Source organism: Haematobia irritans, chromosome 3 (assembly GCF_050003625.1).
Source record: "Haematobia irritans isolate KBUSLIRL chromosome 3, ASM5000362v1, whole genome shotgun sequence".
Taxonomy (NCBI): domain Eukaryota; kingdom Metazoa; phylum Arthropoda; class Insecta; order Diptera; family Muscidae; genus Haematobia; species Haematobia irritans.
Window position 1 is genome coordinate 222,910,900 of NC_134399.1, and position 118,233 is coordinate 223,029,132.

Genomic DNA, 118,233 nt, shown 5'->3' on the forward strand with positions numbered 1-118,233 from the left:
AAGTCTATAGAAAATTTTGTCCAAATTTTAATTCTATAGAAAATTTTTTTCAACATTTTATTTTTGTAGAAAATTTTGCAACATTTTATTTCTATAGAAAATTTTGTCAAGATTTTATTTCTATAGAAAATTTTGTCAAGATTTTATTTCTATAGAAAATGTTGTCAAAATTTTATTTCTATTGAAAATATTGTCAAAATTTATTTCTGTAGAAAATTTTTTCACAATATTATTTCTATAGAAAATCTTGTAAAAGTTTTATTTCTATAGAAAATTTTGTCCAAAATATTATTTCCATAGACAATTTTGTCGCAATTTCAATTGCATATAAAATTTTGTCACAATTTTAATTCTATAGAAAATTTTGTCAAAATTTTTTTTTCTAGCGAAAATTTCGACAAAATTTTATTTCTAAAGAAAATTTTGTCAAAATTTTATTTATATAGAAAATTTTGTCAAAATTTTATTTATATAGAAAATTTTGACGCAATATTTTTTCTATAGAAAAATTTGTCAAAATTTTATTTCTATAGAAAATGTTGTAAAAATTTTAATTCTATAGAAAATTTTGTCAAAAGTTTAATTCCATAGAAAATTTTGTCATTTTTTTTATAGAAAATTTTGCAACGTTTTATTTCTATAGATAATTTTGTCAACATTTTATTTCTATAGAAAATTTTGTCAAGATTTTATTTCTATAGAAAATTTTGTCAAAATTTTATTTCTATTGAAAATATTGTCAAAATTTATTTCTGTAGAAAATTTTTTCGCAATATTATTTCTATGGAAAATTGTCAAAATTGTATTTATATAGAAAATTTGTCGTAATATTATTTCTATAGAAAAATTTGTCAAAATTTTATTTCTATAAAAAGTTTTGTTAAAATTTTATTTCTATTGAAAATATCGTCAAAATGTTAATTCTATAAAAAAATTTTGTCAGAATTTTAATTCTATAGAAAATTTTGTCAAAATTTTAGTTCTATGAAAATTTTGTCAAAATTTTAATTCTGTAGTAAATTTTTTCAAAATCTTAATTCTATAGAAAATTTTGTAAAAAATTTATTTCTATAGAAAATTTTGTCAACATTTTATTTCTATAGAAAATTTTGTCAAAAAAATTTTTTTTTTTTTTAAAATATTGGCCAAAATTTATTTCTATAGAAAATTTTGTCAAAATTTTAATTCTATGAAAATTTTGTCAAAATTTTAATTCTGTAGTAAATTTTGTCAAAATTTTAATTCTATAGAAAATTTTGTCAAAATTTTATTTCTATAGAAAATGTTGTCAACATTTTATTTCTATAGAAAATTTTGTCAAAATTTTTTTTATAGAAAATTTTGTCAAAATTTTATTTTTATAGAAAATGTTGGTCAAAATTTTATTTTTATAAAAAATGTTGGTCAAATTTTATTTCTATAGAACATTTTGTCAAAATTTTATTTCTATAGAAAATTTTGTCGCAAATTTATTTCTATGGAAAATTTTATTTCTATAGAAAATTTTGTCAAAATTTTATTTCTATACATATCGGCTTATAACGATTTGTCAAGTATTGCTTTTTTGGCCCTTTCAAAAAAAAAGTCATTCATTCGCAATAGAAAGAAGAAGCAACGCAGAAAAATTCCAAGCATTGAAAACATTTTTGGAATTCATTTGCAATATTATTTTTAGATTTAATTTCCAAACTTAATCAACAAAAATAGAAAACGAATTTTTCGAGGTCATCATAGATTTTTTTGTGTGTTTGAAATCAAGCAGCCAATGCACGGCAAATTGAATATTGAGCAGCAATGAATGTGAGTGTAGGTGTATGGAAGCCAGGCAGGATGTCGCCGTGTGAATTGATTTAGAAATGCCTACTTACCTATGCACACTGGAATTGGCGCACTTCCGCCATGGCCTTAAACATACCAAATTGGAATTGGAACAAATATTGCCAAAAACGTATGGAACGTATGTCGAGAACGCCATAGAAATTCCAAATAGAAAAACAAAACACAAGCAATTCTGCACTTTGCACACGTCATTATAGCCAATGGCAATTGGCTAATAGCTTTGAGAGCAACAACCAAACGTCGCTTGTCGTATTTCTAAATATAAACGACAATTATGGCCACTTTTTGGAGGAATGTGGTCTCTTGACGTCAAATAATTTTCACCTAGAGAATTTCGAAATTTTTTTTTCAAAAATGAATTGATCTAAGAATTGCGATTGATCTTCGAACGGATCTGATAAACGAAAAGATTTATGACCACATTAGAAAAATGATATTGCATTACATGAGCATTATTTGGCCATTTGCATTACCTTCGTAATCCACCTGCTAAACCCTGAGCCATTCACACTCATACTTATCATGCAAAGAGGGTCATCACGTATCATGGAATTGAATGCTTTCATGTGCCTAATTAAATGTCGTTAATGCTTTGTTAAATAGATAAACAAATATCTAATTTCTTTATTATAGGGCTCGAAATTCGATATCGATTTTTGTTTTGTCATTTTGCCGATCAGTTTTAACCCCTTCGCTCATTGATTTCCTTGGATTGGATTTCTTTGCTTAGCTTTGACCAAAATGTTAGCCGCTGTATGTTAAAAGAAAACTCATCGCTCATTTCTAGAAATCCACAAACCTATGAACATTTGGTCATTGCGACATTCAGGTGCCTTGGTTGCCAAGCGGCCCCTTCTTTAATGCGCAAGCGCGTATCACGTTCCACCATCATCATTCGCTTAAATACATTATATTGGCCATAATATTTGTTTTATAGCTCTAATGCCATGGTATTGGTGAATCGATGAATGAATTACGAGTATTAGCATTTATTTTTGGTTTGCTGGAATATCCATCTCCTCAATTCATTCATACTATGTTTCTATGCTCGAACAGTTTCGTCCAAAATTTACTACAAACTATCGAATATGAGTATATTTAAATTTATTGACGATTGAGCTATACACTAAGAGAAAATAACTGGTGGTTAAAATTACGAACACCAATTTTCGTGAAAAGTGGCGCAAAAGGTGTCATTTGCTACAAGAATAACCGAAGTTACATATACGAGTATACAATAAAATATTCGCATACTTTCAGGCGGTACATGAATCAGCTTCAATGTTACCGTGGCACAGAAAGTGTCATTTTAACAGTTCATGAGAGAAATCGGTTTATCTACTACAGACTACAGTGGGTAACGGATATAAGAAAGCCAGAAAAACCCGCAATTGTTTTCTTGTTTTCAATTGTTTCGTTTCCTTATATACAATTATTGTTGATTTTTATACCCTGCTCCACACTGTGGAACAGGGTATTATAAGTTAGTGCATATGTTTGCAACACCCAGAAGGAGACGAGATAGACACATGGTGTCTTTGGCAAAAATGCTCAGGGTGGGCTCTTGAGTCGATATAGCGATGTCCGTCTGTCCGTGAACACATTTTTGTAATCAAAGTCTAGGTCGCAGTTTTAGTCCAATCGACTTCAAATGGTTGAAATTTTGCACTAGGAGTACAATTAGTAGTATAGTCATGTGTGCCAAATTTGATTGAAATCGGTTCAGATTTAGATATAGCTCCCATATATATCTTTCCCCTGATATGGACTATTATGGTCCTAGAAGCCAGAGTTTTGGTTCATTTTGGTTGAAATTTTGCACTGGGAGTACAATTAGTAGTATAGTCATGTGTGCCAAATTTTATTGAAATCGGTTCAGATTTAGATATAGCTTCCATATATATATTTCGCCCGATATGCACTTATATGGACCCAGAAACCAGAGTTTTACCCGATTAACTTGAAATTTTGCACAAGGAGTACAATTAGTAGTATAGTCATGTGTGCCAAATTTGATTAAAATCGGTTCAGATTTAGATTTAGCTTCCAAATATATCTTTCGTCCGATATGGACTTATATGGCCCCAGAAGCCAGAGTTTTGGCCCAATATGGTTGAAATTTTGCACTAGGAGTACAATTAGTAGTATAGTTATGTGTGCCAAATTTGATTGAAATCGGTTCAGATTTAGATATAGCTCCCATATATATCTTTCCCCTGATATGGACTATTATGGTCCTAGAAGCCAGAGTTTTGGTTCAATTTGGTTCAAATTTTGCACACGAAGTACAATTCGTAGTATAGTCATGTGTGCCAAACTTGAAATCGGTTCAGATTTAGATATTGCTCCCATACATATCTTTCGCCCGATATGGACTAATATGATCCTAGAAGCCAGAGTTTTGGCCCAATTTGGTTGAAATTTTGCACTAGGAGCACAATTAAAAGTGTAGTTAATTGTACTCAATTTGGTTGAAATCGGTTCAGATTTAGATATAGCTCCCATATATATCATTCGTCCGATATGGACTAATATGGTCCTAGAAACCAGAGTTTTGGCCCAATTTGGTTGAAATTTTGCATTAGGAGTACAATTAGCAGTATAGTCAAGTATGCCAAATTTTATTGAAATCGGTTCAGATTTAGATATAGGTCCAATATATAGCTTTCGCCCGATTTACACTCATATGACCACAGAGGCCAATTTTTTACTCCGATTTAGTTGAAATTTTGCACAGGGAGTATAATTAGCATTGTAGCTGTGCGTGCCAAATTTGGTTGGAATCGGTTCAGATTTAGATATAGCTCCCATATATATGTTTTTCTGATTTCGACAAAAATGGTCAAAATACCAACATTTTCCTTGTAAAATCGCCTCTGCTTAGTCGAAAAGTTGTAAAAGTGACTGTAATTTTCCTTAACTTCAAATACATATATATATGTTAGGTTAGGTGGCAGCCCGAAGTATCTGGCTCACTTAGACTATTCAGTCCATTGTGATACCACATTGGTGAACTTCTCTCTTATCACTGAGTGCTGCCCGATTCGATGTTAAGCTCAATGAAATATCGAACGATAAATCATAAATAAACTTTTGTGAAGTTTCCTTAAAATTGCTTCAGATATAAATCTTTCCCATATTTTTATACCCTCCACCATAGGATGGGGGGTATATTAACTTTATCATTCCGTTTGTAACACATCGAAATATTGCTCTAAGACCCCATAAAGTATAAATATTCTGGGTCGTGGTGAAATTCTGAGCAGAGAATGAAGCCGCCGAGTCGCGCCGCCGATTTTAGCCGTCGCCGACCCGTTTTTAGCAGTCGACGCCGCCGCCGAATATGTCGACTCATCTCGACTCAAATTTAGCCGCCAATTAATCTAAAATATTGATTTATATCAGAAAAATTTAATAATATTTGTTATAGTTTTTGCCAAAATTTTGAACTTTCCACTTTCAATCAATTAGTATCAAGTTGCTATAATAGTTTTACAAAAATTTAGCTCAAAAAATTTGAATGAAATGTAACTTTGATTGTAAGATTGGTTGTACAACTAATCTAATTACAATTCGGAAAACTTCAAATTGATTTTATAATAGATAATTTTGTGCCGCCGAACAGACAATTTTTTATCGGCTTAGCCGTCAATCCGCCGCCGCCGAAGGCAAAAATTTAGTGTTAGCCGTCGCCGACAAAAATGGGTCGGCTTCATTCTCTGATTCTGAGTCGATCACGCTAACTTCCGAACGAAACACGCTAACTTCCGAACGAAACAAGCTATCGACTTGAAACTTGGCACAAGTAGTTGTTATTGATGTAGGTCAGATGGTATTGCAAATGGGCCATATCGGTCTACTTTTACGTATAGCCCCCATATAAACGGACCCCCAAATTTGGCTTGCGAGGCCTCTAAGAGAAGCAAATTTCATCCGATCCGGCTGAAATTTGGTACATGGTGTTAGTATATGGTATCTAACAACCATGCAAAAATTGGTTCACATCGGTCCATAATTATATATAGCCCCCATATAAACCGATCCCCCGATTTGGCTTGCGGAGCCTCTAAGAGAAGCATGGTGTTAGTATATAGTCGCTACCAACCATGCAAAAATTGGTCCACATCGGTCCATAATTATATATAGCCCCCATATAAACCGATCCCCCGATTTGGCTTGCAGAGCCTCTAAAAGAAACAATTTTCATCAGATCCGGCAAAAATTGGTCGATATCGGTCCATAATTATATATAGGTCCCATATAAACCGATCCCCAGATTTGACCTCCGGAGCACCTTGGAAGAGGAAAATTCTTCCCATTCGGTTGAAATTTGGTACATGGTGTTAGTATAGGGTATCCAACAACCATGCAGGAATTGGTTCATATCAGCCCATAATAATATATAGCTCCCATATACACCGATCCCCAGATTTGACCTCCGGTGCCTTTTGGAGATTTGGTGGTAGTATATGATATTTAACAACCATGTGAGCTGAAATTTGTTGATGACAGTCTTTCGTAGAAGTTTCTACGCAATCCATGGTGGAGGGTACATAAGATTCGGCCTGGCCGAACTTACGGCCGTATATACTTGTTTTTACTAACATTGCGTTTTACCCTAGTGCATTAGCCGACTTTATTTTTGAGTCTATAGAATTTGTATCAAATCTGTCCAGATCGAGAGATATTAAAATGTATGTATTTGGGACAAACCTCTTATATATATGTAGCACCCAACACAATTGACGGATGTGGTATGGTATCGAAAATTTAGATCTACAAAGTGGTGCAGGGTATACTATAGTCGCCCCGCCCGACCTTAGACTTTCCTTACTTGTTATTTACTAACATAATCGCAGTGTAGTTACAATATTAGGGCATTAGCCGACTTAAATTTTAAGTCTATAGATTATAAATTGTGTTCAGATGGAGTCAGGTTTAAATGTATGTATTTGGGACAAAAACCTTTATATATAGCACCCAACACTTTTGACGGATTTGATATAGTATCGAAAATGTGGATTTGCAAAGTGGTGCAGGGTATAATATAGTCGGTCCCGCCCGACTTTAGACTTTCCTTACTTGTTTTCTCTTCGTCGTCGTGATTTTTTGTCTTAACTTTACATATTAATGGAACGTCGTTCGGACTCGGCTATAAAAAGGAGGTCCCTTGTCATTGAGCTTAACATGGAATCGGGCAGCACTCAATGATAAGAGAGAAGTTCACCAATGTGGTATCACAATGGACTGAATAGTCTAAGTGAGCCTGATACATCGGGCTGCCACCTAACCTAACATATCATACGACGGATGCCCACCATTTCACCATTTAAGAAAATGTTATGATATGATGACAAAAAAATAGTTTTAAAAATTTTTTTATGAGTTTTAATGCATTCTAAGGCTATGGTCACACTAGGCAAATATTTGACTAAAATGAGTGTCAAACATTTTTCCACAATCATTTTCCAAATATCTGGATACGGTTTTTGGAAAATATTCCTACAATGATGTTAGATATCCAATATGAGCTACAAATGTCTCTTGGTTTGGCTGTGGCGACGGATTCTTTTTTGATTTCTGTCAAATATTTGCCCAGTGTGACCATAGCATAACACTTGTCTGGAACGTTTGATATTAAATATTTTCAAAAATTTGCAATTTTTCCAGAATGGATTTAGGAATTTTTTCGGCAATATGAAAATAATTTGTATAATTTTATTAATTCTTAATATGATTTTAACCTTTTTAAAACAAACAAACTTAAAAATCTCCCATTAAAAAAGAGCACTCGAATGAACTTCCTGTGCAGTTAATTTTTGGAAGTGCATTTAAAATTGTGCCGTAAAATTGTGTGTAAATATCAGTATTTTATATAGAATTGTGAAATATATATTTTTTATACCCTGCTCCACACTGTGGAACAGGGTATTATAAGTTAGTGCATATGTTTGCAACACCCAGAAGGAGACGAGATAGACACATGGTGTCTTTGGCAAAAATGCTCAGGGTGGGCTCCTGAGTCGATATAGCCATGTCCGTCTGTCCGTGAACACATTTTTGTAATCAAAGTCTAGGTCGCAGTTTTAATCCAATCGACTTCAAATTTGGCACAAGTATGTGTTTTGGCTCAGAATAGATCCCTATTGATTTTGGAAGAAATCGGTTCAGATTTAGATATAGCTCCCATATATATATATTTCGCCCGATATGGACTTATATGGCCCCAGAAGCCAGAGTTTTACCCTAATTTGCTTAAAATTTTGCACAAGAAGAACAATTAGTACTATAGTCAAGTGTGCCAAGTTTTATTGAAATCGGTTCAGATTTAGATATAGCTCCCATATATATCTTTCGCCCGATATGGACTAATACTGTCCCAGAAGCCAGAGTTTTACCCCAATTTGGTTGAAATTTTGCACAGGGAGTAGAATTAACCTTGTAGCTATGCGTGCCAAATTTGGTTGAAATCGGTTCAGATTTAGATATAGCTCCCATATATAGCTTTCGCCCGATTTACACTCATATGACTACAGAGGCCAATTTTTAACTCCGATTTAGATGAAATTTTGCACAGGGAGTAGAATTAGCATTATAGCTATGCGTGCCAAATTTAGTTGAAATCGGTTCAGATTTAGATATAGCTCCCATATATATGTTTTTCTGATTTCGACAAAAATGGTCAAAATACCAACATTTTCCTTGTAAAATCGCCACTGCTTAGTCGAAAAGTTGTAAAAATAACTCTAATTTTCCTAAACTTCTAATACATATATATCGAGCGATAAATCATAAATAAACTTTTTCGAAGTTTCTTTAAAATTGCTTCAGATTTAAACGTGTCCCAAATTTTTTTACTAACATTGTGTTCCACCCTAGTGCATTAGCCGACTTAAATTTTGAGTCTACAGATTTTGTAGAAGTCTATCAAATTCTGTCCAGATCGAGTGATATTTAAATGTATGTATTTAACGGATGTGATATGGTATCGAAAATTTAGATGTACAAAGTGGTGCAGGGTATAATATAGTCGGCCCCGCCCGACTTTAGACTTTCCTTACTTGTTTGTCACCAACCTAACAATCATTTTATCTTCATTTCATTTTTATTGAAATTTAATAATAACCCGGTTTACGTTATACTGGTATGAAGTGAGCGTCAAGATATAAATGTCTCGATAGAGAACATTTGTTTTGAACGAGCCCTTATTTTTTATTTGTTTGCTATGACATCTGTGAAAAAATTTAGTATACATGAAGTCAACGAACAGACAACATTATATTTTTTGATTGTATTAAAAATGTCGAATTTTGTACCAGAAAATGATGGTTTGCAGAAAGCATTAATTGTTCCAATTAAAAAAATTAATTGATTCTATTAATTTTTGTTTCAATAAAAAAAAATGTCGTACTAATTAAATTTTAAATTGAATATGTTTAAAAATGCAATTAAAATTTTATTTGGAAAAATGCACAATATGAAGTGCCTTTCGATATACAAAGGTTGTCTTCTATATTTCGGGATTAGAGAACAAAATCCAGTATATACAACCTTACGTTCGGCCGAGCCAAACCTTAAATACCCACCACCATAAATCAAATAAAATAATGTCCTTTCAAAACTTTTCGTCGTAGCGGGTTACTTGAAAATACATATATGTATGGAGTTTCAAGGAGATGTGGTGAGAGGTACCGTCCCAAGCAGATGGGTTCCAGTAGTACGCTTCCCCAACTTTAATTTAAAGTTTCTACATATGGAAACTACATCTGATTTGTGATTTATAAGAGCCATTTTTGTTTTATCTCTGATCAAGAATAGTACAGTTTAAAAATTCGTTAGCTACAAACGGAGCTTCATGAAAATTGAGGTGATTTGTAAACTTTTTAATTAAAATAAATTTAACTTAATTTTCTCAATCAGGTCACAAACTTGTGTTGTTAAATCTAAAAGATCAATTACATGTTTGCTGCCATTATTAAATACACTGAACTCTGGTCGCTTATTATAAATTATCAAATTAGCAACTTCGATAATATGCTCATTGAATATAAACTGTTTGACGACTTTATTTCTCTCCACGTGTCAATTTTATATCTCGTCATTTACATGACACATGGCGTTATAATCACAAAAACAAGTTTTCCATAGATTCAGCAAATGGGCCGAACAATATGACATTTGGTAATAGGAAATTTTTGTAATTCATAGTTATCCAAATTGGGCAAAACTACTTCCTTTGTAATATTACATAGGTTCCAAATCAATTATTACCATAAGGAGGGGACAACTCATACAAAATAATATTCATGTATGTGTCACTAATATATGAGTATTTGAATATATCAGTTAAAAAAAAAAAAAACAAAAGGAACTTTTACCGAAATTACATAAGTAGTTATTAACAGGTTGGCTGATAAGTCCCCGGTCTGACACATAGATGGCGTCGCTAGTATTAACCCTTTCACTACTGATGTCCACTTAGAAGGACATTCGAAAAAGACACCAAATTCTATTTTCCCACTTAGTTTCGATATATTTCTCGATGTTATTTTAAAGTAGAGGCTTTCATCTAAATAAGCTATATATATTGTCCATATTGGTAAGGTCTAAAACACATTTTTATAAACTTCTTTAACAATAAACGAAAAATACGAAAATTTGAAACAATTTTTGTACTGTATGTTTCTAGTAAATGGACATTTATACAAAAACTATAGCTGATATTTTTACGGGTTCTTTTTTGTATTTTTTCTCATACTTTTAAAGATATTATAGACCGAATAGCGCTTATTTTTGTAAGGTCATTTGGTCACAATTCAAGAATCAAGTTTTCAGAACAAGCTCATATAGCTCTTGAAGTAATTGAGGTAGGTTTTCAAAATGACAATTTTTGTTGTACATGCTGTTAGTACAAGTAAAAAAAGAAGAAAAATAAAAGTTTTTATCATTAGGTTTATTTCGGTAGTGAAAGGGTTAAATATGTTTAGATAGTACCAACCTTCAAATGATTCGTGTCAAAATTTGACGTCTGTAAGTCAATTAGTTTGTGAGATAGAGCGTCTTTTGTGAAGCAACTTTTGTTATTGTGAAAAAATGGAAAAAAGGAATTTCGTGTTTTGATAAAATACTGTTTTCTGAAGGGGAAAAATACGGTAGAAGCAAAAACTTGGCTTGATAATGAGTTTCCGGACTCTGCCCCAGGGAAATCAACAATAATTGATTGGTATGCAAAATGCAAGCGTGGTGAAATGAGCACGGAGGACGGTGAACGCAGTGGACGCCCGAAAGAGGTGGTTACCAACGAAAACATCAAAAAATCCACAAAATGATTTTGAATGACCGTAAAATGAAGTTGATCGAGATAACAGAGGCCTTAAAGATATCAAAGGAACGTGTTGGTCATATCATTCATCAATATTTGGATATGCGGAAGCTCTGTGCAAAATGGGTGCCGCGCGAGCTCACATTTGACCAAAAACAGCAACGTGTTGATGATTCTGAGCTGCGTTTGCAGCTGTTAACTCGTAATACACCCGAGTTTTTCCGTCGATATGTGACAATGGATGAAACATGGCTCCATCACTACACTCCTGAATCCAATCGACAGTCGGCTGAGTGGACAGCGACCGGTGAACCGTCTCCGAAGCTTGGAAAGACTCAAAAGTCCGCTGGCAAAGTAATGGCCTTTGTTTTTTGAGATGCGCATGGAATAATTTTTATCGATTATCTTGAGAAGGGAAAAACCATCAACAGAGACTATTATATGGCGTTATGGGAGCGTTTGAAGGTCGAAATCGGGGCAAAACGGCCCCATATGAAGAAGAAAAAAGTGTTGTTCCACCAAGACAACGCATTGTGCCACAAGTCATTGAGAACGCAAAAATTCATGAATTGGGCTTCGAATTGCTTCCCCACCCACCGTATTCTCCAGATCTGGCCCCCAGCGACTTTTTCTTGTTCTCAGACCTCAAAAGGATGCTCGCTGGGAAAAAATTAGGCTGCAATGAAGAGGTGATCGCCGAAACTGAGGCCTATTTTGAGGCAAAACCGAAGGAGTACTACCAAAATGGTATCAAAAAATTGGAAGGTCGTTATAATCGTTGTATCGCTCTTGAAGGGAACTATGTTGAATAAAAAAAAAAACGAATTTTGACAAAAAAATGTGTTTTTCTTTGTTAGACCGGGAACTTATCTGCCAACCTGTTACAATTATGAACTTGATATGGACCAATTTTTGTGTGATTGGGGATAGATTTATCTGAGGGCTATATATATAGACCGATATAGACCTAGTTAGGCAAGGTTGTTAATGGCCACATACTAGCACAATGTACCAAATTTCAACTGACTCGGATGAAATTTGCTCCTCCAAGAGGCTCCAAAACCAAATCTCGGGATCGGTTTATATGGGCTCTATATGATTATGGACTGATATGGACCACTTTTGGCATGGCTGTTATATATCATATACTACCATCACGTACCAAATTTCAACCAGATCGGATGAATTTTGCTTCTCCAAAAGGCACCGGAGGACAAATCTAGTGATCGGTTTATATGGGGGCTATATATAATTATGGACTGTTAGGAACCAATTCCTGCATGGTTGTTGGATACCATATACTAACATCACGTACCAAATTTCAACCGAATCGGATGAATTTTGCTCTACCAAGGCGCTCCGGAGGTCAAATCTGGGGATCGGTTTATATGGGGGCTATATATAATTATGTACCGATTACGACCAATTTTTGCATGGGTGTTTGAGACCATATATTAACATCACGTACCAAATTTCCACTGAATCAGATGAATTTTGCTCTACCAAGAGGCTCAGGAAGTCAAATCTGGTGATCAGTTTATATGGGGGCTATATATAATTATGGACCGATGTGGACCATTTTTTTGCGTGGTCATTAAAGACCATATACTAACGCCATGTACTAAATTTCAGCCGGATTGGATGAAATTTGCTTCTCTTAGAGGCTCCGCAAGCCAAATCGGGGGATCGGTTTATATGGGGGCTATATATAATTATTAACCGATGTGGACCAATTTTTGCATAGTTGTTAGAGATCATATGCTGACTCCATGTACCAAATTTCAGTTGGATCGCATGCTTCTCTTAGAGGCCCCGCAAACCAAATTTTGGGGTCCGTTTATTTGGGGGCTATACGCAAAAGTGGACCGTTATGGCCCATTTGTAATAGAGCAATATTTCACAGAAAAAAAATTCACGAAAATTTTTCCAATTAAAATCTTAATTGAGTTTTAAAAAATATTCAATTAAAAATTTAATTGATTCAACAAATTTTTTAATTGAAATAAAAATCAAGCACACAAATTAATAGTATCAATTAAATATTTAATTGGATCAATTAATTTTTTAATTGACTGTCAATTAATTTTTTAATTGATACTATCATTTCTGTGATTGAAGGCATTTCAATTAAAAAATTAATTGGATCAATTAATTTCGTGATTGAATCAGAAAAATTTTTTTTGTGTGTTCGATGTTTTACAAACGGAATGACAAAGTTAATATATCCGCAGAAACCGCAGTTTTTATTCAATTTGCCTGAAATTAGAAATCTAGAGGTACTGTAGGACCACAAATACGTGTGCCAAAAATTGTGAGTATCGGTCTATATTTTGGTATAGCCCCCATATAGACCGATCTCCCGATTTTACTTCTTGGGCTTATAGAAACCGCAGTTTTTATCCAATTTACCTGAAATTGGAAATCGAGAGGTACTTTAGAACCGTAAAGAGGTGTGCCAAAAATGGTGAGCATCGGTCCATGTTTTGGTATGGTCCCCATATAAACCGACCTCCCGATTTGGGGTATTGGACTTATAGAAACCGTAGATTTTATCCAATTTGCTGAAATTGGAAATCTTGAGGTATTTTAGGACCATAAAGAGATTTGCCACAAATGGTGAGTATCGGTCCATATTTTGGTATAGCCCCCATATAGACCGATTTCCCGATTTTACTTCTTGGGCTTCTAGAATCCGAAGTTTTTATCCAATTTGTCTGAAATTGGAAATCTAGAGGTATTTTCGGGTCATAAAGAGGTGTGCCGAAAATGGTGAGTATCGGTCCATATTTTGGTATAGCCCCCATATAGACCGATTTCCCGATTTAACTCCTTGGGTTTCTAGAAACCGTAGTTTTTATCTGATTTGCCTGAAATTGGAAATCTAGAGGTATTTTCGGTCATAAAGAGGTGTGCCGAAAACGGTGAGTATCGGTCCATATTTTAGTATAGCCCCCATAAGAACGATCTCCCGATTTAACTCCTTGGGTCTCTAGAAACCGTAGTTTTTATCTAATTTGCCTGAAATTGCAAATATTCTGGTATTTTAGGCTCACAAAAACGTGTATCGGATTAAGTTTTTATCGGTCCTTTTGATAATGCCTCCATATAGACCGACTTCACTTATTGAGGGTACAGAAGACGCACTGATCATGAAAATTGCTTGAAACTCAATGTAAAATTTCCAGACTTTACTTCCCGGGTGAAAATCTACAGACTTAAGATTTCAAATCAAGACGTTATTTTATAATTTTCTTGCACACTTACAAGAGATGTAAATAATTCTCTAAAACTCAAATAAAAATGGTTCTTATAAATTCAGAATCTGATATAGTCCTGATAGGTGAAATCTTTTAATTTATCTTCGGGAAGTGTCCTCAAGTCCTCAAGCGCTCCTGAAATTTCAAAGGAAACCCTAATATTTGGTTCATGGTGGTGGGTATTTAAGATTCGGCCCGGCCGAACTTACTGCTGTATATACTTGTTTTTCATTTTATTCGACCTGTATTTAGACTTTTCCAATTAATAATGAAATTTGGTACATGGTTTTGGTATTTGGTCTCTAATAACCATGCAAAAAGTGGTCCACATCGGTTCATAATTATATATAGCCCCCATATAAACCGATCGCCAGATTTGGCTTGCGGAGCTCAAAGAGAAGCAAATTTCATCCGATCCGGTTGAAATTTGGAACATGGTGTTAGTATATGGTTTCTAACAACCGTGCGAGAATTGGTCCATATCAGTCCATAACTATATATAGCCCACATATAAACCGTTCTCCAGATTTGATCTCCGGAGCCTCTTGGAGGAGCAAAATTCATCCGATCCGGTTGAAATTTGGAACGTGGTGTTAGTATATGGCCGCTAATAACCATACCAAAGTTGGTCTATATCGGTCTATAGTTATATAGCCGATCCTCAATCACACAAAAATTGGTCCATATCGGTTCATAATCATGGTTGCCACTCGAGCTAAAAATAATCTACCAAAATTTTATTTTGGTAGATTATATTTAATTTTATATTTAATTTTGTCAACATTTTATTTCTATAGAAAATTTTTTTAACATTTCATTTCTATAGAACATTTTGTTAAAATTTTATTTCAACTTTTTTTTTATTTGCCACTCGAGCCAAAAATAATCTACCAAAATTTTATTTTGGTAGATTATATTTAATTTTATATTTAATTTTGTCAACATTTTAATTCTATAGAAAATGTTGTTAACATTTCATTTCTATAGAAAATTTTGTCAAAATTTTATTTCAATAGAAAATTTTGTCAAAATTTTATTTCTACAAAAAATTTTGTTAAAATTGTATTTCTATAGAAAATTAGTCAAAATTTTATTTCTATAGAAAATTTTGTCAAACTGAATTATATACGTATTTAATCGTTTTTTTTTTTTTTATGTAATATATACCACGTATGGACTTACTTACAATTTAGAAGACGATGTTAGAAGGTTTTAAGATACCTTGCCATCGGCAAGCGTTACCGCAACTCAAGTAATTCGATTGTGGATGGCAGTGTTTAGAAGAAGTTTCTACGCAATCCATGGTGGAGGGTACATAAGCTGCGGTCTGGCCGAACTTACGGCCGTATATACTTGTTTTTTTTTTTTTTTTGTATAATCTAAAGATCCAAAATTTTAGTTTGTTTAAAAAAAAAAGATATTCGTCAATTACTGAAAACTTATGTGGACTTATGTTGTTTTGTCAAAAATGTCATAGAAATATTTCGAATTTATTTCAGAAAATAACATATGATATGTTTCCACTGCGGTGCAATGGTTAGCATGCCCGCCTTGCATACACAAGGTCGTGGGTTCGATTCCTACTTCGAACACTTCAGCGGTGGATTATCGCACCTCAGTAATGCTGGTGACATTTCTGAGGGTTTCAAAGCTTCTCTAAGTGGTTTCACTGCAATGTGGAACGCCGTTCGGACTCGGCTATAAAAAGGAGGTCCCTTGTCATTGAGCTTAACATGGAATCGGGCAGCACTCAGTGATAAGAGAGAAGTTCACCAATGTGGTACCACAATGAACTGAATAGTCTATGTGAGCCTGATACATCGGGCTGCCACCTAACCTAAACCTAACTTTTGTCAAAATTAAACTTAAAAATGCTATATCTCCCAATCTAGGGCAGATATCAAAAATCTGTAAAAACAGAAAGATGCGCCTTCAAAAACGATACACAATATAAAATTTTTAGAAATTGTCCTATCTCGGCTTATGGGATTTTGTCATAATTCCACAGATATTATTTCTTTAAGCTTGAAATATTTTTCTTTAAGGAAAAATTCTCTTACTTCAAAAACATACAAATTTAAACCTTTGCTTACTCTCACATAAAGAATTAAATTTATTTTACCACACAATAATAATTTCATTTTAAATAAAATTTGGAAATTTATGAACTTCATTTTGGGCATTAAAGAAAGTGTGATAAGCCAACTTAATCCATAAAATCCTCTACATAGGATTTGTATCTCTACGAGAATATCATCCCAATATCTTAGTCACTACACCGGAAATGAAATCTAGCACCTAATCCTTCTAATGATAGATCCCTAATGGGGAAAACGATTTGATCATTCAACGGTTACAGTAAATTTCCATTTTGGGATGCAATATAATTCCCAAAGCCAATGACACGTACCAAAAAATTATTACACCACTATCGACGATAGACAAACTCATAGATTTTCCGAATATAATTTTAGATTTCCTCAAACAAATAAATCGAACGACCGACCTATAGCTAATGAATGAATTTAAGGTAAATTGAAGTACACGTCGCACCCCTTTCTTAAGTGTATACATGGCTTACTTAGCATGCGCACTCCATGTTGCACGCTACTAATGAATATGGGATGATTGAATGATGGAAATCCCTAATGTTTAGAACACTTGCCACTTTCCCACTTAATGGGATTCAGGGAGTTAGATACTCATCTTAATTACAATGCGAGTACTTTGTTCTATGGATTTGGTTTGTGTAGCTCTGTCGATTCTCATAAATCCACTTAAACAAGCGTGACTGATTAAATTTTCAAATGTTGGCTTGATCTTCAATGTTTTGGGGGGTTGGTTTTATGACTCCCGCTTGTGAGTGCAGTGGTTTGTGTGATTCAAGATCATTTCTGGTTTTATCCATCTCATTGAAGTTACATCGTGGTGGAGAGGGGAAACACTTATTGGGCACTTCCTTCCGGTTTGCGCTTAGCTTTCATTTAGACGAGTATGTGTGATATCCATCAATAAAATCAATTTTAGTTGAGAAAACAAAATGATGAAGTTTGTGATCTACATACGAATTGGTATAGAATAAAATGACCATTTAGACAGAAGTGCACAATGGGTTGAACATTTTATGTAAATCATACAACCAATTCCAGAGTGAAAACTAATGATGATTGCGTTCATGAATACTATATATGAAAAGATTTCCCAAAGCATTAATAAACAAAGGATTTTATGTGCCTTTGAATATTTTATGTTTTTGAATAAAATTTAGCGAAAAGTACATGTTTTCGCATAAATGTTTTTTTTTTTTCAAAATCGGATTTTCCATCACTGGTAAACAAGGATATGTCCTATGGGGAAAGTACTCCTCTGCAGCATTATAATACATTATAATAACTAAGTCCATCCACTATACCTAGAAAAATCTGGGTAAGTAGTTGAGGTGAAAAACTGATTACCAAGAGTATTTCCATCATACCGCCAGCAATACCGCATGCTTGAGAATAATGACTTACTATCACCGGATAGTTTTAATAGGAATACAATTTTGACAAAATTTAGAAATAAAATAATGGCAAAATTTTCTATAGAAATAAAATTTTGGCAAAATTTCCAATAGAAATAAAATTTTAAAAAATCCTAAGAAATAAAATTTTTACAACATTTTCTAAAGAAATACAATTATCACAACATTTTCGTAGAAATAAAATTTTAACAAAATTTTCTTTAGAAATAAATTTTGACAAAATTTCCTATCAAAAAAAAAAAAAACAAGTAAGGGAAGTCTAAAGTCGGGCGGGGCCGACTATATTATACCCTGCACCACTTTGTACACGCTCACAAAAAATCGCTTCTGTAACATATACTCCCAAACATATTTTGCTTCAAGCATATACATTTTTGGCTATTGCCCAAACATTTATATGTTTGATCTCTTCCAATATATAATATGTTTGAAAGCATATTGGTCTAAACAATATATGTTTGGGTAGTCAATTTCCAAACATTTTGTATTTTTGCATCCAAATTCAATAATGTTGTCTTCCAAAAAACAATATGTTATTATGTGAACATATAATATGTTTGGAAGCATTTTGCACCCAAAAATATTATATGCTTAAAAAAATTCTCCCAAACAATATTGTGCTCAAAATTTTATTTACTTATTTATATATTTACAATCATAATGAATTATGAAAATAAACAGGTAATATAGGTGCTAACAACATAGGTTTTCGACCTGACTGCTCAAAATTTTGTTTCTGCCCAATTTATATTCCCCCACATCTTTCTCACTTCCACGAGATTTTTTAGTTCTTAGCACCTTTTTCTGTAATACAAACATTGTAGAAGAAATTATTCAATTGTATGATTTTTTTATTTATTTTAATTTTACCTTTTGCCGGACGGGGATTCGAACAGCGGACCACACAGTTTGTAAGGATCAAAGAAGTAGCTGATCAATTGCCCAAGGAAAAATAAAATGTTAATTTTGTAATAACAAGCAACAACCACCAACTTAATTCAATATCGCTCCCTGTTAAATAGCGCTCCAAGCTACTAAACACATATATGTTTATAGGCTATTTCTAAATAAATATATGTTTGCATCCAAGCATATTATATTTAAAAACATTTTATGTCCCAAACATAATATGTTCTAACATATTAACATATATGTCCGAAACATGTTATACTAGTTTATGAACATTATATGCTTGCACTCAAAAATATTGTGTTTAAAAATTTGTGTTCCAAACATATAATGTTTATAGCCAAACATATGAAAAACAGTCTTTTTCATCCGTGTAGATCTAAATTTTCGATACCATATCACATCCGTCAAATGGGTTGGGTGCTACATATAAAGGTTTGTCCCAAATACATACATTTAAATATCGCTCGATTTGGACAGAATTTGATAGACTTTTACAAAATATATAGACTCAAAATTTAAGTTGGCTAATGCACTAGGGTGGAACACAATTATAGTAAAAATATATGGGAAACATTTAAATCTGAAGCAATTTTAAGTAACCTTCGCAAAAATTTATTTATGATTTATCGCTCGATATATATGTATTAGAAGTTTAGGAAAATTAGAGTCATTTTTACAACTTTTCGATTGAGCAGTGGCGTTTTAACAAGGAAAATGTTGGTATTTTGACAATTTTTGTCGAAATCAGAAAAACATATATATGGGAGCTATATCTAAATCTGAACCGATTTCAATCAAACTTGGCACACATGACTATACTACTAATTGTATTCCTTGCGCAAAATTTCAAGCTAATCGGAATAAAACTCTGGCTTCTGGGTCCATATAAGTGCATATCGGGCGAAAGATATATATGGGAGCTATATCTAAATCTGAATCGATTTCAACCAAATTTGACACGCATAGCTACAATGCTAATTCTACTCCCTATGCACAATTTCAACCAAATTGGGCCAAAACTCTGGCTTTTAGAACCATATTAGTCCATATCGGGCGAAAGATATAAAGATATAAGGTTCTATTCTGACCCAAATTAGGAACATGTGCATTTGAAGGCGATTGGACTTAAATTGCGACCTAGACTTGATCACAAAAATGTGTTCACAGACAGACGGACGGACAGACGGATATGGTTATGTCGACTCAGGGACCCACCCTGAGCATTATTGCCAAAGACACCATGTGTCTATCTCGTCTCCTTCTGGGTGTTACAAACAAATGCACTAACTTATAATACCCTGTTCCACAGTGTGTCGCAGGGTATAAAAATTTTGAAAAAAAAATTTCTATAGAAAATACAATTTTGAAAAAAAATTTCTGTACAAAATAATTATGACAAAATTTTCTATATAAATAAAATTTTGACAAAATTTTCTATAAAACTAAAATTTTGACAAAATTTTCTATAGAAATAAAATTTTGACAAAATTTTCTATAGAAATAAAATTTTGATAAAATTTTCTATAGGAATACAATTTTGACAAAACTTTCTATCGAAATAAAATTTAAAAAAAATTGCTAAGAAATAAAATTTTTACAAAATTTTCTATAAAAATAAAATTTTAACAAAATTTTCTATAGAAATGAAATTTTAACAAAATGGTCAATAGAAATAAAATTTTAACAATATTTTATATAGAAAATAAAATTTGGAAAAAAATTTCTATAGAAAAAAATTGTGACAAAATTTTCAATAGAAATAAAATTTTAACAAAATTTTCACAAAATTTTCTATGGAAATAAAATGTAAAAACAAATTGCTAAGAAATAAAATTTTTACAAAATTTTCTATAGAAATAAAATTTTAACAAAATTTTCTATAGAAATGAAATTTTAACAAAATTTTCACAAATTTTTCTATGGAAATAAAATTTAACAAGTATATACAGCACTAAGTTCGGCCGGGCCGACTCTTAAATGTGGTGGGTATTTAAGATGAACCAAATATTAGGGTTTCCTTTGAAATTTCAGGAGGGCTTGGGGACTTGAGGACACTTCCCGAAGATAAATTTAAAGATTCCACCAAAAAATTTGAAAAAAAAAAAATTCTGTAGAAAATAAAATTTTGAAAAAAAATTTCTGTACAAAATAATTGTGTAAATCGGGCTTTTAAGGTCTCTAAATATGCAAATAAAAAGACTTTACTTCATATTTTTATCCGACGTTTCGTTGGTAATTTCCAACTTCTTCTGGGATGAATTTTATTGAAATTTGGCAACGATAGAAATAACAAAAAGGGGGACAAATTACATCTATGTGGAGTACCATAAGTCAATCTCTAAACTTATATTTAGTCTTTTTTCATATTTTCGATATCATTGTTAAAAGGTAAAAAGTGACGGCACATGAACACCATAACATTAAACACAAATTTAAAATAATTTCAAAAATAAATAAATAAAAACTAAATTAAAATATCACAGAGCTTTTTCCTTATGGCTACGATCACAGATGATTGAACTTAAACTAAATGATTGCTAATGTATTGAACTAATGTAAAATTTTGACAAAAATTTTCCATAGAAGAAAATTGTGACCAAATTTTTTATAGACATAAAATTTTGACAAAATTTTCTATAAAAATAAAATTTTGACAAAATTTTCTACAGGAATACAATTTTGACAAAATTTTCTATAGGAATACAATTTTGACAAAATTTTCCACAGGAATACAATTTTGACAAAACTTTCTATCGAAATTTAAAAAAAACAATGGCTAAGAAATAAAATTTTGACAAAATTTTCTATGGAAATAAAATTAAAAAAAAATTGCTAAGAAATAAAATGTTTACAAAATTTTCTATAGAAATAAAATATTAACAAAATTTTCTATAGAAATGAAATTTTAACAAAATTGTCAATAGAAATAAAATTTTAACAATATTTTATATAGAAAATAAAATTTTGAAAAAAATTACTATAGAAAAAAATTGTGACAAAATTTTCTATAGAAATCAAATTTTGACAAAATTTTCTACATAAATAACATTTTAACAAAATTTTCAATAGAAATAAAATTTTGACCAAATTTTCACAAAATAAAATAAAATTTTGACCAAATTTTCACAAAATTTTCTATTGAAATAAAATTTAAAAACAATTGCTAAAAAATAAAATTTTTACAAAATTTTCTATAGAAATAAAATGTTAACAAAATCTTCAAAAGAAATAAAATGTTAACAAAATCTTCAATAGAAATAAAATTTTAACAGGATTTTATATAGAAAATAAAATTAAAAAAAAAAAATTTCTATAGAAAAAAATTGTGATAAAATTTTCTATAGAATAACATTTTGACAAAAATTTCTACAGAAGAAAATTGTGACAAAATTTCCTTTAGAAATACAATTTTGACAAAGTTTTCTATATAAATAAAATTTTGACAAAATTTTTTTTAGGAATACAATTATGACCAAATTTTCTATGAAAATAAAATTTAAAAAAATTGCTAAAAAATAAAATTTTTACAAAATTTTCTATAGAAATAAATTTTTAACAAAATTTTATATAAAAATTAAATTTTAACAAAATGTTCAATAGAAATAAGATTTTAGCAAAATTTTCAATAGAAATAAAATTTTAACAAAAGCTTCTATAGACAATAAAATTTTGAAATAAAAAAACTTTTATAGAAATAAACTTTTTACAAAAATTTCTACGGAAGAAAATTGTGACAAAATTTTATTACTATCGAAAATTTTGTCACAAAAAAAAATTTTGACAAAATTTTCTATAGGAATACAATTTTGACAAAACTGTCTATAGAAATAAAGTTTTGACAAAATTAAAAAAAAAAATCCCAAGAAATAAATTTTTAACAAAATTGTCTATATAAATAAAATTTTGACAATATTTTCATAGAAATAAAGTTTTAATTTTCCAAATACAAAATATAACGTGGTTTTCAGGATTATGTTCAAGAGGCCCATAACCTTAAAAATAAAACACATGATTTATGCCTTATTAAGCCGAACAGTGCAGGTTTTATTGACGCCTGTTTCTATTGTATATGCGTACAATGATAATATTTAATAGCAGCTTTGCAAATCAGACTCATTTGGGATTCTGGATCTTTTATTGATACGACGTCGGCGACAGTTGGGTTTTGATGATTTGAGAATGCCGTTTACAATTCCTGGCATTATATCTGGACGAATGTTTGAAAGTGTGCGAAAAAATACAGGGATGTGGAAGCAATCAAAATGCCGAAGCTACTATTGCGGAAACAAGCGAGTTGTCGAAGCAATTCGTACGTAAGCAACCTATTTAAAAGACGGAGCAAATAGTGCGGAAGTAAGCTAAATGGCGAATCAAATGAATGCGTATGGGTAGTGCGGAGCGAATTCGTATGGGGATTGAACTCATTGAGCCGTCAAATAAATCAGTGCGGAACAAAGCTAAATACCAAGACACTTAGTACGGAAGCAAGCGAATGCTATTGGGGATTGAACTCATTGAGCCGTCGAAGCAATTAGTGCGAAAGCAATCTGAATGCAGAGACACTTAGTATGGGGATTGAACTTCTTGAGCCGTCAAAGAAATCAGTGCGGAAGCAAGCTACTCCGATTGCGGATTGAACTCCTTGAGCCGTATGTTATCAATTTTCCCCTGAGTGTATGTTCATAATTAAATTTAAAAATTGTCCAAACTATCTAACCCATTGTGATTCGTTGAGTTACACACGTGTGTGCGTATGGATAGGGCATGTTGCATGTTCGAATGTTGCAGGCTTCCCCATACGGGTTGATGTATAGACACCATCACCATTTTCCATCGACTCCTCTCGAAAGTGTTAAAAATAACTTTTTAATACTTTTTCCACATTTGTCCGCTTGTCTGCCATCCCACTACATCACCTCACTCCTCTTGCCCAAAAAAAGAGCGATCAATGTTTGTTGGCATGTTGCCTTCAGAAGATTACATGTGTTTGCCTTCCTAGGCTTTTCGTCTTTTTGCAGTGCGACAGAAATTTGAATTCCAGCATCTGTCAAGATTTAGTTGTAAGGCAGCCAGCCAGCTGCAACCTCCCTACTAAAGAAACTAGAGAATTTGAAACATTTTATGACAAAAATGGAGCTCTCCGTTTTTTGTTTTTGTGCAAATGCATAAAATGTCCCGAACCATTTCTGTTAGCCTAGAATAATGAAGTAAATTTGCGTGAAGCAAATTAAAATTGAAAAGGATTCGTTGCCATTTACATCATAATAACCTGGTCTATATTTAGGTTCTTCAATTAGGATCCTTTTGTGTTCTGGGCATAGAGAAAAAATGGGGAATATGGATGAGGGACCATATGTTTTGTGATTGGTTTGTTCTTCAAGTACACACCAACGGTCTGAAATATTTTTTTGTTTCGTTTTTCAGTTTCCCCATAGTAACATCTTCCATACTTGAATGCGTAAAATTGTGAATGTTTGTTGCCTCGTTTGCATTTCAAATTGGTTTTGGCCCCGTACACAATGGATTTTCGACTGCGTAAAATGGCAAGAGCGTTGGACATCTAACCCAGCATAGAGTCACTTCACACCGTCCTAGCATGAAAAGTTCTGGAAGAAATGAGAGCAAGTAATGGTCACATTTACACTGGTCAACGTATACGATAATGCGGACGTTGGATGGGGGAACTGGAACTGAGAAAATTCAAGTGCCACTGTTGTGCAATGGTTAACATGGTTACGCATGCCTTGCATAAAAAGAGTCATGAGTTCAATCGGGCAGCACTCAGTGATAAGAGAGTTCACCTTTGAGGTATCACACTGGACTGAATAGTTTAAGTGATCCTGAACTATATGGTTGCCACCATAGCAAACCTAACCTAAGGGTCAAGTGACTTTTAAATTTCATAGTCTAAAAATTTGTATCTAATCCAGAACCAGAGGTTAAAATTTTGAGGTTGCGAACATTTCTATCGAAAATTTTGTCAAAATGTTATTTTTATAGTTTTTTTTTTATTTTATTATTATTTGTTATAATATTTCCCAAAAATTTATTCTTATGGAACATTTTGTTAAAATTTTATTTCTATAAAAAATTTTGTCAAATATTATTTCTATAAAAAATTTTGTCAAAATTTTATTTCTATAGAAAATTTTGTCAAAATTTTATTTCTATAGAAAATTTTGTCAAAATTTTATTTCTATAGAAAATTTGCCAAAATTTTATTCCTATAGAAAATTTTGTCAAAATTTTATTCCTATAGAAAATTTTGTCAAAATTTTATTCCCATAGAAAATTTGATCATATTTATTTCTATAGAAAATTTTGTTAAAATTTTATTTCTATTGACAATTTTGCTAAAATTGTATTTCTTTAGAACATTTTGCCAATTTTTTATTTTTTTTTTTTAATTTTGCCCAAAAAATTTCTTTAAAAATTTTGCCAAAATTTTATTTCTATGGAAAATTTTGTCAAAATTTTTTTTCTTAAAAATTTTTGTCAAAATTTTTATTTTTATAGAAAATTTGCCAAAATTTTATTCCTATAGAAAATTTTGTCAAAATTTCATTTTTATAAAAAAATTTGGTCAAAATTTATTTTTATAGAAAATTTTGGTCAACATTTTATTCCTAAAGAAAATTTTGAAACATTTTATTGCTATAAAAAAGCTGTTATAATTTTCTTTCTATAGAAAATGTTGTCAAAATTTTATTTGTGTAGAACATTTTGTCAAAGTTTTATTTCTATAGAAAATTTTGATAAAATCTATTCTCTATAGAAAAATTTGTTAAAATTTTATTTCTATCGAAAAATTTGTCAACATTCTATTTCTAAAAAATGTATGTCAAATTTTTATTTCTATAGAAAATTTTGTCAAATTTTTATTCCCATAGAAATGTTTGTCATATTTATTTCTATAAAAAATGTTGTCAAAATTTTATTTCTATAGAAAATTTGCCAACATTTTATTCCTATAGAAAATTTTGTCAAAATTGTATTCCCATAGAAAATTTTGTCATATTTATTTCTATAGAAAATTTGCCAAAATTTTATTCCTGTAGAATATTTTGTCAAAATTTTATTTCTTAAACATTTTTGTCACAATTTTATTTCTACAGAAATTTTTGTCAAAATTTTATTTCTATAGAAAAATTTGTCAAAATTTTATTTCTATAGAAAATTTTTTCAAAATTGTATTTCTATAGAAAATTTTGTCAAAATATTTTTCTATAGAAAATATAAGAAATTTCGTCAACACAAATTTGGCCAAAAATTTTATTTCTATAGAAAATTTTGCCAAATTTAATTTTATAGAAAATTTTGTCAAAATTTTATTTCTATAGAAAATTTTGCCAAATTTAATTTCTATAGAAAATATTGTCAAAATTTTATTTCTAAAGAAAAATTTGTCAAAATTTTATTACTATAGAAAATGTTGTAACATGTTATTACTATAAAAAATTTTGTTATAATTTTCTTTCTATAGAAAATCTTGTCAAATTTTGATAAAATCTATTCTCTATAGAAAAATTTGTTAAAATTTTATTTCTATTGAAAATTATGTCAACATTCTATTTTTAAAAAATGTGCGTCAAAATTTTATTTCTATAGAAAATTTGCCAAAATTTTATCCCTATAGAAAATTTTGTCAAAATTTTATTTCTTAGAAATTTTTGTCAAAATTTTATTTCTATAGAAAATTTTCCAACATTTTATTGCTATAGAAAATATTGTCGACATTTTATGTCTATAGAAAATATTGTCAAAAATTTATTTCTATAGACAATTTTGTCAAAATTTTATTTCATTGTTGTTTTTTTGATTTCAGCTTAAAACCATACATTGACTAAACTACAAGTGTAGCTTAACCAACAGAGGAAAAGAAAGTTTGTCAAATTTATTTGGGCAAAGCCCTATAGACTGCAAGATGGTTGGATGGACGCACGTTTCGCAATTACCACATTCCTCATCAGCATCATCTACTTGCGGCAAAACTAGCAACCAATTACCAGAATAAATTCAGGCAGTTCATTAAACCCAACAATAAACCGCACTTGAACCTTCCGAAAAAAGGCTTTACATTGATAGCCGGCTTATGCCGAAATTTTATTTTTTTAGAACATTTTGCCAAAATTATTTTTCTTTAAAAAATTTTGCCAAAATTTTATTTCTATAGAAAATTTTGTCAAAATGTTGTTTTTTACAAATTTTTGTCAAAATTTTTATTTCTATAGAAAATTTTACAAAATTTTATTTTTAGAGAAAATTTGCCAAAATTGTATTCCTATAGAAAATTTTGTCAAAATTTCATTTTTATAAAAAATTTTGGTCAAAATTTATTTCTATAGAAAATTTTGGTCAACATTTTATTCCTAAAGAAAACTATAGAAAATTTTGTCAAAATATTTTTTCTTTAGAACATTTTGCCAAAATTGTATTTCTTTAAAAAATGTTGCCAAAATTTTATTTCTATAGAATATTTGGCCAAAATTGTATTTCTATAGAAAATGTTGCCAAATTTTTTTCTATAGAAAATTTTGTCAAAATGTTATTTCTACAGAAAATTTTGACAAAATTTTATTTCTACAGAAAATTTTGACAAAATTTTATTTCTACAGAAAATTTTGTCAACATTTTGTTTCTATAGAAAATTTGGCAAAATTTTATTTCTATAGAAAATTTGCCAAAATTTTATTTCTACAGTAAATGTTCCAAACTTGTATTCCTATAGAAAATTTTGTCAAAATTTTATTTTTATTGAAAATTTTCAAAATTTATTTCTATAGAAAATTTTGGTCAAAATTTTATTTCTAAAGAAAATTTTGTCAAAATGTTATTGCTATAGAAAATTTTGAAAAATGTTATTACTATAAAAAATGTTGTTATAATATTCTTTCTATACAAAATTTTGTCAAAATTTTATTTGTATAGAAAATTTTGATAAAATCTATTCTCTATAGAAAAATTTGTTAAAATTTTATTTCTATCGAAAATTTTGTCAACATTATATTTCTAAAAAATTTCAGATTTATGTCAAAATTTTATTTCTATAGAAAATTTGCCAAAATTATTATCCCTATAGAAAATTTTGTCAAACCCTTATTCCTATAGAAAATGTTGTCAAAATTTTATTCCCATAGAAATTTTTGACATAATTTTATTTCTATAGAAAATTTTGTTAAAATTTTAATCCTATAGAAAATTTTGTTATAATTTTCTTTCTATAGAAGATTTTGATAAAATTTATTCTCTATAGAAAAATTTGTTAACATTTTATTTCTATCGAAAACTTTGTCAACATTCTATTTCTAAAAAAGTTTTGTCAAAATTTTATTTCTATAGAAAATTTTGTATAAATTGTTATATAAATTTCATTTTATAAAAATTTAATTTTAGCACAATGGAATAAATAGTCTGAGCGAGCCTGAATCGACTCGGGCTACCATTTTAACCTAACCTGAATTTCATTTCTATAACTTTTTTTTCTAAATTTAATTTCTACAGAAAATTTTGAAAAATTTTATTTCTATAGAAAATTTGTCATATTTTTATTTCTATAAAAAAGTTTGTCAAAATTTTATTTCTATTGATATAAAACTTAGCATCAACCATTGTTACATAGATTTTTCGCTCGATCAATGTTCAGTTCATATGCAAATAGAATGGTGGGTGTTAAGGATCTAAGCAACATTAACAACACTGGCAAATAGAAGCAAATTTAGCAATAACAACAACAACAGTACATTAGCAACAAAAAATAGTCTTCATGCAAATAGCATAGCACGTGCCCGGAATATCAACAAAACGAAAACATCACGCCATCAAATTCTAGCGCTAGACAATTGGCCAAGGAAACAAACAATCAACCATCGAAGGGGCTATCGAAGACGATGGTACTTTCGACAGTCCCACCAGCACCATCAACACCAGCAAAAAATGAAGACCAATAAAATTTGCTAAAATCGATTTGTTAGCTTACTGCCGGACTGGCTGCCTGGTATTCTTAATGTGATCGTATCGACCGCCTGTCTCTGCAGAATGTTGAGGAAGCACATTCTAGTGCGTTATACAGGGTGTTCCAATCGAGAAATAACTAATTAGGAGTTGGGAAAAACCCCCAATGAACTGTATTCGTTGGTCGTTTAAGGCGACAACAATGTTATTCCTTATAGGGCTTCAATGACCCTTGATGGGGTGGGGGGTGTCAATGTGTAATGCATCGACGTTCCCACATCAAAATGCATGGATGGTGGTAGTGTTAGTGTGACATTTGTCGTCAGTTCCGCCAAGAGTTGTGCAAAATTTCAACTGTCATAAAAATATGACGAAATATCCGTTTTCCATTATAATTCAAATGGGTAGCTCATTTCACTGTTGGATGGGTGGGTTTTGGCGTTGGAACTGTTGATAATAGAGGAACGTTCTTAGCTTTCCTAGTGCATTTCCCTACGTGCATTTCCCTACGTTCACTTAAACGTATATAGTTTAGAAACGCGAGCAGCTGCACTTGTACGAGATTACTCGGAAGTTAACTTCTACAAGAGAAGATGTCTATCTATGAGAGAGAGATCGCTGTAAAAAGAAATTGGTGTATTGGGATCACGGTTTCCTGAGTTGATAGAATCTGCCATAGAAATAAAATTTTGACAAAATAAAATTTTAACAACATTTTCTATGGAAATAAAATTTTGACAAAATTTTTCTATAGAAAGAAAATTTTCTATAGAAAATATATTTTGACAAAATTTTCTTTAGAAATAAAATGTTGACAAAATTTTTCTATTGAAATAAAATGTTGACAACATTTTCTACAGAAATAAATTTTTGGGCAAATTTTCTATAGAAATAAAATTTTGACAATATTTTCTATAGAAATAAAATTTTGATAAAATTTTGACAAAATTTTCTATAGAAATAAAATTTTGTTGTTGTTTTTTATTGCAGCTTAAAACCATACATTGACTAAACTACAAGTGTAGCTTAACCAACAGAGGAAAATAATGTTTGTCAAATTTATTTGGGCCGGCTATCAATGTAAAACCTTTTTTCGGAGGGTTCAAGTGTGGTTTTTGTTGGGTTTAATAAACTGCCTGAATTTATTCTGATAATTGGTTGATAGTTTTGCTGCAAGTAGAGGATGCTGATGAGGAATGTGGCAATTCCGAAACGTGCGTCCATCCAACCATCTTGCAGTCTATAGGGCTTTGCCCAAATAAATTTGACAAACATTCTTTTCCTCTGTTGGTTAAGCTACACTTGTAGTTTAGTCAATGTATGGTTTTAAGCTGCAATAAAAAACAACAACAATGCTTAAAGAACAAAACCAACAATAACAAAACAAAACAAATGGAAAAATAAAATTTTGATAAAATTTTCTATGGAAATAGAATGTTGACAAAATTTTCTATAGAAATAAAATTTTGACAAAATTTTGTATAGGAATACAATTTAAACAAAATTTTCTTAAAAAAAAAAATTTGACAATATTTTCTATAGAAATAAAATTTTGACAAAGTTTTCTATAGAAATAAAATTTTAGAAAAATGTTGCTATAAAAATAAAATTTTGGCAAAATTTTGCTATAAAAATAAAATTTTGACAAAATTTTCTATAAAATAAAATTTTGACAAAATTTTCTATAGAAATAAAATTTTTGGCAAAATTTGTGTTGACGAAGTTTCCTATAGAAATGGTAAATTTTCTATAGATATAAAATTTTGACAAAATTTTCTATAGAAACATATTTTAAAAAAATTTTCTATAGAAATAAAATTTTGACAAATTTTTCTATAGAAATAAAATTTCTGTAGAAATAAAATTGTGACAAAGTTTTCAATAGAAATAAAATTTTTAAAAAATTTTCTATAAAAATAAAATTTTGACAGAATTTTCTATAGAAATAAAATTTTTACAAAATTTTCTATAGAAATAAACATTCTGACAAAATTTTCTATTGAAATAAAATGTTGACAAAATTTTCTATATAAATAGCATTTAGACAAAATGTTCTATGTTATAGACATACAATTTTCACAAAATTTTCTATAGAAATAAAATTTTGACAATATTTTCTATAGAAATAAATTTTTAAAATATGAGTTTTTTATATGGTATACTTTTGGTAAAATTTTCTTAAATTTTTGGTAGATTCTTTTTGACACGAGTGACAACTATGCGGATCCTCTTAAAGAAGTACATTTCATCCGATCCAATTGTTGTGGCAAAAATAATTTTATATATCCCCCATATAAACCGATCCCCAGATTTGACTTCTGGAGCCTTATGGAGGACAAATTTCATCCATAATACTTCGTTTTGGAAACCCCTTTAAAATTTTCGAATTAGGTCGCTGGACGGCACCCTATATTATGAGATTATTTAGTATTAAATTCGTGTACTATTTTCAACTGAAATGTCTATGAGAAAATTTCACTTCTATGAATATGCCAATAAAATGCCAAAAGCCATTTATAATAAATTTTACCACATAGTCTACAAACTACCACGACTAGTGGCGAGGCCAATTCCAATGTAAATAAATTATTGAAAATAATAAAACCTGCCGCCAATAGTAATGACAAGGCTATTAATCTATATGAGCAACGCAGGTAAACAATTAATAAAACAATATGAATGACTTTTATGTTTATTCTTCGTTTTTATTATTATTATTATTATTTTTATTTTAATTTATTATAAAGTTTTCATTAGTTTTTCTTTAATGATGTTGTTTAATTCTAACGCCCACTTCAAATGTATAACATTTCAAATGCAATTACCGTTCAGTACCATCGGTATGTTGATTGGTGATGGGGTTGGTGGTGATGAAACTGGGAAGTATTGATTAATAGAGAGCTTCCCAGATAGACCATATGGCGGAAAATTATAAAGAATTAAAATGTGACTATATATGGTTATGGTTACCTTTGGCGGCATATTTGAATACGTGTGAGTGTTTGCTGGGTTATTTATAGTTTATTGAGAATATTTTATTTACGTTTTTTTTTATTTTAGCAGCTCAGACGTCTATGGATATTCCACAAATCAAATATATTGATACCTCTCAGAAGTGGACACCGACGGTCTACTAAATTTTGTCATCATTTGAGAGGTGTTCAGTTTACTTTTAGTGTCCAAATTTGAGAGGTTTCACTGTAGTTACTTTTAATTTTGATTCTACGTCTTATCTTCTACGTCTTATAAATATTTGCAATATTAAAATTTTATGATTATTGTCTATTCTGTTTTTATAACATCAATATTATTGAGATAAATATTTACATTAATATTTGCATGTGCATTTTTAATTCTGTAAATTTTGTTTATTTAAATATTAACTTGGTTTTGCTACACTTCATACTCGATATTATTTGTTGTTCTTAATTTTTCATAATAATTTATGAAAGATTTATTGATCAAAATTTTCGTAGAGAAAATTCCTCATAAAGCTTTTAAAATTTTATCAGGATGTTTACTTAAATAGCTGACGTTTGTTTTGGTTTATTAGGGCCATGTGTGCGAGTAATAGATAAATTAAATATTTAACTTACATATATATGATCTCCAATTAAAATGAGAATAGGAAGAAATTATAAACATTTTTATATCAATTAATGATTAGTATGAGAATCGAAAAGACGACTTTTGAATTCTTAAAAGGACTTTTGGTATTTGTCAAAATCGACTAATCAAATTTTCATAGTACACTAAAATTGACTAATCGGCTTTTAGCAAGAACTAGAAAAGTCGATTTTATATTAATCACGCAGTAGTTAATTTTTACTATTTTTAGAGAAGTGTAGGAAAAGTTTCTTCACAGAACGAAAAAATAATTTTATTTGAGACGAAAATTGCTCCTCGCCTTATATCGGGGCTATATATAATTGTGGACCGATATAAATTTTTGCATGATTGTTAGTGGCCATATACACACAAAAAATTGTTTCTCTGATTCAATCACCAAATTAATTGATACAATTAATTTTTTAATTGAAATGTCTTCCATCACGAAAATGATAGTATCAATCACAGTTTTAATTGGGCATAGAAAAAATTCATGATTAAAAAATTAATTGATTTTTTCAGCAAAATTCAATTAATTTTTTAATTGATTCAATTAAAAATTTAATTGATGTTGATTGCAAAACGCAATTAATTTATTAATTAAAAAGGGTAACTATTTTGAAATACATTTTTAATTAAAAAAGTAAAAAAAAATCAGCACTTTTTTTAAGTTAATTGTATCAATTATTTTTTTAATTAAACATTTTAAAAATTTCAATCATTGACTTAATTAACTTAATGTTTCTATCATGATTAAAAAGTTAATTGTATCAATTAATTTATTAATTGAAAAAATTTTCAACTTCAATTAACTTTTTAATTGGAAATATTTTGGTGATATTTTTTTTCTGTGTACTTACATAAAATAGAATAAAGGGTGATACGGTCAACATTTTGTCAATATAAACTTGACGTATTTCTTTCAATTTTGCATTTAAAAAACCTGAACACCCCTCATTTTGAAGGTGTGTGTGTGTGGAGCAACATCCTATTTTGATATTGGAATTCACTCTTCAGTTGTCAAAATGCCGTCCAAGCCAAAGACAATAAACTTGAGGAAGATAGGAAATTGGCTTGCGTCATACCAAATGTTGCATTTACCATGTTAGTTCCATACATGTTTGTAATTTTTTATTTTTTTTTTCGTTTTTATTTTTTAAATGAAAAACTTAATTTTCTTAATGAAACAATGTTAACCCATTAACGCCCAAGCGAATTTATTTTTCGATTTTTTTCACCAAATTTCGTATACTAGGGTAATTTGTTCCAAAAACTTCAAATCTGGCATCAGATTTTTTCTTAGAATTTTAGTTTTTGAGATATAGGGTGTTCGAATAATCGAACACTGGGCAGTATTTAGCATTTTTACAAAGTATGTAATAAAAACATTATTATGATTTTTTATCAGAATTTTATTATAGTTTAACTCAATTATTTTTAGAGTTTGTAAGGCTTGATGTCATGTTGTAATAAAACAAAATAAAATCTTAGTTTTTTTATAGTGTTTTATTTTTATTTTCTTTCCAATATTAAAAATGTAAAAAATTTAAAAAAGATAATGTAAAATAAGCTAATTATTTATCTTACTATTTGTGATATATTTCAAAACAATTTATATGAAGTGGAATATTACATCGCTTACATAAAAAAGAAACTGGTTTATGGCAGTGCTTGCATCGACGTTTTTATTTTCTGCGATTTTCGCAATGAGATGTTTCCTTTTTATTAGGGGAAGATTTTCCGGCTGTCCGCTAACAGAATCATCCAGGTTGTATTGAAATTCAGATTGTTCTTGTACTTCACCCGTCATCAATAGGGCGTACGCAATATCTACTCTAACATCCTTTTGTGGTGTAATTGGTTTGTTTTCATACCGGTTTATAAAACATGCAAGTTTCCAAGTATGTTATTGACTCAAGCTGAATTTAGCATCCAAATCCATAATGGCCAATACCATTTTTTGTGCATAATGGAAACGCTGTAGTTTTGAACTACGTTGTCGTGAATGTCAACTGCGCTCATTCCACAATTATATTCTTTTAATAGGTGGGGTGGATTGTAGTTCACAAATCGACCTGGCTCTATAGTCGCCTCATTTTTTCGAATGTTTGTTTCTTCCACCTTTTTACTGATGTCGTTGGAACTACTTGATCAAAATTATTCGCAATGGTTACTTCCTTATTGTCTTGCCAGCGACAAAGTAAAATTTTATTTGTAGTATCAAATCACAATAGAAACCAAAACACTTGTTCACTTTCTTCTTTTTCTATAATACCGTTACGAATTTCAGCTCTTTCTGTCATAAACGTTTATATTTGACATTTGACATTCTTAACATAGAAGAATAACAGAACAAACTGATTAATATAATCTAGAAGCAACCGCCAAAAAAGAAAAAAGCTAACGAAAATCATAAACAAAACTTAGAACGCAAAATGCTAAATAGTGCCCAGTGTTCGATTAATCGAACACTCGCATACATCAATAGATTGTTCGTAGATATCAAACATTTTTCACAGCTTAACGATTATTACAAATAATTTAAACAATTTTAAAGAAAACTGCATCATTAATTTTTGAAATTTTGTGGATTTTGGTAGAATTAACCGCCGAGCAATATTATAACAAAAAATAAGATTTTTAAAACGGTGCCAAAAGAGTTAAAATATCCAACTGGACTTGAAAAAAAAATTGAATCGTATAGATGAGGTATCAAAATTTAATCTACAGTGAATTAATGTTTGTTATATTATCAAAAACATTACGAAAAAAATCGAGGAAAAGGTATTAAAATAGTGTTCGAAAAATCGAACGTTGGGTCAATATGGGTTAAATTTTAGGCAACAACAAAAAAATTACATTTTCCCCTCTATTGAAATTTATTTCGTGCACTTAGTTTCTTTTTATTTGCATTTTAATGCTATGTCACTACTTGTCGTATACGCGTTTGGTTCGAGTATGAAACTAACACGGTAAATGGTTTGAGCTCCTCAGTAGCCAATTTCCCATCTTCCTCAAGTTTATTGTCTTTGGTCCAAGCAAGAAGAGCAGCGTATCAAAATTTTGCTCGCGCATAGCGAAAATCCGAGCTACTCGCACGCAAAGCTGGCAAAATCGCTAAAAGTTGCCAAATCAACCGTTACAAATGTAATTAAAGTGTTTGGGGAACGTTTGTCGACAGCCAGGAAGTCTGGATCGGGGGAAAATCGAAAACCGGAAGCCGCTGAGACGACAAAGAGAGTTGCCGGTAGTTTCAAGCGAAACCCTTACCTCTCTCTCCGAGATGCCGCAAATAAGCTGGGTGTATCCTCTACAACCGTGCATCGAGCCAAAAAACGAGCCGGTCTATCGACTTACAAGAAGGTAGTGACACCAAATCGCGATGATAAACAAAATACGACGGCCAAAGCGCGATCCCGGAGGCTGTACACGACGATGCTGACGAAGTTTGACTGCGTGGTAATGGACGACGAAACCTACGTCAAAGCCGACTACAAGCAGCTTCCGGGACAGGAGTTTTATACGGCAAAAGGAAGGGGAAATATCTGAAGGTAGCAGATATTTTCAAGCACATAAAACTGTCAAAGTTCGCAAAGAAATATCTGGTTTTGCAAGTCATCTGTACCTGTGGCTTGAAAAGCAGCATTTTCATAGCTTCCGGGACTGTCAACCAAGAAATTTACGTGAAAGAGTGTTTGAATAAACGTCTGCTGCCTTTCCTGAAGAGACACGGTTGTTCCGTACTGTTTTGGCCGGATTTGGCATCTTACCATTACGGTAAAAAGGCCATGGAGTGGTACGCCGCCAACAACGTGCAGGTGGTTCCCAAGGACAAGAACCCTCCCAACACGCCAGAGCTCCGCCCAATTGAGAAATACTGGGCTATTGTCAAGCGGAACCTAAAGAAGACCGAAAAAACTGCTAAAGACAAGCAGCAGTTCATGGCAAACTGGCTTTCTGCGGCGAAGAAGGTGGACAAGGTGGCTGTACAAAATCTGATGGCAGGTGTCAAGCGTGAGGTCCGGCAATTCGGATTTGGAAAAGCGAAGCCTAACTGAATATTTTTCCTGAATTTTATACTAATTGAACTTGAAAAAGAAATTTAACTTGATTTTTTATATAAACGATTTCACCGATTTACACGCGTTTTCCCTTGACCAAATTTTGACCGTATCACCCTTTAATGCTCAGGGAGGGCTCCTGCCCGTCCATCTGCCTGTAAACATATTTGTTTAATCCAGGTCTCAGTTTTAGTCCAATCGACTTCAAATTTGGAACAAGTTTCTGTCAGAAAAGAACCCAAGAAATCGATTCAGATTTAAGTATAGCTCTCATATATAACTTTTGCCCGATATGTACTTACAGAGTTTTATCCTGATTTTGCTTGAAATTTTCCACAACAAGTACAATTTGTAGTATAGTCAAGTGTGCTAAATTTGATTGAAATCGGTTCAGATATGCATATTGCTCCCAAAAACTGGTCTCTGTGGTCATATGAGTGTAACTCGGGCAAACGATATATATGGGAGCTATATCTAAATCTGAACCGATTTCAATAAAATTTGGCACACTTGACTACACTACTAATTGTACTCCTAGTGCAAAATGTCAACCAAATTGGGGTAAAACTCTGGCTTCTGGGACCGTATTAGTCCATATCGGGCGAAATATATATATGAGAGTATAAAAATATCAGCCAGATCGGTTCAGATTTAGATATAGCTCCCATATATCTTTCGTCAGATTTAGACTCATATGGTAACAGAAGCCAGAATTTTGCCCTGACTTACTCAAATTTCAAGAGGTACGTTTAATGATACTGTTATGTGTGCCAAATTTGGTTAAAACCGTTTCAGATTTGCATATAGCTCCCATATATATATCTTTCGTCCGATTTGAACTTAGTGAGTGACAATTTTCTTTTTCCGGAAGTGGTGCAAAATTGGCGTAGAAGCAATGAATTTAACATGGTCTGATCATAGAAGGGATGTTCACCATTTCAACAGCCGTTGAACTGTATTTGCATCATTTATTTAGGTGTGATCCGAATGCAGGTTTTGGATGCGAATTAATCAAATCATGTAACATTTTACCAAATAAATATTTTTATACCCTTCACCACTACTGTGGTACAGGGTATAATAAATTTGTGCATTTGTATGTAACGCCGAGAAATAATTGTCATAGACCCATCTTTTAGTAAACCGATCGGCTTAGAATTAAATTCTGAGTGTCTGTCTGTCCGTCTGTCTGTATATGTAATTTTGTGCACAAAGTACAGGTCGCAGTTTAAGTCAGATCGTCCTCAAATTTGACATAACGTCTTTCTTCGGGTAGAAGACAATCGCTATTGATTTTGGAAAAAATCGGTTCAGATTTAGATATAGCTGCCATATATAGTTATCACCGATTTGATCATAATTCACGTATTTATGAACCGACGTTCTTCAAATTTTGTACATCTGAATGTTTTGTCAGTCCCGTAAAAACTGCCAAATATCAGCTAAATCGGTTCACATTTATATATAGCTCCCATATATATCTTTCGTCCGATTTGGACTTATATGGCCCCAAAAGCGAGAGTTTTGCCCTGATTTGCTTCAAATTTTGCACAACGAGTACGTTTAATGGTATCGTTAATTGTGCCAAATTTAGTTGAAATCGGTTCAGATTTAGATATAGCTCCCCTATATATCTTTCGTCCGATTTTGACTTATATGGCTTCAAAAGCCAGAGTTTTGCCCTGATTCGATTTAAATTTTGTACAAGGAGTATGTTTAATAGTATCGTTAATTGTGCCAAATTTAGTTGAAATCGGTCCAGATTTAGATATAGCTCCCATATATATCTTTCGACCGATTTGGACTTATATGGCCCCAAAAGCCAGAGTTTTGCCCTGATTTGCTTCAAATTTTGCACAACAAGTACGTTTAATAGTATCGTTAAGTGTGCTTTATTTGGTTAAAATCGGTTCCGATTTAGATATAGCTCCCATATATATCTTTCGTCCGATTTGGATTTATACGGCCTCAAAAGCCAGAGTTTTGCCCTGAGTTGCTTGACATTTTGCACAAGGAGTACGTTTTATAGTATCGTTAATTGTGCAAAATTTAGTTGAAGTCGGTTCAGATTTAGATATAGCTCCCATATATATCATTCGCCCGATTTGGTCTAATATGCCCACAGAGGCAAAAGTGCTACTCTGATTTACGTGAAATTTTGAAGAGGGAGTAGAATTGAACTTGAAACTTTGCACAGGCAGTAGAATTAAGTTCCGGATATGCGTGTTTGTTTTGGTTGAAATCAGTTCAGATTTTGATATAGCTCCCATATATATCTTTCGCCCGTTTTTCCGTCATATGACCACAGAGGTTGCCTCAAATTTGGTTCATATTTAAATGTTTCCCCTATTTTTTACTAACATTGTATTCCACCTCAGCGCATTAACCGACTTAAATGTAAAATGTATAAGTATTGCAGAACTCTGTACAGATCTGCTCAGATATACAGAATATATGTGTATGGATTCATATACCATCCAACACATTGGACGGATTTGATATGGTATCTAAAACGTGGACTCACAAAGTGGTGAAGGGTATAAAATAGTCGTCCCCGCCCGACTTTAGACTTTCCTTACTTGTTTTTTAATATTTTTTATTATTTCTAATACAATGCAATACTGGAACGATTGACCTCAAATACTTTCAATAATTCGCAATTTTTGTAGAAGGGATTTATAATTTTCGTCAACAAAATTTTAATTTAAAGCTTTTGAAGCAAAGAAAATAAAGTATGAAAAAAGCGAGTTATTCAAAATTGAATAAAAAGAACCTCTTGGGTAGTTAAAATAAGTTAAATTTTCTTGCTAAGAACCTAAAATCTATACATACACACATACACATGAGAAAGAATGTAAAGTAAAAGAGGACAGACGAAACTCATAGCTAAGACAAGTATTTGAAAAAAATTTAATAATAGTTTTAATTTTTTAAATAAAAAAATAAATCAATAAATAATTAAAGAACCTTTTAAGACAATTTTATATACATTTAATCTTCAAATGTGAACATGTGTAATTTAAAGATGATTACCCAACTGTTTGTTTGTTGAAAGCATTAAAAGAAATACAATTTTTTTTGTTTGTTTCTTAATCGATTTTCTGTTTTTATTTTTCATTATTAATAATTTGATTTTAAGTATGTTCCAGTTTCTTAGAGTGTTTTTTTTTTTGTTTTTATTCTTTCTTATTGAACTTTTCCATTTTCAGCACATTTCACTGTTGGTCTAAGATGATTGATTTATTAGCTCTTTTCATAAGAATTTTCAATTCCATTGAATGATAGCTGCCGATTGGTTGATATCTAGACTGGATGTTGATAGTAGGGGGGGAGTGTTTCTCGATGACTGATTTCCTTTTTTTGGGAGGCGATTAACTGGGAGACTGATAATTGTGGGGGGTGGTGGGTAAGCAGGCACATACACACTTCATTGCCGGCCCGCTTAACATTTTGAACCTGTTCCATTGCCATCTTCTATATAGACATTGCCCGATTTCATCGTTGTTGTATTGAATATACGATGATCGTTCGGATGTAAAAGATGTTGTTGTTGCTGTTGCTGGTGATGATGGTGGGGATGATGTAGGTGGTTGACTTGGAGGTGGTTATGATGTTTATCCGATTTTTCTGTGAAATTGAAAGAAAAAGAACAAAAAAAAACGGAAAATATAATCAATCAATAAATAAATAAATACTTTATTTGTAGAACACGTCTTCTCAATGAAATTCAGAAATTTAATTTTATGCTCATTGCTGTTTCGAAATAAACAACAAATAAATTGGGGAGAATGAGCGGAAAAAAAGGGGGGAAAACAATCAAAATTTATAATAGACAATGAGTGTGATGATCGTGTTGGGGACGTAAACCATAAATCGCACCTTAATACAAACGCATACAATTTTTAGTCTCAAAAAAAAAAAAACACAAAAAACGTCCACCCATCAGTCATACATTCGTCCGTCCATACGTACGCTGGTTGTCTCCAAATGTGATATAAAGCACATTTTTTTTTTTGAAAATTTCATTGACTGATTTTTATAGCTCTATGGATCAAGTTTGCATGCCTTTATTCTGTCATTGGTCATTCATTCAGATACCCCAACCATGTACCAATCACATAATTTTGTATATATCCTTAAGTTTGTTTTTCTCTCATTTTTTTTAACCATTTATTTTGTTATTGAAATAAAAATTGAAAACTTTGTAGCTTAATCGTCTGTTTTTCTTTTGTTTTCTTTTGTATATGTCCTCTTAAAATTCATAAAATGTTTTTTTATGTTGTTTTCTTTTGTTTTAGTTTGTGGTTTATTGACAATTGATATGCGACGTGTGGCCATAACAATCGCCTATAAAAAGATTAAACATCAGCCAAAATAACACGAATCATTTCATTTCGATCATAAATGAAGGAATGGATTTAAAACAAAAAATGTTCGTTTTTGCTTTAAGAATTTATGGTTATTTTTGTTTTTTATATTATACACACACAAAAATAATTCTTTTCAGCGAAACAAAATTTTAGACCACGAAACTTTTCTTTTTTTAAGTAGATTTGTCTCTATAATAGCAAATAAGTCTTTGTTTACTGCAGCCGTTGCCACGAAAAGAAAAAAAATTTATAACTAAAAAAATCTTTCTTGGTCTAAAATTTAGTTTCACACAAAAGAAATTATTTTGTTGCGTGCATTGCTCTCATTAGCTTGGCAGCTTATTTAATAGGCAAATCAGTGATGCCAATTTGCTGCTTTTAGCACCAAATTTAGTGCTTTTTGATTTCCAATAAGCACCAAGTTGACTTTTTAGTGTCTTTTCAGGAAAAAAAGCAACAACTTGGTGCTTTAATGCTTCTGGTGTTTTTTTTTTTTTCAATTAACGACATCTTTTCATACAAAAATTCTATCATAAGCTTAAGAAACTGAACTATGAAGGTTATGAAAGTGGTACTGATCCTTTTTTAGGGTATTCTTTTGAAAAGTCTAGCGACGAGTGCATTAAAAATTATAAACCTCTAGACTTGGATAGAGGTTCATATTTTCATAAAATTAAAAGTGCTACAAATCAAATCAACACCCAAAAGTTCTATAATACCTAGTTTAATATTTTTTTTTTAATACACCTGAGTTTTTCCGTCGATATGTGACAATGGATGAAACATGGCTCCATCACTACACTCCTGAGTCCAATCGACAGTCGTCTGAGTGGACAGCGACCGGTGAACCGTCTCCGAAGCGTGGAAAGACTCAAAAGTCCGCTGGCAAAGTAATGGCCTCTGTTTTTTTTTTTTTTTTGGATGCGCATGGTATAATTTTTATCGATTATCTTGAGAAGCGACTATTATATGGCATTATTGGAGCGTTTGAAGGATCGCGGCAAAACGGCCCCATATGAAGAAGAAACAAGTATATACGGCCGTAAGTTCGGCCAGGCCGATGCTTATGTACCCTCCACCATGGATTGCGTAGAAACTTCTTCTAAACGTACCAAGAGGCTTCAAAACCAAATCTCGGGATCGGTTTATATGGGGGCTATATATGATTATGCACTGATATGGACCACTTTTGGCATGGTGGTTAAATATCATATACTACCACCACGTACCAAATTTCAACCAATCGGATGAATTTTGCTCTTCCAAGAGGCTCCGGAGGTCAAATCTGGGGATCGATTTATATGGGGGCTATATATAATTGTGGACCGATTTCGACCAATTTTTGCATGGTTATTAGAGACCATATACTAACACCATGTATCAAATGTCAGCCGGATCGGATGACATTTGCTTCTCTTAGAGGCTCCGCAAGCCAAATCGGGGGATCGGTTTATAGAGGGGCTATATATAATTATTGACCGATGTGGACCAATTTTTGCATGGTTGTTGGAGACCATATACTAACACCGTGTACCAAATTTCAGCCGGATCGGATGAAATTTTCTTCTCTTAGAGGCTCCGCAAGCCAAATCTGGAATCGGTTTATATGGGGGCTATATATAATTATGGACCGATATGGACCAATTTTCGCATGGATGTTAAATACCATATACTAACACCACGTACCAAATTTCAGCCTGATCGGATTAAATTTGCTTCTCTTAGAGGCTCCGCAAACCAAATCGGGGGATCGGTTTATAGGGGGGCTATATATAATTATTGACCGATGTGGACCAATTTTTGCATCGTCGTTAGAGACCATATACTAACACCATGTACCAAATTTCAGCCGGATCGGATGAAAATTGCTTCTCTTAGAGGGTCTGAAAGCCAAATTTGGGGGTCCGTTTATATGGGGGCTATACGTAAAAGTGGACCGATATGGCCCATTTGCAATACCATCCCACCTACATCAATAGCAACTACTTGTGCCAAATTTCAAGTCGATAGCTTGTTTCGTTCGGAAGTTAGCGTGATTTCAACAGACGGACGGACGGACGGACATGCTCAGATCGACTCAGAATTTCACCACGACCCAGAATATATATACTTTATGGGGTCTTAGAGCAATATTTCGATGTGTTACAAACGGAATGACAAAGTTAATATACCCCCATCCTATGGTGGAGGGTATAAAAAGTGTTGTTCCACCAAGACAACGCACCGTGCCACAAGTCATTGATAACGATGGCAAAAATTCATGAATTGGGCTTCGAATTGCTTCCCCACCCACCGTATTCTCCAGATCTGGCCCCCAGCGTTTTTTTCTTGTTCTCAGACCTCAAAAGGATGTTCGCAGGGAAAAAATTTGGCTGCAATGAAGAGGTGATCGCCGAAACTGAGGCCTATTTTGAGGCAAAACCGAAGGAGTACTACCAAAATGGTATCAAAAAATTGGAAGGTCGTTATAATCGTTGTATCGCTCTTGAAGGGAACTATGTTGAATAATAAAAGCGAATTTTGACAAAAAAATGTGTTTTTCTTTGTTAGACCGGGGACTCGTCAGCCAACCTGTTAATACTCGTACATTGAATTTTAGCTGGCTTTTTTATGGTGGCAACTGGTATGTTCGAATCTATAATATATTTTTGTGCTTTTTGCCCTTCGTGAGTTGGCATCACTTAGGCAAAGGTACTAACTCTCAACAAGTATAAGGATTCCAGCGAGCGAGTAATGCAATTAGAAAGATAACCTCAACTGGATCTCATTTTATAGGGTATTTTGAAATTGACAATCTTATTACATATGGGATTATTATTACAATAAACATTGTACATTGTAGTAACAACTAAAAAATAAACAAAAATCTCCATATAAGAAGATTGATGAGAAAACAAGTACTAGAATTAATAGTCAACATTAAATCTCTTCTAATACACATTAACACTTCAAAGACTCTTCTCTTTGGGTTATGCATTTCAATTGAACAAAAACAACAACAACTACTACTACAAAAAATGCATATTCAAAACAATCCAATGCCATATGCTGAGAATATTCACGTATGCACCCACATCTACAAGCACCTATATTCTTATTATTGCATTTCATCCATCTCTTTCTCTCTCTCTCGTAGTGACTCTTTTTTTTTTGCTATGGGACATCATGCTGTGTAAAGTACTCGAGAGACCCTTGAAGTATTGCACACACACTGCGTTTTGGTGACACATTTACAATTACCACAAACAACAATCGATTGATTTGACATTGTCAAATGTTGTTAACATTGACATTGGCTACAACAACAGGAATTGTAAAAGAGATTTAAATGATCCTCCATACCATTTGTACTCACACACATTGTGTAGGCGAGGGGGAGGATTAAATACCTCTGGGATATGGAAAATGTCCCGCAAGGCGCGTGTTACCAGGCAATAGCCCTTGAATAGGAAAATAAGCAATAAGAAACACTTGAGATGAGAGTTATATGGGCATAAATTTTAGAAATTTAAAATTTACGACCCACAGCGGTAACAAATAAACACAGTGAGCATTATAGTCTATCACACTCGGTCTCTCTCCCTCTTTAATAAGACAGAACCAATTGGAAAATTAATGAGGCAAAAAGTTTTCTTCCTGGTAATGGAAAATCATTATTTGCTATAAATTAACTCAAAATATTAAATGAAAAACTATTAATGCATAAAAGCCTGTTTAATAAAATTCCAAATAGCGATTTGTGAAATGTGCGTTTTATTTTTCATTTACATGGCAATAACACATAAAAAAAATTTACTCTATACACAACCTCTACGACACCTCTTACTGTATACTTGTAACATATGTTTCAAGTGCTTATTCCTCTTAAGTGTTAAAAAAATTAATTTAAAAACATACAATTTATCATGGACATGGTTAAGTTCTAGGTGTGTATAGAAATTTTATTATAAAAAAATCTTATGAAAAAAATGAAGTCACCACTTCAAAGAAGCTGATCAAATATCACTTCTAGATGCTTATGGGTGAACTATGAAAATATTTAAAATATATTTTTGCCTAGTTTTTTACTCACCTGGTAACATGACATGTTGTGGTTGATGGAATCCTGTACCCGCTGTTGTCTGCGTTGTGGCAGATGATGGTATTCTTAGGGCATCTGCATTGCCTATAAAAAATGTGCCTCCCTCCAAACTTTGTACCTCAGCCAATTTGGCCATGAGTTTTGTTGAAAGTTCTTCGACATCTAAAAATAGAAGAAACAAAATAAAATTAAAAATAAAAAAGTAAACACAAAAAGATCTAAAAAAATATGTTTTTGTTTTACACAACAGAAAAAAAGATGGAAAGAAATGCGATTCGTTGAAAATACTTTGCCCAGCACTTGTTGCCTATTGGCCATAAAATACGTTCATTGTTTTGTCCGCTTTTTATTGTTCTAATTTTTTATTTTCAAATTTAATGTGAATATCCATCATAAAGTCCATTAAAATGTGTATTTATACACATATAAATTTTATTTTATACAAAAACGAAATAAATGATTTTTGAGTATCGTTGTATATAATGATGCTTAGGTTAGATTGAGCTTTCTAAAATCTAACATGTGCTTCGCTATTTTCATTCCATCCAATTCCCCTCCATTAAAATCACTACCGATGCGCCTCTGACAATGATTGTTCTTTAAACAAGGGAAGAAAAATATTTTAAGTATATTTGGATATATTTTTCAAAATTTAAATTGACAGAAAACTGAATATTGCTAATGGACACACTGAACTTTTCCCAATGGTTTTAGAGGAGTATAAGAGGAAATAGTAAAAATCCATTTTTCAAATAAATGACCCTAAAAGGCCGAATAATCCCAATATTCGATAACTCTTGATAATCCCAAATTTGACTCAAATCATATTTTCATGTTACCCTAAATCGACTGGTTGGCAAAATATTCGATAGTGGTGTTGGCCAAAACAGAACAAAAAAAATTGGGTATATTTGCTAGGTACATAAAAGTCGTAAATCGAACTTTTGAATTAAAAATTAAAAAGCTGCTGATTACACTCCGTAGGTTACATGACACATTGATAGTAACAAGTCCATTGTGATTACAGCCATTAAATCCCAAATTTGTGCAACTTCATTTATTGGATATGTATATCGAAACCCATCCCCCACTTTTACCCCTTTTCAAATCTCTTCGTTACGCCACTGATTATTTGTTTTTTTTTTCTAAAAAGAAAAAAAGGCACACTGAAATCATTGGTGCAACTTTTGTTTATTGGCTGTGTCTATTCACCTTCCCATATTCCTCCCTCTAAAAAAATCCCTCTCAATTTTCATTCCATTTGACGCAATTCCTGCAGTTCATTTTATTTTTTTTTTTGTTTTTGCTCATCTCTAGGGGATTCTGAAAAAAAAACACTCTTACCATTCGCACTTCATGAATGCGATTATTTGTGAGGTGCTATCAGTGATGATCAACAGAAATCGCGTTGCGATTGCTTTCTGTTTATTTTATAAACAGAAAAAATTAATTCAGGGAAAATGGAAAAATATAAAAAAAAAACATTTGAATAACATTTTCACTTTCATTACGAAAAGTCATGAGATCATAATGCAACTGGAATCATGTCGATCGGCTCCAAAAGAGGAAAATATCTAATAATTTTGAGAGGAAATTTTCTATAGAAATAAAATTTTGACAATATTTTCTATAGATATAAAATTTGGACAAAATTTTCTATAGAAATAAAATTTGAAAAATTTTCTATAGAAATGGAATTTAGATAAAATTTTCTATAAAAATGGAATTTAGCAAAATTTTCTACAGAAACTGATTTAGACAAAATTTTCCATAGAAATAAAATTTTTACAAAATTTTCTGTATAAATAAAATTTTTTATAAAATTTTCTGTAGAATTAAAAGTTTAACAAAATATTCTATAGAAATAAAATCTTTAGCACATTACCTATAGAAAATAAATTTTGACAAATTTTACTATAGAAATATAATTTTGACAAAATTTTCTAAAGAAATGAAATGTTGACAAAATTTTCTATAGAAATAAAATTTTGACAAACTTTTCTATAAAAATAAATAATTTTTGCAACATTTTTTATAGAAAGAAAATTTTGTCAAAATTTTCTATAGAAATAAAATTTTAACAAAATTAATTATCGGATTAAAATTTTGACAAAACTTTCTATAGAAATAAAATTTTGACAAAGTTTTCTATAGAAATAAAATTTTGAGAAAATTTTCTATATAAATAAAATTTCAACAAAATTATTTATCGGATTAAAATTTTGACAAAGTTTTCTATAGAAATAAAATTTTGACAAAGTTTTCTAGAGAAATAAAATTTTAGCAAAATTTTCTATAGAAAGCAAATTTTGACAAAATTTCTATATAAAATAAATTTTGACCAAATTTTCTATAAAAATAAAATTTTGACAAAATTATCTCTAGAAATAAAATTTGACAAAATTTTTTATAGAAATAAAATTTTGACAAAATTTTTTATAGAAATAAAAATTTCACAAAATGTTCAATAGAAATCAAATTTTGACAAAATTTTCTATAGAAATAAAATTTTGACAAAATTTGATTCCTATAGAAAATTTTCTATAGAAATAAAATTTTGACAAAATTTTCTATAGAAATAAAATTTTTAAAAAATTTTCTATAGAAATAAAATTTTTACAAAATTTTCTATAGAAATAAAATTTTGACCAAATTTTCTATAGAAATAAAATTTTGACCAAATTTTCTATAGAAATAAAATTTTGACAAAATTTCTATAGAAAATAAATTTTGACCAAATTTTCTATAAAAATAAAATTTTGACAAAATTATCTATAGAAATAAATTTTGATAAAATTTTCTATAGAAATAAAATTTTGGCAAAATTTTCAATAGAAATCAAATTTTGACAAAATTTTCTATAGAAATAAACTTTTGACAAATTTTTCTATAGAAATAAAATTTTGAAAAAATTTTCTATAGAAATAAAATTTTGACAAAATTTTCTATAGAAATAAAATTTTGAAAAAATTTTCTATTAACAAAATTTTTATAGAAATAAAATTTTTATAAAATTTTCTATAGAAATAAAATTTTGACAAAATTTTCTATAGAAATAAAATTGTGGAAACATTTTTTATAGAAAGAAAATTTTGATAAAATTTTCTATAGAAAATAAAATTTTGACACAATTTTTCTATAGAAATAAAATTTTGACAAATTTTTCTATAGAAATAAAATTTTGACAAAATTTTCTATAGAAATAAAATTTTGACAAAATTTTCTATAGAAATAAAATTTTGACAAAATGTTCTATAGAAATAAAATTTTGACAAAATTTTCTATAGAAATAAAATTTTGACAAAATTTCTATTGACAAAATTTTCTATAGAAATAAAATTTTGACAAAATTTTCTATAAAAATAAAATTTTGGCAACATTTTTTGACAAAAATTTTCTATAGAAAATAAAATTTTGACACAATTTTTCTATAGAAATAAAATTTTGACAAATTTTTCTATAGAAATAAAATTTTGACAAAATTTTCTATAGAAATAAAATTTTGACAAAATTTTATATAGAAATAAAATTTTGACAAAAATTTAAGTAGAAATCAAGTTTTGACAAAATTTTCTATAGAAATAAAATTTTGACAAAATTTTCTATAGAAATAAAATTTTGACAAAATTTTCTATAGAAATAAAATTTTGACAAAATTTTCATAGAAATAAAATTTTGACAAAATTTTCATAGAAATAAAATTTTGGCAACATCTTTTATAGAAATAAAATTTTGACAAAATTTTCTATAGAAATAAAATTTTGACAAAATTTTCTACAGAAATAAAATGTTTACAAAATTATTTATCGGATTAAAATTTTGACAAAACTTTCTATAGAAATAAAATTTTGACAAAGTTTTCTATAGAAATAAAATTTTAGCAAAATTTTTTATAAAAGAAAATGTTGCCAATATTTTCTATTAACAAAATTTTCTATAGAAATAAAATTGTGGCAACATTTTTTATAGAAAGAAAATTTTGACAAAATTTTCTATAGAAAATAAAATTTTGACAAAATTTTCTGTAGAAAGTAAAATTTTGACAAAATTTTCTATAGAAATAAAATTTTGACAAAATTTTCTATTAACAAAATTTTCTATGGAAATAAAATTTTGACAAAATTTTCTATAGAAATAAAATTTTGACTAAATTTTTCATTGACAAAATTTTCTATAGAAATAAAATTTTGACAACATTTCCTATAAAAATAAAATTTTGGCAACATTTTTTGACAAAAATTTTCTATAGAAAATAAAATATTGACACAATTTTCTATAGAAATAAAATTTTGAAAAAATTTTCTATAGAAATAAAATTTTGACAAAAATAATTTATGGGATTAAAATGTTGACAAAACTTTCTATAGAAATAACAAAGATTTCTATAGAAATAAAATTTTAGCAAAATTTTTTTGTAGAAAGAAATATTTGACAAAATTTCTATAGAAAATAAATTTTGAACAAATTTTCTATAAAAATAAAATTTTGACAAAATTAACTATAGAAATAAATTTTGATAAAATTTTCTATAGAAATAAAATTTTGACAAAATTTTCAATAGAAATCAAATTTTAACAAAATTTTCTATAAAATAAAATTTTGGCAAATTTTTTTTATAGAAATAAAATTTTTACATAATTTTCCATAGAAATAAAATTTTGACAAAATTTTCTATAAAAATAAAAATTTTCTTGAGAAAATTTGGCAAAATAAGTTTTGTTTTTGCAAAATTTCAGAATTAAATGCTGGAGGTTTTCCAGCCAAATATAAAGCAATCACACTTTAATTCCATTACGAACAGCAGTTTTCTGAATGCAATAGATCGAACTGATGAACTTTAACGGTAATAAATCAGTCAACTGCCAGACGAGCAGTTTTGGAATAATAGAATTGCAATACATATCAGCCCCACTGTAATTTTCATTTAGGATCAAGCATGAATGTCCACGAATTTGATAAAATTCACATCCCCTCTTATGGATACCTTATCCAGATACACTGATGAGCAAAATCAAACAGGACTCATGAGTGTTACTCTAAAAGCATGAGATGATTCGTGAGCATAAGTGGTTTCGTGAGTATGAGCGAACGGATTTTCTATGCCTCTTTCTTTCTCGCTCTCTCAATTGTAACCAAAAAAAAACTAAATTCGGCCACGACAATCCCTTTTCCAATCTACTGTGCAACTCAATGGCGAATACCACAAAAACTGATCTGCCAAACATCAGCCATGTCCATAAACAAAATAATTTTTAATGTACTACCCGGTCTTTTTTACGCAGTTCATCTACATTCTCCTCACCCAACCACTATTCGCCAAAAAAGATGGGCATAGCCTTCAAACTGTCGAATAATTCAATGAAACTTTGTTTAGTTCATTCATTTCAAATCGAATGGAACTCGCTAGAGTTCACATCAATCCTAGGAAATTGGCAACAATTTCCAGTAAACCAAATGGCAAAAAAACTTAGAAATTCTGTTCTATTTCATTTAACACCAAATGCAGCAGAAAAAAATCATACAAACAATTTTGCACTGTAAGAAAAAAGGAAACATTATTTATAAAAAAAAATGGAAAGTATCACCAACCATCTTAAAAGTATGAATGGGTATCTTAGTTTATTATTTTAGCAAAAAAAAAGAAAAGTAAATCAAATGTAATATTCCAAAAAAACAAAGACGAAGGAAGTATATGATATATTTCAAGTCACGGAAGCAAAAATGAATGTTTATATGACCAACCAACAAAAGGAGAGGTGGTACTAGCGCAAAAATGTTTACACAATTAAATTGAAATTATAAGAAATTGCCAATAAGACGTACAACATTAACATCAAGGCAAAACCATGGAGAACATCCAAAAATATCGCCATTTAACGATGTGCCGACGAATTATCTTAAAGGTGAGCAAGTGCATAACATAAGGCCTTTGTTTTTGAAACAATAAGGCCTGATACTGAGTTGCAATAATTTTTTTATGTACTACAAATTATTACAATATTTTTATTCGATCTTATTGGGCAATAAGATTAAGGGAATTGATACTATCAAGTTACTGAAAAGAAAATGCGAAATGCTACGACCGAAAAGTTTCTCTGCCCTAGGAGGTGATGATATTCCTTCTTTGGGTGTAGGTTAGGTTAGATATAGTGGCAGCCCCATATTTCAGGCTCACTTAGACAATTCAGTCCATTGTGATATCATAGAGGTGAATTTGTCTCTTATCAATGACAAGGATCGTCTTTTTATAGCCGGGTCCGAACGGCGTTCCTGATAGCGCTCCACTTAGAGAAGCTTTGAAACATTCAGAAATATCACCAGCATTGAGCGGAGAGGAGATAATCCCCCGCTGAAAACCTTTTTCGTATTTAGTCGAAACTGCGATTGAACCCATGCAAGGCGGGTATGCTAACACGGTTGCCACTCGTGCCAAAAATAATCTACCAAAAAGTTAGAGAAAATTTTACCAAAATCTACCAAGTATAAAAAATCTTCTTTTGAAGTTTTGGATTAATTTTTTCTCAAAATTTTATTTCTATAGAAAATTCTGAGATATTTTTTGTCAAATTTTTATTTCTATAAAAAAATTTGTCAAAATAAGATATTTTATGCCAAATTTTATTTGTCAAAATTTTATTTCTATATAAAATTTAGTCAACATTTTATTTCTATAGAAAATTTTATAAAAATTTTATTTCTATAGAAAAATTTGTCAAAATTTTATTTCTATAGAAAATTTTGTCAAAATTTTATTTCTATAGAAAATTTTGTCAAAATTTTATTTCTATAGAAAATTTTGTCAAAAACTTATTTCTATTTTTTTCAAAATTTTATTCCCATAGAAAATTTTGCTACAATTTTATTTCTATAGAAAATTTTATCAATATTTTATTTCTATAGAAAATTTTGTCAACATTTTATATCTATATAAATTTTTGTCAAAATTTTATTTCTATAGAAAATTTTGTCAACATTTTATTTCTATTGAAAATTTTGTCAATTTTTTTTATAGAAAATTTTGTCAAAATTTTATTTCTATAGAAAATTTTGTCAAAATTTTATTTATACAGAAAATTTTTTTTCAAAATATTCCCATAGAAAATTTTGCTACAATTTTATTTCTATTGAAAATTTTGTCAAAAATTGATTTCTATATAAAAATTTTGTCAATATTTTATTTCTATAGAAAATTTTGTCAACATTTTATTTCTATATAAATTTTTGTAAAAATTTTATTTTTATATAAACTTTTGTCAAAATTCTATTTCTATAGAAAATTTTGTCAAAATTTTATTTCTATAAAAAATTTTGTCAAAATTTTATTTCTATTGAAAATTTTGTCAATTTTTTTATAGAAAATTTTGTCAAAATTTTATTTCTATAGAAAATTTTTTCAAAATTTTATATATACAGAAAATGTTGTCAAAATTTTATTTATACAGAAAACTTAAGTTCCTCTTAGTTCTACTAATCTACCAAACAGAATTCTACCAACTGTAGCAACCGTATGCTAACCGTTGCACCACGGTGACTTCCTCATGGCATCACGTATGTGTAATGTTTTTTTTTTTCTCTAGAAATTTTATTTCTCTAGAAAATTTTGTTCGATTTTTTTCTATTGAAAATTTTATCAAAATTTTATTTCTATTGGAAATTTTGTCAAAAATAGAAAAGTTTGCTAAAATTTTATTTCTATAGAAAATTTTGTCAAAATTTTATTTCTATAGCAAATTTTGTCAAAATTTTATTTCTATAGAAAATTATTTTCAAAATTTTATTTCTATTGAAAATTATTTTCAAAATTTTATTTCTATAGAAAATATTTTCAAAATTTTATTTCTATAGAAAAATTTATCTACATTTTGTTTATTATATTTCATGTTAGCCTGATACCGAAACAGGCAATTGACGTCCAGATGCATTATATCTAATTATACAATTATTTTTTTATTATACAATTTTATTGTTTCTATAAAAAATTTTGTCAAAATTTTATTTCTATAGAAAATTTTCTCAAAATTTCAAAATGTTGTCAAAATTTTATGTCTACATACAATTTTGTCAGAAATGTATTGTACATCAAATGCTTGTCTAAATCAGATACATAATTTCCCAAAAAGAACATGATTGCGATAAAAATGTTCCCCATTATTTTGTTCCCTTTTACTCTCACCTTCGGTATATATAGCCTCCATATGGAGTAAATGTCTCCAAATAAGGAAGCCCCTAAAACTACAAGCCTTTCCAAGTATCGCCCATTCGCCCGTGGTTTTTTGGCTATATAAAATATGACTTGGTTCGTTTGGTTGTTTGTTCTAATGTCAGAATCGATAGCATTTACTCCATTCACATCATAGGAAAAAACAGGCAGCAACATCTGAATAAAATTTTTCTTCCATATGTCAGAATAGAGAAGAAAACCATGTCAGGCCATACGATTCCATTCGATTCCATTATGATTTGTTTACAACCCATTTCCGAAAATAGTTGTGGTCTGGTGTGTTGTACTACTGATGTGGTTTTAGTTCGTTTGTGGTTTGGTGTTGTAAGAAAACTATATTTGTCAGCGTAATTAAAAAAACAACAACAACAAACCTCCAATAACCCATTAAGGTGTGTTGAACGACAACTTAAGATTCAAATCCTCCCTCGACAAAAAAATTAAAAACTAAAAATTGACAATATTTCATCCATCATCATCCATGATTATGTTTGGATGTCATCATTACATAGCCTAGGTTGTAATTCCATTTTCCCCTAGCTAGGCACCCCTTCTCCTTAACACTTACAAATGGGATCTTGGGGAATGTTTATATGTTTGCCATGTGACAAATGTTATGGGCCCTCAAATTTTTTTGTTCACTTGTTTGGAATATCTTTGAATTTCTAAACTCCACTAAAAATTCCTTTTTGAGAGTTTTTTTTCTAAATTCCAAACACCTACGAAGAAGGCCTATGACAAAAACAAATAACTCAGACAACTAAGGAGAATTGTTTTATTTGTGAATAACCGGAAGTTATTGTGCGTGTTGGGAGATTATTTTTTAAGGGCAGGGGATTTGTTGTTGATTTTGTTGGATATTTTAAATTTCTTGGTCGATTTTCGGTTTCATCAATATTGAAATTTTTGAAATATTTGAAATTATCACAGTTCTTCTTCTTCCGAGCTCTCTTCCTTCCCTACAAACAGAGCGTTTTTTGTTTGTTTTTTAGTGCTTGGTTGAACGTGACATTGTCTTCTTCTACCTGCCATTAATTATCTATGTGGGAATATTTGTCGATATTTTCGTCTCGCCTAGTTGCCTCCTTTTATTGCCACTTCCTTTCGGTTAACACCAAATGCTACCGTTGATCTATTCAAAAAGAGTCTACTTCCGGGATTATTGATATTTCCTTTTTTTTGTCCATCAATTGTGAGTTGAGGTGCCGTACAAATGTTGCTGTCTATACGCTTGTCAAGGAACCCGGATGGATGATTATAAATTGTTTTCTCCTTTTGGTGAGGATCGTTTTTAAGTGGCAAGTAATTTAGTAGAAAAACCTCCGCTGGCCCATAAATTATGATCGAAATATTGTAAGAGAAGATTTTATTAGAACCATTTCGTATGAACTTCGATTTTGGCATTATCGCCATTACACTGTGGTTGAGTTTTTTTTTTAAGAAAATATTTTTTGATGCTTAGTTGGGTAGATTTTTTAACGTTAATTCAAAATCTCTGATAACTTAAAATTTAATTTAAATTAAATATGTTTTGTGGATTACAAATGCGTTTATAAGATAATTTTAATCAGTTATTTAGAATAATAATATTTTACGAATTTTTCTATATAAAGATAGGGGCTATCAATGTATCGTTCGTAAAACCGAGCTTCCATTGTATACATAATAGGCTACATTTTTTTTGAGTACATATTGTGGGCGTATGAGACCGTTTTGCGGGGTAAATTTTGTATCAAACGGGAGTTAATTTTCTATAGATATGGCGAATTGCCTTAACTTTTCGAATTGTTTATCTTAAAGTGGAGAAAATTGCATTTTTCTTGAGAGTTGCTGTTGTTTGGTTTGTTGTGGCATATGTGTGTGTGTAGTTTGTTTGGCTTTTCTTATGCTGGCATGGGAGAGTAAGTTTGAGAGTGGTAAGGAGAGCATTGATAGAGAGTGAGCTAAAGTGGTGAGAGTAAGTGGGCGTTGTGGGTGATTATATGGTTCACATACTAAAACGATCAGTAGTAACTTTGTAGATTATTATAATATTGTAGATTATTTTAATATTATGTTTGTTGCGGGAATCTGGCCAAGTAGTCTCACCTGAATAGGTGGCAACTTAAACATTAAAAAAAATATTATGTTTATTTCGTTTAAGAAAGTCTAGTTTAATTACACAGTTTCCCCTCTCGGTAATAATGGTGAATGTCACCCGAGTGTTTTAAAGCTTCTCCAAGTGTTTTCACCGCAATGTGAAACACCGTTCGAATTCGGCAATAAAAAGGAGGTGCTTATCATTGAGCTAAATGTGGAATCACAATTGTATAAGTGAGCCTGAAATTATGGGCTTCCACTATACCTAACCTAACCTAACTTAGGGGGTTTTCAACACGTGGCTGAGCATTATCATGCTGCAAATCCAAATACTGCCTTTGCAAATATTGTGGCCGCAATGCCCGTCTAAAATACATCAATTGAGTTCGACATAAAGCTCCTGTGATCGTTCAGCTCATAGTACATCACACCCAGTTGGACTCACCAAATACACAGCATAAGCTTATTTCCATGGCTATGCCGGTTTGTCGTCGATATTGAGGCATTGCCGGGTAAACATCACGGTTGCCACAGTTGCTGGAATTCTACAAATAATGATAGATTTTTTTACTGTTTGGTAGATTTTTCCAAATATTCCTCTCCAACTAAAATTTGGACAAAATTTTCTATAGAATTAAAACTTGGACAAAATTTTCTATAGAAATAAAATTTTGAGAAAATTTTCTATAGAAATAAAGTTTTGACAAAATTTTCTATAGACATAAATGATTGAGAACATTTTCTATAGAAATAAAATTTTGACAAAATTTTCTATTCTAGAAATAAAACTTGGACAAAATTTTCTATAGAATTAAAACTTGGACAAAATTTTCTATAGAAATAAAATTTTGAAAAAAATTTTCTATAGAAATAAAGTTTTGACAAAATTTTCTATAGACATAAATTATTGAGAAAATTTTCTATGGAAATAAAATTTTTCTATTATAGAAATAAAATTTGGACACAATTTTCTATAGAAAAATATTTTCACAAAATGTTCTATAGACTTAAAATTTGGACACAACTTTCTATAGAAATAAAATTTTGAGAAAATTTTCTGTAGAAATAAAATTTTGAGAAATTTTTCTATAAAAGTAAAATTTTGGTAAAATTTTCTATAAAATTAAAATTTTGAGAAAATTTTCTATAGAAATAAGATTTTGACAAAATGTTCTAATGAAATAAAATTTGGACAATATTTTCTATAGAAATAAAATTTTGAGAACATTTTCTATAGAAATAAATTTTGACAATATTTTCTATACAAATAAGTTATTGAAATACAATTTTGAGAAAATTTTCTATAGAATTAAAACTTGGACAAATTTTTCTATAGAAATAAAATTTTGACAAAATTTTCTGTAGACTTAAAATTTGGACACCATTTTCTACTGAAATAAAATTTTCTATAGACATAAATTATTGAGAAAATTTTCCATAGAAATAAAATTTTGACAAAATTTTCTATTATAGAAATAAAATTTGGACAAAATTTTCTATAGAAATAAAATTTTGAGAAAATTTTCTATAGAATTAAAATTTGGACACAATTTTCTATAGAAATAAAATTTTCACAAAATTTTCTATAGACTTAAAATTTGGACACAACTTTCTATAGAAATACAATTTTGACAATATTTTCTATTATAGAAATAAAATTTGGACAACATTTTCTATAGAATTAAAACTTGGACAAAATTTTCTATAGACATATATTATTGAGAAAATTTTCTATAGAAATACAATTTTGACAAAATTTTCTATTATAGAGATATAATTTGGACAAAATTTTCTATAGAATTAAAACTTGGACAACATTTTCTATAGAAATAAAATTTTGACAAAATTTTCTATAGAATTAAAACTTGGACAAAATTTTCTATAGAAATAAAATTTTGACAAAATTTTCTATAGAATTAAAATTTGGACACAATTTTCTATAGAAATAAAATTTTCACAAAATTTTCTATAGACTTAAAATTTGGACACAACTTTCTATAGAAATAAAATTTTTAGAAAATTTTCTATAGAAAAAAAATTTGAAAAAATTTTCTATAGAAATAAAATATTTACAAAATTTTCTATAGAATTAAAATTTGGTCACAATTTTCTATAGAAATAAAATTTTCACAAAATTTTCTATAGACTTAAAATTTGGACACAACTTTCTATAGAAATAAAATTTTGGTTAAATTTTCTATAAAAATAAAATTTTGAGAAAATTTTCTATAGAAATAAGATTATGACAAAATTTTCTATAGAAATAAAATTTTGGGAAAATTTTCTATAGAAATAAAATTTTGAGAACATTTTCTATAAAAATAAAATTTTGACAATATTTTCTGTAGAAATAAGTTATTGAAATACAATTTTGACAAAATTTTCTATAGACTTAAAATTTTGAGAAAATTTTCTATAGAAATACAATTTTGACAAAATTTTGGTAAAATTTTTTATAGAAATAAGATTTTGACAAAATTTCTATAGAAATTAAATTTTTTTTCTATAGAAATAAAATTTTGGGAACATTTTCTATAGATATAAAATTTTGCAAAAATTTTGTATAGAAATAAAATTTGTACAACATTTTCTATAGAAATAAATTTTTGAGAAAATTTTCTATAGAAATTAATTTTCAACAAAATTGTCTATAGAAATAAAATTTTGAGAACATTTTCTATAGAAATTAAATTTTGCAAAAATTTTCTTTAGAAATAAAATTTTGAGAAAACTTTATATAGAAAAAAATTTTTGAGAAAATTTTCTATAGAAATTAAATTTCGACAAAATTTTCGATAGAAATTAAATTTTGACAAAATTTTCTATTGCAAAAAAATTTTGAGAAATTTTTCTATAGAAATAAAATTTTGGTAAAATTTTTTATAGAAATAAAATTTTGAGAAAATTTTCTATAGAAATAAAATTTGGACAATATTTTCTATAGAAATAAATTGTTGGTAAAATTTTCTATAGAAATGAAATTTTGATAAAAACTTTCTATAGAAATAAGTTATTGCAATACAATTCTGACAAAATTTTCTATTAAACTTGGACAAAATTTTCTATAGAAATAAAATTTTGACAAAATTTTCTATGGACTTAAAATTTGGACACAATTTTCTACAGAAATAAAATTTTGAGAAAATTTTCTATAGAAATACAATTTTGACAAAATTTTCTATAAAAATAAAATTTTGGTAAAATTTTTTATAGAAATAAAATTTTAACAAAATTTTCTATAGAAATACAATTTTGGTGTAAATTTTCTATAGAAATAAAATTTTGAGAAAATTTTCTATAGAAATAAAATTTTGCAAAAATTTTGTATAGAAATAAAATTTTGCAAAAATTTTGTATAGAAACAAAATTTGTACAACATTTGCTATAGAAATAAATTCTTGAGAAAATTTTCTATAGAAATTAATTTTCAACAAAATTTTCAATGGAAATAAATTTTTGAGAACATTTTCTATAGAAATTAAATTTTGCAAAAATTTTCTTTAGAAATAAAATTTTGAGAAAACTTTCTATAGAAATAAATTTTTGAGAAAATTTTCTATAGAAACTAAATTTCGACAAAATTTTCTATAGAAATAAAATTTTGAGAAGTTTTTCTATAGAAATAAAATTTTTAAAAAAATTTTCTATATAAATAAAATTTTTTTGTTTGTTAGTTTTTTGGTAAAAATATCTCCAAATTGTGTTAGATTATTTTTTGGCTCGAACGGCAGCCGTGGTAACCATGCCAGGAAAAGAAGTGAATCCACCAAGGTTAGGTTAGGTTAGGTGGCAGCCCGATGTATCAGGCTCACTTGTGATACCACATTGGTGAACTTCTCTCTTATCACTGAGTGCTGCCCGATTCCATGTTAAGCTCAATGACAAGGGACCTCCTTTTTATAGCCGAGTGCAGTGAAACCACTTAGAGAACTTTTGAAACCCTCAGAAATGTCACCAGCATTACTGAGGTGGGATAATCCACCGCTGAAAAACTTTTTGGTGTTCGGTCGAAGCAGGAACCGAACCCACGACCTTGTGTATGCAAGGCGGGCATGCTAACCATTGCTCCACGGTGAATCTACCAAGAAGCAAAACTTTCATCTTTCTGTACACTTCAATCCACTGTCTCTTAAAGAATCTCCACCAAAGATTATCGTTGTTAGGTTGTGGGCGTCTATGGATGGGCTGCATGATGAAGGCAATTTGCGTTCATGTTGCTTGTTAAGCAGCATGCTTTTTACTCTCGATGATTGCCCTCATTTGACAACATCTCAACAGCTCAACAGCCATAGATCGATTCATGGTTCCAGAGCATAAAATTTAGATCGTGTTTTTTTTTTTTGATTCTCTTTTGCCATAGAATCACAGATCACACAAAATTTAGCTGATGTTTGCTGAGATGTCAGATTCGATATTTTTATGGCCAACAACAAACCACGCCGGGAGGAAATGAAGCAAACAACAACTGCATAAACTTGAAAACATAGAGGAAGACAGAAAACCAAATCATCTAAGTAGCATATAGGGTCGTTCCATCATTCTGGTGATGTTGTCGGTTTATATATTCGCCAAATTTATGACAGACAACCCCAAAGGCGACAATCGAATGAAGGGATGGATGATAGTATTGGGAGAGCCGATAGGCTAATATAGGAATGAATGGACATAGGGCAACATGTGTTTTGCTTGTCATCTGTCTTTTCCTGTTCGTGTTTTCCTTAATCCACCTCCGTATATTAGGTGTGCGTGAACCAATTTTTCATCTTTGGATGAACTGGATTTGGACAATTTGAATTTTTGGTATTATTTTAATGATTGATGAGGTCTCTTGCATTGTCTTACTTTACTAGCTCTTTCGATAATTAATGGAAATGTTTTGTTAAATATATCACCGTTTGGTGTCATTTGTGTAAGGAGTTTTTTTTTTCTTTTCACATTTCCCTTATGCTCCAAATCTGTCACATTTGAGACCTATGTCCGCTTTTGTTAGAAGATTTCCGCTTGTGCCCTTATCCAACAATAAAAAATGCCCCTGAGTTTTCATTTTCATTAAACTGAAGGGGGTTTATCTTTTCGTAATATGTGAACTAATGATGATGCCTGAATAAATATTGTCGAGGATTTTTTTTTTTTTTTTGAAAAATCTTGTCTCTGACATTTCGGCAAAATATAATGAATCTCTATGCAGATTGACCCTAACAGCATTAAATATCCAAATAGTATTAGAAAATATGTCAAATTAGATTTTCTATAACATTTTCAAATCGCTACCTTTGATGTGGCACATTCCATTTGCTTGAAAATGTATCTTTATTACATCCCTATGATCTCTAACGAATGATATATGTATTAGGAAATATTTCGTTGTATTTAAACTTGTGCTATTTTATTTTTTTTTTTATTTTTAAGAAATAATATTGGGTAGTAGGAATCGTAATTAGAATCAAAATTTCGACCTTTTCAAAATTTGGAAAACAATTGATATTTTTCGACTTTTCCAGATAAAAAACGACGTTTTGAAACTAAAAAAACAAAAAAGAGTTTCGACTTTTTCAAATTAAACAAGTAAGGAAAGTCTAAAGTTGGGCGGGGCCGACTATATTATACCCTGCACCACTTAGTAGATCTAAATTTTCGATACCATATCACATTCGTCAAACGTGTTGGGGTCTATATATAAATGTTTGTCCCAAATACATACATTTAAATATCACTCGATCTGGACAGAATTTGATAGACTTCTACAAAATCTATAGACTCAAAATTTACGTCGGCTAATGCACTAGGGTGGAACACAATGTTAGCAAAAAAATATGGGAAACATTTAAATCTGAAGCAATTTTAAGGAAACTTCGCAAAAGTTTATTTATGATTTATCGCTCGATATATATGTATTAGAAGTTTAGGAAAATTAGAGTCATTTTTACAACTTTTCGACTAAGAAGTGGCGATTTTACAAGGAAAATGTTGGTATTTTGACAATTTTTGTCCAAATCAGAAAAACATATATATGGGAGCTATATCTAAATCTGAACCGATGTCAACCAAATTTGGCACGCATAGCTACAATGCTAATTCTACTCCCTGTGCAAAATTTCAACTAAATCGGATTTAAAAATTGGCTTCTGTGGTCATATGAGTGTAAATCGGGCGAAAGCTATATATGGGAGATATATCCAAATCTGAACCGATTTAAACCAGATTTGGCACGCATAGTTACAATGCTAATTATACTCCCTATGCAAAAATTCAACTAAATCGGAGCAAAAAATTGGCCTCTGTGGGCAAATGAGTCTAAATCGAACGAAAGCTATATATGGGAGCTATATCTAAATCTGAACCGATTTCAACCAAATTTGGCACACATAGCTACAATGCTAATTCTACTCCCTGTGCAAAATTTCAACTAAATCGGAGCAAAAAATTGGCCTCTGTGGGCAAAAGAGTGTAAATCGGGCGAAAACTATATATGGGAGCTATATATAAATCTGAACCGATTTGGCTGATATTTTGCAAGTTTTTCGAGACTCATAAAATATTCGGATGTACGGAATTTGAGGAAGATCGGTTGATATACACGCCAATTATGACCAGATCGGTGAAAAATATATATGGCAGCTATATCTAAATCTGAACCAAAATCAATAGGGATCGTCTTTGAGCCGAAACAGGACCCTATACCAAATTTTAGGACAATCGGACTAAAACTGTGAGCTGTACTTTGCACACAAAAATACACCAACAGACGGACAGACAGACAGACAGACGGACATCGCTAAATCGACTCAGAATTTAATTCTAAGACGATCGGTATACTAAACAATTGGTCTCAGACTTTTCCTTCTTGGCGTTACATACAAATGCACAAACTTATTATACCCTGTACCACAGTAGTGGTGAAGGGTATAAAAACGAATTTGTGAAATACATATGTATGTAAAAAAATTGACTTTTCAACTTTTTAAAATTTTGAAAAAGTCTGTTGTCGGTTTTTAGGGCTATTGAAAAGTCCCCTTCAAAGTTATTCGTGATGGAATTCAAAAGTGATAATGTAATTTCTTAATATTTGGCTGAAAATCACAACCGGCTATAGTAAGGCTCTCCAGCATTTCAATATGAATAAATCTTTTGTTCCTGGCAGTGTTAAATCACGTCCAAAAAATCGACGAAAATAACGTTAACAACACCAGAAATGATCCGAAAAGTGAATACCAGATTTGATCGAAATTCACGCCGCAGTGATAAAAAAAGTTGTTCTTGATCTGAACTTATCGGAGCTTGGATTAAAGGCATTGAAGTTCCAAAAAGTACAAAAGCTCACAGACGCGCAAAAAAATGGTAGACTTGAAAGAGCCAATGAGACGCCACTAGCAATATTTCAGACTCACCTATGATGTTTTCTTTTCTGAAAAAAGTGTTTTGTCTTCATTTTGTCTGTACAAAGTGCGCATTTTTAAAATGCGGGCAGAAAAGAATTCAGAGGAGAAACAGGGCAATCGCAGCACTCTCGTTTGTCGGTAGTACTGAAAATGCCCGTCTCTATGCATGGCATAGAGACAAATTGACATTTTTTTTTAGAAAAGAACCTAAAAAGTAAATTTTCCTGGCAAAATGCAAAAAAAGTGCGAATTTTTTACAAGAAAAGAAAACACCATTAGACTATTCAGTCCATTGTGATACCACTCTCTTATCCCTGAGTGCTGCCCTATTCATGTTTAGCTCAATGGCAAGATACCTTCTTTGTTGTATAAACGAGTCCGAAGGGCATTCCACATAGCGGTGGAACCAATTAGAGAAGCTTTGAAATACTCAGAAATGTCATCAGCGTTACTGCGAAGGGATAATCCACGTTGGTGTTTGGTCGAAACTACACAGAAAAAAAATTCACGAAAATTTTTCCAATTAAAATTTTAATTGAGTTTTAAAAAATATTCAATTAAAAATTTAATTGATTCAACAAATTTTTTAATTGAAACGAAAATCAATCACAAAAATTAATAGTATCAATTAATTTTTTAATTGGATCAATTAATTTTTTAATTGGCCTTCAATTAATTTTTTAATTGATAGTATCATTTCTGTGATTGAAGACATTTCAATTAAAAAATTAATTGGATCAATTAATTTCGTGATTGAACCAGAAATTTTTTTTTTGTGTGTATGAACCCTGTGTATACAAGACGGACATGCTAACAATTGCACCACGGTGGCTCCGCATCAGCCAATGAGTTACTTCGCTTGCACGAAATTGACCAGTGACCTAATTGGAGTTTCTCCTCACACCGAAAAAAAGTGAACTGTTTTATAGGAAGAATGAACTACCTCGCACGAAAATTGAACTAAATTTTACTCCACATTTTGAAATTTCCACAAAGCGTTGTTAAAACCAGGAAATTTTAATGCCCTGTTGTACTTTTTAACTGCAATTCACGAAATTACATCATCTCATAGAAGAAAAAATCAACTAAAAGTAAAGAAGAAAATCATTGGCGCTAAATCATGGCCATTTTAACCATACGGTAGTTCATTCTTACTATTTTTGGGAATCGTACGAAAATCTTCTTTTGCTTTAGTTCATATTGAACTTATGTGTACGGTCATTGAATATTATACTCACGTTTAGTTCATAAAATTTTTGAGACATACTTAAAAAAAAGTAAGATTTCATTAAGCTGTGGAAAATTTCGATAAAACTAATAAAATTTAACTACAAGCAAATAAATTTTCTCCAATAGATATAAGTTAAATTTAGCGTTAGTTTAACTACGGAAATTTTTTTCTGTGCAGAGTAGCTATTCAAAAATGAACAGTTTATGAACAAACAAAACCAAAGAAGTCAGCTGAAAATGTACACATTCAATTACACAGAAAAAAGTTCACGAAAATTTTTCCAATTAAAAGCTTAATTGAGTTTTAAAAAATATTCAATTAAAAATTTAATTGATTCAACAAATTGAAACAGAAATCAATCACACAAATTAATAGTATCAAATAATTTTTTAATTGGCTGTTAATTAATTTTCTAATTGATACTATCATTTCTGTGATTGAAGACATTTCAATTAACGAGAACTCACGACAACTCAACTCCCGCTACCCGTTCATATTTCGGCCTTAGAGATTAGCCCAAAAACGTGGTTCCTCTCTTCATTTCAATCGCACGCTGATATGGTGAATACATTCACCTCTTATAGCAAATGGTATTGAAAATGTTGTTTGAAATATTTGGCATTTACGGTACTATGGCATGATCAAAAAACAATTAAAAAGTAGTTTTATTTGTTAAAAAAATCAGTACATCAAACTGGCAATTTTTATTTGTTAAAAAAAATCAGTAAATCATACTAGCATTTTTTCTCACGATAGTAAGCTGATTGATATCTCACCATAGTAACAAGTTTCGAACTTGCTCTCAATATCACAAAAACCCCTAACCATTTCTGTCATAAGACGATACTCACTCTGTTGAATAAGCTGTTGTATAGAGTGGTGACTTTGTTGCTGTTGTTTATCAAACCTTTTTCTTTTTGAATGAGATCAAGAAAACGAGTTGGAGAAGCATAGCTGGAGACAAGTTACGTTTTCTCCAAACTATACTCTTCTAAAAGCTCTCATTTACACAGAGATGCTGCTAAGAGGCTATTCTCAGTAGAAGTGGTTTTTACTGGCGTTATATCGTTATTACTTCCATGTAGTGAGATGTACCACACAGTTCTAAAAAAGAGATCATTTTGCGACAGTTTCGTTGCCTGTTTATGGGGCTTTGATTACTGAGTATGCGTAGATTGTTGCTGTTGTTGTTTTAGTTTGGTTTCATTATTTGAAATATATTTAAAATTAGTCTGGAATATAGTAAAACCTAGTTTTTGTGAGACCGGCTCAAAACACGTCAACTTTTTGCTTCATAAAAACTTAATACATCAACAATAGACAGCAACTGCTGTTTCTTCTTTCTGTTTCTGTGTGAATAGATAGTGTGTGCTTTTCTTGTAATTTTATTTCATTTAGAAAATAATCGTAAACAATATTTAATGCCTATTGCTTTTTTATGCTCTAAGTATGTATGGGGTGGCGGCTTAAACGATTGCCTGGATGGTTGGCTGGCTCCATCCATGCCTTTCAATACGGACTACACTATGGCAACAATCTTTCATCAATGCCTCATTAGTAGTCTTAATCACAAACACAACATTTTTGCAGAAAACCACGATTTGAATCTTAAGATTAGGCTGATGATGATGATGGGCTTCGAGGCCAAACCGAAGTAAACAAGAAAGCCATACAAACAGAATCATTTGTTTAACATATGTCCGTCTGTCCGTTCTTCCTTTCCATCCTCTCAACAAACATAGAAATCTTGATCAGTATTCCTTGGCAAAAGCCTAAAGCCATGAATATTTTGCATTTCCAAGGACAGACTGATTAGAAAAGATACATATTTATGTCTTTCTGTCTGTCTGTCTGTAGAGAAAACACTGCAATATGTTAGATGTCCAAACAGTAGCTAAAACTTTTCATTGATTTATTCCATAGCCCATAAAGATTATGTTTGCTTGTAGCCCTAAACTGCAGGGAGATATGCCATTAAAATTCCAAAATAAAGAAATAATCATGAATTTTTAAAATTATAATGAAACCGTTTTTGTTTTTATGGCCATACATAAATTTAAGAACCATTCGTATTCGTTTCTCATATGAACCATGAATGCATTATTGCGCATGCGTAACATAAGGGCGCACACAAATCGAGATATAGTTTCCAAGTTTACTTTAAAGAATCTATCCATTGGACTGCGTCTTAATCGATATCAAAAATCATCAATAGTCGATTTGATAATTTTTAATATCGATTAAGATACTTTTTATTTTGACCATATTTCGACTAATCAGGCAGATGAACAAAATCGGCTTTCAAAGATGGCCGCATTTAAAGAAAAATGTCATTAATACAATGACATTTTCATTAATGTTATGAATTTCAGACGTAATAACTTCTAACGAACTTTTTCATTGCTTTAAAGAAATCTTTACTTTACGACTGCTAAATTTTTGTTTCTATTTTAGTGAAATTTTTCTCCATTGGATTTTTTCTGTCCGAGATGCCCGACCGGCATACAAGGGTCTTGGATTCAATCCCATATTCGACCAAACACCAAAAAGTTTTTCAGCACTGAATTATTCTAGTGATGGGCATTGTAGTTCAATGAAATGATCGCTCACTTCAGCTCTTTTCCGGTCAGTGAACTAGTTCGGTCAGTTAGTTCACTAGTTCATTGTCGGCCAGTGAAGGGTTCATTTCCAGTTATTTTCTGGTTAAATTCAAATTCATAATAAATTACAAGTATATTGCGTTGTTTTATTCATCCCACAAAAATAAATACTAAAATAATCCCGAATAATTTATGTGCAACAAAAAGCGATATGAATTTAAGGACTGAAAACCATGGCAATGCCAAGGAAAGAAAAATAACTGAGCGAACAAACTACTTAGCTAGCTGAACTGACATGGTGAACTAGTTCAGTCCGTTTATTTCAGTGATCCGTTCACTTGAACTAGTTCGTTCGGGAACTACCCAACTCTAAATTATTCCCTCTCAGTCCGCCTATTGACATTTTTGAGTGTTTCAAAGCTTCCTTAAGTGGTGTCACCGTAATGTGCAACGTCGTTCGGACGTGGCTATAAAAAGAAGGTCCCTTGTCATTGAGGTAAACATAGAATAGGGCAGAACTCATTGATTAGAGAGAAGACACGATCATATTTGAGAGTTGAAATTTTAGGTACACAGGGTAGCTAATATGTATTGCAACCAACTTCAGATTGCTATCAATTACAAAAAAAAACGCTCGTCTGACCGTTGACTTTATTGCCAATGACAGTGGATTTTATTACTTACTAACTTTGAAAAAAAAAAAACATGTTGATCTACTGCATGCAGAAATAAAGTCATTCGTGATGGATTCAAGCGTGACTGCTTTATTTTCAGCTGGAAATAATCCGAAAAGTGAAGGCCAGACTTGATCGAAATCCACGCCACAGTGTTGGAAACGTTGCTCAAGAAGTGCAAGAGCTCTCCGATTCAATAAAAAAGTTAAAGTGGAAAGAGCAAAGGAATTGCTTTGAAAGTGGCCAATTACCAAATTTGGTTTTGTCCTATCAGAAGCCATTACATATTGAGCAGTTTGCAAACAAACAAATTGACCGCAGATCATCGTAAAATTTACACCTTCGATTGGCCACCAGAACTCAAGCGCCGCCAATGGTGATGGTGTGGGACGACGTAACGGTCATTCGCTGGTCGTATTCATCGACTCTGGGGTCAAAATAAATGACCAGTATTATCGGGAAAATGTCATATAAGCAATACTGCAGTTCTGAGCAGACAAACATTTTGGTCGCAAATCATGGACATTCCAACAGAGCAAGCATGTTGAGTGCAATGGTGCTCATTGCACTCAACACGCTTCAACCAAGAATGGCTTAAAAAATTGGCACAATGGCCGTAAAAATCTTCGGATCACAATTCGATGGACTTTTGCACCTAGAGCATTTTGGAGAGTAACGTTGGTACTATAAAATACCGAAGTTTCGATCATATCAAGATGACACTTCACCGGGAATGGGTCAAAATACGGCAGAGCCACTTTTGTGCTGCTTGCAATGCACTGAAAAAATATTATCCTAAGCACAAATATTTAATGTCCTCTAAATACGAATGTCATTTCTGAGTCGCATAGGAGACGCATTAAAAGTGAAAATGTGTCGTTACACAGAAAGAAAAAATCACCAAAATTTTTGCAATTAATACTTGAATAGAATTTTAAAAAATAAATTTATTAAAAATTTAATTGACTCAACAAATTTTTAATTGAAATAAAAATCAATCAAAAAAATTATTTGTATCAATTAATTTTTTAATTGGAACAATTAATTTTTTTAATTGACTTTGGTGATTAATACGATAATTTCTATGACCGTATTAAAAATTAATTGTATCAAAAATTAATGGATCAATTTCAATTAAAAATTAATTGGATCAATTAATTTCGAAATTGAAGACAAAAATATTTTTTTTGTGTGTAGTGTAATTCTTCGCTTCTTTGGTTCGGAATCAATAACAAAATAATATAAGTAAAGACAAAAGTCTTTAGAACTAAGTAGGCTTTCGTATTCAGTGTGACTCTGTCGGCCATTTAAATGTCAAAACTCGTGTCAAATACTAAAATTTAATGATTACATATCGGCCACCCTGTACAAAATATGATCAAAACCCGTTTTTTTTTATATCCTAAACCACATGGTGGTCAGGGTATAATAAGTTTGATCTGTCAAAAAATGTGCCTACCACAAATATTGATTTTAGACCCCAAAAAATATATACCGATCGACTCAGAATCACCTCCTGAGTCGATCTAGCGCTTGGTGTCCATCCGTCCGTCTGTCCATGTATTTGTTGTTCACAAGATTCCGGTCGCAATTATTAACCGATTTTGATGAAATTTGGTACAGGCAGTTTTTTTGGCCACAATGACGAACGCTATTGAATGTGGAAGAGATCGGATCAAATTTAGATATAGCTCCCATATATATGTATCGCCCGATTTCGGCAAATGGGGTTACGTTGAGCTTTTTTACAAACGGATCGTCAAATTTGGCAAAAAATAATCTTTTTCATCGCCCTTCAAATCTGCAATATTTCATCCAAATCGGTTCAGATTTAGCTATAGCTCGGTTCAGATTTAGCTATAGCTCCCATATATATGTACCGCCCGATTTTTTAAATTTGGATCAAAAAAACCCTTATTTATCAACCGATAGTACTCAAAGTTGGCCAAATGTAATCTTCTGTAGTACTTACTGTATGCGCAAAATTTCATCGAAATCGGTTCAGATTTAGCTGTAGCTCCCATATATATGTACCGCCCGATTTTTCTAAATTTGGCCATAAAACCCTTATTTATCAACCGATCTTACTCAAAGTTGGCTAAATTTAATGTTCTATAGCACTAACTATATGTGCAAAAAATCACCGAAATCGGTTCAGATTTAGCTATAGCTTCCATATATATGTACCGCCCGATTTTTCTGAATTTGGCTATAAAACCCTTATTTGTCAATCGATAGTACTCAAAGTTGGCCAAATGTAATCTTCTATAGCACTAACTATATGTGCAAAAAAAAATCATCGAAATCGGTTCAGATTTAGCTATAGCTTCCATATATATGTACCGCCCGATTTTTCTAAATTTGGCTATAAAACCCTTTTTTATCAACCGATAGTACTCAAATTGGCCAAATGTAATCTTCTATAGCACTTATTGTATGTGCAAAATTTCATCGAAATCGGTTCAGATTCAGATATAGCTCCCATATATATGTATAGCCCAATTTTCCCAAATTTGGCCATAAAACCATTATTTATCAACCGATCTTACTCAAAGTTGGCTAAATGTAATCTTCTATAGCACTAACAATATGTGCAAAAAATCATCGAAATCAGTTCAGATTTAGATATAGCTCCCATATATATGTATAGCCAGATTTTCCCAAATTTGCCCATATAACCCTTATTTATTAGCCGATCTTACTCAAAGTTGGCTAAATCCAGTCATCTATAGCACTAACTATATGTGCAAAATTTCATCGAAATCGGTTCAGATGTAGATATAGCTCCCATATATGTATCACCCGATTTTGAAAAATTCGCCCTTATAAACTTATGTTTGACCATAGAGGCATCATTTTTTAACTGATATTACTCAAATTTTGCACAAGGTAACCTTTTGTAGTATTAATCAAACCCGCAAAATATTATACAAATTGGTTCAGATTTAGATATAGCTTCCATATATATGCATCGCTCGATTGTCCCAAATTTGGCCATAATACTCTTATTTATTAACCAATGTTACTCAAATTTCAAATTTTGATGTACTAGCCGATCGTATTTATACGTACTTGTAGCTCTTATATAAGAAAATTGCTCGATTTTTACAGATTCGGATTTATTACCCACACTAATTGATCGATTTTCTCTTGTTTTTAATAATGGGCTCAATATTAGGGGCATTCTAACTCCGTAGGTGCTAGAAGTTGGGGAAATTCCCTATATGTAGGGGTTTTCTAATATTTAGCGTCTTGTAGGGACGTAGGACCACAATGTAGGGACATTTTCACTCAACACAATTTGTAATACTTTTTACATTTTGGTGGCTCTAGAGGAGGAAATTAGAAGCCGACAAGGCTTTTTTTTCAAAATATTATTTCTATAAAAAATTTTCTCAAAATTTTATTTCTATGGAATTTTTTTCCAAAATTTTATTTTTATAGAAAAATTTCTCAAAAAAAAATGTTTATAGAAACTTTTTCCAAAAATACTATTTTTAGTAGAATTCTACCAACTGTGGCAACCTTGGTGGTAATACAAATTTATTTTCTAGGTTATATACGTTGCATTTTCATGTTTTGAGATAATAAAGTACTTAGCCATCTGTATCATAGTGTAGACTGTAGGCAACATACCGTTCGAATGCCTTAAAATTAATAGAAATAACTGCTTTAGCTCAATCACGCACTGTATCCCGTGGTTTACATAATGAGCTAATAAACTTGTAAAAATAGAACAATTAGGTGGCACTACTTGCTGGAAATTGACATTTCTTTATTGACTATTGGTATTTACGAAAAAGTGCTGGTTTGCTGTGACTTCAAAAAATAATAAAAAAAAATATTGTGCTTGTTTCTCTTCAAATAATAAAAAATTATAAATGAAAATAAAAAATGCGTGTATTTTATTTTTTTGTTATCATCTCCAATACAAAATATCATACAAAACGGAGTTCATGAGTGATAGAGGGTTAGAACCATTTTTGTTTTGTAAAATTTCTTTAAATTTAATGGAAATTTGGTAGGGAAAATTGTTTGAGAATATATGGGAAAATAGGGAATTTTTTTTGTCCTTGTAGGGTAAACCGAACATTTTCCCTGGGAACACTGACTATGAGCTATAGTCAGATTAAGACAAAGCACTCATAAACATGTATCCCTTAACTTTCTTAAATATGCAACTGCGGTTTATCTCCCAGACCCATATCAATGTTACCTCACAAATGCTTATGATTACTAATTCAGTAAGGATGGTTTAGGGTATGATATAGTCGGCCCCGCCCGACTTTCTACTTTACTTACTTGTTTTTTTTTTTAATTAGGGTGTTCTTGGTGCATAAGGAGCAAAACCGGAGGACGGGGCTTTTTGGCAAAAAAATAACCGGCATAACCAGTTCAACCGGTTTTTATAAAAATATGTAATAAGTAAATCGATTTTTTATCACAAAAAAATCATAGAAAAAATAATTCGATAATTAATTTTTTAAGATCGATTTTAAGATAATTTCCAAAATTTTGGCATTAAATTGGCAATTTTACATTGAAAATAAATAAAACAAACGAGATCCGGTTATTGTGATATTTGATACACCGATTCTAACGGTCCACCGAAAATGGAATTTTCATTAAAACCGACAATCGATGTAAGAAGATAAACCGGTCCACCGGTTTTGATCCCTCTAGTTAATGTCGAAGATAATCCAAAGTAAACAATTTTCGACACTATATAAACCGTTCGACTAGAGCGATGTTCCCTTTAGAGGATTTTTGATCCCACATTCAATAGGTTCCTTAGCGGACAACTAAATGCAGTGCCATAAATATGCTTCATAAATACCCCAAGTTTACTATGCGATTAGTCCGTCCTATCACACGTCTAAAAAAATATTTCTAAATTCTAAGAACCAAATCAACTGAAAATACATGTCACAGTAGAGGGACAAACAAATGATTATCAAACAGTAGCTTAACATTTTATTGGGTTATCCAGCACCCCATAAAGATTATTATTCCAAAGTAACAGAATTGATTTCATGCAGACATACATAAAATATATTCAAAATTCCATAAACCCAAAAATGGTCACGTAGATGTAAGGGATCACTGATAATTTCTTCTTTTATGTGTCTTTAAAAAATCGTAATTTTTGAACATATTTCGTGTTCACTTGGCCCATAAAGAAATTATTACGCATGCGTAACATAATCTTAGCAAGAGCACCCAATAGTTGTAAGAATTTTATATAAAGAAATTCCATGAGTATCGCGGAGACAGACAATGCCGAAATCAAGACCAAAACCATGTACGTGTTGCCCAACATTTCAGAGAATTATGCCGCCGCCGCCACCGCTGTCATTTGCTAATGTGGCGAATCACTGGGTCTTTGCTTTAGTCCACTTCAATTGTCTTCAGGTTGACAATGAACAAACCCAATAACATCAATGAATTGGGAACATGGAATGGAATATCAAAAAAAATTGAATTCTTTAATGATTGATGGCACTTGCCATTTACGGTTTTGAAAATGGTTTTCTTTTCGATCTGGTGGCTTTGATTCGATTCAATTCTCTCTCATATATGTCTTTGACTTCTAAGCAAGCACCAAGAATTTCTTTACAAGAGTAGAGGCATTGGTTATGCTTGGAATGTCAAGTGATATGGCTTTTATAAAAAAAATCGAAACGTGATCTTCGTCTCCTTTTGGTTTTTATTATGGCTGAAAGGATCCCTATCTACCAATGGTATTGGAGGCTATGGTCAAATGACCTATGTTGATAAAAAGAAACGTGCATTCTCCTTATGCCCATGGAATACACAATTAGAGATTTCATAACAACTCCGCTACTGGGATAAGATATCATTCCTTTTGTTCCAATTGAATACCTCTACAATATTGGTTTTCCAGCACCAGCAAGAACTTACCTTGATCTAATCTACGTTCCATGCGTCTCCATTGTCGCATATGATGAACAAGAATACAGGCGGCCACTATGAAAAATAGCAGACAAGCCAATACGGCCAAGAATAAGGCGGCCGTTTGCCAATCCAATGGATCGTTCTCATCCTGTAACTGCTGCAATTGTTCTGCAGTGAGTTGATGGTGGTCTAATCCGTAATCCGAACCATCAAACTTTCGTCTCTGTGGATGGAAAGAAAACAAAAAAATGTGAGTTTATAAAAAAAACGATTATCAATAAAGGTGGCCAAAAACTAAGATTAAAACCGGTTTTTAATGGATAATTAACCGACGCCGAAAGGCAAACTCGGCTTAGTCCCCGTAGCCGATCAAGGTGGCCGAAAATAGAGAGATCTTGGGTAGAGTGTTTTTAATAGATAATTAACCGGATCCGAAAAGACAAGCCGCCAAAAACAAACTTGGGTAGAGTGATAAAAAAACCGGTTTTATAATCGATAATTGCCCGGCGCCGAAAAGATTAACTTGTCAGCATACCTGATGAAGAGTAAAAACAGAGAGATCTTGGGGAGAATGATCAAAAACCGGGTTTTAATGGATAATTAACCGGTTCCGAAGGGAGCCACCGTGGTGCAATGGTTAGCATGCCCGCCTTGCATACACAAGGTCGTGGGTTCGATTCCTGCTCCGACCGAACACCAAAAAGTTTTTCAGCGGTGCATTATCTTACCTCAGTAATGCTGGTGACATTTCTGAGGGTTTCAAAGCTTCTCTATGTGGTTTCACTGCAATGTGGAACGCCGTTCGGACTCGGCTGTAAAAGGGAGGTCCCTTGTCATTGAGCTTAACATGGAATCGGGCAGCACTCAATGATAAGAGAGAAGTTCGCCAATGTGGTATCACAATGGACTGAATAGTCTAAGTGAGCCTAATACATCGGGCTGCCACCTAACCTAACCTAACCTAACCGGTTCGGAAAGGACACCGTCTCAACCGTTAAGGCGGTTTTATAATCGATAATTGACCGGCGCGGAAAAGATAAACTTGTATCAGCTCAGCCGTCAAGCCGGCATACCCGATGAAGGCGGCAAAAAAAGAGAGATCTTGGGGAAAATGACAAAAACCGGGGTTTTAATGGATAATTAACCGGTTCCGAAAAATCAAACTTGTATCGCATCAGCCGTCAAGCTACCGTAGCCGGTTCAAAAATTAAGTATCATAGGTCGCCAGAAAAAAGGATCGTTCTCATTCTCAGACCCGGATTAGTTTCCAAAACCGGTTTTCTGAGACAAATAATCGACATGACCTGTTTAACCAGCTTCCATAAATTCTAAGTAAATTTCGTGAATGGGACTAAACAAAAATGGGTCATGTCTGAAGTTTATGTGAATGTGCGTGAGTAAAAATTTGTACTCAGAGTAGTTTCCAAAACCGATTTTTTGAAACAATTAATCGGCATTAACGGTTCAACTGTGTTCCAGAAATTCAAACTGAATTTCCTAAATGAGACAAAACAAAAATGTGTGTCCAGTGTGCGTGAATTAAAACCATTTTTTCTTAGATCATTGTAAGTATTTGTTTCTAAATCACGCTTACGACAAAATTCTCGTTTCCAATAAAATTTACGTTCACGACTAAATTCACGTTGGCGATAAAATTCAGAGTAAAATCCTATGCACACGTAAAAACTCACACTCACGAACCATATTCACGATTTTAATCACTCCAATAGAGTCCATTGTTTGTTGGTACTACCAATGGTTTATTCTCTGACCCGAACTAGTTTCCAAAACCGGTGTTTTTAAATTAAAGAACCGGGTTTGAGAATTTCAAACTAAATTTCGTGAATGGGACTGAACAAAAATGTGTCATGCGTGAATGAAAATTATTTTCTTTTTGTGTTCGAGAATGTGTGCGATTAAATATTTTCGCTATAAACTTCACATTAAAAATAGACACACGAAAACATTTTCACTCACGAACAAATTCACGCTCACCGATTTCATTTATGTTTACGAATGAATCATCGTCAAGGTTTCAAATGCTCTAAAGATTTGGTGTGACTCACCAATGGTTTATTCTCTGATCCGGTCTAGTTTCTAAACCCGGTTTTTAAAATAAATAACCGTCATAACCGGTTCAACCGGATTTGGGAATTTCAAACTACATATCGTGAATGTTCCTGAATGAGACCGAACAAAAATGTGTCGTACGAGAGCGTGAATTAAAATCGATTTTTGTGTTCGTGAATGTGCGGCCTAGTTTCCAAAGCTGGGTTTAAAATAAATAACCGGCATGACCGGTTCAACTGGATTCCGGAATTTCAAACTAAATTTCGTGAATGTTCCTGAATGAGACCGAACAGAAATGTGTCGTACGTGAACGTGAATTAAAAACGATTTTTGTGTTCGTGACTACTTTCCATACCCGGTTCTTAAAATAAATAACCGGCATGATTCAACTGAATCCGGAATTTCAAACTATATTTCGTGAATGTTCTTGAATGAGACCGACTGAATGTGCGTAATTATTTTTTTTTTCAAAATCACGCTCACGATAAAGCGGGTTTGACGGCATACACTTGACATTAAATTGACGATTTTACATTGGAATCACAAAAACCGAATCTTGGTCTTGCACAAAACAATTCTACAGATCCACCGTAAAAGAGATCTCTTCATCTCTCTTATCTTGGGCCACTTTACCCAGTATTTAAAAAATATTTTTTTTTTTGCTTACCTCCTTCCAATTGGGCTCCGTTTTCGACAGAACCACCCAATCGATTTTCAAATCATATATCGAACCACAAACCGTGTCACGATGCATTTGACACGGTCTCAGCGGTATCATATCACCTTGGCACACAGTGCAAGGAATGCATTTATCCTTGTAGGGATCCCACCAGCTTTGTGGATCACACAAAGAAGCCGAACATAAGGAACATGTCGTTGATAACAAGAGAAAGGTAACGCAGGCCGCTGTTGATGGCTTCAATTGAGACCACCATGATGACCAACATCTCCTCGTTGGGTCCATAGACTTTGTTGACTTCGTTGTCATCTGGGTGTGATTATATGTAGATAAAAGCTCACTGTCACCATCATCTTCATCATCGGGATAATTCTTACAACTAGACTTTTTTGGGTATTCTGTTGTATGACTATCGACACCGTCTCTACTTCTCGCTCGACTTCCACTAAATGTGGAATTAGGATGTGTCGTTAGTATTGTTGTTGTTGTATTTGCAATAGATCGACTACTAACTCTATTTGATGATGTGTGATTAAGGTTAGGGTGGTGGTGCTGGTGATGTTGGGTAGGAGATAGAAGCGCCTCTGATATTTTAGGAGGTTTTAGTGAATGCGCGGGTATGTTTAGGTTCATCGTGGTTTATGGTTGGTGGTGATGGTTTTAGATATCGTTGTTAAGGTTCGTTTCGGCATTAACTGAAAATGTAAAAAATAAAGACAATTAATTCATAGGTTTGCTATAAAAATACACTGAAAAAATATGTTGTTATTAACAACAATTAGAGCGAAGGTATATACATATAATATGACATCCCTACGGGCAATGGAACAACCACAGGACCGGTACAGGATTAGTCCCTGGTGTGTATGGACACAGTTCTGGTCAAAATGTATGGAATTGACCGGTCACTTTAATATGGGTTTGTCATTGACAGGGTAAATTAACACAAAGGACATGCCCTGGGACAATTTAGCAGGAACACTCCATAGGCAGGTCCTCAGGACCCACACTCGGAAAAACTCTTAGAAAACTGTTTCAGTTTGGGCATCCGAATCGCATTCCAACATTTGAAATATGTCGAACAATAGGTTATTCTGATAATTTTGTTTCACCAAATGTGTAGATCCAAAAAGATTTTAATATCAAGCGAGTACGGAATTCAATAAATTACGACTTGCAACTAACTGAAGCACCGGTACCAGTTCTGTGATGGGTCGGGCAGTGGCAATTTGAACCAATTTCCCGAAGGGATATAGTCGTTTTTAAAACAAACTTTTTAGATTTATATTTACACTGAAAAAAATCTAGAAAATTGGGAAAAGAGCAATAACGTTTCGTGGATCGATTATTGTGTACGGAATGTTAATCTCGTAGCGAAATCAAAGAAATTTTCAATTTTCTGTGCATAGATTTTTCTCCTTCGATGTTTACACTGAAAAAATATTGTTCTAAGTCCAAATATTTATTATCTTTAAAATTAAAATGTAATTTTTGTGTAGCACATTTATCTCTCCTTGGTCGTATCCACCCAGTGCACTCTACGAGGCTTTGTCTTCCAGTCTCAAAATTCCACATACCACATACTTGCACCCACACAGATAATTAAGAACCGATCTTTTGGTTCCTGACTGTAGGAACGCGTTTTCGACAATCTGTCATGGGTGACCATATTGAATGACTTCTAGCGCCACGAGGACAGTCCTATGACTCGGCTTGCCTTGAGTTCTTTATTTATGGATGCTGTAATGTCTTGCAAAGCTGCCTTTGTGCTATGTTCTTTACCGAATCCATGTTGATATTTGGCAGCCGGAAAGTTCTCTACAAGGCTACTGGCGAGAGAAGAGAAATCAATCTGTACGATTCACCCTTGCTCAGTAGTGGGATCACACTACCCATTTTCCAGACATCGGGTATAATGGCAAGGACAAATTGAAAAGTTTGGTTAAGTACTTAACTCTCAGTATTCTCAGATGCTTCAACATTAGCATAGAAATTCCGAGAGCCCACTACTTTGGTTTTGCTCTTTTGATGGCATTGGTAATTTCGACTGGGGTAAATTGTGGTGGGTCGTTGGTTCGGAGACCACTAATGGCAACGAATGGTTCTCCTTTTCGCTCTATTACTCTCGGCATGCTGAATAAACAGTCCGTTAAAACACGTCAAGCATCTCTTAAGATCAATCACCGTCCGTTTCCACAGATGACTGAGATCCCATCATCCCTTGTAGAGGGGTTCGAGAGGACTCTTACTGTTAACCTGTGCCAGTGCCTTGGTTACAGTTCTTCTAGCCATGTGTTCCGCTTGTACTCATCGACTATCTTACTAATCTCTAAATGCAGGCCCAATTCTACGACCAGCCGAGTTAGGACGACGATGCTCATTTTAGAGTCCCGCTTCTTCTGCTGGGAAGTTGGGTCTCATCTGGACAATTCTACCAGAATGTATGAGGCGAGGGGCAGATGCGTTAATGATGTAATGGAACTCCCTCTGGGCAAAATTAAAATGGGATGGGAACATGAAGAGCTTCATATTTTGAACTCTCGCCCTCATTCTTGTGTCCTTTCGGTCCTCTTTATTGTCTTCACTAATACACACAGAAGATCAAGGTCAGCTCAGGATAAGTATGGTGTCGGCCTCTTATTATAGTCTCATTTGGAATATTGTTATAAGATGGTTGGTGATTTTTTTCTCTTATCAAAGAGTCCTGCCCGATTCTATGTTTACCTTAAAGGTAATGGAGACGGAGGTCATCCATATTGAGCCTAATCTGACCTAGCCATCCGTAATCTTACACTTTCGGAACTTTATTTACGAATACGACTTAATACCAAAATTCTTTCTTCATTTTTCAGTTTGCGTAAAAAGTTAATTGATAGAAACATTCCCACAATGCTGGTATGCCCTATCAATTTATCTACCATAGGTTTTATGGGAATGTTAATTTAAATTGCAACTGCATCTTGTGGTTAGAATTACTGTGCGTTCCACATGTAACCACACGAAAACACTTGTGCATCTACCGCCATGCAAATGAATTAACGCACTTCTCACAAGTACCCATTTGCCTTGGGTGTATGTGAATTCCAAGTCCAAGTCTAAGTTGCAATGTGTCGACATTCACCCATATTTGAATGGCCCAACTGTAAATTTATGTGGATTTTATGTAAAATACCATCAGGCACCACCAGCATTTTTCAAAAGCCGAAAACGGCATGCATTAAATTAACGGACTAGGAGTTCTTATTTAGTTTTCCCATATTTTCTACTTTTCCCAAGTACTTACATTTCCACTAATCGTGGACTCTGGGTAATGTGGCAGGTTTTGTTTCAATTGAATTTCATGGAAAGGCACTGTAATAGAGGTTTCTTGGGCGAGCACTGTGTAACTTCTATTTGCAAATTTTCCAGAGAACTGCATGTGAGATTATCTAATAATTTCAGGGGGCAGGGGTGTGACAAAACTAAATTATTTTTATTGGATAATTGTAGATGAGACATTTTGCTATTTACACAAGCCTCTGAGTCACCCTGTATACTATGGACTAAAGAAATGATGGACAATGATGTCATTTGTCCCTCTTATGAAGGGAATCTGACCGATCCATTTAAGCCATGCTGTCAATCACTAAGTAAATATCACTGTCAATGGCAGTTTGACTCCTGATACGATATATCAAATGCAGGTGTGGATTTTGCCATTAAAATTATATTTATGAAATGTTTAAGAGATTCGAGCGATTGCAAGATATATTGTACAATTAATCGTATAACCCTATTTGTGGTAATCCCTATATACTCAAAAGAGTACGAAGTCTGCGATTGGTCTCTTAGACTTTTTCCGCCTCTGACTATTTTTGGCCAGTTAGGTTAAGTTAGGTGGCAGCCCGATGTATCGGCTCACTTAGACTATTCAGTCCATTGTGATACCACATTGGTGAACTTCTCTCTTATCACTGAGTTTTTCCATGTTAACCTCAATGACAAGGGACCTCTTTTTTATAGCCGAGTCCGAACGGCGTTCTACATTGCAGTGAAACCACTTAGAGAAGCTTTGAAACTCTCAGAAAAGTCACCAGCATTACTGAGGTTGGATAATCCACCGCTGAAAAACTTTTCGGTGTTTGGTCGAAGCAGGAACCGAACCCACGACCTTGTGTATGCAAGGCGGGCATGCTAACCATTGCACCACGGTGGCTCCCGTTTGGGCAGCTGATGCAGATTGGTTGTACAATTAATCTATTAACGGTTGACATACCTTTAATTTGAGTTTTCAATAGATACTTGACAGCAAATTTGTATCGCCGAAGGGAGCCAAAATTGAGTCTTAGCCGTCGCACTCCAAAATGGTTCGGCCTCATTCTCTGATACTCAATCGTATTACGACTTAAATGCTAATCGGAGGTTGCCGTACGACCGTATCACTCGTCATACAATCTCTCCGTAGTGCTTGTCAAACTTCCGCCGTAAAAATGTGGCAACGTGAACAACCAACTACTTAATTTGACACATAATTATTTGAACCTCTACATTTATTAGCTCAATTACATGAAATATTTCGAATGACTTAAGATAACACGAAATTTAATCTCAAATGTTTTATCTATGCCGCCACAACAAAATCTGACGACATTGTACGTACCTTCTCAGCTTTCGCCAACCCAAAAGCAAGTCACAATAAAATGACATAAGCTAAAATGAAATAGGAAAGCCGAATTTCAAAATATACCCTAATAAATGTCGGATGTTAGATATCCAAAAAAATCGATGTTATTACTTCCTGGCTGTCGTAAACACACCTTTAAAAACCCCTAAGACCCCAAGTATTTACACGTAAAATACTTCATGTAATTTCACATTTTAATTACACACAAATGGACAGCGTACATACATTGTCCCTCTGATATGTCTCAATTGGATATCGGAAAGAATTAAAAGCATAACAGCCAACAACAATCTACTGCTATTGAAACTGCTAAAGAAAGAGACAGAAATATGGACAATGTATGATCGATTCACTATCATCATACGAGTTATGAGCGTATATCGTCTGCATTAAAGTACACCTATACAATGACAAAACTTACGCAAATATTACTAAAAGACTAAATTAGGGAACAACCATAGTGATGATATTATGAAACAAAACGCAATAACAACAAATACAAGAGACAAGAAAACAACAGGAAGGAATATTTAATTAAAATCAACGACCATATATGACACCAATATCAACATACAACTACGGTATGTTTGCAATGCAATGTGTAGAACATAACTAACTAAAGAGATGTACATCTCTATATTACTATTCAAAAAGAGCAATAATGGAGCGAGAGAGAGAGAGTAAAAATGTTATTATAGTGAGTATCACACCATTAGGTGAATTACCTTTACCCCCACCACTGTTATTGTAATGTAGCAATAATAGCATTTAATTGCAGACCTATGTATTATATTTACATAGTGTTTTGCATAGAATTGATGTTAGTAATATCAAAAGATGTTACACAAAATGCTTACAGAGAAGGCGGGCCACGAACGAGAGAGTATATTTGTTATTATAGTGAGTATAACACTATTAGATGAATCACCTGTGCCCCCAACTACTGTTATTGTAATGTAGCAATAATTGAAGAAAGAAGATCATGAGATATTTCCAATTCATTTGTATTATAATTACAGGGTGTTTTGCATAAAATTGACAAAAAAAAAACATAAATAAGATCCAATATTGTTGACATTCAATGCAGTTACATATATAAAAAGAAATTATACAAAAATATTAGTCAAAGAGCAAAACGCTTACGGAGGCAGGTCACACAGAGCACTAATGTTATTGTAACGTGGTAATAACAGTATTAATGTTATACACGATGTTATCACGAATTCAACTGACCTATGCAATATAAGTGTAACAGTGTAAACTTCACAAGGTCGCTTAAAATCATCGCTAAATTTGGAAATTCTAAACATTAACGATATCTTAGCCTTAAATAAACTTGGAAAAATTATTCAAAATATTGAAGTCTTCATTAATTCATTGTTTTTTGAAACTTGATATTAAAGCTGAAAGCATTAGCAGACGTTTTTCAAGAGTTTATTTATAAAGACACTTTTCACAACAAACATAGAAACAGAATTCCAAACTATGCTAAAGACGACTGTGAATCGTCAGAAAACCAAGAAAAAATGCGACTTATTCCTTAATACCAAGTACACAAAATTGGATACATAACATAAATAAAACAAGTACGGAAAGTCTAAAGTCGGGCGGGGCCGCTATATTATACCCTGCACCACTTTGTAGATATGAATTTTCGATACTATATCACATCCGTGTTGGGGGCTATATAAAGGTTTGTCCCAAATACATACATTTAAATATCACTCGATCTCGACAGAATTTGATAGACTTCTACAAAATCTATAGACTCAAAATTTAAGTCGGCTAATGCACTAGGGTGGAACAAAATGTGAGTAAAAAAATATGGGAAACATTTAAATCTGAAGCAATTTATGGCTCGATATATATATGTATTAGAAGTTTAGGAAAATTAGAGTCATTTTTAAAACTTTTCGACTAAGCAGTGGCGAATTTACAAGGAAAATTTTGGTATTTTGACCATTTTTGTCGAAATAAGAAAACATATGTATGGGGCTATATCTAAATCTGAACCGATTTCAACCAAATTTGGCACGCATAGCTACAATGCTAATTCTACTCCTTGTGCAAAATTTCAACTAAATCGGAGCAAAAAATTGGCCTCTGTGGTCATATGAGTGTAAATCGGGCGAAAGCTTTATATGGGAGATATATCCAAATCTGAACCGATTTCAACCAAATTGGGCACGCATAGCTACAATACTAATTCTACTCCCTGTGCAAAATTTCAACTAAATCGGAGTTAAAAATTGGCCTCTGTGGTCATATGAGTGTAAATCGGGCGAAAGCTATATCTAAATCTGAACCGATTTCAACCAAATTTGGCTCGCATAGCTACAATGCTAATTCTACTCCCTGTGCAAAATATCAATTAAATCGCAGTAAAAGATTGGCCACTGTGGTCATGTGAGTGTAAATCGGGCGAACGATATATATGGGAGCTATATCTAAATCTGGATCTAAATCTGGACTACTAATTGTACTCCTAGTGCAAAATTTCAACCTAATTGGGGTAAAACTCTGGCTTCTGGGACCGAATAAGTCCATATCGGGCGAAAGTTATATATGGGAGCTATATCTAAATCTGAACCGATTTCAATAAAATTTGGCACACTTGACTATAGTACTAATTGTTCTTCTTGTGCAAAATTTTAAGCAAATTAGGGTAAAACTCTGGCTTCTGGGACCGTATTAGTCCATATCGGGCGAAAGTTATATATGGGAGCTATATCTAAATCTGAACCGATTTCTTCTAAAATCAATACGGTTCTATTCTGAGCCAAAACACATACTTGTGCCAAATTTGAAATCAAATGGACTAAAACTGCGACCTAGACTTTGGTTACAAAAATGTGTTCACGGACAGACAGACATCGCTATATCGACTCAGGAGCCCACCCTGAGCATTTTTGCCAAAGACACCATGTGTCTATCTCGTCTCCTTCTGGGTGTTGGGAACATATGCACTAACTTATAATACCCTGTTCCACAGTGTGGCGCAGGGTATAAAAATTATAAATAAGTTCCGATTTATCTGTGTGGGCCCAATTTGGTTCATATTGGTTTATTTTGATATTACTCAGCTTGAGCGAACTCAGGTTTGAACGAACCGAAATTTGATTTTGTTTTCGACCAAAGAAATTTTTCATTATAAGAGTTCAATGTTAAGTTCTTTTAACGATATTTGGTTTTCATTGTTTTTACGAATTGTTTTGGCGAGGTTGAAAAGAGGATTCTGGTTGTCCTTTTTCATGTCGGCTGACACACACCTAATACAGTATTCGGCCTGTTGCGTGCTCTAACATCGTCTTTTCATCGTACCCTTCTTTTATTCCAGGAACTCTGTGTCTCTAATGAAATCCCTATTTTGTTTCCAGTTAGTGTCTCCAAGCTTGGTCAGGTCCCGAGTCACTTCTCTACCTAAATGGTTTAATCGTTGCCTAGTAAAGGCAGGGCAGTGACAAAGGTAGTATCTGTAACGAATATCCTAATATGAGACCAGTCCGCGTTTTGCTGCTCTTATTCGTCACAGATGTGCTGTCCATTTTAGGGGTCAGGTTGTTATTCACACCTTTTCTTGACTGCGTCATTCCATTGTTGGGGTCCACATCCGTTGCATTGTTCCACATCGCTTTATGTAGTCAACTTAGATCTTTGCAGCATCGGCCATTACACTCACCGTTCGCAAAGTTTCGTGTTTCCGTCCATTCTCCCAACATCTCAACCTCATCGCTGCCATAGCAGTTTCGCTTTTTAATAGCTTTCGTACTTGTAAGGACATGCAATTTTTGGTTTACAACAATATTCGTTGAAGTGTACACAATTTTGTGATAAGAAGTGATAAGGCCAAGAATAAATTGAACTTCTTACAATCAAAGTACAGTTCGCCTCTATGGCCCGAGAAATCTTGAGCAACTTCATTTGTGATGAAAAGAACAACCCGCATAGAATTTGGTAACAGAAGCTCCTACATAAAATCTTCTAAATCGTGAAAAAATACACATTTGGCAGTTTTCTCTGGGACAAAGGAATCAACTTTCAAAACCAGGAAAAAATATAAATCTTTAAAAAAAATAAATGAAAAGAAAAAGTTGCCAGAACAAAAGTCGAAACAACACCCATTAGGCGGCTTTGCACAACTATTAAAGTGTGCCTATGATGACAACATAAATTCAAAGATTATTTTGTAGTTATATACATATGTATGTGTATATGTATGTGTGTGTATCTATGCATGTATTTAAGTCATTATGATCATAATTGCAAAAGTTTATTGAACTGTATTTCTCATTCGGTAATTTACGGTTTGTTTTCTCTATTCTGTCATAGACAAAGTGAATTGCGGGTTTTATGGCCTACAGTTCATTTGACTTCTGACTTTGGAAGAAGGGTTTTTTGTTTCCTTTGCCTTCTCTCTCAATCATCCATCACATTTTATGCAAGCAAGCTTGGCTACCCGATAATGACGCCTGATCGCTCATTTGATCGAACAATCATTCATAATTTAGTGCATGCGTAAATGAATGAAGCATTGCTTACACTGTGTACTGTTTGTAATGGTGTTGCCATATTTCCAGTACAAGTATGCTTTTGTAAATCCAATAAAGTTGGATTTTACTGATTTTAGTAAATTCAAAACTTAACAGAATTAATGCTCATAAGACGATGTGAAATCGATTAAAAAACATTAACTAATTTCAATTTAATTTAAAAGTTATTTTGATAGCAATTTATGCAATATATTTAGACTACTTAATAAAGAAACTTTTACTAGAATTTAAACATAACAGCGACCAAAGTATAATTGACCAAATTTTATGTTTCGAATACATAATAATAAAATAGGGTATTTCAAAAACATTTTATTTTTATTTAAAATTAAAAAGAAAATCCCTTATTATTTTTAAAAAAAAGTTTTAGTTTCATTTGGAAAGTAACATTTCTTAAATCCAAGTGCAAAGTTCTTAAATTTGAAATATTAATTGTTAAATATATAATAACAAAATATTTTATTTCACAAAAAAATGTTTATTTAAAGTAAACAAAAATATTTTCCTTCTTTATTTTTGTTAAAAAGTTTTAGTTTATAATTGAAAGTAGCATCTCTTAAATTCAAGTGTAAAAATTCTTAAATTTTAAATATTAATTGTTGATAAAGTTGTTTTTTTTTATGAAACACATCCTACCCGAATTTGATGTAAACAGAATTCCTTGAATTAAAAATAAAATATGGCAACTCTGCAATATTTTTTTTGCTTATGCTGTGTCGGGTTTTAAAAGTTTCAGTTGATTTTACTACACTCTTCCTAATGATGATTTTTTTTCCTTCATTCAAGCAATTAGCAATGCAAACATAACCCTCTCCACACTTGTCTTCGTTTTTTTTCCATCAATCGATCGATGTTCGATGATCACCAGTTGAAAGGAACAACAAAAACAAAATCCATACGTATTCTCTGGTCTCCCCACACCACAAGTCAAGTGTACCAGCAACTTATATACGCACTTACATACATGCGTACATAAATTTATAAATGTATGTATATGTGATTGCTGCTGTATGTTGGTTTTCGCGGTTCTTCACGGAGGCTCATAATTAATTCCAATCGGAAATAGTTTTTAATGGCGGATTTACATTACACATACGCACACACGCACTAGCCCCAATCACATGTGTATGCAAAGACCGCGTTTCACACAAAACACAAAAAGAGTACCTTTCCAATGACAGTTATTACAAACCGACTCACATTCATACACGCTCATACGAATACATATGCTAACGATTATACCGGCTGTAGCTCTATACGTTAATGTTCATTTATATTTCCATCCATCTATCTATTTATGCGTATTTACATAAATTCAAATTACGACGAAAACATGTCCGTCGTAACTAAACTACCGACAATCCATGAACCAACCTAAAACAACAACACTATTGTTAATGTCCGGTTAGACAAAAAAAAAATAACAACAACAACACCATAGCAAGTGTGTTGTTCAGTGATGAATTCTAAAAGGCTTCGAGTTGAATCAAAATACACGCACACACACACACTCTCTCATGTTAAACCTATGATTACAGGGAGTTTGTGAGATCATTGATCTCTGCTACTCTCTGGCTCTTCTCTAAGGTAAAGGTCAATCTCTAACAAATCCCCATCTCATTTCGCATTCATACAATTGTGATTTATGACCTTTACAGAAGATTTAGTTAGGGAGATTTATAGTGGAATGCATTACGCCACATAGTCAGTGCCGTCACCCCTTTTTACGTTTTTTTCTTTTTAAATTCTTGAAACGGAAGCATCTTTGAATAATTTCAATAATTTGTATGAAAGACAGCGTTTGTCCATGTTCATTCATAGGCTATGTGCCATATGGGCCTCTTTTCGAGATTCGAGTAGTTTTTTGTTGGTTTTGTTGTCTAGAGATTTCAATGTCAATACTTTTCCATAATCGAAATGAATAAAGTGCATTTAATTGAATGCTCCTTATAAGAAAGAAAGTGCACTGTTTGTAGGCAAAGAAACAATTATGGCAAGAATTTTTCTTTAGCTTCCTCCAGATTTAAGAATCTCATTGTTATTGTTTTGTTTTTCAAAATAATTTTCCTCGTTTACGAGTAAACCTGCATTGTAAGAAATGCGCACACATCCATGTCATATGTATCCCTCCCTCCACTTTTGCATCGGCCCACATGTCTCGCTATCTTTCTCCCAGATTATCTTACTCTTTCTCTCACTGTGAGTGATGCATGTATTTCATTGCATTTAATGTGTTGCTTCAGTTTTTTTATGGCATTTTTCGGGGACGTCAGACAGATGTTTTTCATTTCAACTTTGTTGTACTAAGCACCGAGTCGAGTATTGACAAATTCTCAGTCTGTGCTCCCCCAAAAAAAACCATGCCATCTCTACATGAGTTGGGATACAGAGAGAGAGAGGGAATAAGAGACAGTACGCATTTTGCAGAATTATGTTATATAGCTGCCGCTTTATTTTTAATTTGGCAGTGACAGCAATTGAAATCTCTCGGTGTTTGCATTTTACATACATTTTGCTAATTGAATGGGCAAAAAAACGAAACCACGGCAATATTAGGATAGTTAATATGTGTATTGGGGTGGTTATCGAGAGATTATGTGGTTTATGAAGTAAGGGGCTTTATTGTCAATGGTGCTCCATTTCAAAATTCAATTTCATTAGGCAATATTACCATAGATAAGGTTTACGAAGTCTCACAATTTTTAATTGTCAAGAACTGGTAGAACATTTCAACTTTTCTGAAGAAATTTCTTACACATAAATTCCTTATTCATAAGATCGCAAAACAAGGATTGAAGAAAAGTTTGCGTTTTGCATGACTTATTTGGAGACAGTTGCCTTTTTTATGTTTTATAAAAGATGTTTGTCATCACTGTTCTCTATAGGCCCGTTGTATTTGTATTCTATCTGGAACATATCACATATCAAAATATCAATACAAATAGGGTAGGTATTAGCAGATGTGATTTTAATAAAGTAACGTTTCCGCTATTCGTGATAGTTCTTCACTGTCATTAATCCCCAATAAACCCAAGGGCGAGAGAGAATTTTTGCATTATCATTTGAAAAACATTTGAAAACGTGTTGATTATAAGCATTTTTCCAGTGCCTTTGTTTATTGTTTTTTTTTTTTTTGTTAAAATGAAATTATAATTTTGCAAACTTTAGTAAATACTTGCTTTAGCAAATGCGAGTAATTAGCCTTAAAACAAAAAACTTCAAAATTTACGAATTTACTTTTTTATAGCGTAAAACTTTCCATTTTTTCTACAATTTTATCATTCATTTTATCAATCACCATAACATCAAATGTGTATTAATTTTTTTCCAATTGAATGTCAAACTAAGCGTTTAGTTAGCTTTCTATGGCCAATTACAATGTCACATTTCAATTTAAACAATCAATTAGACAAATTGATTAGTATTATTTTTTTTTATTGATTATTAGGACACACATACAATCCCTCATCCGACGCAAAGCTAAATTGCAAATATGCCCACGTATAAATGTTTGATGTCAACAGAATTTCGAAATGTCAGTTACCCTAAATAGTAATCACGATTTGAAGCTTTCCATGGACATCACTAGCCCGGCACTTTTGCCAACAAAGTAATATCACCACATATATTGAATTAATTATAATGTACGATGAATATATATTTTTCAAAATGAATATAATTTTTTCCACACAAAAAAAAATAAATATCTTTAACATGTTATCATGACATGGCAATCAATGCAAAACAAAAATGTAAAAAAAAAAATTGATGTTTAAATCGAAATTTTAAAGCGTGTTATTGAGCCCACCCATAAATTCCTCTGTGATATTCCTCCATATGAGATGAATTTTAAATAGCCGCGTGTTCTGTGTCCGCAACCTCGTAAATCAAAAATGGCAAAAGATAACAACTCTTGAGCTCTTTAATTTACTACTTGGCATTTTGAAAACTCCATGGGAGTTAAAGGGGAAATTTTTAAAACTACATTCGGAGTTTACCAAAAAGATTGTTCAAGAATTGATTTCAGCCAATGAAAGCAAAAAGTCGTATTTTAGGTTTGTTTTCTTTTAGTACTGGATACCCATACCGTGACGAACTAAACGAAAATAGAGTACTAGCTTATCAAGGGCATGTCCTATAATGTACAACACTGGCATTAGCTGTTTAAAAACAATCACAGAAAGAGATCAAGTGAAATATTACATTACAATGTGTGAAGTGTTCAAATAGTTATAAATATTTACTGCTGTGGTTATTTTTGGCACTTCACCACTTCTAATTTCTTTCAATTGCTATTGTGAACCGAGGAAGCGTCTGAAGCAATCTGGCAACACCGTCGCGATTTGCTGCTGATGGAGAGAACACCAAACATGATTGCCACAGTTGGTCGAATTCCAACAAAAATGGTATATTTTTTTGCTGTTTGGTGGATTGGTAGAAACCATCTGAGAGGTACTTCATAAATTTTCTATAGAAATAAAATTTTGACAAGATTTTTCTACAGATATAAAATTTTGACAAAATTTTCTATAGAGATAAAATTTTGACAAAATTTTCTATAGAGATAAAACTTTGACAAAATTTTCTATAGAAATAAAATTTTCATAAAATTTTCTATAGAGAAAAAATTTTGACAAAATTTTCTCTAGAGATAACATTTTGACAAAATTTTTCTACAGAAATAAAATTTTTCACAAAATTTTCTATAGAGATAAAATTTTGACAAAATTTTCTATAGAGATAAAATTTTGACAAAATTTTCTATAGAGATAAAATTTTGACAAAATTTTCCATAGAGATAAAATTTTCATAAAATTTTCTATAGAGAAAAAATTTTGACAAAATTTTCTCTAGAGATAACATTTTGACAAAATTTTTCTACAGAAATAAAATTTTTCACAAAATTTTCTATAGAGATAAAATTATGACAAAATTTTCTATAGAGATAAAATTTTGACAAAATTTTCTATAGAGATAAAATTTTGACAAAATTTTCTGTAGAGATAAAATTTTGACGAAATTTTCTATAGGGAAAAAATTTTGACAAAATTTTCTATAGAGATAACATTTTGACAAAATTTTTCTACAGAAATTAAATTTTGACTAAATTTTCTATAGAGATAAAATTTTGACAAAATTTTCCACAGAGAAAAAATTTGACAACATTTTCTATAGAGATAATATTTTGACAAAATTTTCTATAGAGATAAAATTTTGACAAAATTTTCTATAGAGATAAAAATTTGACAAAATTTTCTATAGAGATAACATTTTGACAAAAAAAATTTTTACGTAAATTTGGTCAGCCACAGCTTGGGAATCGAGTCTATATAGTGAATGGTGTCGCTGTAGATTTGATGGAGGATATTTGTGTGCAGTTGAGTGCAATATCCCACCTTTCAAAATTTTATCATTATCGGACCTTTACGGAAATTGTGATAAGAAATTAAAAAAATTTTGACAAAATTTTCTATAGAGATAACATTTTGACAAAATTTTTCTACAGAAATAAAATTTTGACAAAATTTTCTATAGAGATAAAATTTTGACAAAATTTTCCACAGAGAAAAAAATTTGACAAAATTTTCCACAGAGAAAAAAATTGACAACATTTTCTATAGAGATAATATTTTGACAAAATTTTCTATAGAGATAAAATTTTGACAAAATTTTCTATAGAGATAAAAATTTGACAAAATTTTCTAACAAAAAAATTTTTTAGGTAAATTTGGTCAGCCACTGCTTGGGTATCGAGTCTATATAGTGAATGGTGTCGCTGTAGATTTGATGGAGGATATTTGTGGGCAGTTGAGTGCAATATCCCACTTTTCAAAATTTTATCATTATCGGACCTTTACGGAAATTGTGATAAGAAATTAATTCATGAATAATAAAAAATTTCACCAATCGAAATATAGTTCCTCGTTTTTTCTTGTAAAATAAATTTTCCATCCATAAAGAACAAATCTTGTACATTCTGTAGTAATTTCAGCACATCAGACATCATCAGAATTTATTTTCTTCAATATTTTTTCTTAAACAAACATTCAAGTAAATTTATTCTATTTAAAATCTAACCATGTGTCTTGCTGTGAATTCCAAGGAAATTTGTATTTAGAAAATTATTTAAGAGAATTCACCCACAAGTGATAGCGAAAGCCAAAACTATGAGCAGTGAATGAAAATTACCTGTTGAATGATCATTTTCACTCGTCATTGCACAAATGACTGAATTTATAAATTTATTTCGGAATATATTAAGAAGGTGATCTATTGCAGACATGTAGTAGCCTCATATAAGAAAAATTGAATTGAGATGCTAAAAGATGTGACATGCAACGAATATTGCATATTGAAATATACCAATTGTATTGCAAATATATTTTGTGCTGTTAGTGGAATACAAATAGGTCTTACCATATGAAGCCGGGAAGAGCTTCCTAAAATAGGTTATACAATATTAAAATGGTATGGAATGAGCTATTATATATAGCGTTTGTCACTTTTTTAGATATATGAATTCAACTTTTCAATATATCAATAAAGTGACTTATATAGGCTGTTACAATGCCATTACCAGCTTTTGTGGAACTTGGAATTTCAAAACATATAAAATGTATAAATTACATTCACAATAGAAAATAGTTTAGGAATAATAATTCGGTAATATTAGGCTTGTTTCCCTTTAGTACTGGATGCAACATTTCTATAAACTATCCAGAATATGGTTGTACTGGATTCAGAATATCTTTTTTTTTTGTGAATCAGATTTTTTTGTGTATGCTGATGCGCAATTTTGTTCATGTTTTCGATAAACGAGTATTGTGTTTTCTGTTAGTCCCTCACAGCTTCGTTATCCCGAACTTAATAATCCTATTATTACACGATGTACTACAGTAGTTTATATTCTATTTGTAGAACAGGTAGTACAGAATAACTATAGCGGTGCAGACTTAAGTAGATCTGTTTTCTTTTTTAATTGACATAAAATTATTTTATGAAAATGGAACTTTGCGGTAACATTTATTGTATTTATTGTATTATGTAAAAAAGACTATTTAGAGCTATAATATCAAATTTATCGTTTATCCAGGACATCTCCAAAAAATATGCAACACTGTCATCAGCTGTTTAAAAACAATCACAGAAAACAAGTCAAATCTTGCATTTTTAATGTATGAAATGCTCCAATTAGTAATAAATATTTACTGCTGCGATTATTTACGACAATGTACCACTTTGAATTTCATGATTTTCGATAAATTAGTCACAATAAATTGCTATTGTGAATCGAAGAAGCATCACTTTATCAAAATACAATCTGGCAACATCGGCTCGACTTGCACTGATCAGATGTTCTAGATAGAACACCAGTGGAACGATATTCTGGATAGCCCATACAAATGTTGCATCCAGTGCTAAAACAAAACAGTCCTGGTGACGACGGAACCGTAATAAGATTAATCGTACAACAAATCCTAAAATGGAATTCTCATGTTATTGAAAACTATTGTGAATGATTATTGTTAAATTATTATACACTCGTAGTATTGAATTAATTTGGGTGAAAGATTACTATGTCAAAGTTGTATTTTATCCCCATTGCTACCAAAGGCTCTTAGGTGACACTATTTTGATATTTTGTAAAACATAAAGAGTAAATGCTTCTTATAAACTATTTGAAGAAAACCATAAACGCAGCTCTGAAAACATTACGCTTAAAATTGTGAAATGTAATAGTGTGCGAATTTTGTCGCCTATATTCTGTTAGTAGAAGCTCATGCTGCGTGAGAAGGCTGTTATGATGGCAAATGTTCGATGGGAGAATTGCAAGGGCTGTAACGACACCAAGCAAATAAATATTGCCCCATTTAAATCTAAACCGCACACTAGATATGCTAGTGTTCTCGAGACGTCAGATATCACTCCTGATATCTGCTATAACGGGTCGCTGCCTGATAGGCGGTTTTGCAAAAACTATAGGCGCGAAGTATAAGGACTATTGTATGAGCTGTCATGATGCGGAGGAAAAGGAATCAATTTAACACCTCTTGTGTGAGTGTCCTGCATTTTGTGTAAATCGCAAGCAACTTTTAGGAGCATATAGCTTCAGATTACTGGCGGATCTGGAAAACGTTAACTTAAGCAGTCTGCTAATGTGTTTGGAACAATCTGGTTGCTGCAACAAATAAAAATAATCAAGAAGGTTCAGCGGTTAAAACTAGAAGTGCCCATATGTAATAGGTACTTGTAGTTAATGTGGTATCACAATGGACTGAATAGTCTAACATAAGTGAGTCTGAATCTTAATCGGGCTGCCACTTTAACCTAACCTAACCTAGTAGATGGGACCGAATAATTCGGTTGGCACCACAAATTGGTTGACACAACAAATTTGTTTTCTGTGTATACTATTGGCAAAAAATTTAAAAATTCATTGAATAAAGTCATAATTTTTCAGATTTCTTTTCCAAACCAATTGCAACGAGTTCGAACATAGTACCCATCTTAAATTGTAGTTACATAAAATGTTCAAAAAATAATGTACAAATGAGGCTCTACAATTGTTAATTTAAGCCATAATAAATAAAAATGACCTTAAAAGCCCAAAAGCAAAAACAGATGTCTAAACACAATTAGAAAAGGTCGAATCAAAAATAAAAAAAAAAATGCAATTTTCTTGATTTATTTCTTAACACTGGACAGGTTATTTACTATAACAACCTGTTTTTAATTGGACAAAAACTAATTTATCAAAATTGAACCTGGCGAAATATGCATTTACGATGACATGTTTTATTTAAATAAACTGTGTTCTGGATATTTCATAAAACAGTCCTATTAATAATAAGTTCATACATATATACAATTCTTCTAAATACATCAAAAGTATAAATAAAACAAAAAAATAACAATAATTTTATCTGTCAAATTGTATGCCTTTGATCAATATTCAACTTGCTTTGAAAATTGTGTATATGTGTGTGTGCGTGTCTATGATTCCTCCGTCAATCAATCATCAAATCAATCAACATTAGCATTGGCAACATCATCATCACAAAAGAAAAACAAAGTTATGTAAGTTTTCTAAAAAGAGTGAGAATGAGATTGCGAGAGCCATTCACAATAAAAGAAAATCCCAATGATGAATGTCTCTTATACCAACACCCTCACGTGTGAGTGGTTCATATAACATCACCCCAAAATACAATTACTTTTATTAATGCTGGTTGATGTTTTTTGTAGTGATATATAAGAGCGCGGGTATATTTTCATGTGTGTATGTGTATATGGATGTATGTATGTACCTTTTCAATTTTTGTTGCAACCTCGTCAAAAAAAAAAAACATATTGAAATAAAAAACAAAACAAAAACAAATCTACCAGCAGCATTGATCCATCCATCTATCCATTGCCCGCCAACTTAAGCAACTAAGAACCTCATAATGATCACCATTTAAATTTGTTTGTCTGTCGGTCGGCTGTCGACATCATCAACTGAAAAAGAACGACAGCTCTATAGCAAGAATTGTTTTTTTTTTTTCTAAAATATTGCACGGTGTGCACGTATGGTGTGCGTTTGTATTGTTAAATGAAACATTTTTATGTTTCTCTGACATCCATTCATCTAGGCTTTTTTATTTCTCCCGCTAGCCTTATGTAGCAATATATAAATACAGTGATGTACGGAAATATTCTATACACCTGTTGGTGTTTAATTTTGGAAATTCGAAATTTAGTAATGAAAAACACCTTTGTATACATGTGCATGTATTTGTAGTCATTGCATCACAATTTAATTGCATATTAAATTTATTAGCAAAAGGCATTATCATGAATATAAAAGCGATTAGCTATTTTATTAAGTTAACGCGTGTTCTTTGATCTTTTTTAACCGTTTTCCACTGGTTAGCTTAAATATTTCTTCATTCACAATAGTTTTTGGAAGCAAAATACAATCAAAATTAATTTGAGAATTCCTGTTTGAATTATTACAAAGCGACGTTACTTAAGTCACAATAGAGATCGATTCGAAATAGTGAAAAACGTAATTGTTCACGAAGAAGTAAAAACAAACACTCCTGAAGGTACAATTTTTTCAAGATAAATCTCGTTCTTATGAAAAATTTAATATCGTGCATGAAAATAACTTTCAAGTACAAAATATTCGACGTTATCCAAGCCTTGTGTCATCAGGTATTCGGACACAAAATTTTATTTTTACTTAGCCTCATTTGTAAAAACCGGCACTAAGTTTCAACGGTTAAAATGAAATATTTTTACGGTTTCTTTTCTTACCATGTTTTTTCATGAAAAGAAAGATAATTTAGACCGTGTTATGTTATCATAAAGGGTGGTTAAATTGTAAGGGCCGATGTTGAATGTGAACCACACCTAAACGCCAAGTTTTTTCCGAATTTTATTTGACATTTCTCTATTTCAGACTTACTCAATTTGAACCATGGAGAGATACACAATCCAACAACGTGTTAAATGGTTCCAAGAAATGGCAACAGTAGATGATCAATTTTCGAAGAAATGTGCCTCATCACTGAGGCACATTTTCACCTTAGTGGATTCGTCAATAAACAGAATTGCCGCATTTGGGCGAATGAGAATCCAAGAGTGACTGTCGAAAATCCAATGCACCCACAAAGAGTGACTGTTTGGTGCGGTTTATGGGGTGGCGGCATCATCGGGCCGTATTTCTCCAAAATGAGGCCGGTCAGGCAGTTACTGTGAATGGTGTTCGTTATCGTGAGATGATAACGAACTTTTTATGGCCCGAATTGGAAGATATGGATGTGGACGATATGTGGTTTCAACAGGACGGTGTCACTTTCCACACAGCTAACGAAACAATGGCTCTTTTGCGCAACAAATTCATTGGCCGTGTTATCTCACGTAATGGCGATGTCAATTGGCCGCCAAGATCATGTGATTTGACAGCGTTGGACTTTTTTCTTCGGGGCTATTTGAAAGAAAAGGTGTACGTCGATAAGCCAGTAACAATTCAAGAGCTAAAAGATGAGATAATTCGGCACATTAACGGCATAGAACCTCCATTATGCCTCAGCGTCATCGAAAATTTGGACCATCGGATGAAGGTGTGCCACCGAGGTCGCGGCGCCCATTTGACCGATATTTTGTTCCATACATAATTGAGTAATACCAATATATCATAATAAAATAAAATTACAATAATTTCCTAAATAGTTTGTGTTTTATTCAAAATCAACATCGACCCTTGAAATTTAAACCACCCTTTATAAAGGGTGATTCTTTTGAGGTTAGGATTTTCATGCATTAGTATTTGACAGATCACGTGGGATTTCAGACATGGTGTCAAAGAGAAAGATGCTCAGTATGCTTTGACATTTCATTATGAATAGACTTACTAACGAGCCACAACGTCGAATTTTCAGTGAATGGGCCCTAGAAAAGTTGGCAGAAAATCCGCTTTTTTATCGACAAATTTTGTTCAGCGATGAGGCTCATTTCTGGTTGAATGGCTACGTAAATAAGCAAAATTGCCGCATTTGGAGTGAAGAGCAACCAGAAGCCGTTCAAGAACTGCCCATGCATCCCGAAAAATGCACTGTTTGGTGTGGTTTGTACGCTGGTGGAATCATTGGACCGTATTTTTTCAAAGATGCTGTTGGACGCAACGTTACGGTGAATGGCGATCGCTATCGTTCGATGCTAACAAACTTTTTGTTGCCAAAAATGGAAGAACTGAACTTGGTTGACATGTGGTTTCAACAAGATGGCGCTACATGCCACACAGCTCGCGATTCTATGGCCATTTTGAGGGAAAACTTCGGAGAACAATTCATCTCAAGAAATGGACCGGTAAGTTGGCCACCAAGATCATGCGATTTGACGCCTTTAGACTATTTTTTGTGGGGCTACGTCAAGTCTAAAGTCTACAGAAATAAGCCAGCAACTATTCCAGCTTTGGAAGACAACATTTCCGAAGAAATTCGGGCTATTCCGGCCGAAATGCTCGAAAAAGTTGCCCAAAATTGGACTTTCCGAATGGACCACCTAAGACGCAGCCGCGGTCAACATTTAAATGAAATTATCTTCAAAAAGTAAATGTCATGGACCAATCTAACGTTTCAAATAAAGAACCGATGAGATTTTGCAAATTTTATGCGTTTTTTTTTTAAAAAAAGTTATCAAGCTCTTAACAAATCACCCTTTACATTGTGGTTTCCTCTAGTGAAACGTCTGCTTACATATGCAGTGTTGACAGTATTGAAGACCGTAGATTCTGAAGACCCCCAAAACAGCGATATTTTTTGTGAATGGGGACGAAATTTTTGAGTTGTGGACTTAGGGAAATTCCAGAATTTTGGGGTTTTTGTGGGGATTTTTCTAACTCTGTTTATTATCAGGTTTAAAAAAATGCTTTACATGAAATTTTCCACAGTAAAAAAATTGCTCCTCTTTATTCCACGGCATACATAGGGTACAAATGGAGCATTTGGACTAGAAAGCATCGGAGGATTCTATTTAGGGGAGTCTATTTGGCTAAGGCATTTTTCTACTATTGTGAAATTATTTCGTGAGGATTCGATTTGAAATATCGGCCCATATTTAACAACGCCTTCATATTGAACGATCACAAATTTTTAGATCTTGAGTCTTCAGACGTAAATATTGGTTCATGCATACAGGTTGGCCGAACTTTCAATTTGCATAAAATAACAATTCATTGATTCTGTATACCCATAATTAATTCTGAAGACGTCTTGTATCCGATTATATTTTAATCACTCGTTATCTCCTGGTATTGTGTTTTGAAATCTTTATCTTATTGTAATTTGTAAACAGGCATAACACAATTTTTTCAGTTTTTTTTTTAAATTATTATGAATTTTATTTAGTTTTTTAATAAAAACTTGTCAATCATGTATTTTGGATTTTTGTGAGGAATATTAACTTTATTTGGGATTCTTGGGGACGAAAGCATTCCAATTTGAGGGAAAGAGCCTGGAAAATACTTTCAATACTGAAATAGGTTAAAAAATTACTCTGGCAAAACATCTATAATAGAGAGTGAAAGGCAGACCTAATATTTGCCAGTGTCAGCTATTACTACATTTTTGCCATCGGCGACGATGGCGAACAGATTATGATTAAATAACCCAACAATAATACAATTAAAGAGTTTAAGTGAAACTTTTGTACTTTAATGTTGGCATTATCATTATTAATAACCTTTCCTCTGTAAACATTGACATTTTTAATGAACTGGCGGTTATATTTTAGTCTGACCAAATCGATGCATATGCAGAAGAGTCGACTTGCAAATATTGATCGGCGGCTTCATTTCGATTCTTAAAACCGTACATTCTAAAATTGGCCCTTAAATTTCGCGATGATGAATATTGAACATTAATTGCAATCAAATATCATCCCTGCATTTAAATTTAATGTAATTTTTATTACTATAACACTCTAAAACATGAAAAAAACATGAAATTTACTGTTATTTCAACAGCATCCATCATAAATCCATATATGAGCTTGTATGTTTGTATTTCTCAACCCACACTGTCACACACACATGTTGCAATGAGTATGGGTCGATATTTATGCCAGTTGTCCCCCTGTTCTGATAATATTTTCATAAGTACTTTGTTGTTGTTCTGAGTTGTTAATGTAGGGTCTTCCGTTATGAATATGAGTCTGGTTTTTGTTTGAGAGTACCAGACATTTTTAGGCCGATGTTTTGGATCTCTGATATTGTTGTTATTGTTATTTTGTTTAGTTCCCTGCCTCATCATATGTACAGGTCGATCGTATACACCTACATATAAACATACATAGCATACGTACATGTGTTTAATTTTTATGTACGAAGGAGATCAGAGATCTCCATACATATCAGTCATGTATGGGGATGGTTTTATTTTTTGTGGGTGGGTGATGGAGAAATTTGGGGGAGGGGGGAGGGTGACATGACAAGAGATGAAACACTACGAGTATAGTGGATTCATCATATTTGTGCGACGACGATCTGCACTTGTAGAGATTTCATAAATCCAAGGGATAAACATATACATATAAATACTGATCCACAACTAAGCTGATGTTATTGCTTGTGCTCTCATTTTTGTTTTGGACAAATGATGGTTTTAGCGGGGTTTTCTTATTGTTCTTGCTGTTGTGGTATGCCCATGTAGCAGTTATTGTTTTTATACACGTTTTTGATTGGATTTAATTTAAATTTGTTGAAACTAAAACAAAAACAACAACAAAGTTACGGCTTTTTTCCATTTCACGAACACATACACAAACATACAGAATACTCTTTTTCAATCAAATTACAGAAAAACATAAACGAGAGTATAAGTAAATGGTGACATGCTATCATTTGTTGAGGGGGAGTAATCATGTTATGGGAGCTACATAAATGTTACAAGAGTTGGAGCAACTTTACTGTAAATCCCATATTCGATTATTAGTACTGTACTGTTATCCATACATATGTCTCCCATTACCTGTAATAATAACATACATTACCATCACTGGTACGTGTGAATGTTTGTTTGTTGTTCTTGTTCTTTAAGATTTAATCATCATCACTAAAATCCTCATAACTTTGTCAACACTGTCATCTCAATGATGGAGATTAAATAGGGAGAGAGAGAGAAACAGATGAAAAACTAAGCTAAATCTACACTTTCATAATTGGTTGTCATGTTGGATTAACAATCAAACTGGAATCAAAAGAAAAGTAAGCTCAAACCCCAACGGGGTATATAGTAGCAATGACACAAACAATAATGAAACGTTATAGTAACACAGATATTTTTTTTGGAATTTAAACAAATCAAATGTGGTCAATTCAAACAACACTTTGCAAACAAGAAAAAACACTATTCACTTGATCCTCCTCAACATTCAAACGTCATCATTGTGACAATGATCATGCTAAACAAACCACAGCATCACAAAAAATAATAAAATGAAAATTCATGGCAGAAAAAATCACAATTGCTGTCTCTTCCAATTGGCTGCGGTGGCAAAAAAACGAATGACAGACGAGAATGGTTGCGATAAACGAAGGAATGAATTAACTTAATTATTTTGTAAGATTCTTTAGGAATTCTTTTACTCTTTCGTTGTTCGTTTTTTAAGCGACCACATATATGAACACTACACAGTATTTATTTGTTTTATGTGAGTTTTTTATTCTTAAGATTCTTGTTTTTTTTCCTTAAATACTCTTAAATACTTTCTTTTTTTATAGAAAACACTTACGTTATTTGACAATTGATTATACGTTTTACGTTGAATTTAAATATACATGTTTTCTTATTTATTTTAAAGATATATTTGTAGTTTATGTTACTTGTTTTTTGTATACATATATTTTTTTATAAATATGCTTGATGTTCTATGCTGTTATTAATTTAAATTTAATTAATCCACACAACACTTTTGGGTTTTTTGTTTATTCTAAACTATTTCATATAATATCTAATTTAGTATAAGTTGTTGTTGTTTTTAATCTAAATTAATATATTCTTTTATAAATATTATTTTTTTTTAATTTCAATGGTTTCTCATTGTGATTATATTTTGGTGTTGTTTGAACGCGATCACGCGTTACTTAAGTTCGATGGTGTGCGTTGTTGTCGAGTTTGAGTTTGTGACTGAAGCGTTTAGGTAGAATTTTAGTTGAAATTTTCATTTGGGTTTGACCGTTGGCGTCAACAGTGGTGGAATACAATAAAATGTGTCAGCGGTTGTCGACTTTTCACACAAAATACGCATTGAAACCGAGAACAGAAATTATTAAATAATTAAAGAAAAGATTTGCAATGGACCAAACCATTCATATAAAAAATTGGGATGATATAATTTTTTAAACCTTTAACTGCCTACACTCAAAAAAAAATTTACTTGGATCTAAAGATTTTGACCTTTCCTAAAGGATTTTCGTATTGATTCCGAGTCAAAGATGCTTCTTTAAAATAAAGAAATTTTTTAGCGACCTATCTGGTTTTAAATCTAGGATCAATAAATCTTCAAAATAAGTCAGCCTATATTTGAAGCGTTTTTATCATAAATCTAAATTTTCAATATTTCAGTTAATTTAAGGACAATTTATTTAAATCAAAACAGTGTTTCTGTACTTTAAGAAAAATTTGCCTTAGTTCAAAGGAGGGTGCAAATTTACAAAATTTTTGTCCTAAATTTAATGAAACAAATTTTTGAAGCAAAGATTATAAACTTTATTTTAGTTAAAATTTCATTATTTTAAAGAAATTTGTCCTTAATATTTAAAATTTAGGTTGGTTTAGGTTAAACATGTTCGGCTAAATTTTTTTATTTTTATTTTATTTAGCCTATAGATACAAATATCCTTACAGACTACAGTATACATTCTTAAAGTTTATTCCTGTTTTTCGTACAAACATACATACATAAATAAAAAAAAACTATTAATTACAATTAATTATTAAATTTCTTAATTGGTGGATACATTGACTGTAATTTGGCTCTTATGCTGGATTTATTATTTGACTTGACAAATTTTTACGGTATTTAAAATCAGAGTCTATGACATTTTTTCGTGGTCCCAGGACTTTTAGGCCATATTTTAGGTTAGCTAGCCCTTTATTTTAGTTTTTATCTTAAATCTAATTTTTTATACCCACCACCATAGATTGGTGACGGGGATATAATAAGTTTGTCATTCCGTTTGTAACACATCGAAATATCGATTTCCGACTATATAAAGTATATATATTCTTGATCAGGGAGAAATTCTAAGACGATATAACGATGTCCGTCTGTCCGTCTGTCTGTCTGTTGTAATCACGCTACAGTCTTCAATAATGGAGCAATCGTGCTGAAATTTTGCACAAACTCGTCTTTTGTCTGCAGGCAGGTCAAGTTCGAAGATGGGCTATAACGGTCCAGGTTTTGATATAGTCCCCATATAAACCGATCTCCCGATTTGGGGTCTTGGGCTTGTAGAAATCGTAGTTTTTATCCAATTTGCCTAAAATTTGAAATCTAGAGGTATTTTATGACCATAAAGAGGTGTGTCGAAAATGGTGAGTATCGGTCCATGTTTTGGTATAGCCCCCATATAGACCGATCTCCCGATTTTACTTCTTGGTCTTATAGAAACCGCAGTTTTTATTCAATTTACCTGAAATTGGAAATCTAGAGGTATTGTAGGACCACAAATACGTGTGCCAAAAATTGTGAGTATCGGTCCATATTTTGGTATAGCCCCCATATAGACCGATCTCCCGATTTTACTTCTTGGGCTTATAGAAACCGCAGTTTTTATTCAATTTACCTGAAATTGGAAATTTAGAGGTATTGTAGGACCACAAATACGTATGCCAAAAATTGTGAGTATCGGTCCATGTTTTGGTATGGTCCCCATATAAAACGACCTCCCGATTTGGGTCTGTCAATTTGTCTGATAATGGGAATCTAGAGGTATTTTAGGACCATAAAGAGGTGTGCCGAAAATGGTGAGTATCGGTCCATATTTTGGTATAGCCCTCATATAGACCGATTTCCCGATTTTACTTCTTGGGCTTCTAGAATCCGAAGTTTTTATCCTATTTGCCTGAAATTGGAAATCTAAAGGTATTTTCGGGTCATAAAGAGGTGTGCCGAAAACGGTGAGTATCGGTCCATATTTTAGTATAGCTCCCATAAGAACGATCTCCCGATTTAACTCCTTGGGTTTTTAGAAACCGTAGTTTTTATCTGATTTGCCTGAAATTGTAAATATTCTGGTAATTAAGGCTCACAAAAACGTGTATCGGATTAAGTTTTTATCGGTCCATTTGGTAATGCCTCCATATAGACCGACTTCACTTCTTGAGGGTGTAGAAGGCGCACTGATCATGAAAATTGCTTGAAACTCAATGTAAAATTTCCAGATTTTACTTCTACAGATTTAAGATTTGAAATCAAGACGTTATTTTATAATTTTCTTGCACACTTACAAGAGATGTTAATGATTCCTTTAAAACTCAAACAAAAATGGTTCTTATAAATCCAGAATCTGATATAGTCCTCATAGGTGAAATCTTTAAATTTATCTTCGGGAAGTGTCCTCAAGTCCTCAAGCCTTCCTGAAATTTCAAAGGAACCCTAATATTTGGTTCATGGTGGTGGGTATTTAAGATTCGGCCCGGCCGAACTTAGTGCTGTATATACTTGTTTTTTTTCAGTTTATTTAAGGACAATTTCTTTAAATCAAAAATATGTTTCTTTACTTTAAGGAAAATTTGCCTTAGTCCAAAGACAAGCGACTTTATCGAAGGGACACAAATTTCCAAAATATGTGTTCTAAATTTAAAGGGTGATACGGTCAAAATTTGGTCAATATAAACTTGACGTATTTCTTTCAATTTTGCATTTAAAAACCCTGAACACCCCTTATTTTGAAGGTGTGTGTAGAATGTTGCTCCTATTTTGATTTTGGAATTCACTCTTCAGTTGTCAAAAAGCCGTCCAAGCAAGAAGAGCAGCGTATCAAAATTTTGCTCGCGCATCGCGAAAATCCGAACTACTCGCACGCAAAACTGGCAAAATCGCTAAAAGTTGCCAAATCAACCGTTACAAATGTAATTAAAGTGTTTGGGGAACGTTTGTCGACAGCCAGGAAGTCTGGATCGGGGGAAATCGAAAACCGGAAGCCGCTGAGACGACAAAGAGAGTTGCCGGTAGTTTCAAGCGAAACCCTAACCTCTCTCTCCGAGATGCCGCAAGTAAGCTAGGTGTATCGTCTACAACCGTGCATCGAGCTAAAAAACGAGCCGGACTATCGACTTACAAGAAGGTAGTGACTCCAAATCGCGATGATAAACAAAATACGACGGCCAAAGCGCGATCCCGGAAGCTGTACACGACGTTGCTGACGAAATTTGACTGCGTGGTAATGGACGACGAAACCTACGTCAAAGCCGACTACAAGCAGCTTCCGGGACAGGAGTTTTATACGGCAAAAGGAAGGGGAAAGGTAGCAGATATTTTCAAGCACATAAAACTGTCAAAGTTCGCAAAGAAATATCTGGTTTGGCAAGCCATCTGTACCTGTGGCTTGAAAAGCAGCATTTTCCTAGCTTCCGGGACTGTCAACCAAGAAATTTACGTGAAAGAGTGTTTGAATAAACGTCTGCTGCATTTCCTGAAGAAACACGGTTGTTCCGTACTGTTTTGGCCGGATTTGGCATCTTGCCATTACGGTAAAAAGGCCATGGAGTGGTACGCCGCTAACAACGTGCAGGTGGTTCCCAAGGACAAGAACCCTCCCAACACGCCAGAGTTCCGCCCAATTGAGAAATACTGGGCTATTGTCAAGCGGAACCTAAAGAAGACCAAAAAACTGCTAAGGAGCAGTAGTTCAGGCAAACTGGCAATTCGGATTTGGAAAGCGAAAGCCGAACTGAATATTTTTCCTGAATTTTATACTAATTGAACTTGAAAAAGAAATTTAATTTGATTTTTTAAATAAACGATTTCACCGATTTACACGCCTTTTCCCTTGACCAAATTTTGACCGTATCACCCTTTAATACAAAAAAAAATTGAAGCAAAGATTATAAACTTTTAGTTAATTAATTAAAATTTCATTATTTTAAAGAAATTTGTCCTTAATATTTTGTAAATTTCCCATCCTAAAATTTAGGTTGCGTAATCTTTAACATCACGTAAATATTTTTTCAGTGTAGGAACGATAATTAAAATAGTGGAAATTCCAAAAAGAAAAAAAATTATAAAAAAATTGATCCGATCGATTTCATATTTTTTGCATTTTGAGTTTAATTATTAACAGATTCTGTTTGATATATTTTAGCGGTGAATGACTGCTTTACCACTTCCATTTGCAATGTCAGCTGATTTTTTTGCTTGTACGTCTATTTTTTTTTTTTTTGCTGTTAATACTAAAGTTACTTGGAATTATGGCAATTTTTTCCAAGTGTGTTTTCTGCAATTAATTCACCATCTTCTTCACTCTTCTTCATGCTTCATTGTGTTTAGACGCTGACAAAAACTCCCATCAAATCGAGCAAATGTGTCAAACATGAACTAAACGAACATTCCAACTAGAACATGTTCCGTTTCACAGAATGATTGATTGATCGTAAGGTTTGACTACTTAAGGAGAGGATTCCATTGTGTGATTGAAACAAATCATTTAGCAGAAAAAACTTCGTAATAAAATTTAGTTTTATTCCAGTTTTTTTTTTAACATTTTATTTTGTTTTTTTTATAATGTTATAAATAAGTTTGGAAAATTCAACCTTCTTCTGAAATATGCAAGTTGTGGATAGTTTTCAAAGAAGGGACTTCAGATTATTTTATTTGACTTAAAAATGTTTTTTATGGTTGGTTTAAAAGGTCTATCCACAAGGATTAGCAATTTATGTGAAGCTCCTTATTCCTTATTCTATTGTGGTACTCGCACACGTTCGTCCCATTGATCGCTCTCGACTTCTTTCGCATTTTCTTATAGGAGACAACCAAACACGTATGAGTTGGATTCAAACATACAAGCAAATTCCATACACCACCACTTCTTCTCTAGTTGAAAGAATATTCTAATGAAATTATGTGGAAATATTTGTTTTAATGTGGGAAAATTTGTGTGTAAATCCCATACAAATTTTTGTAGTGTAGATAACAGGTACCCCTCAGGTAAATAACTACCCTTAAACCGTTTTGGGTTTTGGTTTTTCGTTTCTAATGTTCCAATGTCTCGACGAGTAAAATGAATGGGATTTTTTCTCTAATTTCCTGTATTATTCGAGATAATTGATTTTTGACAAGAATAGAAGAGATTAAAAATTTTTCGTTAATGCAATTTTCCACTGCGTTCGTACTGACATTAAAATAAATGTCACGAATTGTATTATAAATCGATACAAAAAAATAAAAAATAAAGAGTGGAAAAAACTTTTTTATTTTAAACAAACGTTAGAGAGCCACTGTAGTTTGCATGCTAGCCTGGTCAGGGATTTAAATACTTTGCAACGGCGCATTGAAAAAATATTTAGGTGATATTAATTTTAGGGTAATATTTACAAAATATTAAGAACAAATTTCACATTTTAATTAAAATAAAGTTTATAATCTTTGCATCAAAAAAAATTTTTTTTTTAATTTAGGACACACATTTTGGAAATTTGCGTCCCACCGTTAAAGCCGTATGTCTTTCAACTAATGCTAATTTTCCGTAAAGAAACACATCCTTAACCCTGGAAAGTCATCCTTATTTTTTGTACACTACTTTTTACAACTTTTCGACTAAGCAGCGGCGATTTTACAAAGAAAATGTTGGTATTTTGACCATTTTTGTCGAAATCAGAAAACATATATATGGGAGCTATATCTAAAACTGAACCGATTCAACCAAATTTGGCACGCATAGCTACAATGCTAATTCTACTCCCTGTGCAAAATTTCAACTAAATCGGAGTTAAAAATTGACCTCTGTGGTCATATGAGTGTAAATCGGGCAAAAGTTATATATGGGAGATATATCTAAATCTGAACCGATTTCAACCAAATTTGGCACGCATAGGTACAATACTAATTCTACTCCCTGTGCAAAATTTCAATTAAATCGGAGTAAACGATTGGCCTCTGTGGTCATATGAGTGTAAATCGGGCGAACGATATATATGGGAGCTATATCTAAATCTGAACCGATTTCAGCCAAATTTGGCACGCATAGCTACAATACTAATTCTACTCCCTGTGCAAAATTTCAATTAAATCGGAGTAAACGATTGGCCTCTGTGGTCATATGAGTGTAAATCGGGCAAAAGTTATATATGGGAGATATATCTAAATCTGAACCGATTTTAACCAAATTTGGCACGCATAGCTACAATACTAATTCTACTCCCTGTGCAAAATTTCAATCAAATCGTAGTAAAAGATTGGCCACTGTGGTCATATGAGTGTAAATCGGGCGAACGATATATATGGGAGATATATCGAAATCTGAACCGATTTCAACCAAATTTGTCACACTTGACTACACGACTAATTGTACTCCTAGTGCAAAATTTCAACTAAATTGGGGTAAAACTCTGGCTTCTGGGGCCGTATTAGCCCATATCGGGCGAAGATATATATGGGAGCTATATCCAAATCTGAATCGATGTCAATAAAATTTGGCGCACTTGACAAGAGTACTAATTGTTCTTCATGTGCAAATTTTTGTGCAAATTAGGGTAAAACTCTGGCTTCTGGGGCCATATAAGTCCATATCGGGCGAAATATATATGGGAGCTATATCTAAATCTGAACCGATTTCTTACAAAATCAATACGGTTCTATTCTGAGCCAAAACACATACTTGTGCCAAATTTGAAATCAATTGGACTAAAACTGCGACCTAGACTTTGATTACAAAAATGTGTTCACGGACAGACAGACATCGCTATATCGACTCAGGAGCCCACCCTGAGCATTTTTGCCAAAGACACCATGTGTCTATCTCGTCTCCTTCTGGGTGTTGCAAACATATGCACTAACTTATAATACCCTGTTCCACAGTGTGGCGCAGGGTATAATGCTTTAAATATACACGCTCATAAAAAATCGCTTCTGTAACATATACTCCCAAACATATTTTGCTTCAAGCATATACATTTTTGGGTATTGCCCAAACATTTATATGTTTGATCTCTTCCAATATATAATATGTTTGAAAGCATATTGGTCTAAACAATATATGTTTGGGTAGTCTAAGTTCCAAACATTTTGTATTTTTGCATCCAAATTCAATAATGTTGTCTTCCAAAAAAACAATATGTTATTTTGTGAACATATAATATGTTTGGAAGCATTTTGCACCCAAAAATATTATATGCTTAAAAAATTCTCCCAAACAATATTGTGCTCAAAATTTTATTTATTTATTTATATATTTACAATCATAATGAATTATGAAAATAAGCAGGTAATATAGGTGCTAACAACATAGGTTTTCGACCTGAATGCTCAAAATTATGTTTCTGCCTAATTCTATATTCCCCCACATCTTTCTCACTTCCACGACATTTTTTAGTTCTTAGCACCTTTTACTGTAATACAAACATTGTAGAAGAAATTATTCAATTTTTTTTTATTTTAATTTTACCTTTTGCCGGACGGGGATTCGAACAGCGGACCACACAGTTTGTAAGGATCAAAGAAGTAGCTGATCAATTGCCCAAGGAAAAATAAAATGTTAATTTTGTAATAACAAGCAACAACCACCAACTTAATTCAATATCGCTCCCTGTTAAATAGCGCTCCAAGCTACTAAACACATATATGTTTATAAGCTATTTCTAAATTAATATATGTTTGCATCCAAGCATATTATATTTACAAACATTTTATGTCCCAAACATAATATGTTCTAACATATTAACATATATGTCCCAAACGTGTTATGCTAGTTTATGAACATTATATGCTTGCACTCAAAAATATTGTGTTTAAAAATTTGTGTTCCAAACATATAATGTTTATAGCCAAACATATGAAAAACAGTCTTTTTCATCCGTGTAGGCTAAGACTTATTTTGAGGATGTAGCATCTTTGGCTTATTTTTTTAGAATTAAAAAAATTAATTGAAGTACACCTTGTAGATTTTCATTTTTATTACCTATTTCCAACCTTTGCGTAGTTTGCCATAGAAACTCATAATTCACTTTGCGTTGTTTCAGTTTGAGTCGTGTTTTTTGGAACGTATCTGCGACGCTAAGCGATGTCCATGTGTATCTATTATAATTTGGATTTTTAAACTGGCATTTATTTGTACGTGAATAGCTTTATTAATACACCGAGAAAAGGCAATGAAAATTCCATAAATGAGATCTGTATCCTAATTGTAATTTTATTGATCCTAGATTTAAAGACTGTTAGATTGCTAAAAATGTTTTTATTTTAATGAAGCCGCTTCTTTGGCTGGGAATCAATAGCGAAATTCTTAAGGGAAGTCTTTGGGTTTTTTTTCGGACAGTGTTGCCAGTATTGGAAATTAGTTTCCAAATTGGGGATATTACTTCGTGAATATGAACAAAATTCGATTATTCTTTGCACACATAATCAGCTCTGATGACGGTTCTACTGTTTTAAAATTTTGATCTTATTGTGACTCGCAAACTGATGAAATAAAATTTTGTATTATTAAAACTTTTAAAATATTACGGGTTTTTTATTTTTTTTATAAAAATGTTTATTTCATTCGGGGACTTTTGACAACACAGATTTCGAGCTAAGAGAAGGAATTCATGCTGGGCCCTTCCAAGTTAAAATGATTTGTTGTTGTTTTTCATTTTGTCTGGAGTTCGACCTACGAAATAGGGATATTATTTAAAATAATCGACTATTTGCTATTTTTTTTAAATGATGGAGAGGTCTATTCGACTTTTTCTAAATTCTCCTTTCAACTCAAATTTGACTTTTTTATTAAACTTCGATTTGGACCACTATAAAAAGTCGATTAGATTTGACTCCAAAAATTCGATTAGCCTATTTTTAAGATTACCAAGGCACACCGAAAAAATTATCTATCTTATTTTTTTGCAAAAAAAATAGTTACATTTTATTATTATTTTTTTTTTGTTTTTCGAAATTTTCCACAGTCCAATGAAATTTTCCTTTTTTTAAGTATGTTATGAATTTAACGTAGGTATGAAGTTCAATGACCGTACACATAAGTTCAATAGGAACTAAAGCAAACAAAATCATTTGTACATAGAAAAAAATTTCACGAAAAATTTTCCAATTAAAATCTTAATTGAGTTTTAAAAAATATTCAATTAAAAATTTAATTGGGTTAACAAATTTCTTAATTGAAATTAAAATCAATCACACAAATTAATAGTATCAATTAATTTCTTAAAAATATTTTTTTGTTTGATTCACAAAATTTGTAAGAATGAACTACTGTATGGTTAAAATGGTCATGATTTAGCATCGATGATTTTTTTCTTTATTTTTAGTTCATTTTTATACCCTCCACCATAGGATGGGGGGTATATTAACTTTGTCATTCCGTTTGTAACACATCGAAATATTGCTCTAAGACCCCATAAAGTATATATGTATATTCTGGGTCGTGGTGAAATTCTGAGTAGATCTAAGCATGTCCCTCCGTACGTCCGTCTGTTGAAATCACACTAACTTCCGAGCGAAACAAGCTATCGTCTTGAAACTTGGCACAAGTCAGTGTTGCCAGGTGATTTTTGATTCTTCCCCCCAAATCTTAAGAAAAAAACCCGTAAATTGGTCTAAGCTTTTTTCAAAAACCCCCAAAAAATTTCAGAGCATAAAAGTACAAAAAGTGGTCCCAAAATTACGTGAAAAAATCCTGTAGTGATACACTTTAAAAATTAAATTTAACACAAATATATATCCTGAAAGAAGAGTCCTTTCCTGAAAAACGAAATTTTAGAAAAACTAAGTTTTCTTTTGATGCTAAAATTTTTTTTCGTTTGAAGTAAATAAAAAATAAAATTTGCTATTTAAGAAAATACTTTAAAACAAAAGAGATTTTCGTTTGTTTAAAATTTCATCCCTGAGGAAATTATTTTTTTTATGGATGTAATAATACAATATGTATATCAATTTAAAAAGCGGGCTTACTCTTAAAAAGCTTTCAGCTGCGAAGTTAAAATACGATTGTTTTTAATTTTGTCAAATATTAAAAATGCCCTTTCAACAGAAGAGTTTAAAAAAGATAACGAAAATAATGCTATTGGATACTTGTTTATATTTAGGATCTTCTTGTTGACTTTCCGCATCTTTTTTCTCATAACTCATGCTAGAATTGTTCCGAATTTGCTTGAGAATTGCTCCACTTTATAAGGTCTGAAATAATTTTTTACCCCCAAAAATCCCCCAAAATAAATTTTACCCCTAAAAATCCCCCTAAATGTGAAAAAACCCCTAAATTTGGGGGGGAAAACCCCTAACCAGGCAACACTGGCACAAGTAGTTGTTATGGATGTAGGTCGGATGGTATTGCAAATGGGCCATATCGGTCCACTTTTACATATAGCCCCCATATAAACGGACCCTCAGATTTGGCTTGCGGAGCTTCTAAGATAAGCATATTTCTTCCGATCCGGCTGAAATTTGGTACATGGTGTTGGTATATAGTCTCTAACAACCATGCAAAAATTGGTTCATACGATCCGGTTGAAATTTGGAACATGGTGTTAGTATATGGTCTCTAACAACCGTGCGTGAATTGGTCCATATCAGTCCATAACTATATATAGCCCACATATAAGCCGTTCTCAAGATTTGAACTCCGGAGCCTCTTGGAGGAGCAAAATTCATCCGATCCGGTTCAACTGTGGAACGTGGTGTTAGTATATGGTCTCTAACATCCATGTAAAAATTGGTCCTCATCGGTTTACAATTATATATAGCCCCCATAAAAACCGATCCCCAGATTTGGCTTGCGGAGCCTCTAAGAGAAGCAAATTTTATCCGATCCGGTTGAAATTTGGAACATGGTGTTAGTATATGGCCGCTAACAACCATACCAAAAATGGTCCATATCGGTCTATAGTTATATAGCCGATCCCCAATCACACAAGAATTGGTGCATATCGGTTCAAAATCATGGTTGCCACTCGAGCCAAAAATAATCTACCAAAATTTTATTTCTATAGAAAATTTTGTTAAAATTTTATTTCTATAGAAAATTTTGTTCAAATTTCATTTCTATAGAACATTTTGTCAAAACTTTATTTCTATAAGAAATTTTGTCAAAATTCTTTCTATAAAAAATTTTGTCAAAATTTTATTTCTATAGAAAATTTTGTCAAACTGAATTATATACATATTTAATCGGCCTTTTTTAATTTAATATATAGCACGTATGGACTTACTTACAATTTAGAAGACGGTGTTTGGAGGTTTTAAGATACCTTGCCATCGGCAAGCGTTACCGCAACTCAAGTAATTCGATTGTGGATGGCAGTGTTTAGAAGAAGTTTCTACGCAATCCATGGTGGAGGTACATAAGATTCGACCTGGCCGAACTTACAGCCGTATATACTTGTTCTTCTATGAGAGGACCAGGGCATTACTTTTTCCTCATTTTAATAACGCTTTATGGAAATCTCAAAATGTGTAAATTAGTTCAAGGTTCGCACGGCATTCTTGCTATAAAAGTTTTTTTTTGTTCTTTTTTTTTGTAGAATAATTATTTTTAAATAATTTATTTATTTTCTTTACAAAAACTCGATTTTCGACTTTGCATCCCGTCTATAAAACACAAACTTTGTTTCAATTCAAGACCGGTACTATGTAGAGTTTTAGTGATGTTGGAATATATTATTAATTTCGAGACAAAAATTCTGATTCTTTGAAATGAAGAGAATTTTTCTGGAACTTTTATCTTTTAAACTATACAATTAAAATTAGGAAAAAACATCATTTATCGATTTTTAATTAAGGCATATTAACCGAGCTACTCTTGCACAAATAAATGTCAGTTTAAAAATCCATATAATAGCATATACTTCTAAGTAAAAAATGTTTTCCTCATTTCAAAAACACTTCAAGCCAGAAATGCAAGATTCTCAAAATAATTTTTGACCCATATAAATGTTGCATTTGTAGAATATTTCTAGTTTTCTGTCAAGTCGGATAAAAATGTGCAATAAAAATTATATTATAGATCCAAACGAACACTGCATTTCAGACGAATCGGATGAAAATTGCGGCTTCTATGCTCTCAAGAAATAAAATTGGTAGATCGGTCAATATGGCGGCTATACCAAAACATAGACACATATCAACAAATTAAATCTTAAATACCTTCACATTTCTAATTTCAGGCAAATCGAATGAAAATAGCGGTCTATATTCAAACATGCAAACAAAAACAAATCTGCGCAAAATTTCATGATGTTAGCTTCATTATTGAAGTCTGTAACCAAAGATTATAGATTCAGGAAGATAGGAAATTAGCTACTGAGGAGATCGAACCATTTACCAGATTAGTTTAATATTCGAACCAAACGCGTATACGACAAATATTGACATAACATTAAAATGCAAATAAAAAGAAATTAAGTGCACGACATAAATTTCCATAAAGGGGAAAATGTATTTTTTTGTTGTTGCCTAAAATTTAACATTGTTTCATTAAGAAAATAAAATTTTCATTAAAAAAATAAAAACGAAAAACAACTAAAAGATTACAAACATGTATTAAACTAATCTGGTAAATGCAACATTTGGTATGACGCAAGCCAATTTCCTATCTTCCTCAAATCTATAATCTTTGCTTCCATGTACCACAAACGGAATGACAAACTTATTTTACTCCCATAAAAATCCATTCATTTTTCTCTTCATCGTCTATAGTTTTGCCATTATCTCATTTCAAGTTACACTGTACTATGTAGGGTGTGGCATCTAGTGGTGAATCACAAAAATTATCTATTGTTTGACTCGGCAATTGTGAATGATTCTTGGCTATGATGTGCTTATTAGTAAATAAACAAACCCTAAATGCCGCCCCTTAATGTTATTCTATTCCCCAATAGATGTCGCACATACTGCTAAAAACAATTGTCTACCTATGGGCTTCTCATTTACTCATAAATAATAAATAGTAGAAATTGCAGATTTTTGTATATATTCATGGACAAATCGCTGCTGCCAATTACAAAATATAAAAAAAATAAATACTGCACAAAAAACAGTTCACGAACATTTTTCCAATTAAATTCTTAATTAATTCAATAAAAAAAAAAAACAAAAATTAATAGTATCATTTAATTATTAAATTGGATCAATTTTTTATTGATTTTCAATTAATTCTTTTATTGAAAGGTTAGGTTAGCCCGATGTATCAGACTCACTTAGACTATTCAGTTCATTGTGATACCACAGTGGTGAACTTCTCTCTTATCAATGACAAGGGACCTCCTTTTTATAGCCGAGTCCGAACGGCGTTCCACATTGCAGTGAAACCACTTAGAGAAGCTTTGAAACTCTCAGAAATGTCACCAGCATTACTGAGGTGGGATAATCCACCACTGAAAAACTTGTTTTGGTGTTCGGTCGAAGTAGGAATCGAACCCACGACCTTGTGTATGCAAGGCGGGCATGGTAACCATTGCACCACGGAGGCATATTTGGAATAATAAACCAAAATATATTTTTTTTTGCAAAAAAAAACTCAAGTTATTTTTAGCATCAGTTTAATAAGGGACTTTGTTTCGGTGTAGAATGGTATCAGAGTTTAGGGTAGGGACTGTATTTATATTCAACAAAAGTTTTTCATAATCTAAACCTTAGTCGCAGTTTTGCCAGAAGTAGGAGAAATTCCCTACATGTAGGTTATTTTCTAATATTTAGCGTCTTGTAGGGACGAATGAATAAAATGTAGGGACTTTTTCACTCAACACAATTTTTAATAATTTTTACATTTTGGTTGCTCTAGAGCAAGAATAAAAATTTTGTCAAAATTGTATTTCTAAAAAAATTTTGTACAAATTTTATTTCCATAGAAAATGTTGTCAAATCTTTATTTCTAAAGAAAATTTTGTTAAAATTTTATTTCTATAGAAAATTTTGTCAAAATTTTATTTCCATAGAAAATTTTGTCAAAATTTATTTCCATAGAAAATTTTGTCAAAATTTTATTTCGATAGAAAATTTTTTCAAAATATTAGTTTTATAGGAAAATCTTGTCAAAATTGTTTTTCTTTAGAAAATTTTATCAACATTTTATTTCTGTAGAAAGTTTTGTCAAATTTTTATTTCTTTAGAAAATTTTGTCAAAATTTTATTTCTTTAGAAAATTTTGTCAAAATTTTATTTCTATTGAAAATTTTGTCAAAATTTTATTTCCATACAAAATTTTGTCAAAATTTTATTTCCATAGAAAATTTTGTCAAAATTTTATTTCCATAGAAAATTTTGTCCAAATTTTATTTCCATAGAACATTTTGTCAAAATTTTATTTCGATAGAAAATTTTGTCAAAATTTTATTTCCATAGAACATTTTGTCAAAATTTTATTTCCATAGAAAATTTTGTAAAAATTTTATTTCTATAGAAAAATTTGTCAAAAAAAAATTTTATCAACATTTTATTTCTATAGAAAATTTTGTCAAAATTTTATTTCCATAGAAAATGTTGTCAAAATTTTATTTCCATAGAAAATTTTGTCAAAATTTAATTTTTTGTCAAAATATTAGTTTTATGGGAAAATTTTGAAAAAATTTTATCAACATTTTATTTCTATAGAAAATTTTGTCAAAATTTTATTTCTAAAGAAAATTTTGTAAAAATTTTATTTCATAGAGAATTTTGTCAAAATTTTATTTCTATAGAAAATGTTGTCAAAATTTTATTTCTAAAGAAAATTTTATTTCTATAGAAAATTTTGTCAAAATTTTATTTCCATAGAAAAATTTTATCAAAATTTTATTTCCATAGAAAATTTTGTCAAAATTTTATTTCCATAGAAAATTTTGTCAAAATTTTATTTCCATAGAAAATTTTGTCCAAATTTTATTTCCATAGAACATTTTGTGAAAATTTTATTTCCATAGAAAATGTTGTCAAATCTTTATTTCTAAAGAAAATTTTGTTAAAATTTTATTTCTATAGAAAATTTTGTCAAAATTTTATTTCCATAGAAAATTTTTTCAAAATTTTATTTCGATAGAAAATTTTGTCAAAATTTTATTTCGATAGAAAATTTTGTCAAAATATTAGTTTTATAGGAAAATCTTGTCAAAATTGTTTTTCTTTAGAAAATTTTATCAACATTTTATTTCTGTAGAAAGTTTTGTCAAATTTTTATTTCTTTAGAAAATTTTGTCAAAATTTTATTTCTTTAGAAAATTTTGTCAAAATTTTATTTCTATTGAAAATTTTGTCAAAATTTTATTTCCATAGAAAATTTTGTCAAAATTTTATTTCCATAGAAAATTTTGTCAAAATTTTATTTCCATAGAAAATTTTGTCCAAATTTTATTTCCATAGAAAATTTTGTCAAAATTTTATTTCGATAGAAAATATTGTCAAAATTTTATTTCCATAGAACATTTTGTCAAAATTTTATTTCCATAGAAAATTTTGTAAAAATTTTATTTCTATAGAAAAATTTGTCAACATTTTATTTCTTTAAAAAATTTTATCAACATTTTATTTCTATAGAAAATTTTGTCAAAATTTTATTTCCATAGAAAATTTTGTCAAAATTTTATTTCCATAGAAAATTTTGTCAAAATTTAATTTTTTGTCAAAATATTAGTTTTATGGGAAAATTTTGAAAAAATTTTATCAACATTTTATTTCTATAGAAAATTTTGTCAAAATTTTATTTCTAAAGAAAATTTTGTCAAAATTTTATTTCTAAAGAAAATTTTTTATTTTTATTTATTTATTTATTTATTTATTTAAATTTTGTAATTCGAAGCCTCAGGTGGCCAATTTAACATAAATTACAATAAGACTACAAAAACATTTAAAATTAAAATTAATTAAATTAAGATAAAAATAAAAGCATAAACTAATTATAATATTAAATTAAACAGAATAATCTTCTAAATTAATAGGGACTTATCATGACAATCTATTCGTTTATTTTTTTTTTTTTTTTTTTTTTTTTTTTTTTACTTTGAGTTATATATATTATATTATTTTATAAAAAGAGTAATAAATTCGACTTAAAGTTATATAACCTATTTCTGCGAAACAAAACTACTCCTAACACTGGCCGGTATAAAACCGCAATGTTAATCTAAGTGGTTAATAAATATATATGTTTTAATTTATGAGTTATTTATTTATTTTTTTTTTTTGTTTTGTTTTATTTTTTTTTTTTATATTAATTTTTTTATTGTTTGTTTTGGTTTAAGTTTTTTTTTATATATATTGTAACATAAAAAAAAAATCATAATCAGTTTCTTGAGTAAAAGTTGAAGTAGTTATAAATAGCGAAAGTGAGCTACTATAAAAAATCACTATAATGTTGGAGAAGTTTCTTTTTATATGTGTCGTTTGAGAGTGAAAATACACGGAGGGGATTAGGGAGCATATTGAAATGTCTGGCTACCCTAACTGAAAAAGATCCACACATAACGGATACAGCCCTGGGCAACACCAATTGATTAGCACGAACCGATTTTGTAAAAATTTTGTAAAAATTTTATTTCGTTATTGTTGTTTTTTTGTTTTTTGATCTCAGCTTAAAGCCATGCATTGACTAAACTACAAGTGTAGCTTAACCAACAGAGGAAAAGTATGCTTGTCAAATTTATTTGGGCAAAGCCCTATAGACTGCAAGATGGTTGGATGTACAGCTGTTTCGGAATTACCACATTCCTCATCAGCATCCTCTACTTGCAGCAAAACTATCAACCAATTATCAGAATAAATTCGGGAATTCACTCAACCCAACGTGAACTACACTTGAACCTCCCGAAAAAGGGTTTGATAGTCGGCTACTGCCTAAACAAATTTGCCAGCATATCTCTTTTCCTTTGCCAAACTCAAAGGAGCTGAGATCAAAAAACAAAAAAACAACAATAACGATTGAAGAGAAGCCAACAATAACAAACAAAACGAATGAAGATAGAGGAAGCACGCTCAAAAACAAACCCAGCCAAATACATACAAATCGATGATTTGAGTTTGGCAAAGGAAAAGAGATATGCTGGCAAATTTGTTTAGGCAGTAGCCGACTATCAAACCCTTTTTCGGGAGGTTCAAGTGTAGTTCACGTTGGGTTGAGTGAATTCCCGAATTTATTCTGATAATTGGTTGATAGTTTTGCTGCAAGTAGAGGATGCTGATGAGGAATGTGGTAATTCCGAAACAGCTGTACATCCAACCATCTTGCAGTCTATAGGGCTTTGCCCAAATAAATTTGACAAGCATACTTTTCCTCTGTTGGTTAAGCTACACTTGTAGTTTAGTCAATGCATGGCTTTAAGCTGAGATCAAAAAACAAAAAAACAACAATAACGATTGAAGAGAAGCCAACAATAACAAACAAAACGAATGAAAATTTTATTTCTATAGAAAATTTTGTCAAAATTTTATTTCTATAGAAAATTTTGTCAAAATATTAGTTTTATAGGAAAATTTTATCAACATTTTATTTCCATAGAAAATTTTGTCAAAATTTTATTTCCATAGAAACTTTTGTCAAAATTTTATTTCTAAGAAAATTTTGTTAAAATATTAGTTTTATAGGAA

The 118,233-nt window shown here is 31.6% G+C and overlaps 1 protein-coding gene across 1 annotated transcript; it reads right to left on the minus strand.

Annotated features, from left to right (window-relative positions):
* Positions 1–39,571: 39,571 nt before the first annotated feature.
* Positions 39,572–100,651, minus strand: wgn (Tumor necrosis factor receptor superfamily member wengen). The gene is made up of 5 exons (XM_075303159.1): positions 100,264–100,651; positions 75,763–76,469; positions 73,032–73,248; positions 44,917–45,087; positions 39,572–40,101 (listed from the first exon to the last, which is right to left on the minus strand). Exons 2-5 carry the CDS (start codon positions 76,405–76,407, stop codon positions 39,917–39,919), a joined length of 1,218 nt encoding a protein of 405 aa, XP_075159274.1. The 5' UTR covers positions 76,408–76,469; positions 100,264–100,651; the 3' UTR covers positions 39,572–39,916.
* Between the last annotated feature and the right edge of the window lie 17,582 nt (positions 100,652–118,233).

Excerpts from the sequence above, each read along its gene's own strand:
- wgn (XM_075303159.1), bottom strand. The coding sequence starts at position 76,407 with ATGAACCTAAACATACCCGCGCATTCACTAAAACCTCCTAAAATATCA. Across the intron at positions 73,249-75,762 it reads CGGAGCCCAATTGGAAGGAG|AGACGAAAGTTTGATGGTTC; the intron begins GTAAGCAAAAAA and ends TTCCATCCACAG. Across the intron at positions 40,102-44,916 it reads ACAACATGTCATGTTACCAG|AAAAATCGGATAAACATCAT; the intron begins GTGAGTAAAAAA and ends TCAATTTCACAG.